The sequence below is a fragment of the Nycticebus coucang genome, chromosome 2, assembly GCF_027406575.1.
Source record: "Nycticebus coucang isolate mNycCou1 chromosome 2, mNycCou1.pri, whole genome shotgun sequence".
Classification (NCBI taxonomy): Eukaryota; Metazoa; Chordata; class Mammalia; order Primates; family Lorisidae; genus Nycticebus; species Nycticebus coucang.
This window is the reverse complement of record NC_069781.1, coordinates 147,108,044-147,251,023: the sequence shown is the minus strand read 5'-3', so window position 1 is coordinate 147,251,023 and position 142,980 is coordinate 147,108,044. Positions and strand designations below refer to the sequence as shown.

At 45.6% G+C, this 142,980-nt stretch overlaps 2 protein-coding genes and 2 non-coding genes across 9 annotated transcripts; 2 read left to right on the top strand and 2 right to left on the bottom strand.

Moving 5' to 3' along the window:
* The first annotated feature begins 73,949 nt into the window (after nucleotides 1–73,949).
* SIAH1 (siah E3 ubiquitin protein ligase 1) lies at nucleotides 73,950–142,334 on the top strand. 6 transcript variants are annotated; one of them, XM_053582111.1, is made up of 3 exons: nucleotides 135,546–136,411; nucleotides 136,538–136,700; nucleotides 139,628–142,334. In XM_053582111.1, exons 2-3 carry the CDS (start codon nucleotides 136,610–136,612, stop codon nucleotides 140,476–140,478), a joined length of 942 nt encoding a protein of 313 aa, XP_053438086.1. In that variant the 5' UTR covers nucleotides 135,546–136,411; nucleotides 136,538–136,609; the 3' UTR covers nucleotides 140,479–142,334. The 6 variants fall into 6 exon arrangements, with proteins under 6 accessions (XP_053438090.1, XP_053438087.1, XP_053438089.1 ...); XM_053582115.1 differs by lacking the exons at nucleotides 135,546–136,411; nucleotides 136,538–136,700 and adding an exon at nucleotides 73,950–73,972; XM_053582112.1 differs by lacking the exons at nucleotides 135,546–136,411; nucleotides 136,538–136,700 and adding an exon at nucleotides 99,397–99,586.
* On the bottom strand, nucleotides 96,718–96,818 carry LOC128580375 (small nucleolar RNA U13). Its single transcript, XR_008378667.1, has one exon. It is a non-coding gene; the product is annotated as a small nucleolar RNA U13 (small nucleolar RNA).
* Nucleotides 118,967–119,073, top strand: LOC128579961 (U6 spliceosomal RNA). The gene has a single exon (XR_008378328.1). It is a non-coding gene; the product is annotated as a U6 spliceosomal RNA (small nuclear RNA).
* On the bottom strand, nucleotides 122,278–122,916 carry LOC128579884 (60S ribosomal protein L17-like). The gene has a single exon (XM_053582119.1). The coding sequence runs from the start codon at nucleotides 122,867–122,869 to the stop codon at nucleotides 122,315–122,317; it is 555 nt and encodes a 184-aa protein (XP_053438094.1). The 5' UTR covers nucleotides 122,870–122,916; the 3' UTR covers nucleotides 122,278–122,314.
* Nucleotides 142,335–142,980: the final 646 nt, after the last annotated feature.

The window sequence follows — 142,980 nt, the reverse complement described above, 5'->3', positions numbered from 1 at the left end:
GTCTCCCCTCCCCTCTCTACCAAAGACAGAAGTTCATTGCTGTGACAAGGCTCAACCTTCATCAGCCCAGAGGACACCAGAGGAAGCCACATGAAGGGAAACCTTACTGGAATTTACTAGAAGCTCAAAGTCCCTTTCCTTTGTCTTATCACTTCTCTCAAACTTTAATGTTCTCTTGCCAAGGTTCTCTGTAAGGCCGAGTTCCGGCCGCCCCTTGGAGTTGCTCATCACTGCATGTGTGCCCTCAGGCGTGTGTCCGCTATAATAAACCCCTGTTTGTTTTCTCTTGTTAGTTAGCCTCTTGTCAATCTAATTTACAGGGCTCCAGCTGGAGAACCCAAGATGGGGAGAGGAAAACGATGTTTACCCTCCCCTACAAAGGAAAGGTGAAGCCGTCTGTTTTGTTCTGATTTTTATAAAATGGATAAAGCATCATGGTTTTGCTGATTATAAAATAAAATACATGATTATAAAATATGCAGATGATATATGATTGCATGCACATAGAGATAATTGCTTTTACTAATTTTCTTCAAACACATACATTCCTTGAAAATAAATGCAGCAGACTTCTGTCTCTAGTCACAGCAAACTAGGACACTCCCTTGCACTGAACAACTAGAAATGCTGGTTTAATGAAAACAAAAGTTTAAAAAAACTGTTTTTGAGACAAATTTTCCATACAGAAAAATTCCAAATTAGATAAGTAGATACTTGTCTTTCCTGTGGGTGGAGCCGGGCACACTGGCTCATCCCTGCTTGTGTGGGGACTGTCCTGAAAAACCCACTTCCAAAGAATACAGGATGGAAAGGGGGGAACACAGGCTTATTGGAGGAATCTGGCAGACATTGCTTTAACTATGTCAAAGTCAAAATAAAATATAGAAACAAATGTCTGAACTTAATGTTTTATTTTGGGAAGCAAGAATTATAATTTGGAACATACACATAGACCAGATGGTCTTCAATATGTCCAAAGAACAAAGAAAAAGTTGGGGGTTTTGTTAGGAGAAATGTTTGTTTTTTGGTCTGAGGTTTTTTGTTTTTTTCTTTGTAGAGAAGAGGTTCTTGCTCTTGCTCAGGCTGGTCTTGAACTCCTGGCTTCAAATGATCCGCCCAACTCAGCCTCCCAAAGCACTAGGGTTATGAAGATGAGCTACCACACCCAGAAAGAGAAATGTTACATATTGTTTCTGAAAGAAAGCTCATTGACACTAGAGAAGCTTTGGGCTGCTGATAAGCTCTGATCAGTGAGTGATGTCAGCAGGCAAAGTAGTCTCAGGCCATCTACTAGGTAAGAGTGATCTTAAAACTGTGGCAGGTAGTTTGGCAGCTGGGCTTTCAAAGAATTCTATTCTTGGAGCAGGGCTACTCCCCCTGGCTCCCTGAGTCAGGTTTAGTTGGGTATAAAAAGAGTATCGCAATTTGCATAATCAACTTTCACAGGCTAGGCATGGTGACTCACACCTATAATCCCAGCACTCTGGGAGGCCGAGACTGGCTGATCACTTGAGGTCAGGAGTTCCAGACCAGCCTGAGCAAGAGTAAGACTCCCGTCTCTGGTTAAAATAGAAAAACTGAGGCAAGAGGATCATTTGAGCCCAAGAGTTTATGGTGGCTGTGAGCTATGATGCCACAGCACTCTTCTGAGGGAGAAAAAGTAAGACCCTGTCTCAAAAAAAAAAAACAAAACTTTTATAACTAAGTGATCAAGATTGAAATCATTAGAAAAAGTCATATTTACATCATGTATTCCCTGGTCTGATGCAAAGTGAAGGGTATGCGGTATCTTTGGTACTTTTCCCCCCAAACCCATGATCCTGTCTAATCATGAGAGAGCATTAGGCAGACCCAAATTGAGAGACAGTCTATAGAATACTTAACTAGCCCTCCTCAAAACTATCAGGGCCTGAGAATTGCCTAAGCCCAAGAGTTAGAGGTTGCTGTGAGCCCTGTGACGCCACGGCACTCTACCCAAGGGCGGTACAGTGAGACTCTGTCTCTACAAAAAAAAAAAAACTATCAGGGCCATAACAAAATAAAAGAGTGATAAAAATTATGCGGGCTATAAACTACTGAGGATACATGCAAATAAACAGAATGTTGTACCCTGGATTAGACATTAGAACAGAAAAGGAATATCATGAAAAACTTGGTAAAATAGAAATAAAGTCTGCAGGTTAGAAAACGTTATATCAATATTAACTTCCTAGTTTTGACAAACGTGGTTAGGTCAGATGTTACAGTTACGGCAAGCTAGAAGAAGAACGTACAGAAACTCTATCCTATTTTCCAATTTTCTATAATTAAAACATTATTCTAAAATGAAAAGTTTATTTACACTTTTTGTTTGTTTGAAGATAGCAAAGAACTAACAAGCCAAAATCTCTGAGAAAAGGGAGATGCATTGAAGTGAGCCTGGCAGTGTGGCTGGCTCCCTCTTGAGGCATTGGCCAATTCCTAAGTGCCATGGGGCTAAGAGGCTCAGGAACATTCCTCCCGTGGTCTTACCTGATTCATAAGTAGTGTTGAGCCTGGTGGCTTGGAAGCTCAGCAGAGGTCTCAGCCGTCTCACACTACTGGGGAGACAAAAGGTGGAGTTCAGAGATCACTAAGGAAGGTAAAGACCCCACAGCGCCAATTAACATCCCAGAAGATTTATAGCACAGGACTAAAAGCGAAATGAAAATAATCTGATTTGATTTCAAACCAACTCAGGCTCGGACTGGATTAGGTAATCTGCATATATTCAACCCATCTGCCAAAAGCAAAAGGCAGTCCTCTCTGGAGGAAAGTAATATCAAATTATCTCCTTAATTCTTTATACACAGTGCCTAGAAATGGAAGAAATGCAAGTGACACATGGGACATGGTGAAAAGGCCAGACATACACATAATGGGAATTCCAGGAGAGAAAGAGAATGGGGAAGGAGTAATATTTGAAGAGAATATGGCTGAAGAAAAAATGAATCAGGTCAGAAATCCAAGAAGTTCTATGAACATCAAGAAGAATGAATATACAGAAAACCCCGGGTGGTGCCTGTGGCTCAGTGGGTAGGGCACCAACCCCATATACTGAGGGTGGTGGGTTCAAAACCCGGCCCCGGCCAAACTGCAACAAAAAAAAATGGCCGGGCATTGTAGCAGGCGCCTGGAGTCCCAGCTACTCGGGAGGCTGAGGCAAGAGAATCGCCTAAGCCCAGGAGTTGGAGGTTGCTGTGAGCTGTGTGATGCCACAGCACTCTACCAAGTTTGACAAAGTGAGACTCTGTCTCTAAAAAAAAAAAAAAAGAAAACCCAGTGAGTTACAGCTGCTGAAACTGCAGGAAATGGAAACAGAACAAGGCCTCCTAACAGTGAACCGGAAAGAAAGGACACAAATGGAAGCCTAGAGAATAATTCAATGGAGTCTTTATGGAGCTTGTTGGAACTCAGAAAACAGTTCACCAGAATACGGCTCTTTGGCAGACCCAGTGCTCTGAAAAGGTGAAGGCCACAGAATTGAGCCTCAAAGACAAGGTTTACCTTTGATGCTCACTTCCTGACTCTGATGCTTTTTGCTCAAGCACCAGGAGGGACTCTGTCTCTGGAATTTCATGCCACTGCACCTTTTTGTTGTTTTTTCCTTCTATTATTGTTTTGTCTTGTTTTTGTTTGGAGAAGGGGGGTTGACACAGAGTGAGACTCAGTACTGTGCCATGACACACAGATCACAGCAACCTCTAACTCCTGGGCTCAAGCAATGTTCCTGCTTCAGCCTCCTGAGTACCTGGGACTACAGCATCTGGCACAACACCCGGCTAGTTTTTCTATTTTTAGAAACGGGGTCTTGTCCTTGCTCAGGCTGATCTCCAGCTCCAGCTCAGGCGATCCACCTGCTTGAGCCTCCCAGTGTGCTGGGATTACAGGTGTGAGCCACCATCCAGCCCCTTATATTGTATTTAGACCAAGTGCTATGGTGAGGAGGGAAAGAGTAAAACAAGAACTTGAACCTCTGACTGATTGGGAACAATCAACTGAGATAAATCAGGACTTTTAGACCAACCAGATACTTGATTTTGTTATTTTTCATTGTGAAGTTAGTCACTGTTTATTGACTGACGAGATTACATAAATAACCATCATAGATGGTTTAGTTTATCCTTCCAATAAGCCAGTTAGTCTGGTCTGCCCTCTTGCCAGCATCTCTACCTTCTCTGGAATTTCCTTATCTGACTAAGAAAGCTTTTTTCTAGAAGAAATACATTGTCTTAAGACCTCCTCCCTAGGAATCTCATAGAATAACGAGGAAAGAGTAACCATAGAAGAGACTGGAGTCACACTTGCTCAAAAAGACTTTTAAGCCATTCTTCTGAGGGCAGCTCCTGGAGATTGCCCGGGACTTTCTCTGTATAATGAGACAATGCTGGCTCGGCACTCATAATGCAGTGGTTACGGCACCAGCCACGTGCACTGAAAGCTGGTGGTTCGAACCCCACCCCACCCAGCTAAACAATGATAACTGCAAACAACAACAAAAATAGCCAGGCTTCCTGGCAGGCGCCTGAGAATCGCTTAAGCCCAAGAGTTTGAGGTTGCTGTGAGCTGTGACTCCATAGCACTCTACCAAGGGCAACACAGTGAAACTCTGTCTCAAAAACAAAAAAGAAAGAAAGAAAAAAGACGATGCTGGCTACCCTGTGGTTCCACCTCTCAGCTAACTCATCCCAACTAGCATCCCAGAATCATGTACAAGACAGGGTCTGCCTCCCAGGTCCACACCTCTCTCCTCTTGGAAGAGACTATTTAAACCTCAACCCACTGGCCCTTCTTACATCTGACACTTTGCTTTTTTGTGTGTTGATCAAAAAATTTGTATACCTTTTCTTCTGTTAATCTACTTTTCACTGAACTTTAGAGGACAGATGAGAAGTTCTTTCTTGGCTCTTACTATCCCAAAACAAATTAACAGCCAAGCTAGAATTCTCAATGAAAATGTCTCTCAAAGATGAAGGTAAAATGAAAATATTTCAGACAAACAAAAAATGAAAGAATTTATTTCTAGCAAATAAGAAAAATATAAATGCTAAAGGAAGCTCTTCAAAAGGAAATTATCAAAAGAGGCACAATAATGCAAGAAAAATGCTGAAGAGAATGGTAAGTGTATCATTAAATCTAAAGTACATAAATACTGACTGCATAAAATAATAATGTTGTTTCTTGGTGCTTCAAGTAATGTGGAATTAAAATTCAGGACGAGAAAAGTACTTCCAGAATGGTGAGTAAGGACCTCCAAAAACCCACCTTTCCATGAAAGTGTTGGATTTCGAGGCAGGTGCTGTGCCTCAAAATGTCGGGATTTGGGGCAGCATCCTGGGACCTCGGTTCCTGGCGTACTCTTGGCTGAAAAATGATCAAACACTCCAAAGTGAGGCAAGCATGAGACAGTTTTTTTGAGGAAGAGAAAGAGAGGTTTACAGAGTAAAAGATTTACAAGGCAAGATATGTTTGCCATAGACAGCGGAGGGGGTTCCATTACCGCAGCAAACAGGCCAAGAAGCCTGGGCTCCAGCCGGCAATCGTCTTTCCCTCTGTCTGCGTCTGACCCGCTTGGTGGTTCAGAGGTTCACCACGGACCTAGAATCTCACTGCGCCTGCGACCTTCCAGGAGCGCCTCTGAGAGCCCAGTGAGACCCCAGGGCAGATTTAAACTAACGCGTGATCATCAGCGGTCAGGGTGGCCTGGCCCGCTCAGGACTCAGCCGCACCTGTTGCTCTGCCCCGCGCCCTCGCCGGCTTCCCTGAGTTCTGATTGGTAGATTGGTAGGCTCAGCCCCCCCTGCGGCTTCCCTGAGTTCTGATTGGTAGATTGGTAGGCCCGGCCCCCTGACCCCCATCCTGCGCGCGCCCTCTGTGGCTTCCCTGAGTCCTGATTGGTAGATTTGCGGGCCCGGCCCGCCTTCGCAGGTGTGATAAATCGCTGGCAACAGAATTACCGTGGGCGGCACCGAGACCCAGGCCGGGGGGCCCAGCCTTGTCCTCCTTTCCCGGAGAGCTGTATTTCCAGCTAACTAGCCGACAAAAATCAATGAGGAGACTGGCAAAAAGAAAGGTCGCAAAAAGTCAACGTTTTCAGACTTTGGGAATCAACCACCAGCTTGCAACAGGAAAGGAGCTTCTTTTATTAAAGAGAAGTTGAATCTCAGAAAGAAGAGTGAGCTCTGTGGCATTTTAACTTGTTCTGTTGCCATACGCGCTCCCCATGGTTTGGGGAGCCTTGAAAACTAGAAGCGCCGTAGAGAATCACAACTTACTGGAGCAACAGCCTACGTGGGAAGCAGCGCCAAGGTAGGGGAACTGTGAATGGCTAGACAGTGGGGACAAGTCTGATAAATGAAACTCCAGGAGGACCTAGTCATCAGAGGCCCTGTACTCTTTTGTGAGACTCACCTCTCATTTCTCACATTGAATTTCTGAGAAAAATCTCTTCATGCTTCCAGTAGATCAGTGATTTTCAACCAGAGTGAGTGCCGAAGTACAATGGTGTGCCATGAGAGGATCTTAGATGTGCCTTGAAATTTTTTTTTTTTTTGTAGAGACAGAGTCTCACTTTACTGCCCTCGGTAGAGTGCCGTGGCGTCACACTGCTCACAGCAACCTCCAGCTCCTGGGCTTATGTGATTCTCCTGCCTCAGCCTCCAGAGCAGCTAGGACTACAGGCGCCCGCCACAACGCCCAGCTATTTTTTTGTTGCAGTTCGGCCGGGGCTGGGCTTGAACCCACCACCCTCAGTATATGGGGCCGGCGCCCTACTCACTGAGCCACAGGCACCGCCCAGCCTTGAAATTTTTTAAAGATCATTCTGTAAATTATTTTCGAAAGAAGTTCAAGCCACAGTAAATATATTCTTTTTCTTTACTCCTTTTTTTTTGATCAACATAATTTAAGTGTGCCACGAGGTAAAAAAGGTTGAAAAACACTGCTGAGTAGATGAAAGGAAAAAGGAATAGTTTTGAAATACCCCCAAAGAATTCTGTTCTTCTTGACAAAGACTGCCTGTAGGAGAAGCTGTTATCAAAGGCTAACCAGCTGGTGTCTTATCAGCCTAACTAACCTGGAAGGGGGAAGCACCCAATCCCAGCCCTCTGCAGCTCTCCTGTGTCTCCTAAGAGGGGAGGATAGAGACGCTCACGTGAAGTTCAGTCCAGGACATAGGCTCTGAGACCTAATTACAGGACAGCAGACCTCGTCCCCTCCTTCTGCTCCTAGCTGGACACCATTAAAGGTCTATCTGCCACAGTTCCTTTTACCAAGTACATCGTGTCCACCTTTCAACAAAAAATTAGGAGGCACACTGAAAGGAAAAAAACAATTTGAAGAGACAAGAGCCAGAATATAATATGGCAGAAATATTAGAATAACCAGACTTGGGATTTTTTAAATTGTAACTAATATCCTTTAGTGGAAAAAGTAGACAATATGCAAAAACAGATGGATAATGTGAACAGAAACCTGGAAATTCTAAGAAACAGAAAGAAATGCTAGAGATCAAGAATACTATGACAGAAATGAAGAGTTCCTGTGATGGGCTCAGTAGTGGGCTGGACATGGGTGGGGATGTAACAGTAAGAACTGCCAAAATTGGGATGTAAACAGAAGACAGACTAGAAAAAAAAAAAAATACCGGAATATCCAAGAACTGTGGAAAAACTACAAAAGATGTAATATACGGTCCATGGAAAGAGAATACTATTACAGGAGGAGAAAGACCAAGGGACAGAAGAAATATTTGAAGCAATAATGGCCAAGAAATTCCCCCAATTAATATCAGACACAAAACCACAGACCTAGGAAGATCAGAGAATAAGAAACCAGATAAATGCCGAAAGAAAAACCAAACAAAAACCCCTATACATAAGCAAATCACATTCAAACTTTAGAAACTCAAAGATCAAGAAAATTTGGGGCCGGGCGGCATCTGTGGCTCAAGGAGTAGTGTGCTGGCCCCATATACTGGAGATGGTGGGTTCAAACCCAGCCCTGGCAAAAAAAAAAAAGAAAGAAAATTTGAGGGGTGGCACCTGTGGCTCAGTTGGTAAGGCGCCGGCCCCATATACCGAGGGTGGCGGGTTCAAACCCGGCCCCAGCTGAACTGCAACCAAAAAATAGCTGGGCGTTGTGGCAGGCGCCTGTAGTCCCAGCTACTCGGGAGGCTGAGGCAAGAGAATCGCCTAAGCCCAGGAGTTGGAGGTTGCTGTGAGCCTGTGTGATGCCATGGCACTCTACCAACGGCCATAAAGTGAGACTCTGTCTCTACAAAAAAAGAAAATTTGAGGCCTGGTGTGGTGGCTCACACCTGTAATCCCAGCACTCTGGGAGGCCAACATGGGTGGATTGCTTGAGTTCAGGAGTTTGAGACCAGCCTGAGCAAGAGCAAGACCCCATCTCTAAAAATAGCCAGGCATTGTTGTGGGCACCTGGAATCCCAACTACATGGGAGGCTGAGACAAGAGGACCACTTGAGCTCAAAAGGTTGAGGTTGCTGTAAGCTATGACACCATGGCACTCTACCAAGGGCAACAAAGTGAGACTCTGTTAAAATAAATAAATATTTACCTGATACTAACTGGAAATATGTGGTATTTATATTTAAAATGTATTTAGTTATATTTAATAACTTCCTTCCTGAGTTCCTTTTTCATTAAAATAGCTTTCCTTTCTATTATAGCAATTTTAATAATATGAACAAATAAAAGGTTTGTGCCTGTAATAGACACTCTGCTACAAAATCAGTACTTAAAAATCTTTGGTCCTCCACATGAATCTAATTGCTGTTTGCTCTAATTTGGTTTTTTTTTAGAGACAGAGTCTCACTTTATTGGCACCCTCAGTACAGTGCTATCACGTCACAGCTCACAGCAACCTCCAGCTCTTGGGCTTAAGAGAATCTCTTGTCTCAGCCTCCCGAGTAGCTGGACTACAGGTGCCCACCACAACACCCGGCTATTTTTTGTGGCAGTTTGGCCAGGGCCGGGTTTGAACCCTCCACCCTCAATATATGGGGCTTGTGCCCTACCCACTGAGCCACTGACACTGCCCATTTGCTCTTTGGGCTTTTCTAATTTGAGTGGAATACAATTTTACTGTGAAAAAGTGCAGTGAGATAGTACCATGAAATGAAGGGTAGAATTTTTGGAGATGATGATGATGTAAAATATAAAGACATAATTACTGTCCAACACAAGGCAGCAGTTTATCCATTGGAAGAATAATTATTATTTATTGCTCTGAGAAAGACAGAAGACAAGGAAATGGGGGAAATTTCAAGACCTAATGCATATTATAAATTTCTAATCCTTGTAGCATTCCTTTGATTCCTACAAATGTATGAATCATTTACCTTAAAATAACACCTGGGTCAAAGAAGTCATCTCAAGACAAACTTTAGAATATTTTAAACACACTTAAAATCAAAGGACAGCTTATCAAAATTTGTGGAATGAAATAAAAGCAGTGTTTACAGGGAAATTTATAGCATTGAATGAACATATTAAAAAAGAAGGAATCTAAAATCAATAATTAAATTTCTACCTTAGGAAACTATTTTGTGTGTGTATATGTATAGCATGGAATACCTTAGGAAAACAGAAAAAGAAAAGTGAGTTAAATTCATAATAAGCATGAAAAAAAAAACTGGATCCCAAATTGATGAAACTGAAATCAGGAAATCTATATAAAGAAAATCAATGAAACAAAAAGGTGGATTTTTGCAAGGTTAATAAAATCAACTAAGAAAAAAAGAGAGAGAACAAATTACTAATAGGTCTATATCTACTGAAGAAATTGAATTAATAATAATCTTCCAAAACAGAAAACAGATGTGTTCACTGGTGAATTTTACCAAACATTTAAGGAAGAAAGGACACCAATTCTCTGCAATATCCTCCAAAAGACATTTGGTATTACTCTAATACCAAAAGCAGACAAAGACATTACAAAAAAGATAACTATAGACTAATATTGCTCATGAACATAAGTGAGAAAGTTCTTCACAAAATATTAGCAAACTGAATCAAAGGCAAAAGGAATCATACACCACAACAAAATGGGATTTATCTCAGGTACGCAAGGCTGGTTTGACATTTGAAAATTAATCCATCACTTTAAAATAGTTAAATTTGAGCCGGTCATGGTAGCTTACACCTTACCATCTTGGAGACCCAGGAGGCAGGAGGATGCAGGATCACTTGAGGCCAGGAATTCAAGGCCAGCTTGGGCAATATAGTGAGACTACTTCTTTAGAAAAAAAGAAAAGTTGGGCGGCGTCTGTGGCTCAGTCGGTAAGGCGCCGGCCCCATATACCGAGGGTGGCGGGTTCAAATCCGGCCCCGGCCAAACTGCAACCAAAAAAAAATAGCCGGGCGTTGTGGCGGGCGCGGGAGGCTGAGGCAAGAGAATCGCTTAAGCCCAGGAGTTAGAGGTTGCTGTGAGCTGTGTGAGGCCACAGCACTCTACCGAGGGCCATGAAGTGAGACTCTGTCTCTACAAAAAAAAAAAAAGAAAAGTTAATTTTATGTTATGTGAATTTCACTTCAAATTTTAAATTTCTACAGCAATAACCATACCTACTAGTGAAATATTGAAAGCATTCCGCTGAGATGCTCATTATCACCACTTCTATGTAACTCTCAGCCAACTCACCAGTTATAAATAAGGAAAAGAGAAAGTAGAGGAGGAAAAGGAGAAGGGCAGATTGTTAGAGGAGAAATAAAATGCGTAAGATTCAGTAAGGAAGAAATACACTGTCGTATCAATAAGCACAGGTAATGTTATTATATACCTAGAAAGTCTAAACAAATCTATGGATCAACTTTTACAATCAATGAGTTTAGGCCTATAGTCCCAGCTACGTGGGAGGCTGAGGCAGAATCATTCAAACCCAGGAATTTGTTTTTTTGTGTTTTTTTTTGCAGTTTTGGCCGGGTCTGGGCTTAAACCCGCCACCCCTGTTATATGGGGCCAGCACCCTACTCCTAGAGCCACAGGCGCCACCCAAACCCAAGAGTTTGAGGTTGCTGTGAACTATTATACCACAGCACTCTATCAAGGGTGACAAGTGAGACTCCATCTCAAAAAAATAAATACGTAAAAGCCCAGTGGAACATTGGGTGCCACCACTGTGAACCCCACAAGCTAGTGGTGGTCCCCTATGCCCCAATCTTTGAAAATTCTAAAAAAGAAAAAAAAGTGAGTTTAGTTAGGTCATTAGATACAAGGTCAAAATTTTAAAAAATTCTTTGCATTTCTATTTATCCAATTAGAAATAGAAAAATGCAAATAAGGAATAATTACATAGGGATAAATACAACAAAATTGTGCAAAATGGCTACATAGAAAATGATAACTTTTTATTTAGAAGTATTAAAGGAAAATGAAAAGATTTTACTATGTTCAAGGATTGAAATACTTAGCACTGTTAAGATATCAGTTCTCCCTAACTTGATCTATAAATTTAATGGAATCACAATTAAAATCCTAGCACTTTTTTTTTTGTGTAGAGACAGAGTCTCACTTTACCACCCTCAGTAGAGTGCCGTGGCGTCACACGGCTGACAGCAACCTCCACCTCTTAGGCTTACATGATTCTCTTGCCTCAGCCTCCCGAGTAGCTGGGACTACATTCGCCCACCACAACGCCCGGCTATTTTTTGGTTGCAGTTCAGCCGGGCTGGGTTTGAACTCACCACCCTTGGTATATGGGGCCGGCGCCCTGCTCACTGAGCCACAGGCGCCGCCCACCTTTTTTTTTTTTTTTTTTTTTGAGACAGAGTCTCACTCTGTTGCCCTAGGCAGAGTGCCATGGCATCATAGCTCTCAGCACCCTCAAACTCTTGGGCTCAAGCCATCCCCCTTCCTCAGCCGCCTGAGTAGCTCCCCGCCACCACGCCCAGCTAGTTTTTCTATTTTTAATAGAGATGGGGTCTTGCTCTTGCTCAGGCTGTTCTTGAACTCCTAAACTCAAGCAATCCACCACCTTGGCCTCCCACAGATTATAGGCATGAGCTACCACACCCAGCCCAGCACTTTTTTTTTTTTTTGAGACAAAGTCTCTACTCTCAGTAGAGTGCTGTGCTATCACAGCTCACGGCAACCTCAAACTCTTGGGCTTAAGCGATTCTCTTGCCTCAGCCTCCCAAGTAGCTGGGACTATAGGCGCCCACCACAATGCTCGACTATTCTTTGGCCGTAGTTGTCATTGTTGTTTGGCAGGCCTGGGCTGGATTTGAGCCCACCAGCTTGAATGTGGACGGCACCGTAATGAGCTATGGGTGCCGAGCCCAGCATGTTTCTTTTTTTTTTGCCTGTTGTGTGCCTATCTAGGTATGTCTCTGTGCGATTTGTGTGTGTGGAGATGTTACTCTGCCAGCACTTTTCTTTTGTGTGGGAAAGGTGATCCTGGATAATTGAGGGTATGAGGGAGATTTGAAATTGATAAGCCAATTCTAGAATTTATATGAAAATACAAAGAGCTAAGAATAGCTAAGATGATCTGAAAGAATAGCTAAGAACAAAGAAGGGGTGGGAGGGCAATAGTCCCCTCTTATCTGTGGGGTCTACAGGGAATGCGTTCTGAGCCACCCTGTGAATGCCGGAAGCCATGGATAGTGCAAACCTTAGCCATTCTACGGTTTTTTCCCCATGTGTACACACCTATGACAAAGTTTAACTTACAAATTAGGCACAGAAGAGATTAACAAGAATAATAATAAAGTGGAATATGGGAGGTGCCTATGGCTCAGTGGGTAGGGCACTGGCCCCATATACCGAGGGTGGTGGGCTCAAACCCAGCCCTGGCCAAACTGCAACAAAAAAATAGCTGGGCATTGTGGTGGGCGCCTGTAGTCACAGCTACTCGGGAGGCTGAGGCAAGAGAATCACTTAAGCCCAAGAGCTGAAGGTTGCTGTGAGCTGTGATATCACAGCACTCTACGGAGGGTGACAAAGTAAGACTCTGTCTCTAAGAATAATAATAATAATAATAATAAAGAGGAATAATTATAATATACTGTAATCAAAGTGATGTGATGTGTCTCTCTCTCAAAATTCCTTATTGGACTGTACCTCAGGTGCAGTTCTGGAGTTCTGAAGGCAGAACCGCAGACAAGGGGGACTACTGTATAATACTTATGACAGTTGAGTATTAATGCAAAACGTGTGGGCATTTGCCCCCAGCCCCCAACCCCTGCAATCTAGGAAAACATTTATATCCTTGCCAACCCTGATTATTGTCAGTCTATCTTTTGTTTGAGATGGGATGTCACTACATTGCCCAGGCTGGCCTTGAACTCCTGTGTTCCGGCAGTCCTCCCCGTTGGCTTCCCATGGAGATCCTTGCCAAATGTGATGTATGAAAATCACATTTCATCATTTTAGTTTTGTTTTTTTTTTTGGTTATTCACAAAGTTGAACACACATTTGTTGGCCATTTATATTTCTTCTTTGGGAGACTCTTCCATTTTTTTTTTTTTTTTTTTTTGTAGAGACAGAGTCTCACTGTACCGCCCTCGGGTAGAGTGCCGTGGCGTCACACGGCTCACAGCAACCTCTAACTCTTGGGCTTACGCGATTCTCTTGCCTCAGCCTCCCGAGCAGCTGGGACTATAGGCGCCCGCCACAACGCCTGGCTATTTTTTTGTTGCAGTTTGGCCGGGGCTGGGCTTGAACCCGCCACCCTCGGCACATGGGGCCGGCACCCTACTCACTGAGCCACAGGTGCCACCCAAGACTCTTCCATTTTTAGTGAGATCTACTTCTTTCTGATTTTTAAACAGTTCTTTGTATATAATAAAGAGGTTAACTATGTTTCTATGACATATGAAGCAACTATTTATTTTTTCTTAGTTTGCTATTTGACTTTGTTTTGTGTTCTGTCCTATCGGAAGTTCTTAATTGTCATAAGTAACATCTGTCCGCTTTTTCTTTTGTTTCCTGTCCTTGGTATCAATGCCAAGAAAAACCTTCTTTTTCCCAGTATTTTTGTCTGTTTTTGAGGCCAAGGTCACACTGCTCAACAGTGAAGCCAGAATTCAAACATAATTGTGTCTTACTTTATACCTTGTAACTCCTCACTGTACTATTCGAAACGACAGCAATTATCTCTGAATTTTAAGAATATAGGTTATATTTATTTTTATTTACCTGTATTTTCGCACATATGTACAGTAAGACATATGTAGATAGTAAGACTGAAGAGTATTCTGAGTAAGAGAGGGACTCTGGAACCAGATGGCCTGGGCTCACATCCCAGCTGTTTCTTTTATTTTCTTTCTTTCTTTCTGTCTTTTTTTTTTTTTTTTTTGGAATCAGAGTCTCACTCTGTCTCCCTGGGTAGAGTGCTGTGGCATCACAGCTCACAGCAACCTCAAACTCTTGGGTTCAAGTGATTCTCTTGCTTCAGCCTCCCAAGTAGCTGGGAGTATAAGCACCCACCACAAAGCCTGGTTGGGTTTTCTATTTTTATTTTATTTTATTTTTTTTTTTTTATTAAATCATAGCTGTGTACATTGATATGATCATGGGGCATCATTCACTAGCTTCACAGACCGTTTACCAAGTTTCACATATACCCTTGTAAGATGCACCGCTGGTGTAATCCCACCAATCCCCTTCCCTCTACCCACCTCCCCTCTCCCTCCCCTCCCTTTCCCCCTTCCCCCTATTCTTAGGTTGTAACTGGGTTATAGCTTTCATGTGAAAACCCTAAATTAGTCTCATAGTAGGGCTGAGTACATTGGGTGCTTTCTCTTCCATTCTTGAGATACTTTACTAAGAAGAATATGTTCCAGCTCCATCCATGTAAACATGAAAGAGGTAAAGTCTCCATCTTTCTTTAAGGCTGCATAATATTCCATGGTGTACATATACCACAATTTATTAATCCATTTGTGGATCAATGGGCACCTGGGCTTCTTCCATGACTGGGTTTTCTATTTTTAGTAGAGATGAGGTCTTGCTCTTGCTCAGGCTGATCTTGAACTCCTAGGCTACTCGGTCCAACCTACCTTGGTCTCCCAGAGTGCTCAGATTACAGGCATGAGCCACCTCGCCTGGCCCACCTATTTCTTAGCTGGATGACTGTGGGCAAGTTGTAATGCTTAACCTACCTGTGCTTCGGTTTACTTAGTCATAAAAGGTGGAAAATAATAGTGCCTACAATGTAAAATTATTGTGTAGAGCAATAAATTAAGACATGTTAGAATAGTGCATGGTACATTATGAGCTCAATCTAAATCTTTGTTTTAATGAACATATATTGCTTTGATAATAAAAAGAAACTAAAGTTATTGTTTTGTTTGTTCATTTTTTGTTTTTGTTTTTTTAGAGATAGAGTCTCATGTTGTGGCCCTCAGTAGAGTACCGTAGTGTCACAGCTCACAGCAACCTCCAACTCCTGGGCTTAAGCGATTCTCTTGCCTCAGCCTCTGGAGTAGCTGGGACTACAGGCACCTTCCACAGCGCCCAGCTTTTTGTTATTGTTGTTGTTGTAGTTCAGCTGGGGCTGGGTTTGAACCCGCCACCCTCAGTATATGGGGCCAGCGCCCTACCCCACTGAGCCACAGGCGCCGCCCTTAAGTTATCATTTAAACAAGACTTCATGTACACTGTAATTAGAAAGGGCAAGTAAGTGAAAAGCCACTTAGTGCAGTCCCCCTGGAGAGCTGTCCTGGGGGTTTCCGGGGAGCCTCCTCTTATCCAGGCTTTATACTCAGATGAAGGTCCCCCACAAAAGGAAGCAGCCCTCACCATGTTCCTGCTTCCGGCCCGGGGCTTTGTTTCCAAGCCTTGGCGCTTTCTCATCTCAACCAGCTTTCTACGTAATAAACAAATATTTGGCAGACAGAAAAAGAAAAAGAAAAGGTTTGATTCGTTATTCGGACACTTCCTGAGTGGCGGCGATGTGTGGCCCCCTGGCCAGGTAACCACCGCCTTGGCAGGCACACTGCGTACTGGTCACTTAATAGAAACAACCTCCAGGCACACTGGCAGCCACTCCAGGAGGCAGATGCCGCCGTATCCCTATTTTACAGAGGAAGAAATTAAAGTGCACAGAGTCAGGGGACTTGCCCCAAATCCCCAAAACTGGCAAGTGGCAGGGCCAGCCTGGTTGAAAGGTGGCTTGAGCAGATGCACTTTGTGACTCCTGGGGGTCCTGTCCCAAGGGTCCTCTGAGCCCCAGCCCTACTGAGTCAGAAGTCAGTTGTTGGAAGGACTTTTTTCTTGGGCACTTGGATGCAGGGAGGGAGAAGGATTTCTGGGCTGTGGGCCAGGACCTCTGCTCTGCAGACACCCTGAGCAGGTGCCCTGCTCCCCTAATGGGGTACTCCCAGCCTCCTGCACCATCACCCCTCTGGGCAGGTGGCTCTGCACGGCCAGCAGCCAGGGTCAGGACTCTGAACCAGTCACAGCTTCCCACAGAGCCCATCCTCCCCACATCCTCCTCCAGGAAGCCCTGGAAGCCTTAGCCTTAGTCCCTTCCTCTTCCCAGCTTCCTTCAGCCCTCGGGTCTGTATTGAGGGCCTGTCTTCCCATCCTCCTTAGCCCACATGTCCTTCTCCTTCTGAAGCAGGAATGAGGCTGCTTTCACCTTTGAGTTCCCTGAAGTCTCTAGCTAAGAGCTGGGTTCATAGAAAGTGTTATTTTTATTTTATATTTTATTTTATTAATTTAATTTATTTTATTGACAGAGTCTGTCACCCTGGATAGAGAGGAGTTGCATCATAGCTCACAGCCTCAGCTTCCTGAGTAGCTGGAACTACAGCCACCCACCCAGATAGTTTTTTCCATTTTTACTAGAAACGAGGTCTCTCTCTTGCTCAGCTGGTCTTAAACTCCTGAGCTCAGGTGATCCACTGCCTCAGCTTCCCGGAGTGCTAGGATTACAGGCATTAGCCACTGCACCAGGCCTAGAAAGTGCTTTAAAAAAAAACTGGGCGGTACCTGTGGCTCAGTGTGTAGGGCGCCGGCCCCATATACCGAGGGTAGGGGTTCAAAGCCAGCACGGGCCAAACTGCAACAAAAAAAATAACTGGGCATTGTGGCGGGCGCCTGTAGTCCCCAGCCACTCAGGAGGCTGAGGCAAGAGAATTGCCTAAGCCCAAGAGCTGGAGGTTGTTGTGAGTTGTGACACCATGGCACTGTACCCAGGGCGACAGACTGAGACTCTGTCCCTAAAAAAAAAAAAAAAAAACTCGGTGAGGAATGAATGTAACTAGGTCCAAGAAAGAATTCCAGCATGTTGGGTTCGGAACCCATAGCTCAGTGGTTAGGGTGCTGGCCACATGCACCCACGCTGCTGGGTTCAAACCTAGCCCCAGCCTGCTAAACAAACAAACAAAAAAAATAGGGCATTGTGGCAGATTCCCGTAGTGCCAGGTTGGGAGTCTGATGCAAGAGAATCACTTGAGCCCAAGAGTTTCAGGTTGCTGTGAGCTATGACACCATAGCACTCTACTGAGGGCAACACAGTGAGACTCTGTCTCAAAAAAAAAAAAATTTCAGGGCGGCGCCTGTGGCTCAGTGAGTAGGGCGCCGGCCCCATATGCTGAGGGTGGTGGGTTCTAACCCAGCCCCGGCCAAACTGCAACAAAAAAATAGCCGGGTGCTGTGGCGGGCGCCTGTAGTCCCAACTACTCAGGAGGCTGAGGCAAGAGAATCGCTTAAGCCCAGGAGCTGGAGGTTGCTGTGAGCTGTGTGAGGCCACGGCACTCTACCAAGGGCCATAAAGTGAGACTCTGTCTCTACAAAAAAAAAAAAAGAATTTCAGCATGAACACATCATACACAGCCTGGCTTCTGTGAAAGGAACTGGCCGGTGAATGGCTGAATGCTGCCCTGAGCAGGTTTAGTCCCCAGCTCTGTATGAATCATGAACCTGGGTTTCCTTAGCTGTAGAGAGTGGACATGGTGGAGCAGTCCTGTGGTCCCCAGGGCTGGAGGGGAGAACAGCCATGTGGATGCTGTGTGACGCCCCATTTCCATTCCTCAGCCACTGTTGGGCACCCTGGGAGCAAGACAGGCCTCCCCCAACCTCAGCTATATATAGCTGGTCTCCTTTTCTTCCACTGGACCAGGAGGAAAGCTGTTCTCAGACTTCAGGGAGCCAGACATCCATGAGAAGGCTTTGTAATTCTGAGGTGTCCCCTGTCCTGGAAGACTGCCTTCTTCCCTGAAGCTTCTGCCCTCTTCTGGAAGATCTGAGGCAGGGGAAGGATAAGAGGCCTTCTAGGCCGGGCATGGTGGCTCACACCTGTTATCTTAACACTCTGGGAGGCTGAGGCAGGTGGCTTATTTGAGCTCAGCCTGAACAACAGTGAGATCCCCATCCCTACTAAAAAAAAAAAAAAGAGGCCTTCCAGCTTGGGAGACAGGTGCCTGCTGGGGGACCTTTAAGCTTGGACAGTGGCCTGCCAGCTAAGTCCAAAGCTCTGAGGTCATTTCCCTTGATACCAGAGACTTGGCACCTGCAGGAACCTCTTGTGGATTAGAATGTCAAGAGTGCCCCAGATCTCACGCCCCACACCCTGGCGCCTGGGAGGAGTAGCCTGCCCTCCCAGCACCCAGATCTCAGGCCCTCCTGCAAGGGCAGGTCCGTGAAGGCCAGGGAGTTGGAGAGGGCACTGACTGGCCCAGCCACTGCCTGTGCCCTGTAAGGCTGATCTCGGGCTTAGGGGCTCCCAAGGGGAATGGAAAGAGCACACCCCTCCTGCAGACCTCAGAATCTCTGAAACAGATCCAGCCCTGCTCTCAGCACCTCTGTTGTTGGTGTCACCAACAGTTGCTAAGAGACCAAGCAGGCATTACAGGCGCTGGCCCCAGGGGATCCCCAGAGCTGCTGTACACAGCCTGGCCTGTCAGCTTCCTGGGGCTCTGCCCACATCCTTGGCCCTCTGCAGAGGCCAGAGGTCTCAGCCAGGAGCCAGTGGCTTCACTGAGAAATCACTTGCTTGGAGCACGTAGTCTGTGTGCCCCGGCAATCCTCAAAGAGGAGACAGTGGTGGGTGGAGAGGACACACAAGTCAACTAACTTCTTTGAGCTTGAGTCTCCTTCTCAATAAAATGAGGATAATTAGCTGACTTAGACTGACCTCCCAGAGTGATTGTTAGGATTAAAAGAAAGGCTCAGTGGGTTGTAAAGTGAAGTTCAATGTCAGTCATTGTCATTACAAATAAAAGAACTGGGGCTGTAGCACCTGGGAAAGAAGACAGGCTGGTCCACCACTTTGGTAAGGTTTACCAAATTATGTCTAGAGTGGGGTTTTATCCCATCTGTAATAAATATGTAAATATATATTTATCAAAAAATTTCAAGGTGGGGCGGCGCCTGTGGCTCAGTCGGTAAGGCGCAGGCCCCATATACCGAGGGTGGCAGGTTCAAACCTGGCCCCGGCCAAACTGCAACGAAAAAAATAGCCGGGCGTTGTGGCGGGCGCCTGTAGTCCCAGCTACTCAGGAGGCTGAGGCAAGAGAATCGCTTAAGCCCAGGAGTTGGAGGTTGCTGTGAGCTGTGTGATGCCACGGCACTCTACTGAGGGCCATAAAGTGAGACTCTGTCTCTACAAAATAAATAAATAAATAAATAAATAAAATTTCAAGGTGGCACCTGTAGCTCAAGTGGCAAGGGCACCAGCCACATACACTAGAGCTGGCAGGTTCAAATCTGGCCCGGGCCTGCCAAACAATGAAAACTACAACCAAGGGCGGTGCCTGTAGCTCAAGGAGTAGGGCGCCGGTCCCATATGCCGGAGGTGGTGGGCTCAAACCCAGCCCCAGCCAAAAAAAAAAAAGAAAAGAAAAGAAAACTACAACCAAAAAATAGCCAGGTGTTGTGGCCGGCGCCTGTAGTCCCAGCTACTTAGGAGGCTGAGGCAAGAGAATCACTTAAGCCCAAGAATTTGAGGTTGCTGTGAGCTGTGACGCTACAGCACTCTACCCAGGGTGACATAGTGAGACTCCATCTCTAAAAATATTAAAAAAGAATTTCATTTTAATGATATATATTTTGTTAAATATAATCTTTATACATATATAAATAAACTGATTAATAAATCTATTGTCTCATATTTAGTCAGGAAGATTATTCACTGTTTGTAACCACCTCATCAGGCCAGCGCAGTGGCTCATGCCTGTAATCCCTGCACTCTGGAATTGCCTGAGCTCACACGTTCAAGACCAGCCTGAGCAAGTGTGAGACTCCGTCTCTAAAAATAGCCATGTGTTATGGTGGGCACCTGTAGTCCCAGCTACTCAAGAGGCTGAGGCAAGAGGATCACTTGAGCCCAAGAGTTCGAGGTTGCCGTGAGCTAAGACACCAAGGCACTCTCCTGAGGGCGACAAAGTGAAACTCTGTCTCAAACAAAACAAAACAAAACACCTCATCTGGTGGTTGTGTCAGCTCACACCTATAATCCCAGCACTGTGGGAGGCCAAGGCAGGAGGATTGCTTGAGTCCAGGAGTTCTAGACCAGCTTCTGAGCAACATAGTGAGTCTCCATCTCTACTAAAAGCAGAAAAATTGTGGCTCGTGTCTGTAGTCCTAGCAACTCAGGAGGGTGAGCCTAGACGATTGCTTTATACAGCCCTGGAGTTGGAGATTACACTGAGCTATGATAACGCCAGAGCCCTCATTCCCTAGGCACCTAGGAGAACGATACCCTGTCTCAAAATATAACAACAATCACCTCCTAAGAGGAGATCATGGGTGTTTTTTATCTTATTCTTTTTGCTATCTTTTCTGCTGTGATTGACCACAGCAGCTCTGTAGAGGGGGCAACTTCTGCACTGGCCTCCCCAAGGCCAGTGGGGAGACCAAGCTTCTTCAATGTCCTCCAACCCAGTACCGCAGGGCCTCCCGAAATGGCCTCTGTGGAGCGGCTGTTTTACAGCAAACCACACCCCACCTTTTTTTTTTTTCTTCAAAGAAATCTCGTTGGGAAGCCCAAGGTAGAAACAGGAAGGGAGGCAGGCTAGAAGGGTCTCAGATTCAGAAATCCGAGGGGTGGGGCTGCCTGGCCTCAGGCCTTCATCTCTTTATCTGCAAGACGGGATTCTAATGCTGGTCCCACAGAGAAGAACTCAACATAGCCTCTCAGTAAGCAGCGCCTGGCACTTGGCAAGTCCTAAACATTGTTGGCAATTACTTCACACTTTTTTTGTAAAGCAAAATAAATAAAAGCGTAACTAACTGCTCTGGTTCAAAGACTGTGGCACTTCCCTGGCCCTCTGCAGTAGCACTGAAGGGAATTCTGAGTTGGGATTGGATGTCAAAGCTGGCAAGCTGCGTGGCCTTGGGTGGATCACTTTCTCTTCCCGCCTTAGTTTATCTGCAAACCATACATAAGTGTTGCTAACTGGGGGGTTTCGAAACTTTGGCATGAGGGGAGGGGCAGATCCTAGCTTGTCATCACAGTACAGTAGACCCTCCATAACTGACCACCTCCCTACACTGACCAGCCCCGTAAGTTGACCTAATTTTCATAGACGAGACATGTGCCACACTTGTGTATCAGTACAGCCAGCCTAGTTCCTTATGTTGACCACCTCCTGTGTTTACCAGTTTGTTACAGTCCCTTGGGTGGTCACCTTACAGGGGCTCTGCTGTAATTGGCAGATGGTTTCTCATGGCCAGAGTTTCAACTGTCTTTCCAAACACCATTGTTGATTAAACAGCTGCTAATAATTTTCTAAATAATGTTCCACGTAATATACATTTTATATGTTTACACGTAAGCATTAAATATTTTTGCATTAAACACTATTTATGTATTTATTTATTTCAAAATACTAAAGGAGTCAAATGATTTTGTTACATGGTTCCCTTCTGTTTGGGGGGTTTGAGATAACTCTGGCTCAGGCTGGTTTCAAACTCCTGAGCTCAAGCAATCCTTCCACCTCAGCCTCCCAGAGTGCTGGGATTACAGGTGTGAGCCTCCGGCTTCAGGAATCAGTTTTGTGACTCTGGAGTCACAGCTGTGGGTGTGCCTGGCCTGTTGGTGTTCACTGTGCCCTCTAGGCAGGTTTCGTCCCCCTTCTGCCCCTCCTCCCCTGGTTTGATTTCCCTCTGCACACGTGTGCTCATCAGTTTGTTCCAGTTTAATAAGGAGTACATGTGGTGTTCAATTTTCCAATCTTGAGATACTTTGCTGAGGAGTATGGTCTTCATTTTAATCCAAATTGTTGCAAAAGCCATTCATTCAACCTTTTTATGGCTGAGTACTACTCCCTGGTACACATACCCCACATTTTATTAATCCCCTCATTAATTGGTGGGCACCTGGTTTGATTCCACATCTTTGCAATTGTGACTTGTGCTCTAATAAATGTTGAAATGCAGGTGTCTTTTTGATAGAAAGACTTCTTTTATTCTGGGTAGATCCCCGTTAGTGGGATTGCTGGCTGGTAGGTCTACTTTTTTTTTTTGTAGAGACAGAGTCTCACTGTACCGCCCTCGGGTAGAGTGCCGTGGCGTCACACGGCTCACAGCAACCTCTAACTCTTGGGCTTACGCGATTCTCTTGCCTCAGCCTCCCGAGCAGCTGGGACCACAGGCGTGGTAGGTCTACTTTTAGTTCTTTGAGGAATCTCCATGCTATTTTCCATAGAGGGTGTACTAGTTTGCAGTCTTGCCAGTAGTGTGTAAACATTCCTTGCAGTTTTAACCTGTACTGTGTTTTTTAGGATTGCAGCTCCTATGTAAATCAAGGAAAGATGTGTTCTGTTTGGTTCAGAACTTTACCAAGAGATTTCAGAAAATCAAACCACCCATGGCAACACAGCTCATGGTTTTTTACTCACCAAAACATTTCATTATTTAAAAAAAAAAAAAAAAAGAGGGCGGCGCCTGTGGCTCAGTGAGTAGGGCGCCGGCCCCATATGCTGAGGGTGGCGGGTTCAAACCCAGCCCCAGCCAAACTGCAACAAAAAAATAGCCATTGTGGCGGGCACCTGTAGTCCCAGCTGCTTGGGAGGCTGAGGCAAGAGAATGGTGTAAGCCCAAGAGTTAGAGGTTGCTGTGAGCCGTGTGACGTCACAGCACTCTACCCAAGGGCCATAAAGTGAGACTCTGTCTCTACAAAAAAAAAAAAAAAAAAAAAGAAAGGCTCGCCTGTGGCTCAAGCAGCTAAGGCACCAGCCACATACACCTGAGCTGGCGGGTTCAAATCCAGCCCCAGGCCACCAAACAACAATGACGGCTGCAACCAAAAAATAGCCAGGCATTGTGGCGGGCGCCTGTAGTCCCAGCTACTTGGGAGGCTGAGGCAGGAGAATCGCTTGAGCCCAGGAGTTGGAGGTTGCTGTGAGCTGTGAGGCCACAGCACTCTATCCTGGGCAACAGCTTGAGGCTCTGTCTCAAAAAAAAAAAAGGAGATGGAGGAGGAATGGGAAGGAGAAGGGGAAGCAGAAGGGAAAGGGGAAAAGGAGGGAGGGGGGAGGAGAAGAAGAAGAAGAAGCCCAGCGTAGTGGCTCATACCCACAATCCAGAACTTTGGGAGGCCAAGTCAAGAAGATTGAGACCAGCCCGGGGAACATGATAAGACCTCCTCTCTACAAAAAACTCATGAAACATTATGAGTGGCCGTAGCACAGTGGTTACAACGCCAGCCACATACACCAAGGCTAGTGGGTCCAAACCCTCCCCGGGCCAGCTAAAACAACAATGACAACTGCAACAAAAAAAATAGCCGGGCATTGTGGTGGTCGCCTGTAGTCCCAGCTACTCAGGAGACTGAGACAAGAGAATCACTTAAGCCCGGGAGTTTGAGGTTGCTGTCAGCTGCAATGCCATGGCACTCTACCCAGGGTGACATAGTGAGACTCTGTCTCAAAAAAAAAAAAGAAAAAAAGAAAGAAATAAACATTAGGTGGGCATGGTGGGATACACCTGCAGTCCCAGCTACTGGGGATGTTGAGGTGGGAAATTATTAGAGCTCATGAGTTCAAGGCTACAGTGAAATTGTGCCACTAGGCTGGGTGACAGAGTGAAACACTATCTCAAAAAAAATAATAATTAATTAAAAAATAAATAAGTTCTCTCTCACCTTCTCTGTGTCATGAGAGGGACCCACTTCCATCTCTCTTTGGAAGTGCTCTAAACTTTCCCTTTGTTCTTCCTAAATAAAATCTGTTTTACCACGAAACTTGTGACTTGTCACTTTTGCTCTCTACCCACACTGCCTGTGCCGCTCCAGTGTCATTTTCTGTTTCCACTCTCTTTGCTTTAGATTACCACCATGCCTCAGTTGAACTTTCTAGGTCAGCTGAGTAATCGAACCTGGTCAACTGGGTTCAGGGAACTGGAATCCTCAACCCCTAACATCTTTTCTGATGCCAAAACTTAGGAATAGTTAAAATATCTTTAAAAGGCTAGATGCCCATTGTTCAATGGTTAGAGCACTGGCCCCATGCACCGGGGGTGGCAGATTTGAACCTGGCCAGGGCCTTCTGAATGAATGAATAAATAAATAAATAAAATATCTTTTAAAAAATAATACAAATAGGGCTGCACCTGTGGCTCAGTGAGTAGGGCACCGGCCCCATATACCGAGGGTGGTGGGTTCAAACCCAGCCCCGGCCAAACTGCAACAAAAAAACAGCTGGGCGTTGTGGCGGGTGCCTGTAGTCCCAGCTGCTCGGGAGGCTGAGGCAAGAGAATCACAAAGGCCCAAGAGCTGGAGGTTGCTGTGAGCCGTGTAACGCCACGGCACTCTACTGAGGGCAGTAAAGTGAGACTCTGTCTCTACAAAAAAATAATAATAATAATACAAATAAAAATAAATAAAAGCATATTATTTTAAGTTTTTTTTTTTGTTTTGTTTTGTTTTTGAGACAGAATCTCACTATGTCACCCTGGGTAGAGTCCTGTGGTATCACAGCTCACAGCAACCTCCAACTCCTGGGCTTAAGCGATTCTCTTGCCTCAGCCTCCTGAGTAGCTGCGACTACAGGCGCCTGCCACAACACCCGGCTATTTTTTTTGGTTGCAGTTTGGCCAGGGCCGGTTCAAACCCCCCACCCTCTGTATATAGGGCCAGCACCATACCCACTGAGCCACAGGCGCTGCCCAATACATGGATGCATTCTTTGTATGATCCAGCAAATCTCAAGATATATACTTGAGGGGTGTAGTTCAGATTCTGCAGAGCCCCTCCCGCTCTTGTCTCAGTTTAGGTTGGTAACCCCAAAGCCGCAGAAGCAGGAATCACCAGACTCCCAGGGCAGCATGTCCACTGGAGTTTTGTTTGTTTGTTTTGAGACAGAGTCTCACTCTGCTGCCCTGGGTATAGTGCCATGACATCAGCATAGCTCACAGCAACCTCAAACCCTTGGACTCCTGAGTGGCTAGAACTACAAGCACCCGCCATAACACCCAGCTAGTTTGTCTATGTTTAGTAGAGATGGGGTCTCTTGCTCAAGCTGGTCTCCAACTCCTGAGCTCAAGGGATCCTCCCGCCTCAGCTTCCCAGAGTGCTAGGATTACAGACATGAGCCACACTGAAGTTTAACAGGGGATTAAACAGTTCAATAGCTGGTAAATCCCAGTTTTTTGAGTCTCAGACTTGAGAGGCTCCTGGGCAGAGCCTGCAGAGTCTGACCTGGCTTCCCTCATGGGGTCTATGTGGGATGAGAGCTCCTGACCTCCACCCAAAAAGCAGGGAAGGCAGGATGGGGGTCAAGATCTGAAATCCAGTCTGTGACCAAGGTGCTTGACTCACAGTCCCAGCACAGCTACCTTTCTTATAGCCCCCCCTTCCACAATTTGATGCAAGTGTCAATGTCTCCCCCCTATTTTTTTTTTTTCAAAAAGTTTGGAGGGGAGAGGAAGAAAAATGAAGAGACTATGTCTCCTTTACATAATAAAAAAAAATTTTTTTTAGACAGTCTCAAGCTGTCACCTTGGGTAGAGTGCTGTGGTGTCATCGTCATAGTTCACAGCAACCTCCAACCCTTGTGCTCAAGCTTTTTTTTTTTTTTTTTTGTAGAGACAGAGTCTCACTTTATGGCCCTCGGTAGAGTGCCCTGGCCTCACACAGCTCACAGCAACCTCCAACTCCTGGGCTTAAGCGATTCTCTTGCCTCAGCCTCCCGAGTAGCTGGGACTACAGGCGCCCGCCACAACACCCGGCTATTTTTTTTTGGTTGCAGTTTGGCCGGGGCTGGGTTTGAACTCGCCACCCTTGGCATATGGGGCCGGCGCCCTACTCACTGAGCCACAGGCACCGCCCTCTTTTTCTTTTCTTTCTTTTTTTTTTTGTTAGAGACAGTGTTTCACTTTATTGCCCTCGGTAGAGTGCTGTGGTGTCACAGCTAACAGCAACCTTCAACTCCTGGGTTTAGGTGATTCTCTTGCCTCAGCCTCCCGAGTAGCTGGGACTACAGGTGCCCGCCAGAACCCCCAGCTATTTTTTTTTTTTTTTTGGTAGAGACAGAGTCTCACTTTATGGCCCTCGGTAGAGGGCCGTGGCGTCACACAGCTCACAGCAACTTCCAACTCCTGGGCTTAGGCAATTCTCTTGCTTCAGCCTCCCGAGTAGCTGGGACTACAAGCGCCCGCCACAACGTCCGGCTATTTTTTTGTTGCAGTTTGGCCGGGGCTGGGTTTGAACCCGTCACCCTCGGCATATGGGGCTGGGTTTGAACCCGTCACCCTCGGCATATGGGGCTGGGTTTGAACCCGTCACCCTCGGTATATGGTGCCGGCACCCTGCTCACTGAGCCACAGGCGCCGCCCACCCCCAGCTATTTTTGTTGTTGTTGTTGCAGTCTGGCCAGGGCCAGGTTCGAGCCTGCCACCCTTGGTATACAGGGCCAGAGCCCTACCCACTAAGCCACAGGTGCCATCCAAGTCTTTCTATTTTTTGTAGATCCTCTTGCCTTAGCTTTTCTATTTTAGTAAAGATGGGGTCTCACTTTTGCTCAATAGCCTGAACTTGTGACTTCAAGCAATCCACCTGCCTTGGCCTCCCAGAGTGCTAGGATTATAGTTGTAAGCCACTGAGCCCAGCTAACAAATATATATATAGTTTTTTATTTTTTTGAGACAAAGTCTCAATTTGTCGTAGAGTGCCATGGTATCATAGGGCACAGCAACCTCAAACTCTTGGGATTAAGTAATTCTCTTGCCTCAGTCTCCCAAGTAGCTGGGACTACAGGCACCCACCACAACACCCACCTATTCATAGAGACGAGGTCTCACTCTAGCTTAGGCTGGTCTCCAACCTGTGAGCTCAGCCAATCTACCCACTTCGGCCTCCCAGAGTGCTAGGATTACAGGTATGAGCCACTGTGCCCAGCCTAATCAATAAATATTTTGAAAACTCTTTTTAATGTCCTGGTTGCCAGGAAAACCTTGGGTACTGGAGCTGTGGCCTCACAGGCCACCCAACATCCCCACTGGAGCTCATTCTCAAAAGCTGATCCCTCACTCCTGGCCTGAGTGCAGATGAGAACTCTAAGGCCACCATGTGCATAGATAAATGTAGAAGGGTCAGAGAACCCTTTCTTTGAAATATCATCCTTAATTCTGAGGTCATGACTTTACTGTTGTTTTGTGTGTTAATGTGATATGACCTTGCTTTTGTGAAATAAGGGGGGTGTGAAGGAATTGGGTTGTTTTCACAAACACCTTTTACTTGGCAAAATAGTTAGAAACCTCTTTGACGCCCTCCTTCTCACTCTCATCCTGAAACCCAAAGTCTGTAAAGGAGAAGACAGGAAGACAGACACCCCACAAGGCACTGGGGAGCGGCAGTGGCCCCCCGTCTAGCACAGTGAGGTCACAGAAAAGGGTGTGGTCAGCTTCACCTGGGAAGACAGCACAAAGGGGTGGACATTCACACTGCCTTGATCCACAGGGGCTTCCTGCTGGGCAGATGGGGGCTGGTGGGGGAAGGAGAATGGGGGAGGGATGTGGCAGCTCTGCCAGTCTGGGGTGCTGCCTTCAGAGTGTCCTGCTGGAGAGGGGCCGTGTCAGACCACAAAGCTGGAGCAATCGGAGGAGAAGGCCAGGTACAGGCAGGCTTGGGGTGACGGGCGCTAAGATCCAGGGACCCCAGGCTCTGAATTGAGTCCCCCAGCTTTACATGTTTACTGCTTTGATCTGAAATTCCAAAGTGGACATAAGGAGGCGGGTGAGTCAGGAGCTAAGCAGGTACCTGTAGGTTGGACAGACACCACAGCTGAATGGGAATGACGAAGGGCCTTGTTTGTGCTGGAGGCACCTAAGCTGGCCTTCCCCTGACCACAGGGGAATTCAGAGCCACGGGGCCCCCAAAGCAATGAGAGCCCTGTTGTGCAGACCCCTCCTCAGAGACCCTCATGAAGATACAAAGACAGCAAGTTTGCTGAGAATGATGGTGCCTTCCTCAACCCTGGCACAGTGAGGTCACAGAAAAGGGTGTGGTCAGCTTCACCCAGGAAAACAGCACACAGGGGTAGACATTCACGCTGCCCTGATCCACAGGGGCCTCCTGCTGGGCAGATGGAGGGCTGGTGGGAGAAGGGGTTAGGGTTAAGGTTAGGGTTAACCCTACCCCTATGTGGGATAGCAAGCAAGACTCTCACTGTGCAAATAGGGGACTCCCTAATAGGTAACATGGGACTTATTTCCTTATAACTATACTTAATTTTATTCCAAGCCCCTGTTTGACTAGGTGGCAGAAATGTCATCTCAGAGGTATTCACTCCCTTCCTTAGGGCTGCCCTCTGATTTCCAGAGGACTTATCAAAGGTTTGCCATGGAGAATCCAGGGCCCCATCTGTCCTCACAGCTTGTTGCTGGGACAGCTGCTCCTCAGTGCTGTGGTCTAGGGCCTCTCCCAGTGGTGGGGCGCAGGTGGTGTTTAACTCCCCCACTCAGGGAAGCCGCCTGCCACTCCTGTGTCTGGTGCTGCCCCAGAGCCTTACACTCTGGCTGGGCATACTGCCACCAACCTGAGGCTCAGTCAGGGTCAAGGGTCAAGGGTCTCCTCCCAGGGGACCATCATGTCTGTTTTCCCCACCCCCTGGAATCCCACTCTGCCTGGGGAGGGTGTTGGTCTTACTCATTATGTACCCCCTCCCGTATCTTTAAGCAATTAGATTCATCCTTTTGATTTGCCTAAAAGAATAGCTTTTTCAAAGTCAGAAGCCAGGGAGAGGATACTTTTTTTTCTTTTTCTTTTTTTTGTAGAGACAGAGTTTCACTTTATTGCCCTCGGTAGAGTGCCGTGGCGTCACACAGCTCACAGCAACCTCCAACTCCTGGGCTTAGGCGATTCTCCTGCCTCAGCCTCCCGAGTAGCTGGGACTACAGGCGCCCGCCACGACGCCCGGCTATTTTTTTTTTTAATTGCAGTTCGGCCGGGGCTGGGTTTGAACCCGCCACCCTCGGTATATGGGGCCAGCACCCTGCTCACTGAGCCACAGGTGACGCCCAGGATATTTTCTTTTCAACTTTCATCCCATCCCTCCTCTGAGGCACCTGGTTGGTTCTGGCTGCCTGAATGGGGTAACAGGCACCATGGTTGGGTCTGCATACTTTTCTCTAATTATTACAAACAAAACAAAGACAAACAAGCACCTACACATCTCTAACTCTCTGCCTGGTGCGTCTGTGCCTCCAGGTAGGGATGGTCTCTGCAAGGAGCCTTGGTGCCCCCAGGCCACTCTGCATGGGGTGGCATCTGGCTGGGGTGTCAGGAAGTCTGGGAGACAGGACGCTGCTGTGGGTCAGTCTTAGTTCCCCCTGGCTTCTCCCCCAGCCCCAGCACACAGAGATTGTTTCCTTGGCCACTATCTGGCTTCTGTGCCCCTGGGTGATGGACTATGACAATCTGTAAGAGCTGTCTGCTGGTAATGGGAGCTAAACCAAAGCCGTGTTTTCAGGGCCATTATGACATTAAAAAATGTTTCCTCCAACCACCAACAAATATGTCACCTACAAACTAACAGCTTTTTTTGTCATCTTTACTTTTCTCCCAATACAAGCTCCAGAAACAGGAGCTGCCTTTCTCGGAGATTTAAGTGTATGTGCTTAAGAGACTGGGATCAGTTTGTCTCTTGCCTCCCCCAACTCTGTGCCTTGGTTCTCTCCTCTGTAAAGTGGGGAGTGATAGCAGCGCTAGAAGATGGGGGTTAGGGGGGGACTGAGACCCGTGCCTGGCTCATAGTCAGCCTTCAATAGCTGTTGGCTTGAATTACTACTAAGTGGCGGAATCTTATTTCCCTGGGGCCCTTAGGAATGCAGGAAGATCCTGGCATTCTTCCTCTTTTGAGATTTTAAACTAAGGGAAGACAAGGCAAAGGGAGGGGAAATGCTAGAAGGGAAATGCGAGGAATCTCAGGCCACAGAAACAAGGCAAAATGATAACGTTTAACTATAAATAGCAGCTGCACTAGCAGTTCCTGTGCGTCATCCTGTAAAAAACAATGAGCCTCTTCCTTTGGAAGGATAAACAGTCTACACCCCGTCTCCCAGCACACACAGGGGAGTAGCTCGAGAGCCATGTCCACCAGCAGAGAGGGACTAGGACTGACACGGAGGGCGCCGGCCACACAGCTCTGGTCTGCGGTGTTTGCTGTCGCCCTGACCTCTCCCCTCAGCAACCCAGAGGTGAGGAGGCCTGCGTGAGCCCCCCAGTGAACCCAGCAAGCTGCTTGATGATCCTGTGGTGTGGACTTCTGGGGGCGGGGGATCCCTTCCTGCTGCTGGGCTACTCTGATGAGGAAGAGGAAGAGAAACGTCTCTGTCCGTGGGTTTCAGAAATATCCTTAGGATTCTGGAGCTGGCTGTGTCAGCACCACCCCCGCCCCCAGCCTTTACCTTCAGATGTTCCCGCTTTTCAGTCACTATGACGAATCTCCACCACCAACATCACCTCTTGGGTTTCTTCTGAGCATTTATTACATACCTGGCACTTTCCTAAGTGCTCGGGGGTGTACAGCTATCTCAGCCATAACCTCGCTGAGGATTCACTTTTTTTCTATTTTTTTTTTTAACTTTATTCAAATTAATATGAGGGTACAACATTGTTCTCACTTCTAGGGTAAAGTTCCATTTGTAGAAGAGCCCCTCACCCAGGGGGGCATGTTATACACCCTCACAATGTGCACGTTAGCTGAGATCCTGCCTCATGCCCTCCCTCCCTGCCATATCTTTTTCTATTTTCTTTTCTTTTTTTTTTTGAGACAGAGTCTCACTTTGTCACCCTCAGTAAAGTGCTGTAGTGTCACAGCTCACAGCAACCTCCAGCTCTCAGGCTTAGGTGATTCTCTTCCCTCAGCCTCCCCAGTAGCTAGGACTACAGGTGCCTGCCACCACATCCAGCTATTTTTTTGTTGCAGTTTGGCTGGGGCTGGATTTGAACCTGCCTCCCTCAGTTTATGGGGCTGGCATCCTACTCACTGAGCCACAGGTGCCACCCATATTTTTCTTTTTTTTTTTTGTAGAGACAGAGTCTTACTTTATGGCCCTCGGTAGAGTGCCGTGGCCTCACACAGCTCACAGCAACCTCCAACTCCTGGGCTTAAGCGATTCTCTTGCCTCAGCCTCCCGAGTAGCTGGGACTACAGGCGCCCGCCACAATGCCCGGCTATTTTTTGGTTGCAGTTTGGCCGGGGCTGGGTTTGAACCCGCCACCCTCGGCATATGGGGCCGGCGCCTTACTGACTGAGCCACAGGCGCCGCCCCACCCATCTTTTTCTTTTTCCTTTTTTTTTGCAGTTTTTGGCCGGGGGCTGGGTTTGAACCCGCCACCTCCGGCATGTGGGTCTGGCGCCCTACTCCTTTAAGCCACAGGTTCTGCCCCGCCCATCATTTTCTATTTTTTTTTTTTTTTTTTTGAGACAGAGCCTCAAGCTGTCACCCTGGGTAGAGTGCCATGGCATCTTAGCTCACAGAAACCTCCAACTCCTGGGCTTAAGCAATTCTCTTCTTGCCTCAGCCTCCCAAGTACCTGGGACTACAGGTGCCCGCCACAATACCCGGCTATTTTTTTTGGTTACAGTCGTCATTGTTGTTTGGCAGGCCCCGGGCTGGATTTGAACCCGCCAGCTCAGGTGTATGTGGCTGGCGCCTTAGCCGCTTGAGCCACAGGTGCTGAGCCAATCTTTTTCTTTTTTTTTCTTTTTGTAGAGACAGAGTCTCACTGTACCGCCCTCGGGTAGAGTGCCGTGGCGTCACACGGCTCACAGCAACCTCTAACTCCTGGGCTTCCGCGATTCTCTTGCCTCAGCCTCCCTAGTAGCTGGGACTACAGGCGCCCGCCACAACGCCCGGCTATTTTTTTTTGTTGTTGCAGTTTGACCGGGGCTGGGTTTGAATCCGCCACCCTCGGCATGTGGGGCGGGTGCCCTACTCGCTGAGCCACAGGCGCCGCCCGAGCCAATCTTTTTCTATTTTCAACACCAGTCTCCCTATGATTTTACAAGATGAGAAGCAAATACCAGTACAAGTGCTTCTTTGCAAAAAGAAGCCATTTAATTTGATATAATGTAGTCCACGGTGATGGAAGCTGTTTGGACAAGGTGACCAGGTACAAAGTCAACATTTCCGGGATTCACAGAGCAGGCTTCCGTGAGCATCCCACCTCGCTTCATCAGAAAGGGTCAGGGAGAACAGAAGACACAGAAGGACCCAGCCTTAGGAAGCTTGGAGGTAGGAAACCAAGGCTCAGAGAAGACACTCCTGGCTGAGAAACACTGGGGGGGCTTTCCCATGGTCCATCCGGTCCTCCGAGGCGCCACTTGGAATTCAGGCCTGTCACCCTTCCTGCTCCCCAGCTTACCTCAAAGGCTGAGCAGAGGAAGATCTTTCCTTGTCTGCCTCCTCAGTGACCTCTTCCTTCTTCCTCCTCTCTCTTTTTCCAGGAATATGTGCTTCTTTAAAAAAAAAAGACTCAATGATTAGGAAAGAAGTTGATCTGGAGAGGCAGGCGGTCCTTGCTTTTGACTTTGTCCGTGTGGGATGGAGGGAGAGGCATCCTAGGCTTCTGTCCACTGCTCTCCCCAGATGTGAGCACCTGTCATAAGCATCAGGGTGGGGGCCACAGGTCAGGAAGCACTATTCTGCTTCTGGTGGAGCAAGTTCTGAGTAGCTAGCTCATCCTCCACTTGCCCCAAACTGAGCAGAGCCACCCAACCTTGTCCAACTTCTAGAGTCCACCTCGGGAAAGATTTGGAATCTACCCTCTGAAATATTCTCCCCACTTAAGCTTTTCTACCATTGTCACAGTTTCTCTTGTACCCACACCATGCAACCTTTACTATTTTTTTTTAATCAGCTTCATATGGTATAATTTACGTGCATTAAAATTCATCCATTTTAAGTGTATAGCTTGGTACATTCTGACAAATTTTATAGTATGTAACCACCATTGCAATTATATACGGAACACCTTCATCAGCAAAAAGTTCCCTCCTGCCTTTAACAGTCACTCCCCCACTCCACCCCTAACTGCTGCAGCACTGATCTTCCTTCTATGGCTTTGCCTTTACAGTCTGGTGAATCATACAGTACCTAGTTTTTCTTTTTTTTTTTTTGTAGAGACAGAGTCTCACTTTATGGCCCTCGGTAGAGTGCCATGGCATCACACAGCTCACAGCAACTTCCAACTCCTAGGCTTAAGGGGTTCTCTTGCTTCAACCTCCCGAGTAGCTGGGACTACAGGCGCCCGCCACAATGCCCGGCTATTTTTTGGTTGCAGTTCAGCAGGGGCCAGGTTTGAACCCGCCACCCTCGGTATATGGGGCCGGCGCCTTACCGACTGAGCCACAGGCGCCGCCCTATACCTAGTTTTTCATGATGATCTTTTAGTATAATGTTTCTGAGGTCTTATAATAATAATAATAATAATATTATAATAATTATAATAACTTATAATACGCAAGTTCTTGCATATTATTAATAGTTCATTTGCTTTTATTGCCAAGTATGGATTTACCTGGCCTGGCATAATGGCTCTTGCCTGTAATCAAGTGAGACCCCACCTCTACTAAAAATAGAAAAATTAGCTGGGTGTTGAGGTGGGTGTCTGTAGTCTCTAGGTGCTTGAGAGGCTGATGCAGGAGACTCCCCCAGTCCAGGAGTCTGAGGTTGCTGTGAGCTAGGACAACGCCATGGCACTCTAGCCTGGGCAACAAAGTGACACACTGTCTCAAAAAAAAAGGACTGATTTACCTCGATTTGCTTATTCCTTCCAGCTGAAGAACATTCGGGTTGTTTCTAGTTTTTGGCTACTGTGAATCAAACTGCTATGAGCGTTTGTATGCAATAATTTGTATTTAATAATTTTCTTTATATAGAATAAAATGGTTTTCAAGTAAAACTTAATATCACTACCACAAATGGAAAGCCTTTATAGCTTACCATAAATCTACTAGGTAAAAATATTTAGAAGGATAATAAAAAAAGTAATGAATTCTTAGGGCTAGGAATGGTGGCTCATGCCTGTAATCCCAGAACTCTGGGAGGCCAAGGTTGATGGATAGCCTGAGCTCTGGAGTGTGAGACCAGCCTGGGCAAGAATGAGACACCCATTTCTACTAAAAATAGAAAAACTAGCCAGGCAGTGGCAGGCACCTGTAGTCTCAGCTATTAGGGAGGCTGAGAAAAGAGGATCACTTAATTTAGCCCAGGAGTTTGAGGTTGCTGTGAGCTATGACATTACAGCACTCTAGAGTGAGTGAGACTCTGTCTCAAAAAAAAAAATTATAAATTATTTCTTTTGTCCCAGGTGCAAAAAAAAAAAAAGTAAAGGGAGGGCGGTGCCTGTGGCTCAGTCAGTAAGGGGTCGGCCCCATATACCGAGGGTGGAGGGTTCAGGCCCGGCCAGGCCAAACTGCAACAAATAATTAGCCAGGCGTTGTGGCAGGCGCCTGTAGTCCCAGCTACTTGGGAGGCTGAGGCAACAGAATCGCTTAAGCCCAGGAGTTGGAGGTTGCTGTGAACTGTGACGTCACGGCACTCTACTGAGGGCCATAAAGTGAAACTCTGTCTCTACAAAAAAAAAAAAAAAGTTGGGCGGCGCCTGTGGATCAGTGAGCAGGGCGCCAGCCCCATATACCGAGGGTGGCAGGTTCAAACCCAGCCCCGGCCAAACTGCAACAAAAAGATAGCCGGGCGTTGTGGCGGGCGCCTGTAGTCCCAGCTGCTCGGGAGGCTGAGGCAGGAGAATCGCCTAAGCCCAGGAGTTGGAGGTTGCTGTGAGCTGTGTGACGTCACGGCACTCTACCCAGGGCAATAAAGTGAAACTCTGTCTCTACAAAAAAAAAAAAAAGTTAAAGGGAAAAAAGCTTAGAAAATACCAACTAGCTCCTTGCCTGCTATCTTAGATTCCCTAGAAGTCAAGTCAGGAAAGGGAATTCCTGTGTAAATGATTTGTGGTGGGAAGGCTGCCTTAAGGAGGGGGGGACAAAAAGAGACTCAAGGCTCAGAGCTCGGTGGTTAGGGCACCGGCCACATGCCCTGGGGCTGGTGGGTTCAAACCTGCTAAACAAACAAACAATAACAAAAAAGAAATAGCTGGATGTTGGGCGGCGCCTGTGGCTCAGTCAGTAAGGTGCCAGCCCCATATACCGAGGGTGGTGGGTTCAAACTTGGCCTCAGCCAAACTGCAACCAAAAAATAGCCGGGCGTTGTGGCAGGCGCCTGTAGTCCCAGCTACTTGGGAGGCTGAGGCAAGAGAATCGCTTAAGCCCAGGAGTTGGAGGTTGCTGTGAGCTGTGTGACGTCACGGCACTCTACCAAGGGCCATAAAGTGAGACTCTGTCTCTACAAAAAAAAAAAAAAAGAAAGAAATAGCTGGATGTTGTGGCAGGTGCCTGTAGTCTCAGCTACAAGGTAGGCTGAGGCAAGAGAATCACTTGAGCCCAAGAGTTTGAGGGTATAATCTCCCACTTCTTTCTTTTTTTTTTTTTGAGACAGAGCCTCAAGCTGTCCTCCTGGGTAGAGTGCCGTAAAATCACAGCTCTCAGCAACCTCCAACTCCTGGGCTCAAGAGATTCTCCTGCCTCCACCTCCCAAGTAGCTGGGACCACAGGCGCCCGCCCCAACGCCCGGCTATTTTTTGGTTGCAGCTGTCATTATTGTTTGGCAGGCAGGCTGATTCGAACCCGCCAGCTCAGGTGTATGTGGCTGGCGCCTTAGCCACTTTAGCCACAGGCACAGAGCCAATCTCCCACTTATTTCTAAACGAGGCCATCTTCAAACTAAGGAAGCAGCTTTACTGTCAGCCGCCAACACTGACAGCACCTGGGAGGTATGAATGTATCCACTGCATAAAGTAGAGGCCAACAGCATGGACTGTATCAGCCTGACTTTGACCTCAGCCTCGTGTCCTGTCAGAGGATCTCAGGTGTGCCTCCAAAATGTTTAAAGATGATTATTTTTGATAGAAGTTCAAAGCACAGTAAGTATATTCTCTTTTTACACTTTTTTTTTATCAATATAATTTAAGTGTGCAGTAGAACCTTAACTGTAGGTTCAAGTGTGCTGTGAGATTTAAAAAAAAAAGGTTGAGAAACACTGACCTAAGCTCTTCTATCTCTTGAAGTTAAAAAAAAAAGAGAGAGAGGGTGGCGCCTGTGGCTCAGTCGGTAAGGCGCCGGCCCCATATACCGAGGGTGGCGGGTTCAAACCCGGCCCTGGCTGAACTGCAACAACAAAAAAAATAGCTGGGCGTTGTGGCGAGCGCCTGTAGTCCCAGCTACTGGGGAGGCTGAGGCAAGAGAATCGCTTAAGCCCAGGAGTTGGAGGTTGCTGTGAGCTGTGTGATGCCATGGCACTCTACCAAGGGCAATAAAGTGAGACTCTGTCTCTACAAAAGAAATAATAATAATAATAATAAAAGAGAGAGAGAGAGGTCAGGTGCAGCGGCTCACGCTAGTAATCCCAGCGCTCTGGGAGGGTGCAGCCCCAGACGCCAGCCCTCCCACCCGCACACTGCGCCTGCTGTATGCGCCTGCTGTATGCACCTGCTCCCCCCTCCCACCGCCTGCCGGTGGTCTGCTCTGCGCAGAGGACACTGTGTCCAGCCGCCTTGCCAGGTGGTTTCCACATAACTGTGTTAAGAGGAAAAACCGGCGGAGGCTGGAGTCCAGGAAAGTGAAATTGGGCATCTGTCCCTCTTGCTCTGCCACGGGTGGGAACTTCAGCAGCGGCTGTGTCTCCCGTGCGGCAACTCCCGGGGGCCCAGCCTTTCAGTGGCTGTGAGCCCTGGAGGACAGCCCTTCTGTAGGCCCCTGGGGCCAACCCACCCGGGCTCCTGGGCTGGGTCGCGGCTCCCTGCTGCGCGCTGCCCTGTCCCCTGGCTTTTCATCTCGTCCCTTATCTGTGGAACCAACTCCTTGCATTAAACTCCGTCTGTGGAAAGACCTAGCGACACGGAGAAGCAGGCGGCAACGACCTGACTCACAACCAATCCGCCGCCAAGGTCACCCAAGGCCGAGACCTCAGCTTTCCCTACTTGAAAACCCAGATAGGACAAAGAAGGCACTGGAGGGCGGGCGAGGAGGCTCTGACCGCGGACGGGCCTCCAGGAGCCCTGCCGGGTCCCCGGCCCCTCTCGGCAGTACCCGCACTTCTCGGGCTGTAGTTACAGGACTACTAACGCCTTTCTGCTGGCTCCACAGAAACAACGGTTTCTCATGGCCCAGCAAGGCCTCTCAGGACCAAGCAGGATATAAGGAGAAATGTCTGGCCCGAGGGGGGACAGGGCAGCCAGGGAGCGGGACAGAGAGAGATTGCAGTGGGACTTAATTTAGAGCCTCTTAAATGGATGGTTTTGTGAGACCTAAATAGCGCAGTTGCTTCCTCATGTGCCCCTGAGACTTTGGAGGCTCCGAGGCAGCCCCTACTTCCAACCCCAGCTGGAATTGCCCTCCAGGGTGAGGGATGCGATTAGCCTGAGGAGAGTAAGGCCAAGGCCAGAATGCTGATGCTTTGCCTAGGACTCTGTTGTCATTTTTCTCCTTGGAAATGAGCCATGGTCAGAGAGAGGATGGAAAGGGTCTCCAAGCAGGTCAGCCTGGTGTGGAAGCAGCCACCAGCATCCGGGCACCAATTTCTTCTAATGCTCCAGATTTTCATCAGTCTGAACCCTGGCCACATATACTGGAAGACCTCCTGGTGGGCTGAGGCCAAAGCCTGCTCCCTGGGAGCTTTCCCATTCGTGACATTTTACCTTTTTTTGAGACAGAGTCACCTGGGATTGAGTACCGCAGGATTATAGCTCACAGCAACCTCACAGCAACCTATTCTTGGGCTCAGGAGATCCTCTTGCCTCAGCCTCCCAATTGCTGGGATTATAGGTGTGAGCCCCACACCCAGCTTGTTTTTTTCCATCTCCGTAAGCTTGTATTGAGTACATGTGTCAGACACTGGACTAGGCATTTCAGGCCTTTGCTTGCTCTTTTCACTAGCTGTTTGACAGCAAGCCTCAAAGAGGTAAAATAGCATGGCAAAGTCATGCAGTTGCCCTGACCCTGCTGCAAGGGCCAGGCTTAACCCCCTCAGTATGGAGAGCAAGATAAATACCCAGCGCCAGCCAGGCAGAGGAGGGCCCAGCTCGGGGATGGTAGGAATGTGCTGAGGTGAGAACGAGGCCAAAATAGCTGGACTAGAGTGGGGAAGGAAGGAACCAGCCAGGGGCTCGTGCTGCAAAGCAGGTGATCACTGTGTCTGGGGGCAAACGGAGTCTTCCCGAACCCTCTGCCTGGAATGTCTTCCTTCGCTTTGAAACCATCCCAAGAAGCCCTTATTTCTTGCTCACCAGGGACATGAGGGCAACAGTCACTGTGTGCTGGGGCTTACCAAGGGCTGCAGCAAACACAGATAGCAAAAGACAGGATGTCTCCGTCAGGAAACCCAGAGGGTGAAGGAAAGGATGTCTTATCCAAGACATCGGCAAGGGGAAGAGTGAGCAAACTGCTGAGACACAAGAGGAGGCTGTCAGGGAAGACTTGTCAGAGGAGTTGGTCTTTGGGCTGGACCAGGCAGGGGGGCTGTCAGGGAAGACTTCTCAGAGTTGGTCTTTGGGTTGGACCAGGCAGGGATTGGGTTGCAGTTGCTGGACTGGGAAGAAAGACTGGGCCAGGCAAAGTACAGAGGAGAAAAAGGCAGGAAATAGCCAAGACAGGGGAGGAGACAGGGTCTTCGGTGCCAGCTGTTAGGGTTGGTATAGGGGAAGATGAGCCTGGGAAGGTAATCTGGGTCAGATTGTAAAAGGTCTTGACTGAGATGTCTTCCATGCGAGACAGACGTGCAATACTGCAGACCTTTCATTAATGAGAACTCAGCACTTTGCATTATTAATGTCATTAATGTTAAACTTTTTTTTTTTTTTTTTTTTTTTGAGACAGAGTCTCACTTTGTGGCCCTTACACCAACCTCAAACTCTTGGGCTCAAGTGATTCTGTTGCCTCAGCCTCTCAACTACACAACCCCAGGCTATTTTTAGAGGCAAGGTTGAGCTTTTGCTCAGGCTGGTCTCAAGCCTGTGAGCTCAGGCAATCCACCCACCTCGGCTTCCCAGAGTGCTAGGATTATAGGCGTGAGCCACCACGCCTGGCCCCTAATATGCTAATCTTTCTGACACGGTCAGGCTCCCCCTTGTAGCCAGGAAGATTGTAGGAATTCTTCCCCCAGCCTTCCTTCTCCGTTGTTAGCAAGAGGTCTTTCTTGGAGATCCGCTCTGTTCTCTTGAGAACAACCTATTCCGCCGACATAGTCTTTGTAGCTAAATAAAATTGTCATTTCCTCAAGAGAAATGGTGAGTAAACAGGATCAGGAGGTAGGAAGCCCAGGTTCTAGTCTGAAATTTGTCACCAGCCTGTGACCTTGGGGAAGTCACTTCCTCTCTCTAGGTCTTGATCTCCTCATCTTTAAAGTGAGGAATTGAACTAAAGGTCTACCCATCCTATAGTCTGCACGTAGAGAAGTGGAGTCCAGATATAGAGGGGAGAGGATGGAAAGAGTGTGGGGTTTTTTTTGGTTGGTTGTTTGTTTGTTTTTGTTTGCAGTTTGGCTGGGGCTGGGTTCAAACCTGCCATCCTCGGTATATGGGGCCAGCGCCCTACCCACTGAGCCACAGACATTGCAGCAGTGTGTTGTTTTTTTTTGAGGACAAGAAAAGAGAAGTTTATTATGTTGCTTGCAAAGCCCCAGGAGTGTGTTTTTAAGTGTCTTTTCTGTGTTTTTTTTTGTTTTTTTTTTTTTTACCTACTGGACACTGTGCCTTATGCAAAGGAAGGGGATATATCGAGGAATAGGCTTCCTAAGGAGGACGAAAATAGGTGACATAAAAAGGACATAGGTGTTGAAAGCACCCAAAGAAAGCAGGGCTGGATGGGGGTCGTGGAGGGACCCCCAGAACCAGAGAGCCAGCCCTGTATGTCCTGGCAGGGAGGAGAGACAGCAAGGGCCTTCCAGGCGGGAGAGGCTGTGTGGAGAAAGCAAGGAGGGAGGGGAGTGTGTGTGGCGCTCAGGCAAAGGCACATGTGGAGAAGAGGGGTGCTGAGGACCCAGAGGAGACAGACTGTCCAGGATAGCCCAGCAGGCCTTGGACCAGGGAACAAGTTGTGGCCCAGGGGTCTGGCCAGTATCTGGTGGCAGGCTGCTTAGCATACCCCCTGGAGATCCCCAAGCCTCCCAACCCTCCAGTGCTGTCCTCAGTTCCTTGTGGAGGCAGAGATGACCCCACGCTGCTTCCCACCTGGGTGCTCAAGGTGGAAAACCAGGCTGCAGGTGGGAGCTCAGGGGCTTTGGTTGGTGTGGGGTTGAGGAAAGTAGGAGACATGCTCCCTGCCTGATGGCGCTCTCCAAACTGCAGCCTGAGTACAGCCACGTTAAAACTGATAGAGAGGATAAGGGCCCAAAATAAGAAATCATTCTGAGATGAGGACGAAAGGAAATGGGAGTCCAGGTTCTATGTGGGTAACGCGGCCTTTATTCCACTCCAATGAGAGTGAGCTGAGTTCGAAAAGAAAGCATGTCGGTTAAGTTGGATGGGGTTTGTAAGACTTCCTCCTGGGAGGGAAGTTCTATTTGGGCGGGTCCCTACATTCAGCCCTCTCACTACTGTCTGAGCAAAAGATAATGCAAGATCCGGCAGCAAGGATCCAGGACTCAGGCTCTCCCAGGGCCCCTCCCTTCAGGCCAGGTGTAAGCAGTCAACAAATGTGAAATTTTGTACCCAAGAGTGCCCCATTCCCAATGCCAATAAAACTCACAGCTCCACAGGGGCAGAGACAGTATCTTTGCCATCTTTATAGTCATTTTTTTTTTGGACACAGAGTCTCACTCTGTCACCCTGAGTAGAATCTCGTTGCATAAACCTAACTCAAAACAACCTCAAACTCCTGGGTTCAAGTGATCCTCTTGCCTCAGCCTCATGAGTAGTTGGACTACAGGTGCCTGCCACAACTGTTGGATAATTTTTTCAATTTTTAGTAGAGACCAGGTCTCATTCTTGCTCAGGCTGGTCTTGAACTCCTGAGCTCAAGCAATCCACCAGCCTCAGGCTCCCAGAGTGGTAGGATGTGAGCCAAGGCTCCTGCTTTGAAGGGACACCGACCTGGATTCTACTCCCAGCTGGGCTACTTTCTGCCGTGTGACCTTGCTAAGCCACCATCCTCTCTGACTCCGGAGAACAGGGATGATCACACTGGGACGTGTTGGAAAGATGATGGAGGCTGCCTCTGTGAAGTGACTCTCCCTCCCGCATACCCCACTCGGGTGTCTTTGCTCAAATCTGTGAATGGACGAGGGAAAGACTTCACTTTCTGGATTTCTTCCACTGTAAGCAAAGTTGCTCAGTGGCTGGTCTTGGCCTCTGCCTGAAGCTTCTCTGTAGCAAGCGCTTCCTGTGAGAGGCGTCCCCTGGGCCACTGGCTTCCTGAGGAATTCCCCTGTCCTGGGGACACACTGAAGTGACAGAAACATGGTACCCTCAGTTCTTGGGCTCTAAGACTTAGAGCAAAAGTTTACAAATCCCTCCATGGGTGAGTCTCAGGCACCTCAGGAATCTCCTAAGTTGGGGTAAAATGCTGTAGGAATACATTTTCTAGGGAGATGACTCATTTTAATTCACAAAATCTACTGTGCTTAAGGGACCTAGAGGGTTTGCACTCAGTCTCCAGCCCTCAGCGCAGCAGGGATCTGTATGAAGTGAGTTGCTGCTCCCTCCAGCTGTGTGTTATGTCTAAGGTGTGAAAAAAGATCCCAATTTAAGGTGACATGTTCAATTCCATGGAAAACCCACCTCATAAGAGAAAAGTACAACAAATCTCGTTTGAAGATCTTTTTTTTTTTTTTGTAGAGACAGAGTTTCACTTTATTGCCCTCGGTAGAGTGCCATGGCATCACATGGCTCACAGCAACCTCCAACTCCTGGGCTTAGGCGATTCTCCTGCCTCAGCCTCCCGAGTAGCTGAGACTACAGGCACCCACCACAACGCCCGGCTATTTTTTTGTTGCAGTTTGGCCGGGGCGGGCGCCAGCCCCATATACCAGAGGTGGTGGGCTCAAACCCAGACCTGGCCAAAAAAGAAATAAATAATAATAAAAATTAAATAAAATAAATAAATAAATAATAAAAAGCAGTTTATCCTCATCAGCACTGTAGGAACTCTTGATGCCTGGGAAATGTGGAGGAGTATGGAATCTTGTATAAATTTGATAAATAATAGAGGATAAAATTAAAAATTATGGCAGTATTAAATAAAATTTATAAGAGACTGTTGGTTTGGACTGAGCTCCTGCATTACTGAAGTTCATACCACCAAGCCAAAACTAAAAAAAAATTTTTTTTTTTTTTTTGCAGTTTTTGGCCGGGGCTGGGTTTGAACCTGCCACCTCCAGCATATGGGGCCAGCACCCTATTCCTTTGAGCCACAGGTGCCGCCCCAAAACTAAAAATTTTTATTTGAGGGCGGCACCTGTGGCTCAGTGAGTAGGGTGCCGGCCCCATATACCGAGGGTGGTGGGTTCAAGCCCAGCCCCAGCCAAATTGCAACAAAAAAATAGCCGGGCGTTGTGGCGGGCGCCTGTAGTCCCAGCTGCTTGGGAGGCTGAGGCAAGAGAATCACCTAAACCCAGGAGTTGGAGGTTGCTGTGAGCTGTGATGCCATGGCACTCTACCAAGGGCCATAAAGTGAAACTCTGTCTCTAAAAAAAAAAAAAAAATTTTTATTTGAATTTCTGCAAATTCAGGAGAGAAAGAGAGGCTAGCCAAATTCTCAAGCAGGCCAGTTTTGGCTGCAGAGAAGGAAGTTCCCTCTGCTTTACCCTTTACAAGGAAAGTGACTTTGAAAGGACCACTCCAGTTTTCACCCTTAGTTTTTGCTTTCCTCAGCCCTTTTCTGTCTATAAAACCAAATTCCCAGGCTCGGTGCCTGTGGCTCAAGTGGCTAAGGCGCCAGCCACATACACCTGAGCTGGCAGGTTCGAATCCAGCCCGGCCCACCAAACAATAATGACGGCTGCAACCAAAATATAGCAGGGCATTGTGGCGGGTGCCTGTAGTCCCAGCTACTTGGGAGGCAGAGGCAGGAGAATCTCTTGAGCCCAGGAGTTAGAGGTTGCTGTGAGCTGTGATGCCGCAACACTCTACCCAGGGCAATAGCTGTGGCTTCTTTGAGCCACAGACGCCACCCTATTTATTTATTTATTTATTTTGAGACAGTCTCACTATGTCACCCTTGGTAGAGTGCTGTGGCATCACAGCTCACAGCAACCTCAGACTCTTGGGCTTAAGCGAGTCTCTTGCCTCAGCCTCCCAAGTAGCTGGGAGTATAGGCACCCACCACAACGCCTGGCTGTTTTTTTGCTGTTGTCTTTGTTGTTTAGCAGGCCCTGGTTAGGTTCGAACCCACCAGCTCTGGTATATGTGGCTGGTGCCCTAGCCACTGAGCAATAGGCACTGAGCCATCACTCTTGTTTTTCATTCCATTCTTTATTTTGATTTATGTGGTAGTGGTGCCCAGTACTTTTTGGTCAAACAGGTTCAAAGAAAAAACTAACATTTCACATTTATTTATTTTATTTATTTTTTTGTGGTTTTTGGCCGAGGCTGGGTTTGAACCCACCACCTCCAGCATATGGGACTGGCGCCCTATCCCTTTGAGCCACAGGCGCTGCCCCATTTCACATTTCTTTTTTTTTTTTGGCCGGGGCTAGGTTTGAACCCGCCATCTCTGGCATATGGGACCAGCGCCCTACTCCTTGAGCCACAGGCGCCACCCTCACATTTCTTTTTAAAAATCTCTTAACGGTCCCCAACAATAAAAAAAAAAAAAAACTATCATAGCGACCCATGTAGATCACTAGAGTAGAAGAAGCAATTTCAAAGAGCAGCCACCCCACAGGCCTGGGACCAGGTAATTTCACATTCTTTAAACTTAAAAAACTAGACTTTTCTAATATCACTTAACGTAACCTGCAGGGGGCACCTGTGGCTCAGTGGGTAGGGTGCCAGCCCCATATGCCTGAGGGTTGTGGGTTCAAACCCGGCCCTCCGGCCAAACTGCAACAAAAAAAAAATAGCCAGGCGTTGTGGCAGGCGCCTGTAGTTCCAGCTACTAGGGAGACTGCGCAAGAGAATCGCCTAAGCCCAGGAGTCAGAGGTTGCTGTGAGCTGTGTGATGGCACGGCACTCTACCAAGGACAATTAAGTGAGACTCTGTCTCTACAAAAAAAATAAAAATAAAGTAACCTACAGCTACAAAAAAAAAAAAAAATCTCTTAACGGTGTCTTTTTGTCTAAAAAAAAAAAGAAAAAATCTCTTAACGGTTAAAAGTTACACTTTGTAAGTGTAAAAGAAAGACTTAAAATTTGGAAAACATTTTGTTAGCATAGTAGTAATTGGGTGAAAAGATAAATTATGTTAAAACAAGAATGTGCTACAATTAGAAATAAAGAGCTGGGCGGCTCTGTGGCTCAGTCGGTAGGGCGCTGGCCCCATATACCGAGGGTGGCGGGTTTGAACCCGGCCCGGCTGAATTGCAACCAAAAAAAATAGCCGGGCGTTGTGGCAGGCGCCTGTAGTCCCAGCTACTCGGGAGACTGAGGCAACAGAATCACTTAAGCTGAGGAGTTGGAGGTTGCTGTGAGTTGTGTGATGCCACAGCACTCTACCGAGGGCCATAAAGTGAGACTCTGTCTCTACAAAAAAAAAAAAAAAGAAAGAAAGAAAGAGCTAAAGTACGTTTCTGCCAGTTAAGTAGTATAACCGGACGTTTTCTTTTTTTTTTTTTTTTTGTAGAGAAAGAGTCTCACTTTATGGCCCTCGGTAGAGTGCCGTGGCCTCACACAGCCCACAGCAACCTTCAACTCCTGGGCTTAAACGATTCTCTTGCCTCAGCCTCCCGAGTAGCTGGGACTACAGGCGCCGGCCACAACGCCTGGCTGTTTTTTGATTGCAGTTTGGCCGGGGCCGGGTTTGAACCCGCCACCCTCGGTATATGGGGCCGGCGCCTTACGACTGAGCCACAGGCGCCGCCCATAACCGGACGTTTTGTCTATTAAACGTGGCTTTTACAAATGCCTATTCCAGTAATTTTATTTACTGACTCAGTATCTAACACCTTATCAATGTCTTCACAACTCTGAGAATTTTAAATTATAGAAAATTTTAACAGCTCTAATTTAAAAATGAAACTATATATTGAAATAAACTTGATACATTTGTAAAAAAAAAAAAAAAAATCACGGGCGGCACCTGTGGCTCAGTCGGTAAGGTGCCGGCCCCATATACTGAGGGTGGCCCCGGCCCAACTGCAAGAAAAAAATAGCCGGGTGTTGTGGCATGCACCTGTAGTCCCAGCTACTTGGGAGGCTGAGGCAAGAGAATCGCTTAAGCCCAGGAGTTGGAGGTTGCTGTGAGCTATGTGATGCCATGGCACTCTACCTAGGGCCATAAAGTGAAACTCTGTCTCTACAAAAAAAAAAAAAAAACTCACAATGAGTTATCGCCTAACTCCCATAAAAATGGCTTTTATCCAAAAGTCCCCAAACAACAGATGCTGGTCTGGATGTGGAAGAGAAAAAACACTTACACACTGTGGGTGGGACTGCAAACTAGCACAACCACTGTGGAAAGTCATGTGGAGATTTCTGAAAGGACTCAAAGTAGACCTCCCATTTGATCCAGCAATCCCACTACTCAGTATATACCCAAAGGAAAAAAAAAAGTCATACTATTAAAAAGACACCTGCATTTGAATGTTGATAGCAGCACAATTCACAGTCACAAAAAACTATGGAAGCAACACAAGTACCCATCAGTACATGAGTGAATTAATAAAATGTGGTATATGTATACCATGGAGTACATGTATACCATGGAGTACTTGGCCATTAAAAAAAAAAGATGAACTGGGGCGGCGCCTGTGGCTCAGTCGGTAAGGTGCCGGCCCAATATACCAAGGGTGGTGGGTTCAAACCCGGCCCCGGCCAAACTGCAACCAAAAAATAGCCGGGCGTTGTGGCGGGCGCCTGTAGTCCCAGCTACTCGGGAGGCTGAGGCAAGAGAATTGCTTAAGCCCAGGTGTTGGAGGTTGCTGTGAGCTGTGTGAGGCCACGGCACTCTACCGAGGGCCATAAAGTGAGTCTCTGTCTCTACAAAAAAAAGATGAACTGATAAAACTTTTTGTAACAATCTGGATGGAACTGGAGGCCATCTTTTTTTTCTTTTTTTTGAAACAGAGTCTCACTATGTCACACTCAGTAGAATGATATGGCTTCACAGCTCACAGCAACCTCAAACTCTTGGGCTTAAGCGATTCCCTTGCCTCAGCCTCCCAAGTCCCTGGGACTATAGGCCCCAGCCACAATCCCTGGCTATTTATTTGTTGCAGTTGTCATTGTTGTTTAGCAGGCCCGGGCGGGGTTCAAACCCACCAGCCTAGGTGTATGTGGCCAGGGCACCGGGCACCGCCCTGGAGGCCATCTCTTTTTTTTTTTTTTTTTAGAGACAGAGTCTCACATTATGGCCCTCGGTAGAGTGCCGTGGCTTCACACAGCTCACAGCAACCTCCAACTCCTGGGCTTAAGCGATTCTCTTGCCTCAGCCTCCCGAGTAGCTGGGACTACAGGCGCCCACCACAACGCCCGGCTATTTTTTGGTTGCAGTTTGGCCGGGGCCGGGTTTGAACCCGTCACCCTCGGTATATGGGGCCGGCGCCGTACCGACTGAGCCACAGGCGCCGCCCGGAGGCCATCTCTTAAGTGAAGTAGAAGAATAGAATAGAAAACAAACACCACACGTGCTCACTTTAAAAATGGAACTAAATCAACACACATGCCCACATCGGGAAGTCAAGCTGGTAAAGGGGTGGAGGGGATAGGTGAATTCACACCTGACTAGCACAATGTACACTATCTGGAGAGTACACACAATTACGACCTTAACTTGAATATGCAAAATAATGCACATAAACCAAATATTCATGCCCTTGCAACATTCTGAAATAAAATATCAGCCAGACACAGTGGCTTACGCCTATAATCCCAGCACTTTGGGAGGCTGAGGAGAGTGGATTGCCTGAGCTCAGGAATTGGAGACCAGCCTGAGCAAAGTGAGACCCTAGTCTCTACTAAAAATAGAAAAACTAGCCAGGTTTTGTGGCCGGATCCCTATAGTCCCAACTACTCAGGAGGCTGAGGCAAGAAGATCTCTTGAGCCCAGGACTTTGAGTGCCATGGCACTTGATATATCCAGGGCAACAGAATGAGATTTTGTCTCAAAAAAAAGAAAATAATGTAGCCTAAATATTTGTACCTTTATATCAATCTGAAATGTAAAAATAAGAAGGAAAATAAAATAAAATAAAATAAATAAAAATAGTAATCATAGAGGGACTTTAGCTAACAAATGCAATCAGTGTAACCTGGTTTCTTGTACCCTCAATGAATCCCCAACAATTAAAAAAAAAAGTCAAAATAAGCACTTCTCAGACATGTAAAAAAAAAAAAGTAATCATTTAAATGTATGTAAAAATAGTACAAAGGAGCTGGGCGCAGTGGCTTACACCTGTAATCCTAGCAATCTGGGAGGCTATGGCGGGTAGATTGCCTAAATTCACAGGTTCAAGACCAGCCTGAGCAAGAGCAAGACCCCGTCTCTAAAAATAACCAGGTGTTGTGGCAGGCACCTGTAGTCCCAGATACTCAGGAGGCTGAGGTAAGAGAATCACTTGAGACCAGAAGTTTGAGGTTGCTGTGAGCTATGACACCACAGCACTCTGAGAGTAACAAAGTGAGACTCTCTCTCAAAAAAAAATAATACAAAGGCAGAATCAGCAAAAATGTCTATAAATAGATAAATGGATAAATAAAATGTAGTATACACATACAATGGAATATTATTTAATCATAAAAGAGAGTGAAGTTCTGATTCACGGTATAACATGAATGAACCTTGAAGATGTTATGCTAAAAGAAATAAGCCAACACAAAAGGACATTTTACTACATGAAGATGTTGGATGAGACTTCTCAGCAATACTGGTACAGGGCTGAACCTCACCCCCAAGCATGGCCTGCCGGAATTACTGTATCATTAGCTCAGTTCATTTCCTCTCTGATAAACATACAAGCATGTAAGGAGAAGATAAAAAGGGCATGGCTATCTGTACCCTCTCTCATCTTAATTTGGAAGGGGAAATATCACACTCTAATTATGAAATATAATTAAAAGGTCTGAAGAGATGACTACATGGCAAAGTTTCTCTTTAAAACATGTTAATGTTGGGCGGCGCCTATGGCTCAGTCAGTAGGGCGCATGCCCCATATGCCGAGGGTGGCGGGTTCAAACGTGGCCCCGGCTGAACTGCAACCAAAAAATAGCTGGGTGTTGTGGCGGGCGCCTGTAGTCCCAGCTACTCGGGAGGCTGAGGCAAGAGAATCGCTTAAGCCCCAGGAGTTGGAGGTTGCTGTGAGCTGTGTGATGCCATGGCACTCTACCGAGGGCCATAAAGTGAGACTCTGTCTCTACAAAAAAAAAAAAAAAAAACAAACATGTTAATGTTGGGCTCAGCGCCTGTAGCTCAAGCAGCTACAGCAGGTGCCAGCCACATACACCAGAGCTGGGGAGTTCAAATCCAGCCTGGGCCTGCCAAGTACCCTGTTTCCCCGAAAATAAGACTGTGTCTTATATTAAGTTTTGCTCCCAAAGATGTGCTAAGCCTTATTTTCAGGGGATGTCTTATCTTTCCTGTAAGTAGGTCTTATTTTCGGGGAAACAGGGTAACAATGACAACTACAACCAAAAAATAGGTGGGCATTGTGGTGGCACCTGTAATCCCAGCTACTTGTGAGGTTGAGGCAAGAGAAGTGGCTAAGCCAGGAGTTGGAGGTTGCTGTGAGCTGTGATGTCATGGCACTCTACCCAGGGCGATGGCTTGAGGCTCTGTCTCAAAACAACAAAACAAAACAAAACAAAACAACATGTTAATGCTGTTCGGTGCTTATCTCTGGTTAACAATGATAGCTACGCCCATGCACTATGCAGAGTCTTTCACCTCAGGTGTATCCGTATCTAAGGGTGTGGCTATTTTGGTAAGGAGTTCACCAGACAGAAAGAAATTCCCCACTGGACAACAGCAGTCCATAGACTCTGAGATCTATTTCTGTCATGTGTCTAAACAGATACCATTGGCTGGGCATGGTGGCTCACACCTGTAATCCTAGCACCCTGGGAGGCTGCGGTAGGAGGAATACTTGAGCGCAGGAGTTCGAGACCTGCATCTCTATTAGAAATAGAAAAACTAGCCAGGCTTTGTGGCAGGTGCCTCTAGTTCCAGCTGCTCTGGAGGCTGAGGCAGAGGATCATTTGAGCCCAAGAGTTTGAGGTTGCCATGGCACTCTACCCAGGACAACAGAGTGAGACTCTGTGTCAAAAAACATAAAAAATAAGGGCGCTACCAGACCTCAGATTTTACTACAAATCGATAGTGATCAAAACAGCATGGTATTGGCACAAAAACAGAGAAGTAGATATCTGGAACAGAATAGAGAACCAAGAGATGAATCCAGCTACTTACCGTTATTCGATTTTTGACAAGCCAATTAAAAACATTCAGTGGGGAAAAGATTCCCTATTTAACAAATGGTGCTGGGTGAACTGGCTGGCAACCTGCAGAAGACTGAAATTGGACCCACACCTTTCACCATTAACTAAGATAGACTCTCATTGGATTAAAGATTTAAACTTAAGACATGAAACTATAAAAATACTAGAGGAGAATGCAGGGAAAACCCTTGAAGAAATTGGTCTGGGTGAGTATTTCATGAGGAGAACCCCCCGGGCAATTGAAGCAGCTTCAAAAATACACTACTGGGACTTGATCAAACTAAAAAGCTTCTGCACAGCTAAGAACACTGTAAGTAAAGCAAACAAACACCCCTCAGAATGGGAGAAGATATATGCAGGGTATATCTCTGACAAAGGTTTAATAACCAGAATCCACAGAGAACTCAAACGCATCAGCAAGAAAAAAACAAGGGATCCCATCGCAGGCTGGGCAAGGGATTTGAAGAGAAACTTCTCTGAAGAAGACAGGCGCACGGCCTTCAGACATATGAAAAAATGCTCATCATCTTTAATCATCAGAGAAATGCAAATCAAAACTACTTTGAGAGGGCGGCGCCTGTGGCTCAGTGGGTAAGGCGCTGGCCCCATATACCGAGGGTGGCGGGTTCAAACCCGGCCCCGGCCAAACTGCAACCAAAAAATAGCCGGGCGTTGTGGCGGGCACCTGTAGTCCCAGCTACTCGGGAGGCTGAGGCAAGAGAATTGCTTAAGCCCAGGTGTTGGAGGTTGCTGTGAGCTGTGTGAGGCCACGGCACTCTACCGAGGGCCATAAAGTGAGACTCTGTCTCCACAAAAAAAAAAAAAAAAAAACTACTTTGAGATATCATCTAACTCCACTGAGACTAGCCTATATCACAAAATCTCAAGACCAGAGATGTTGGCGTGGATGCGGAGAAAAGGGAACACTTCTGCACTGCTGATGGGAATGCAAATTAATACATTCCTTTTGGAAAGATATATGGAGAACACTCAGATCTAAAAATAGATCTACCATTCAATCCTGTAATCCCTCTGCTGGGCATATACCCAGAAGACCGAAAATCACAACATAACAAAGATATTTGTACCAGAATGTTTATTGCAGCCCAATTCATAATTGCTAAGTCATGGAAAAAGCCCAAGTGCCCATCGATCCACGAATGGATTAATAAATTGTGGTATATGTATACCATGGAATACTATGCAGCCTTAAAGAAAGATGGAGACTTTACCTCTTTCATGTTTACATGGATGGAGCTGGAACATATTCTTCTTAGTAAAGTATCTCAAGAATGGAAGAAAAAGTACCCAATGTACTCAGCCCTACTATGAAACTAATTTGGGGCTCTCACATGAAAGCTATAACCCAGTTACAACCTAACAATAGGGGGAAGTGGGAAAGGGAGGGGGAGTGGTGGGTAGAGGGAGGGGGATCGGTGGGATCACACCTGTGGTGCATCTTACAGGGGTATTTGCGAAACTTGTAGAATGTAGAATGTAAATGTTTTGGCACAGTAACTGAGATAACGCCGGAAAGGCTATGTTAACCATTGTGATAAAAATGTGTCAAATGGTCTATGAAGTGAGTGTATGATGCCCCATGATCATATCAATGTATACAGTTATGATTTAATTAAAAAAAAAAAATAAGGGCGGCGCCTGTGGCTCAAAGGAGTAGGGCGTCGGTCCCATACACCAGAGGTGGCGGGTTCAAACCCAGCCCCGGCCAAAAACCACAAAAAAAAGAAAAAAAAAACAAAACATAAAAAATAAAATAAAAATAAAATGATATCATTACTATTGTAAAATTATTATGTTTGATCTAAAAATTCTAATTCTAGTTGTATACCCAAGAAAAATGAAAATGTATATTCATACAAAAATTTTTACATCTTTTTTCTTTCTTTTTTTTTTGTAGGGACAGAGTCTCACTTTACTGCCCTCAGTAGAATGCCATGACGTCACACGACTCACAGCAACCTCCATCTCGCTTACCCGATTCTCTTGCCTCAGCCTCCTGAGCAGCTGGGACTACAGGCGCCCGCCACAACGCCTGGCTATTTGTTGGTTGCAGTTTGGCCGAGGCTGGGTTTGAACCCACTACCCTTCGTATATGGGGCCTTGTCACCCTCAATAGAGTGCTGTGGCATCACAGCAACCTCCATCTCTTGGGCTTAAGTGATTCTCTGGCCTCAGCCTTCCAAGTAGCTGGGACTACAGGTCTGCCACAATGCTGGGCTATTTTTTTGTTGCAGTTGTCATTGTTGTATAGCCTTGGTGCATGTGGCCGGCTCCATAACTACTGTGCTACAGGCGCTGAGCCAAAAATTTTTACATCTTCATGGCAGCTTTCTACATAATAACCAAAAAATGGAAACAATCAAATGCCCATTGACTAATGGACAGATAAATATGATACAGGATAACCATACAATGAACTATTATTATACTCATCAGTAAAAAGGAATGAGCCATTGATGTATTCTATGACATGTATAAACTTGGAAAACATTAATGGAAGAGCCAGTCACAAAAGACCACGTAATGTACGGACTCCACTATGGGAACTGTCCACAATAGTCAGAGTACATCAGCGCTTGTCTAGGGCCTGGTGATAGCCAGTGGGCACGGGGTTTCATTTAGCAGTGATGAAAATGTTTTAAAAATAGATTGTGATGATCATTGCACAAGTTTGTGAATATATTAAAACCCACTGAATTGGGGCAGTGCTTGTGGCTCAGTGGATAGGGCGCCGGCCCCATATTCCAAGGGTGGCGGGTTCAAAACCAGCCCCGGCCAAACTGCAACAACAACAACAAAAAATAACCGGGCGTTGTGGCAGACGCCAGTAGTCCCAGCTACTTGGCAAGAGAGGCAAGAAAATCGCCTAAGCCCAGGAGTTGGAGGTTGCTGTGAGTTGTGATGCCATGGCACTCTGCTGAGGGCGATAAAGTAAGACTCTGTCTCAATAAATAAATAAATAAATAAATAAATTACAAAAACCTGCATGCATTTTTAAAACCAATGATGTGCGGTTTAAATTGCATTTGATGGATAATTTATTTAGAGATGCAGAGAGGAAATTACACTTCTTGCATTGCATTAATTTTTCACAGCTTCATGGAGGTATAATTCACATGTTACACATTTCACACATTTAAAGGGTACAATTCAATCATCTTTAGTATATTCCACAGTTGTACAATCATCACCACAACCAATTTTAGAACATTTTGTTTAACCCCCAAAAGAAACCCACAGCTTTTAGCAGTCCTCCCTCCTTACCTCGCCCCTCAGCAATCACTAATCTATTTCTGTTTGCAGAGATTTGCCTCTTCCAAACATCTCACATAAATGCGATCATATAATACGTGGTTTTTGTGACTGACTTCTTTCCTTCTTTCCTTAGCATAATGTTCTCTCTCTTTTTCTTTCTTTTTTTTTTTTTTTTTGGCTTTTCACTTCCAGTTGTATGCTAGAAGCATAATGTTTTTGAGGTTCATCCACTTTGTAGCACATATCAGTCTCTAGTCCTTTTTGTTGATGAATAATGTTCCATTGTATGGATAGACCACAATTTATTTACTCATGCATCTGCTGATGGACGTTTGAGTAATTCTCACTTTTTGACTATTATGAATAACACTACCATGAACATCCATTTGTAAGTTTTTGTATGTGGCTGGGAGCGGTGGCTCACACCTGAAATCCTAGCATTCTGGGAGGCCATGGAAGGTGGATTGTCTGAGCTCACGGGTTCCAGACCAGCCTGAGCTAGAGCAAGACCCCTCCTCTAAAAATAGCCAGGTGTTATGGCAGGCGCCTATAATCCCAGCTACTTGGGAGCCTGAGGCAAGAGAATCACTGGAGCCCAGGAGTTTGAGGTTGTTGTGAGCTATGACGCCACATCACTCTACCAGAGGCAACAAAGTGAGACTCTGCCTAAAAAAACACAACAAAACAGGCTCAGCGCCTGTGGCTCAAGCAGCTAAGGCGCCAGCCACATACACCTGAGCTGGCGGGTTCGAATCCAGCCTGGGCCCACCAAACAACAATAACGGCTGCAACCAAAAAATAGCAGGGCGTTGTGGCGGACGCCAGTAGTCCCAGCTACTTGGGAGGCTGAGGCAAGAGAATTGCTTAAGCCCAGGAGTTGGAGGTTGCTGAGAGCTATGATGTGCCACAACACTACCCAGGGTGACAGCTTGAGGCTCTGTCTCAAAAAACAAAACAAAACAAAACAAAACAAACAACCCTCCCACCAAGTTTTTGTGTGGACACATGTTTTTCAATTTCTTTTTTCTTTTCCCTTCCCTTCCTTCCTTCTGACAAAGTCTCACTCTGTTGCCCAGGCTAGAGTACCCTGGTGTCATAATTCACAGCAACCTCAAACTCTTGGGCTCAAGTGATTGCCTCAGCCTCCCAAATAGCTGGGACTACAAGCACCCATCACAATGGCCAGTTAGTTTTTCTATATTTTTAGTAGAGATGGGGGTCTTGCTTTTGCTCAGGCTGGTCTCCAACTCTTGAGCTCAAGCAATCCGCCTGTCTCGGCCTCCCAGAGTGCTGGAATTACAGGCATGAGCCACCACTCCCGGCTCAGTTTTCTTGGTATATCCTTAGGAGTGAAATTGCTGGGTCTTATGGTAACTCCCTGCTGAGGAACTGCCAGAGTGTTTTCCAAAGTGGCTGCACCATTTCACACTCTTACCAGCATGTATATGAGTATCTATTTCTCTACGTTCCTGTCAACACTTGTTATGTGTCATTTTTATTGTAGCTACCCCATGGGTATGAGATGGTATCTCATTGTGGTAATTATGCACATTTTCCTAATGGCATGGAGCATCTTATGTCCTGCTTTACTTTGGAATGATTTCTCTTTTTTTTTTTTTGAGACAGAGTCTCACTTTGTCGCCCCTGGTAGAGTGCAGTGGCATCATAGCTCACAGCAACCTCAGACTCTTGGACTGAGGACTATAGGTGTCCACCACAATGCCTGGCTATTTTTATAGGCGGGGTCTCACTCCTGCTCAGGCTGGTCTTGAACCTGTGAACTCAGGCAATCCACCCACCTTGGCTTCCTTAGGGTACTGGGATTGCAGACGTGAGCCACCACACCTGGCCCTGGAAGATCTCTCTTAACTTCCCCGTCACTGCTTATTTAGGCCTCACCAGCTCTTCTCATTCTGATTTGCGAGCCTCCTAACCAGTCCTTCCCTATTCCACACCACTCCCTAAAATGCCATCTCAGACCATGTAACTTTCTGCATAAAACCTTGAATGGCTCCCCATTGCCCACAGGACAGAGCTGCACTTCTGGACGTGGCCTTCAAGGCCTCTCACGGTCCATCCCCAGGCTCCAGTGCCACCGTCCTCTGCCTTTGCCCAAGCTGTTCCTTCTGCAGATAACACCTTCCCTGAAGTGGCCACTGGTCAGCACTTACTTATCCTTTAAGATCTTCTGAATGAAGTCTGCCTCAGATCACCTTCAGGCAGAGCCCTCATGCTGCTCAGCTAGGGGGGTTATTCTCATGTGCTCTACATCAAGGGCAGCAAAGTACAACCCACACGCACCACTCCGGCCCTCCGGCCACCTGTATCTGCACATTGTGTGAACTAAGAGGGGGATTTTTACATATGTGAATGGCTGGAAATAATTCAAAAATAGATCTCCTACTTGGATAACTATGGTCAGTTTTTTAAGGTAGAATGCAGCCATGCTTATTTGTTTACATGGTATCTATTGCTACTTGTGTTCTATAAAAGCAGAGTTGAGTAATTGCAACAGAGATGGTGTGGCCCTCAGAGCATAAACCATTTACTACCTGGAACTTTACAGAAAACGTTTGCCAAACCTGGCCTCTGTGAACAGCACCCTGGAGTTGTGGAGTGTGTGGCCTGTGGGAATGTCCACTGCCAGGTGCCCAGGGGCCCTGGAGTTGTGGAGTGTGTGGTCTATGGGAATGTCTACTGCCAGGTGCCCTGAGACTCTTGTCACACCTCTTACCTAGCGTCTACTGTCTGGGCTAATGATTTATCTCGACACCCCCAACCCCGACCTTGTGCTTCAAAGCCTGGAAAGGACTGGGTTTTTCTCATCTTTGTATCCCAGGGTGTTGCTCAGGCTCTGGCACAGAGAAGGACTCCACAAATGTCTCCGTCACTGCATTGGATTCAATATTTCCTGGATATTGAAAAAAAGCTAATAAAACATTGTAGATGTTTCAGGATTAATGTAACTCATAAGTAAAAATGAGACCTCCATGTCAGCCAAACAAAACCTAAAGACCACAGCTAAGACTTATGTGGTGCTTACCATGTTCCAGGCACTATTCTAAGTAATCACACCCATATAGTTTCATTTAAAATTCTATGAAGGGCCCAGCACCTTGGCTCACACCTATAATCCTAATGCTTTGGGAGGCTGAGGTGGGAGGATCACTTGCAGCCAGGAGTTGGAGACAAATCTGGGCAACATATTGAGACTGTCTCCACAAGAAATAGAAAAATAGGGCGATGCCTGTGGCTCAATGAATAGGGTGCTGGCCCCATATACTGAGGGTGGCGGGTTCAAACCCAGCCCCGGCCAAACTGCAACAACAACAACAAAAACATAGCCAGGCATTGTGGCAGGTGCCTGTAGTCCCAGCTACTCAGGAGGCTGAGGCAAGAGAATTGGGTAAGCCCAGGAATTGGAGGTTGCTGTGAGCTGTGTGATGCCATGGCACTCTATCGAGGACAATAAAGTGAGACTATGTCTCTACAAAAAAAATTAAAAATAAATAAATGAATAAATAAATAAAACAAAGAAATAGAAAAATAACTGGGAGTGAAAAAAAAAAAAACTGGGAGTGGTGGTGGGTGCCTATAGTCCCAGGTACTAGGAGGCTGAGGCAGGAGGATCACTTGAGCCCAGAAGTTTGAGGTTTCTGTGAGCTATGATGACACCACTGTGCTCTAGTTCAGGTGACAGAGCAAGACATTGGTCTGAAAATATATAAAATAAAATTCTTTGAAAGAGGTAAAATCAAGCCCAGAGAGAATGAGTAATTTGCCTAAAGTCACACGGCTACCCTGTTTCCCCAAAAATAAGACAGTGTCTTATATTAATTTTTGCTCCCAAAGATGCGCTAGGTCTTATTTTCAGGGGATGTCTTATTTTTCCATGAAAAAGAATATGGTACACATTTATTGTTAAATGAAAATAAAGGAAATTTATTACCTGTATACAGTACGTAGTATGGTAGTTGTCAACACAAACCAAACTGTGAATCCTACCTTCAGTCATCACGAGGGCGGCCGCGAGCATCAGGCAGTGTCACCAGAGACAGACCAGCACTCACCACCTTGGCCGCGTCCCATCCGCTCTGATCCTCCTGTTCTTCTACACACATCTGCCAAAGTCTCCTCCTCTCTCCCGCCCCGTGCTCACCGCTCACTCCGACCTCCGCTCGCCTCCACACAGCAGTGACGTCAGGACTCCATGTAAGGTCACTGGTTGCTAGACGCCAGTCGGGGCGGCCCTAGCAACCAGTTTACAGTAAATTAATTTTCATTCCTGGGGGCAGCGCCTGTGGCTCAGTTGGTAAAGGCGCCGGCCCCATATACTGAGGGTGGCGGGTTCAAATGCGGCCCTGGCCAAACTGCAACCAAAAAATAGCCAGGCGTTGTGGCGGGTGCCTGTAGCCCCAGCTACTCGGGAGGCTGAGGCAAGAGAATCGCTTAAGCCCAGGAGTTGGAGGTTGCTGTGAGCTGTGTGATGCCACGGCACTCTACCGAGGGCCATAAAGTGAGACTCTGTCTCTACAAAAAAAAAAAAAATTAATTTTCATTCCGAGACAGAGCCTAGGGGGTCCTTATTTTAGGGGGGATGCCTTATATTTTACCCAGAAGGAAACCTATAAGTAGGTCTTATTTTCGGAGGATGTTTTATTTGCGGGGAAACACGGTGGTAAGAGGTAGGGTTAGAATTTGAACCCAGGCAGTTTGACTCAAGAAAGTATAAGGGTTTAACCAGTGTGTTTCTCACCTCTTTTTTTTTTGGAGAGTCTTACTTTATCACCCTCAGTAGAGTGCTGTGGCATCACAGCTCATAACAACCTCAAACCCTTGGGCTTAAGTGATTCTCTTGCCTCAGCCTCCCAAGTAGCTGGACTACAGGCACCTGCCAAAATGCCCAGCTATTTTGTTATTGTTGTCATTGTTGTTTGGCAGGCCCACACCAGGTTCAAACCCTCCAGCTTCTGTGTATGTAGCTGACGCCCTAGCAGCTAAGCTACAGGCACTGGACCATAGTTTTGTTTTTTAATTTAATTTTTTTTTTTTTTTTGCTTTTTTAAATTGCAAATTCCAACCTCATCAATAAACCAGATTCTTTTTTCTTTATTTTTTGAGACAGAATCTCAAGCTATTGCCCTGGGTAGAGTGCCGTGGTGTCATAGTTTACAGCAACCTAAAACTCTTGGGCTTAAGCGATTCTCTTGCCTCAGCCTCCCAAGTAGCTGGGACTACAGGTGCCCACCACAACGCCCAGCTATTTTGTTGTTGTCGTTGTTGCCATTGCTTTTTAGGAGGCCCGAGCTGGGCTCAAACCCACCAGCCTCGGTGTATGTAGCCAGCGCCCTACCCAGTGAGCTGTGGGTGCTGCCCCAGATTCTCTTTTTTGGGGGGGGAGGGGACAGAGTTTGTCCCCCTAGAGTGCCATGGCATCATAGCTTGCAGCAACCTCAAACTCCTGGGTTCAAGCAATCTTCTTGCCACAACTCCCGGACAGTTTTTCTATTTGCAGTAGAGATAGGGTCTCTCACTCTTGCTCAGGCTGGTCTTGAACTCCTGAGTTTAATTAATCCATCAGCCTCGGCCTCTGAGAGTGCTAGTGAAGGAAAGTACTACCAAATCCAAAAAGGGGGGGGGGGACCAGATATGTAGCAGCACCCCTCGCCCCCTACCATAAGAATGTGACCTTTTGTAACTGTCCTAGGAAATAGCCCGGAGCTGAAGCAGATAACCGGTAACTGGTTCTGAAAGAAGAAAGCTAAGCAAATGTTTAACTGCTGATCTTGTCTTAAGACAGATGAGTAATGAACCAGAGTTCTTCTTATCTGGAAAAGCCCCTATGTCTGCTACCCCTCCCTAAAGCCCCTGCTATGTCTGCTACCCCTCCCTACTTTGTGGTTTTTGCCTTTATAAGCTTGTAAAACCTGCTGTTCAGGGCTTGACTCCTCGGCTCCTAAAAGAGTTGCGAGTCAAGCCCCAGCATGCTGGAATAAAATCCTCTTGCTGTTTGCATCAAGCGCCGTCTCTTGCGGTTGATTGGGGTCGTCATCGCTCAGGGCAGAGTGGGGGGTCCTGCCCCAAGTCTTTCACTAGGACTATAGGAATGAGCCACCCACCCTTCCAAAATAGATTCTTAATATGTAACTATGGAATGGATGGACTTAGCAATGAACTTGTCCAGAAAACTTCTACTGTGGGTCAGCCTGGTTTGCGTGCTGCTTGTAAGAGCTGTGTGCCTAGGGGCAGGGGAAGGAAGAGAGATCAGGAATTCCTGCACTGCTGGCGGCACACCTCGCTCTCGTGAATCACCACAAATTCATTGTCTTAAATCTGTATGTTTTCTGCACTGATCTAAATTACTGGGCCTCAAATACGACAACCTGACTGCTCTAAGTGCATCCATGCAGGCTTGTGCTCCTCAAGCTCACGGCCACTCTCACAATGGTGTTGGTTTGGTTTTGTTTGGTTTTGGGGTTGAATGTCGTGGTATCAGCCTTGCTCACAGCAACCTCAAACTCATGGGTTCAAGCCTCCCAGAGTGCTAGGATTTTAGGTGCAAGCCACCTGGCCCAGCATGAATAATACTGCTCCATTAATCCAAAGGTGAGGGGTGAGATACATCCACATAGCTTGTGTTTCTAGAAAAAAGCAGGATATTTGGTAACAGTGGTTGTTGGGGGCAGGGATGGGCAGGAAAATTCCTTTTTCCTACAAACCCCTTTGTATTGTTGGAATTTTATTCTTTTTACTATGGGAGTGTATTATCTACTTAAAAATACAGTAGAACCTCTGCAAGTTCACCCCACAAGGGACTGTAACAAACTGGTCAACATACAGAAATGGTCAACATAAGGAATTAGGCCTCCTGTACTGTGGTGCATGTCCCATCTATGAAAACTAGCTTGACTGAAGGAGATGGTCAGTGTAGGGAGGTGGTCAACTATAGGGAGGTTCTACTGTAATTGAAAGGTTGATTTTTAAAAATGAAAGTAAGTACTTGAAATACTTTCAAATTTCCTAGCTGGCTGTGGGTTCTGAAGAGGCAGCTCCAGCGGCTAGCTCTGGGCAGGGCTGACTCTGCAGTTTCTACACCTTCCTGGAATTTCAGGCCCTCTGAACTTTCCCCTGAATGACTCACAGAGGGGCGTTTCCAGCACAAGGCAACCCACAGCACTATTAGGGAAGGACAGATCACTTTCAGATCTCAGCCTGGGCGATCACTCCACCTTGTTAGGAACCAATATCAGTGAGAGGGACTGGGAGGGACTCTCACTTCTGTTTTGTTGGGTTTAGGGGAGGGGGGTGTTTTGTTTTGTTTTTGCGTTTTCATTTACATCTTTTCTTTCATAAAGAGAAAAATGTAAAGATATAAATAGTACTGAGGAACTCCCAGGTGCAACCAGTCCTCCCAGGGCCAGTTCTGTGTCCTGTTCAAGAGGCCCAGCCCTTAAGTCCGAGGGCTCACATGTGCTCAGAAGCAGGCAGGTTAAAACTGTGCTTTTAGGCAAGAGGAAACCACCGAGGGTTTTGAGCTGGGGAGCATAGTGCCTGGTCTGTGGGAGTCCCTAAGTTCCCTCTAGGCATACAGTGAGCCCCTTGAAAACTTCTTACAAGCATTCCAAGCCTAACTTGTGATGTTTTCTGCTTCAGCCAGACTGTGCTCCGCACCCTAGCCCCATCTTTACATATGTTCTAGTTCGGGCTGCTATCACTAAGTGGCATGGACTGGGTGGCTTATAAACAACACAAAGGTCTTCCTCTCCATTCTGGAGGCTGAAGTCTGAGGTCAGGATGCAGCACAGTCCGGTTCCAGAGGCGTGCTCTCCAACCACCCGCCTCTCCTTTGTGCTTTCACATGGGGGAACTGGGGAGTCTCTGCGATCTTCTTTTTTTTTTTTTTTGTAGAGACAGAGTCTCACTTTATGGCCCTCGGTAGAGTGCCGTGGCCTCACATAGGTCACAGCAACCTCCAACTCCTGGGCTTAAGCGATTCTCTTGCCTCAGCCTCCCGAGTACTGGGACTACAGGCGCCCGCCACAACGCCCGGCTATTTTTTTTTTTTTTTTGGTTGCAGTTCAGCCCAGGCCGGGTTTGAACCCGCCACCCTCGGTATATGGGGCCGGCACCTTACCAACTGAGCCACAGGCGCCGCCCTCTGCGATCTTTTTATAAGGGCTCCAGTCCCATTCTGGGGGCTCCACCCCTGTGACTTAATTGCCTCCCAAGGCTCACCTCCTAATACCACTGCGTTGGGGATTAGGGGTTCAGCACATGAATTTGGAGAGAGGTGAACACCAGATACCATCTTCCTGGTGCTCAGGAAGTATTTTGAGTGTCCTTCTCTTCCCCACCCACACCCAGTCGATAGCTGGTCCCAGGGAATTCATCTCCAGACAGTATCCCCAGGTTACACTCTTCTCTCCAACCCCAACCTACAGCCAATCCCAGACCTCCTCTCCCCTGGGCCACTGTGACAGCCTCTCTCTGATCTAGTCTGCTCATTCACTTCAACTTTTGGATGGCTCCCAACACCCACAAGCTAGCAAGAGAACTCTGTAGTTTGACCCACAGGACTGTCCCCAAACTTACTTCCCCCAATTTCCCTGTATGCATCCACGCACACTCGTCACAAGATTTCTGCTGGCACTGCACACCTCCAGGCCCTGCACATGCTTTTCCTCTGGAGTCCAGATTTCAGCTTCTTTTATTGTCCCCTTGCCTTCCCCCAAAACTGTATCCACCCAATCCTGTATACTGTTACTTAAAAAAATTAAGGTGTTGGGTCCTCATCAAACATTCTCCTACTCATTAATCAACTGATCAGTTTCACCTAAACCTGATGAATAATCTGGCTGATATAAATATATATATATATATATATATTTTTTTTTTTTTTTTTTGTAGAGACAGAGTCTCACTATACCGCCCTCGGGTAGAGTGCCGTGGCGTCACACGGCTCACAGCAACCTCCAACTCTTGGGCTTACGCAACTCTCTTGTCTCAGCCTCCCGAGCAGCTGGGACTACAGGCGCCCGCCACAACGCCCAGCTATTCTCCTGCTGCAGTTTGGCCGGGGCTGGGTTTGAACCTGCCACCCTCGGCATATGGGGCCGGCACCCTACTCACTGAGCCCAGTCACCACCCTGGCTGATATATTTTTTAATTACATCAAAAAAAAGTTTTTTTGAGACAGAGTCTTACTTTGTCACCCTTGGTAAAGTGCTGTGGTGTCACAACTCACAGCAACCTCAAACTCTTGGGCTTAAGCAATTCTTTTGCCTCAGCCTCCTGAGTGTCCGGGATTACAGGCATCCTCCACAACACCCAGCTACTTTTAGAGACAAGGTCTTGCTCTGGCTCAGGCTGGTCTCCAACCTGTGAGCTCAGGCAATCCCTCCCCCCACCCCACCTCCGGGCCTCGGCCTCCCAAGTGCTGAGATTACAGGCGTGAGCCACTGCACCCAGCCCAATTACATCAACTTTTTTATTTTTAATTTTGAGATAGAGTCTCACTATGTTGCCCTCAGTAGAGTGCCCTGACGTCACAGTTCACAGCAATCTCCAGCTCTTGGGCTTAAGCAAGTCTCTTGCCTCAGTCTCCCAAGTAACTGGGACTACGGGCGCCTGTTACAAAATTTTTTTATTGCAGTTTATTTTTTGATTGCAGTTGTCATTGTTGTTTAGCAGGCCTGGGCCAGGCTCAAACCCGCCAGCCCTGGTGTATGTGGCCAGCGCCCTAACCACTAGTCTACGGGCGTAAAGCCCAGATTTTTAAAAAATTGTATCAAATTAAGTTCAGAACTCAAGAAATTGGAGAATATCTTTTGATGACTCCCAAAGGGTTCTAGGAAACAGTGCCACGCAGCTGAGAAGGCAGTTCCAGCCTGACCTCCACTCTCATAGGCCCCATGTTGGGCAGTGTGACAGGTATTTTTCCTGAGTCATCTTCTCATTCATTCTGATCAAGGGCCCTATGATGAGAAGGGCACAAGTTTAGGAAACTACTCCTGTTACTAACTCTCAGAACCTCACTCCTGCCACCTGCCTTCTCTGACCTGCTCGTCTCGTTAGCCTTAAACATACACTTCAGCTGTATGGTCTCTAATTCAACTCTTGCAGCAGTTCATGAACAAACGTATGCCTTGCTGAGTTCTAAGCACCCCTGCATTTGAAGACTGGTTTCACAGCCTGTTTTGGTATACTCTTGGTGCAGGGCTGGGGTGGTAGGATTGGGGGGTAGGTAGGAAGTTTTCTGAGCTGGGTCAAATTGCTTGGGTTGCTAAGTAACAATTCATTTTCAGTGGAAAATTTTCCAAGGCAAGGATTGTGCAATTGTGTCCTCGCCCTGACCATCTCAGGTACTCTATCAGCAGAGGCTGCGGTAGCTTGCTGGGGCAGTCATGTGTGCAGAGGCGTTCAGGAGGTGAGAGGGGTATCACAGAGCTCTTGCCTGAGTGCCAAGAAAGAGGCAGAGCTAGAGAGAGGAGGCTCTGCGTGAGCCCCAGTACAGAAACCAATTCCTCAGTGTCCCCACCCTTGAGCTCTGAAAGACCCCAAGGAAGCACCTTGCTGTGGATTAAGGGCTGAGACAGGCTTGCTGAGGGAGGAGAATGCCTGCAGCTCTTGGCAGCCTCTTTCTAAGTGTTGCTCAAGTGAGTACATTGTGACCCTTGGCCTACTTCTGAACTGTTTCTGCACATCAGATTAATTAGTATGTGGGACAGCCTCGTTGGCTTACCAGAGTGGCTGATAAGCCCTCCCTCTTTGTAGTAAGTACACATTCTGGGATCTGAGTCCACGTTGGAAAGAATTATACATGAGGTCAGCCTGGAATATTCCAGGCTATCTTGAAGGTCTCTCTTGACAGGGTTCTTGTAAATTACTTTTAACAAACAGGTTTTTCTATTTGTTTGTATTAAAAGAAAGAAAGGCAAAAGAAGAGAAAGAAAGAAAACAAAAGCTCTTACTTTTTCCTCCTAGGATTATCAGAATTGCAGCCCAATCTTAAAGGACTTCAAATGCAAAAATTTTAAGTTAGATATTAAATAAGGGTTAGTAGGCCGAGCATGGTGACTCATGGCTGTAATTCTAGCCGGATGTTGAGCTGGGTGCCTGTAGTCCAAGATACTTGGGAGGCTGAGAGAGGAGGATCGCTTGAACTCAAGAGTTTGAGGTTGGGTTGGTGCCCGTAGCACAGTGGTTCCAGTGCCAGCCACATACACTGAAGTTGGTGGGTTTGAACCTGGCTGGGCCAGCTAACCAACAATGACAACTGCCAACAAAAAAAATAGCTGGGCGTTGTGGCGGGCCCCTGTAATCCCAGTTACTTGGGAGGCTGAGACAAGAGAATCGCTTGAGCCCAAGAATTTGAGGCTGCTGTGAGCTGTGACGCCACAGCATTCTACCAAGGGTGACATAGTGAGACTCTGTCTCAAAAAAATAATAAATAAATAAATAAATAAATAAGGGTTTGTAAGGCGTAGAACCTTATACATAAAAGTTTCTCCAGCTCTGACATTTTAAAATTTTATGAATCTCAGATGTGGGTCTCTCAGATATGTTCCATAAAGTAGAAAGAAGTAGGACTTCACTAAAATGGAAAGATCAGCTGAGTGCAGTGGCTCACACCTGTAATCTCAGCATTCTGGGAGGCTGAGGCAGGATTACCTGAGCTCAGAAGTTCAAGAACAGCCTGAGCAAGAGAGAGACCACATCTTTACTAAAAATAGAAAAACTAGCCGGTGTTGACAGGTGCCTGTAGTCCCAGCTACTCAGAAGGCTGAAGCAAGAGAATCACTTGAGCCCAGGAGTTTGAGGTTGCTGTAATACTACAGCATTCTACCAGGGTGATAGAGTGACACTATGTCTCAGAAAAAAAAAGGATGGAAGCTGTAACTTTGTGAACTGATGCTCTAAAACAGGAAGACAGGTGAATGGCTTCTGTTACCTCCTCCTTCTGTAAACACATGCATCTCATGACTAGGGCAAAGGAGAGCAGGTTTTCCCAGATGAAGTTACTGTGCAGACACCCCGGCCGCCTCTCGGCCCTGTTCCCTTTCTTCTGCAGCCGACTTCCCTCCTTCAGGACTTCTGGCCTTCCAACACTTTGCATTCTTCCAATTGTCTCCCCTGACCACCTTCCGTTGCTCCTGGGCACAAGGGATCCTCCCAGCTGAGCTTCCCGAGTAGCTGGGTTTATAGGCAAGTGCCACCATGCCTGACTGACAGTTTCTAAATAAACTTCCTGAACAGTGTGTGCCCCAGAAACAACATAGACTTTGGGGGGTCACTGTAACTCTGTGCTGCCCGTGGGTGCGGGATGCATGAGCAAAGGCAAAGTGAGCCTATATCCTCTGAAGAGAACTTGGCTGTGGGTGTCAAGAACTATGAAAGGTGGGTGGCCCTGTGGCTCAAAGGAGTAAGGCGCTGGCCCCATATGCCAGAGGTGGTGGGTTCAAACCCAGCTCTGGCCAAAAACTGCAAAAAAAAAAAAAAAAAAAAAAAGAATTATGAAAGGGTTGGGATTTTACATCACTCGCGAACTAGGTAGTCATCTGCCACCAGTTCATAAATGCTACCAAAGCTGTGGGACTCCTGGGTCAGAGGCAAAGAGTTTTATTTCTCACAGAGATAGCAATAGCAGAGTATCAGCATTTGTTGGTTCCCTGAGCCCCAGTTCCCACAGGGTTATGTGAGGAGGGTCAAGTGACATATGCACTCACGGTGGACTGCGTTACAGAAGAGGAACCCTGAGCCTACAAACCCAAATCTTTTCTTTTTTTTTTTTTTTACTTTTTATTTTTTTTTTTTTTTGGTTTTTTTTTTTTGGCCGGGGCTGGGTTTGAACCCGCCACCTCCGGCATATGGGACCGGCGCCCTACCCCTTGAGCCACAGGTGCCACCCCATGGGCAGTAAGCACGCCTTCCCTTCCTGTGGAGTGAGATCCTATCTCTGCCTTCCAAAGCTATAGCAGACTTACTCTTTGTTCTGATGGGAGGCATTATCTAAATTTTCAAAGGCCATTCCTTATACAAATATTATTATTATTGAGACAGAGTCTCACTCTGTTGCCCTGGGTAGAATGCCATGACATCATATCTCACAGCAACCTCAAACTCTTGAGCTCTAGTGATCCTTTTGCCTCAGCCTCCCAAGTAGCTGTGACTACAGGCGCCTGCCATAACACCGGGCTAGTTATTGTTTTTCTTTTCCTTGAGACAGAGTCTCAAGCTATCGCCCTGGGTAGAATGCTGTGGCGTCACAGCTCACAGCTCATAGCAACCTCAAACTCTTGGGTTTAAGCGATTCTCTTGCCTCAGCTTCCTAAGTAGCTCGGACTACAGGCACCGGCCACAACACCCAGCTATTTTTGTTGTTGCAGTTGTCATTGTTGCTTTAGCTGGCAAGGGCAGGGTTCGAACCCTCCAGCCTTGGTGTATGTGGCTGGCACCCTATCTGCTGAGCTATAGGCACCGCCAACATTGGGCTAGTTTTTCTGTTTTTAGTCAAGACGGGGTCTCACTCTTGCTCAGGCTGCCAACCACCTTTTCAGTAAGGGATGGAGTAGCTTAGAGAACTAGGTCCCTGGAGAGCAGAGATGGTAACATCTCAGCACAGGAGGGAGATTCTGAAGGCCTCAGGGCTTCAGCTGTTGTTTCCAACAGGTGTGTCAGCATCATAGTTGATGAGTTGTAACTGAAAGCAGTAAAGAGACACAGGGCACAGGGAGGTGGGGTGGTGGAAAGAGATGGATTTGGAACAGACCTCAGGGTGAAGGCCGGCTGTATGCCTGCCCACCATGACCTCAGCTGAGTCCCATTCCTAAACTTCATTTCTTTATTTATGAAATGGGGAAATTAACACACCTGCTAGGTATATATTAATACAAAGTCACTGGCACATGGTAGATGTCCAATGAGTATTAAGAGGCGTCCAGGAGCTTTCTTTCTGTTGTTGGTAAAGTCTGCCTGCGCACACAGAATTAGAGCTGGAGAAAAGTGGTTAGGCCAATCCCTTCGCTTCACAGGGGCAGAGATTCAGAAAAGCAGCTGACTGGCCTGAGCTGTCTTTGCAGCCCCCAGGCCACTGGCCTGAGCTGTCTTTGCAGCCTCCCAGGCTGGGAGCCTGGGACCCAGCAGCCCTGATAGGAAAGGGAAAGGGAGCCTATTTGAGTTCTTTTTTTTTTTCTTTTTTTTTTTTTTTTTTTATTTATTTTATTTATTTATTTTTTTTATTGTTGGGGATTCATTGAGGGTACAATAAGCCAGGTTACACTGATTGCAATTGTTAGGTAAAGTCCCTCTTGCAATCATGTCTTGCCCCCATAAAGTGTGACACACACCAAGGCCCCACCCACCTCCCTCCTTCCCTCTTTCTGTTTCCCCCCCATAACCATAATTGTCATTAATTGTCCTCATATCAAAATTGAGTACATAGGATTCATGCTTCTCCATTCTTGTGATGCTTTACTAAGAATAATATCTTCCACGTCCATCCAGGTTAATACGAAGGATGTAAAGTCTCCATTTTTTTTAATGGCTGAATAGTATTCCATGGTATACATATACCACAGCTTGTTAATCCATTCCTGGGTTGGTGGGCATTTAGGCTGTTTCCACATTTTGGCGACTGTAAATTGAGCTGCAATAAACAGTCTAGTACAAGTGTCCTTATGATAAAAGGATTTCTTTCCTTCTGGGTAGATGCCCAGTAATGGGATTGCAGGATCAAATGGGAGGTCTAGCTTGAGTGCTTTGAGGATTCTCCATACTTCCTTCCAGAAAGGTTGTACTAGTTTGCAGTCCCACCAGCAGTGTAAAAGTGTTCCCTTCTCTCCACATCCACGCCAGCATCTGCAGTTTTGAGATTTTGTGATGTGGGCCATTCTCACTGGGGTTAGATGATATCTCAGGGTTGTTTTGATTTGCATTTCTCTAATATATAGAGATGATGAACATTTTTTCATGTGTTTGTTAGCCATTCGTCTGTCGTCTTTAGAGAAAGTTCTATTCATGTCTCTTGCCCATTGATATAAGGGATTGTTGGCTTTTTTCATGTGGATTAATTTGAGTTCTCTATAGATCCTAGTTATCAAGCTTTTGTCTGATTGAAAATATGCAAATATCCTTTCCCATTGTGTAGGTTGTCTCTTTGCTTTGGTTATTGTCTCCTTAGCTGTACAGAAGCTTTTCAGTTTAATGAAGTCCCATTTGTTTATTTTTGTTGTTGTTGCAATTGCCATGGCAGTCTTCTTCATGAAGTCTTTCCCCAGGCCAATATCTTCCAGTGTTTTTCCTATGCTTTCTTGGAGGATTTTTATTGTTTCATGCCTTAAGTTTAAGTCCTTTATCCATCTTGAATCAATTTTTGTGAGTGGGGAAAGGTGTGGGTCCAGTTTCAGTCTTTTACATGTAGACATCCAGTTCTCCCAACACCATTTATTGAATAGGGAGTCTTTCCCCCAAGGTATGTTCTTGTTAGGTTTATCAAAGATTAGGTGGTTGTAAGATGTTAGTTTCATTTCTTGGTTTTCCATTCGATTCCAAGTGTCTATGTCTCTGTTTTTGTGCCAGTACCATGCTGTCTTGACCACTATGGCTTTGTAGTATAGACTAAAATCTGGTATGCTGATGCCCCCAGCTTTATTTTTATTACAGAGAACTGCCTTAGCTATACGGGGTTTTTTCCAGTTCCATACAAAACGCAGAATCATTTTTTCCAAATCTTGAAAGTATGATGTTGGTATTTTGATAGGAATGGCATTGAATAGGTAGATTGCTTTGGGAAGTATGGACATTTTAACAATGTTGATTCTTCCCATCCATGAGCATGGTATGTTCTTCCATTTGTTAATATCCTCTGCTATTTCCTTTCTGAGGATTTCATAGTTTTCTTTATACAGGTCCTTCACCTCCTTCGTTAGGTATATTCCTAGGTATTTCATTTTCTTTGAGACTATGGTGAAGGGAGTTGTGTCCTTAATTAGCTTCTCATCTTGACTGTTATTGGTGTACACAAAGGCTACTGACTTGTGGACATTGATTTTATATCCTGAAACATTACTGTATTTTTTGATGACTTCTACGAGTCTTGTGGTTGAGTCTTTGGGGTTCTCTAAGTATAAGATCATGTCGTCAGCAAAGAGGGAGAGTTTGACCTCCTCTGCTCCCATTTGGATTCCCTTTATTTCCTTGTCTTGCCTAATTGTATTGGCTAGAACTTCCAGCACTATGTTGAATAGTAAAGGTGACAGAGGACAACCTTGTCTGGTTCCAGTTCTAAGAGGAAAAGCTTTCAGTTTTACTCCATTCAGTAAAATATTGGCTGTGGGTTTGTCATAGATAGCTTCAATCAGTTTTAGAAATGTGCCACCTATGCCTATACTCTTCAGTGTTCTAATTAGAAAAGGATGCTGGATTTTATCAAATGCTTTTTCTGCATCTATTGAGAGGATCATGTGATCTTTATTTTTGCCTCTGTTAATATGGTGGATAACGTTTATAGACTTGCGTATGTTAAACCAGCCTTGCATCCCTGGGATGAAGCCTACTTGATCATGATGAATGACTTTTTTGATGATAAGCTGTAATCTATTGGCTAGGATTTTGTTGAGAATTTTTGCGTCTATGTTCATGAGTGAGATTGGTCTGAAATTCTCCTTTTTGTTTGGGTCTTTTCCTGGTTTTGGTATCAGGGTGATGTTTGCTTCATAGAATGTGTTGGGGAAGATTCCTTCTTCCTCAATTTTTTGGAATAATTTCTGCAGTACAGGAATAAGCTCTTCCTTGAAGGTTTGATAGAATTCTGGAGTGAAGCCATCTGGACCAGGGCATTTTTTGGTTGGAAGCTTTTTTATTGTTTCTTTGATCTCAGTGCTTGAAATTGGTCTGTTCAGGAGCTCTATTTCTTCCTGGCTGAGTCTAGCGAGAGGGTGTGATTCCAAATATTGATCCATTTCCTTCACATTGTCAAATTTCTGGGCATAGAGTTTCTGGTAGTATTCAGAGATGATCTCTTGTATCTCTGTGGGATCAGTTGTTATTTCCCCTTTATCATTTCTGATTGAGGTTACTAGAGATTTTACTTTTCTATTCCTGGTTAGTCTGGCCAATGGTTTATCTATTTTATTTATTTTTTCAAAAAACCAACTCCTTGTTTCATTAATTTTCTGAATGATTCTTTTGTTTTCAATTTCATTGATCTCTGATTTGATTTTGGATATTTCTTTTCTTCTACTGAGTTTAGGCTTAGATTGTTCTTCTTTTTCCAATTCCATAAGATCTCTTGTGAGATTGTTGATGTGCTCTCTTTCTGTTTTTCGAATGTAGGCATCTAAAGCGATGAATTTTCCTCTCAAAACTGCTTTTGCCGTATCCCACAGGTTTTGGTAGCTTGTGTCTTCATTGTTGTTATGCTCAAGGAAGTTAATGATTTCCTGTTTTATTTCTTCCTCCACCCATCTGTTATTCAACAGAAGATTGTTTAGTTTCCATGCCTTTGGGTGGGGTCGAGCATTTTTGTTAGAGTTGAGTTCCACCTTTAGTGCCTTATGGTCTGAGAAGATACAAGGTAAAATTTCAATTCTTTTGATTCTGTTGATATTTGTTTTGTGTCCCAGGATATGATCAATTTTGGAGAATGTTCCATGGGGTGATGAGAAGAATGTATATTCTTTATCTTTGGGATGGAGTGTTCTATATGCGTCTATCAAGCACAGTTGTTCTAGAGTCTCATTTAAGTCTCTTATATCCTTGTTTAATTTCTGTTTAGAGGATCTGTCCAGCTCTGTAAGAGGAGTGTTAAAGTCCCCTGTTATGATGGTATTATCAGATATCATATTGCTCAGACTGAGTAAGGTCTGCTTCAAGAATCTGGGAGCATTTAAATTGGGTGCATAAATATTTAGAATTGAAATGTCTTCTTGTTGTATTTTTCCCTTGACCAATATAAAGTGACCATCTTTGTCTTTTTTGACTTTAGTTGCTTTAAATCCACATGTGTCTGAAAATAAGATTGCAACTCCTCTTTTCTTCTGAATTCCATTTGCCTGAAAAATTGTCTTCCAACCCTTGACTCGGAGCTTTAATTTGTCTTTTGAAGCCAGGTGTGTTTCTTGCAGACAGCAAATGGATGGCTTGTGTTTTTTAATCCAGTCAACCAATCTATGTCTCTTCAGTGGGGAATTCAAGCCATTAACATTTATTGAGATAATTGACAAGTGTGGTAGTATTCTATTCATCTTATTTTGTGAGAGTCCATTGCTTAGTTTTATCTTTTGCATCAGTGTGGAGGTTAGGTTCTGTCCTTTAATTTCTGAGTTCTTACTTTGCTGCTGATCCATTGTGGTGGTCAGTGTGCAGAACAGGTTGAAGTATTTCCTGTAGAGCTGGTCTTGTTGTGGCGAATTTCCTCAATGTTTGTATATCCGTAAATGATTTGATTTGTCCGTCAATTTTGAAGCTTAGCTTAGCAGGGTACAGAATTCTGGGCTGAAAATTGTTCTGTTTAAGTAGATTAAAGGTAGATGACCATTGTCTTCTTGCTTGGAAAGTTTCATTAGAGAAGTCTGCGGCCAATCTGATGGATTTGCCCCTGTAGGTTAACTGGCGCTTACTCCTGGCAGCTTGCAGAATCTTTTCTTTGGTCTTGACTTTGGACAGGTTCATCACAATGTGTCTTGGAGAAGCTCGGTTAGAGTTGAGGCGACCTGGGGTCCGATATCCCTCTGAAAGCAGTGTGTCAGAATCTTTGGTGATATTTGGGAAATTTTCTTTTATAATATTCTCTAGTATGGCTTCCATTCCTCTGGGGCATTCTTCTTCCCCTTCTGGAATTCCTATAACTCGTATGTTGGAACGCTTCATAAAGTCCCATAATTCTGACAGTGAACGTTCTGCTTTCTCTCTCTTCTTTTCTGCCTCTTTTACTATCTGAGTTATCTCAAAAACTTTGTCTTCTACCTCTGAAATTCTTTCTTCTGCATGGTCTAACCTGTTGCTGATACTTTCCATTGCGTCTTTAAGTTCCCTGATTGACTGTTTCATTTCCTTCAGCTCTGCTATATCCTTTTTATATTCTTCATATCGTTCATCTCTTATTTGATTCTGTTTTTGAATTTCCTTTTGGTTATTTTCCACTTTATTAACAGTTTCCTTCATTGTTTCCATCATTTCCTTCATTGTTTTCAACATGTGTATTCTAAATTCCCTTTCTGTCATTCCTAACATTTCTGTATAGGTGGAATCCTCTGCAGTAGCTACCTCATGGTCCCTTGGCGGGGTAGTTCTGGACTGGTTCTTCATGTTGCCTGGAGTTTTCTGCTGATTCTTCCTCATGGGTGATTTCTTTTATCTGTTTACTTGCCCTAATTTTCCTTTCACTTCCTCTTGCTCTTTAAGTTCTTGTGCCTGTGGACTAAGGGTTACAGGACCAGAAGGGTGAGAAGGTTTAAGAGCAAAAAAGTGATGAAAGAAATGAGGACCAAGTGATAAGAAAAAAAAAAAAAATGAAAAAAAAGAAAAATAGAGAAAGGAGAGTGGTTGGGTGAAAGGAATATTGACAAAAAGAAGAGAGGCACAGAAAGAGGGAGACAGAGCAATATAGGTGTACAGTAGGGTACTTTGATACAACCTTAAAAAAAAAAAACACCTTCTGGGGGTGCCCAGTGGGGTGGTTCCCTTGAGGTCAGCAGCTCTTTGCTAACCTGATCAGACACAGTACCCCACCTCCACCAAGTAGAGAGGAAAGACAAAAATGCTATAAATCAAACCAAAACAAGCAAACAGAAAACTTTACGGGATAAAATTGGCTGGAAAAACCAAATAATAGTGGTAGAAACACTAACAAAAATGAAGTTCTGATTATTGAAATAGGCAGCAATGGGAAATTATAATTAAACTAGAAAAATTGAGAAAGAAAAAGGATGTGTATGGAAAAGGTTGAACTTAAAAAACAAAACAACAATCTAGAACGTCAAAATAAACAAAAAAAACAACCAAACCAAAAAAAAAAACCAAACAAACAAAAAAAAACATACACGCAACCAGAAACAAAGCAGTATGTATATGGAATTGAATATTGTCTGGGCAACACGTGGTCTTCTGGGGTATGAGATGTTAATCACAGTTCTGATACGACTGGAGGCTGCTAGTTTCTCGAACCCCAGCAGGTAGACACCCTAAATCTCTCTTCAGCCCACTTAAAAGGCACTTTGAACTTGTTCACTTACTGAGCAGAAGCTTTCTCAGGGAAGTGCTTGTTGCTGGAATCACTGCTGAAGTGGCCATCCACTTACCCTGTGTGTCAAAACTGGTCTCCCTCTGCCCCCGAGGGTTAGGGCTGCAAGGCAGCTCAGACCCCGCCCTTAGGCTACTTGGTCGCTGGGTTACCAGCTCCCACCCAATTCCAGCTCTGCGACCCTGAGGGCGGAGCTTGCCAGGGCAGATCGCTCACAATGTCTGCCTGTGACCCAGAGCTAAACTCTATTAGCTCCGTCTGGCTCAGCGGCTCAGACTGGGGCCCTAGACAAAGGCCAAAGTTCTCCGCTCTCCCGCTCAGGCTCTCCCCAAGGCAGTTCAGCTGAGTGCCAAGTCCAAAGACACCAAAACAGTTCACAGGTAAGGCCTTTCTGGTTTGCAGTCTCGCTGCTACTGAACTTACAGTTGCGGGCGGGTTTAGGCGGATTGAACACACGCGACCACTTGCCGGTTTTCCACTGTTTTAGTCCTCCTCTTGGGGTCCAGAAGTCTCTCGCTGACTCCCTGTATCCTCTCAGGGGTGATGATAGGCAGATCCCACCAGCCAGAGATGCCTGGAGTCCTATATCCCCAGACTCACGGTGCCCAGATGCAAGGAAGCTGTTACTCGGCTGCCATCTTGCTCCACCCTCCCTATTTGAGTTCTTCATCTAGGGGTCAAGCTGGAGAAACCTGATCCTGCCAGGAGCTTTGCAGGTTTCCCAGCAGAGCTTGTGTCAGTTTAATGGACTCTATTGTGGGGTGAGGGTGGGGGTCCCCAGCCAGGGAGCAAGAGGGGACAGTATTTGCTTTCTCCTTTCACTATGTGAATTTTGCAAATGTGCAACCTTGTACTGACTTTAAGGCCCTGTGTGTCAGGAAATCTAGGCCTGTCCATCCTTGTTGCCATAATGGCAAGGTCCTGAAGGGTGCTGGCCGGGGCATAACATCCTGCCTTGTTCCTTAATACCCAGAGGGTGGGGAGGATGTAAATACTCAGATCTTATATATGTACTCTGTATAAGAGAAAAGAAAGAAACACTGTAATTAACATAGTTTTAGAAATCACACAAAAAATATTTGAAAGCTGTTGCATTAAAGACATGTTTAGGCTCAGCACCTGTGGCTCAAGCAGTTAAGATGCTAGCCACATACACCTGAGCGGATGGGTTTGCATCCAGCCCAGGCCCGCCAAACGACAATGACGGCTGCAACCAAAAAATAGCAGGGCGTTGCGGCGGGCGCCTATAGTCCCAGCTACTTGGGAGGCGGAGGCAGGAGAATCGCTTGAGCCCAGGAGTTGGAGGTTGCTGTGAGCTGTGATGCCACAGCACTCTACCCAGGGTGTCAGCTTAAGGCTCTGTCTCAAAAAAAAAAGACATGTTTAACAAGATGTAGGGTTGCACCTGTGGCTCAGTGAGTAGGGCGGCAGCCCCATATACCGAGGGTGGTGGGTTCAAACCTGGCACTGGCCGGGTGTTGTGGTAGATGCCTGTAGTCCCAGCTACTCGGGAGGCTGAGGCAAGAGAATTGCCTAAGCCCAAAAGTTGGAGGTTGCTGTGAGCCATGACGCCATGGTACTCTACCAAGGGCAACAGGGTGAGACTCTGTCTCAAAAAAAATTAGATAATCTAGCTAAGTGTTGTGGTGGGCCCATGTAGTCAGTCCCAGCTACTTGGGAGGCTGAGGCAAGAGGATCACTTGAGCCCAGGAATTTGAGATTGCTGTGAGCTGCGATGATGCCACTGTACTTTGTTCAGGTTACAGTGAGACTCTGTCTCAAAAAAGAAAACAGAAAGGAAGAAAGAGAAAGGGAGAAAGAAAAGAAAGAGAAAGGAAAGAAAGGAGGGAGGGAGGAAGGAAGGAAGGAAGGAAGGAGAAAGAAATGTGGCTAGTGTGGGCGGCACCTGTGGCTCAAAGGAGTAGGGTGCCATATGCTGGAAGTGGCAGGTTCAAACCTGACCCTGGCCAAAAACTGCAAAAAAAAAAAAAGATTAAAGAAATGTGGCTAGTGTGACTAAAGAATGAAATTTTAATTGTGTTTAAATAGTCACAGGTGGCTAGTGGTTCCTATGTTGCATGGTGTGGCTCCTGGCCTGCTCCTTTGCAATATTCAGGTCTCAGCTCACAATCCCCTCCTCAAAGGGAACAACCAGTGGTGGGAAGAACAATGACTCCCAGAGATCTTCTGTTTGTTAATCCCCAGAACCTGTAAATATGCTGTGTTACATGACAAAAGGACATTAAGTTGCAGATGGAATTAAATTGCCAATCAGCTCACCTTGAAATGGGGTGGTTATCCTGGATTTTATGAATGGGCTCAATCTAATCCTATGAGTTCCTAAAGTAGAAACAGGTCAGGTGAAGTGGCTCATGCCTGTAATCCTAACACCCTGGGAGGCTGAGGCAGGTGGATTGCTTGAGTTCAGCTCAGGAGTTTGAGACCAGCCTGAACCAAAGTGATACCCCGTCTCTAAAAAAAATAGCTAGGTGTTGTGGCTGGGGCCTGTAGTACTAGCTACTGGGGAGGCTGAAGCAAGAGGATGGCTTGGTTGCTGTGAGTGAGAGTTGACAAAGTAAGACTGTCTCAAAAAAAAAAAAAGGAAGAAAATGGTGGGACTCACCCACCATTGTTGACTATGAAGTTGGAGGGCATAGCCACAAGCCACGTAGTGCAAGTGACCTCTGTAAGTTGGGAATGGCCATCAGCTGACGGCAGCAAGGAAGTTGGAACCTCAGTCCTACAACGGCAAGGATCTGAATTCTGCCAACAACCAGAATGACTGAGGAAAGGGATTCTCCCCTCAAGCTTCCAGAAGAGAACACAGACTGTCGACACATGATTTTAGTGTCATGATTTTAGTTCCGTGAGACTGACACTAGACTTTGGACCCACACACCTTTATACATTTGTGTACATGACAAATTTTTTAAGCCATCAGGTTGGGGTAATTTGTTTCTGCAACAATAGAAAACTAATATACCACCCTAGACAGCTCTGGCCCTCCCCTACAGTGCCTTTAAGGAGTGAGGATTCTCAGAGTCCATGGAGAGGTATCCGGGTGGGTGCCCCTTCTAGACTACACTTCAGCAGTCTGGGACCCAGGGATCCCTGCTTTGGGGGCCCATATGCACCTCCTCCCTCATCTGCCTTCCAGAGTGTGGGCAAGCCTTGGATGAATGCCCCCTTAGGTCTGATGGGAAATGTACCAAGGGACATCTGCGTGAGAGGAGGGTGAGGCCAGAGCTGGGACACTGGGCTTCAGTGTCCACATGGGCACGTTTGCCCCTTGAGTATGGAACAGAACAGTGTGGGGTAGGGGAAGGAAGAAAAGCTGCTCGGAAGGAAGGCCAAGGGGCAGGCTGGGCCCAATACACTGGTGCTGCCATTTCAGGTGAAACTCTGGGAAGTCTGTGCATTTTAGATTCAAAGTTAGTCTTCCAGGTTTTGATGAAGGTGTTGTTTGTCAAAGTAGGAGAATAGAACATTTTTCTTTAACAGTCTATTGATTTGTACTTTTAAAAATGTTTAGGCCTAGGCCTGCGCCGCCACCTATCCTCCCAGCAGGGTCTCACAGTGTTGGGGACAGCCTTGTGGCTTACTTCCTACCCAAGGTCTTACTCTTGCAGTGAGTCTCCTTATTTTATTTTTTCCAAAACACTTATTGTTGCCTGAAATTGTCTTACATATGTGCTTGCCCGCACCATCACTGCCTTTCCCTGTTAACAGCAAACTGCAGAGAACAGCTGTGTCTTGCTTGATGCTGTTTTGCCAATGCCAGGACAAAATAGGCGCTGGACTGTATGTGCTGGATAAATGGGTGATAAAGTGCAAAGGAGTCCCTGAGGTTTCTTTATTTTTTTTATATATATTTCAATTTTACTTTATTTTATTTTATTTTTGAGATAGAGTCTCACTTTGTAGCTGTTGATAGAATGCTGTGGCATTATAGCTCACAGCAACCTCAAACTCTTGGGGTCAAACGATTCTCTTGCCTCAGCCTCCCAAGTAGATGGGACTACTGGCACCCACCACAACACCCAGCTATTTTTAGAGACAGGGTCTTACTCTTGCTCAGGCTGGTCTCGAACTCCTGAACACAGGCAATCCACTCTCCTCAGCCTCCCAGAGTGCTAGGATTTACAGGCATGAGCCACCATGCCCAGCTAAATTTTATTTTTGTTTTATTGTTTGGGATTCATTGAGGGTACAAAGAATTAGGTTACACTGATTGCATTTGTTAGGTAAAGTCCCTCTTATAATTGTGTCCCGCCCCCAAGACATAAGCCATACACCATGACCCCCCAACCCCCTCAGCTCTCTCCCTTAATCCTCTCTCCCCGTTGTATTAGTTCATCTACTGCCTTCATATTAGAATTGAATACATTAGATTCTTGTTACTTCATGTGATGTTTTACTAAGAAGAATGTGTTCCACTTCAATGCAGATTAATACAAAAGATGTAAAGTAGGCGTAGTGGCTCATGCCTGTAATCCTTGCACTCTAGAAAGGCCGAGGCAGGTGGTTTGCCTGAGCTCACAAGTTGGAGACCAGTCTGAGCCAGAGCAAGACCTCATCTCCTAAAAACAGCCAGGTGTTTTTAAAAACTCTTGTATAAAACTGATCTAATTCTTCAAAAAAAAAAAAACAGCCAGGTGTTGTGGTGGGCACCTGTAATCCCAGCTACTTGGGAGGCTGAGGCAAGAGAATCAATCGCCGGAGCTCAAGAATTTGAGATTGCTGTGAGCTATAACACCATAGCACTCTACCAAGGGTGACAAAGGGAGACTGTCTAAAAAAAAAAAAAAGTAAAGTCTCCATCTTTTATGGTATACATATACCACAGCTTGTTAATGGGTTGGTAGGCAGTTAGGTTGTTTCCACATATTGGTGATTATAAATTGAGCTGTGGTAGTGCAAATGGCAAATGGCCTTTTTTTTTTTTTTAAGAGACAGAGTCTCATTTTGTCACCCTTAGTAGAGTGCTGTGGCATCACAGCTCACAGCAACCTCCAACTCCTGGGCTTAGGCGATTCTCTTGCCTCAGCCTCCCAAGTAGCTGGGACTACAAGCACCTGCCACAACGCCTGGCTATTTTTTGTTGTTGTTGCAGTTCGGCTGGGGCAGGGTTTGAACCCACCACCCCCGGTATATGGGGCCGCACCCTACTCACTCAGCCACAGGCGCCGCCCTTCTTCAAGGATTTTTATTATTTCATGCCTTAGATTTAGATCTTTTATCCATCTTGAATCAGTTTTTGTAAGTAATGAGAAGTGTGTCCAGTTTCAGTTTTTTACATGTGGTTATCCAGTCCTCCCAGCACCATTTATTGAATAGGGATTCTTTCTCCCAGAAAAAGAGTTTGTTCTTGTTTAGTTTACTAAAGTTATTAAAAAGTATGTTCTTGGGCGGTGCCTGTGGCTCAAGGAGTAGGGCACCGGTCCCATATGCTGGAGGTGGCGGGTTCAAACCTAGCCCCGGCCAAAAACCACAAAAAAAAAAAAAAAAAAAAAAGTATGTTCTTGTTTAGTTTATTAAAGATCAGGTGGTTGTAAGAAGTTAGCTTCATCTCATGGTTTTCTATTCAGTTCCAAATATCGATGTCTATTTTTTTTTGGTGGGCGGGGGACGGAGTCTTACTCTGTTGCCCAGGCTAGAATGCTGCGGCGTCAGCCTAGCTCACAGCAACCTCAAACTCAAATTGGTGGGCTGAAGCAATCCTCTTGCCTCAGCCTCCCAAGTAGCTGGGACTACTTGGACCCACAACAGTGACCAGCTACAGATGGGGTGTTGCTTTGTTCAGGTTGGTCTGGAACTCCTGAGCTCGAGCTTATCAGGAGTGCCTCTCAGAGTCTCCGGCGTCTCAGAGTGCTGGATTACAGGCCTGACCTATGCACCTGCTATTGGCCAGATGCCAGCATTCTCACAAGTTCTTCCACCTCCTACTTGTCCATCTAGTTCTGTGATCTGGCTCCCTGGGGAACTCCCTCCTCTGCTGACTCTTCATCTACTTTAGGCTTTCGAACATAGATGTTCCTTAAGGCCCTTTCCTTGCTCTGTACACTCTTGCCCTTGAAAATTTCAGTGGCTTCTATGATTTTTTAAAAGGTGACCATTTTTTATAATCTTGGATGTTGGTCCAGACGTGACGCCTCACGCCTGTAATTCCAGCACTCTGGGAGGCTGAGGCAGGTGGATTTCCTGAGCCCATGGGTTAGAGACCTGCCTGGACTGGAGGGAGACTTCGTTTCTAAAAATAGCCAGGTGGGTGTTGTGGCGGGCGCCTTTGGTTCCAGCTACTCTGAGAGAGAAAAAGAGTCTCACTTTGATGCCCTCAGTAGAGTACTATCCCGTCACAGCTCACAGCAACCTCCAGCTCTTGGGCTTAGGCAATTCTCTTTCCTCAGCCTCCCAAGTAGCTGGGACTATAGGCGCCTGCACAACGCCCAGCTACTTTTCTTTTTTATTGCAGTTTGGCCGGGGCCGGATTCAAACCCACCACCCTCAGTATATGGGGCCAGCGCCCTACCCACAGAGCCACAGTCGCCACTCCAACAGCCAGATCTTGATGCCCAACGTTGGTTACGGGAGCAGCAAGGAAACAAAGCGTGTGCTGCCCAGTGGTTTCTGAAGTTCCTCCTCCATGACACAAGGAGCTGGAAGTGCTGCTGTGCAACAAATCCTACTGTGCAGAGACCGCTCGCCTGTCCTCTAAGGACCGCAAAGGCCTGTGGGAAGAGCACCCCGGCTGGCCATCAGAGTCGCCAATCCCAATGCCAGGCTGCACAGCGAAGAAAACAAATGAACAGCTCAGGTGCACATTTTATTTGTGTTTAAATAAAACCATAAAAACTGCAAAAAAAAAAAAAAGTTTTGGATGTTACAAACTCATGCATGGATTTCAAGTTTAGGTTTGAGATTCTGACTTTTCTTTTTGGTATGCTCTTTCAGGTTAATCTCCAGCCATATTTCTTCCAAAACAAGCCTTTTCTAATTATATGAAATACGAATTTTATTTTTTGAGACAGAGTCTCACTATGTGGCTCTTGGTAGAGTGCTATCGTGTCACAGCTCACAGCAACCTCAAACTCTTGGGCTTATGCGATTCTCTGGCCTCAGACTCCCGAGTAGCTGGGACTACAGGCACTTGCCAAAACGCTCGGCAATTTTTTTGTTCCCGTTGTCACTGTTCTTTAGCTGGCCCAGGCAGGGCTCGAACCTGCCAGCCTCAGTGTATGCGGCTGATGCTGTAACCATTGTGCTAAGGGTGCCGAGCCTGAAATATTAATTTTTTGGAATTATCTTTTTTATTTTTTGTAGAGACAGAGTCTCACCTTATCGCCCTCAGTAGAGTTCCATGGCATCACACAGCTCACAGCAACCTCCAACTCTTGGGCTTAGGCGATTCTCCTGCCTCAGCCTCCTGAGCAGCTGGGACCACAGGCGCCCGCCACAACGCCCGGCTATTTTTTTGTTGCAGTTTGGCACGGGCTGGGTTTGAACCCACCACCCTCGGCATATGGGGCCGGCGCCCCACCCGCTGAGCCACAGGCGCCGCCCGGAATTATCTTTTTTAAAAAATTAAAACATTCAGGGGCAGTACCTATGATTTTAACATCCCCTTCAGGAAGATGCCACTTCTAAGATTACTATTTTCTCAAGTGCCATTCTCGAATTTCCTCCTCCATCTGGAGACCCCAGAGACTGCTCAGCATGTCACATCTAAATTTAACCCCTTCCCCAATCTGCTCACCATCCCCTGGTCACCGAGCTCTTTCTTGGGTGTTCTGACCCTTCCCCACCTTGGCGTTACCTCACACATCCATTTTGCCAATCAGCTCTTTGGATTTTACCGCCGCCACAGCTTCACTGATGGAGCCCAGGAGTCTCCTACTCCTTTCTTTGACCAGGGCACTGGTCCACTCTTCCTGCCTAGCAAGTCCAGATTAATCCTCGTTCAGCTGGGTTCTCAGTCTGTTAACCTCCCTGCTCAAAAACTTTCAACGGCTCTTCCTGGAGACAGATTTAGGAATGGACTTTTCAGCCTGGCACCCCAGGTCTCACAGTACGTGAGATGATAGTGGTTTAATGTTTAACCTGCGACAGCCTTGAAATCCCAAGACCTAAGATGAAATCCTGGGTGCGTCACTTACTACTGGTGTGACCCCCGGCAAAGAGCAACTTGCCTCATTTCTATGAACCTCTGTTTTCTTATTTACAAAAGAGAGTTATTATCTCCCATCTGCGATAACATATGTAAAGTACTTATCCTTGTTCACAGGAAGCTGTGAACTTCCCCGAGGCACCGTGCTTTCATTGTCATCCCATATAAAGGCACTTAGCAAGAGGTGCCAGCTACTGAATCACTCAGCGACTCAGCCCTTCCCCAGGGACACTCGAGTGTGCTCATCTGTGATTACTGGTACTTTAAAGTTATTTTCTCCAGGTACTTTTCATTTATGATAAATGAAAGGATTCCAGATGCATATGTTAATGTATTTACTCTATGTCACAGGTTGGCAAACTTCTTCTGTAAAGGGCCAGATAGTAAATGTTTAACTGAGGTAGGGCATATGGTTTATGTCACAATATTCACCTCTGCTGTTAGCAGCCAGGCAACATGTAAATGAATGGGTATGGCTGTGCCCCAGTAAAACTTTATTAATGGACACCAACATTTGCATTTCTTATACTTTTCATGTGTCATGAAATATTATTCTTTTTACTTTTTCTAACCATTTAAAAATTTAAAATTTGCTGGGCATGGTGGCTCACACCTGTAATCCCAGCACTTGGGAGGCCGAGGAGGGTGGATTGCCTGAACTCACAGGTTGAGATCAGCCTGAGCAAGAGTAAGACCTGTCTCTTAAAAATAGCCAGGCATGGGCGGCGCCTCTGGCTCAAGGAGTAGGGTGCCGGTCCCATATGCCGGAGGTGGCGAGTTCAAACCTAGCCCCGGCCAAAAAAAAAAAAAAAACTAGAAAAAAAAAAAAATAGCCAGGCAAGGTTCAGAGCCTGTGGCTTAAGTGGCTAAGGCGCCAGCCCCATAAACCTGAGCTGGCAGGTTTGAATCCAGCCTGGGCCACCAAACAACAATGATGGCTGCAACCAAAAAAATAAAAAATAGCCGGGTGTTGTGGCGGGTGCCTGTAGTCCCAGCTACTTGGGAGGCAGAGGCAGGAGAATTGCTTGAGCCCAGGAATTGGAGGTTGCTGTGAGCTGTGATGCTACAGCACTCTACCCAGGGGGACAGCTTGAGGCTCTGTCTCAAAAAAAAAAAAGGAGTTCAAGACTAGCCTGAGCAAAAGCGAGAACCTGTCTCCACAAAAAAATTGAAAAATTAGCCTGGTATGGTAGCAGGCTACAAGCTATTTAGGAGATTAAGGAAGGAGGCATTTGAGGCTGCTGTGAGCTATGAGGATGCCCCTGCACTTTGGTCCAAAAAAAAAAAAAAGCACATCCCTTTAAGGGCCATATTAAAATGCCTCCTGTGTTAGAAACTCTCCAATGATTCTTCTGTACCACCCACAGATGTTATTTCCCTGCTCTGTCCCTTCTCCCATTCTCTCAGCAATAGGTTGTTGGCACCTCCATTAATGTCCTTGTATTATAGCTATTTGGCTAAAAATCTTACTTAAAACCAAGCTTCTTGAGGTCTGAGGCCTTATGTCACTCAGGATCCCATGGTGCCAGGCACAGAGTAAGCCTCAGAAAGCATCTCTCAATTTTTTTTTTTTTTTTTTGTAGAGACAGAGTCTCTCACTTTATTGCTCTCTGTAGAGTATGGTGGCGTCACAACTCACAGCAACCTCCAGCTCTTGGGCTTAGGCGATTCTCTTGCCTCAGCCTCCTGAGTAGCTGGGACGACAGGCGCCTGCCACAGTGCCCTGCTATTTTTTGTTTCAGTTCGTCCGGGGCCTGGTTTGAACCTGTCACCCTCCGTATATGGGGCCAGCGCCCTACTCACTGAGCCACAGGCGCCGCCCAGCATCTCTCAAATTTTACTTCTCGGAATTGAAAATGAAGTTTTTGTTATTGTGGCCCCTATGTTACCCATATGATGGAGTGGGGAGAGAAGAAATTGCGGTGAAAAGAGCAGGTCTGGATAGAGGTGTTGGGGGCACAGCAGGAGAAGAATCGGCCTGGTTCTCCAGGTGGCATGGCTGGTCTATCTAACTTGTACTTTCTGCAGGAAGCAGGTCTGATTAGAACGGTGGTTCTCAACCTTGCTAATGCCACAATGTATTTTCATTGTTAAAAAGGGGTTGCGACCCATAGGTTGATAACGGCTGGATTAGAAAGAAAAGTAGGACTTCCTAGAGCTTCCCACGCTTGGTGAAATTCAACTGCTGATTCTCTTTGGGCCTCAGGAGAGCAGGGTTCTGAGAAAGGCCTCGTGATACACATCGCGCCCCAGTTCCGCAGAGTGAATCAGGCTCTGATGCAATTGGAGACAGGCCTTAAATACTAGCCTCATCTCACAGCTTTGTCATTTCTCTGAGGGAATCGTTGCCATTTCTCTTCCAGGCTCAAAGCAGCTCTCTGCCTCATCTAAGCTCTGATGAGACGGCAGTTTAAACTGCTCCGATTACCAGGTTTCATTAGGTAAGAAGGACAGATTAAGCAACAGTGGCCCAAATACCTTTACTGGTACAGATGCTGTTTTTCAAAGCCAGAAGAAGTCTTGCCAAATCAAAGGATGTCTTGATGAGATATTCTGAATATCAGTTTCCTTCTCTGAATATCAGCAGTAGAGAGGATTAATTAAATGCTTGTGAAGTGCTTTGAAAATGTAAGCTGTTAAGAATTATTGTTTTGGGGTGGCGCCTGTGGCTCAGTGAGTAGGGCGCCGGCCCCATATACCGAGGGTGGCGGGTTCAAACCCAGCCCCGGCCAAACTGCAACAAAAAAATAGCTGGGTGTTGTGGCAGGCGCCTGTGGTCCCAGCTACTCGGGAGGCTGAGGGAAGAGAATCTCCTAAGGGAGATTGCTGTGAGCTGTGATGCCATGGCACTCTTCCAAGGGTGACAAAGTGAGACTCTGTCTCAAAAAAACAAAATTATTGGTGGCGCCTGTGGCTCAAAGGGGTAGGGTGCCAGCCCCATATGCTGGAGGTGGTGGATTACAAACCCATCCCCAGCCAAAAACTGCAAAAAAAATTGTTGTTCTGTGTAATAAGGAAAAAATAGAATTCTTGGCTCATTAGAGCTCTAATATTGTAAGCCTGAGCACTAATTTCAGAATATTTTTGGGAGCTGTGGTATTTTTTTTTTCTTTTTTTTTTTGAGACAGAGCCTCAAGCTGTCGCCCTGGGTAGAGTGCCATGGTGTTACAGCTCACAGCAACCTCCAACTCCTGGTCTCAAGCCATTCTCTTGCCTCCACTTCCCAAGTAGCTGGGACTACAGTTGCTTGCCACATTGCCCAGCTATTTTTTGGTTGCAGCCGTCATTGTTGTTTGGCGACCTAGGCTGGATTCGAACCTGCCAGCTCAGGTGTGTTTGGCTGGTGCCCTAGCCGCATGAGCCACAGGCGCCAAGCTGGGAGCTGTGTTTTTTATTAAGAGAAAGATAACAAAATGCACCTGTGAATACACATACACAGTACACATGCTGGAAAGTCGGCTGGGTTAATCAGTGTTTCTCTCAAGTGAGAAATGAACTGGAGGCTCGTTGCCTGTAGCTCAAACAGCTAAGGCACCAGCCACATACACCAGAGCTAGTGGGTTCGAATCTAGCACAGGCCTGCCAAACAGCAATGACAACTGCAACCAAAAAATGACCAGGCTTTGTGGCGGGCGCTTATATTCCAAGCTATTTGGGAGGCTGAGGCAAGGGAATCGCTTGGGCCCAGGAAGGAGGTTGCTGTGAGCTATGATGTCACAGTACTCTACTACCCAGGGCAACAACTTGAGGCTCTGTCTCAAAAAAAAAAAAAAAAAGAAATAAAAAAACCCCAATGAACTGGAGAAGTTAATTCAATTCTCTTTGCCTACTAAAGAGACAAAGAATCAATTGGTTAACTGCGTAGGGGTGGCTTCATTGAAACACTAACAGACAGGCATTTGCTTTCTTTCAATAGGATCAAGGGACTACAAGTGAGATTGTGTACATGTAAACATGAAGTTCAACCAGCTCTGATGGCCTCTTCTGCCTGAATAAAGCTAAATGATGCAGACAGACACTTGGCCTCCTCCCTGTTGACAGATTTGCTGAGGATCATCGCTGCTTTATTTCCGAATGTTCTGTGCTATTTCAAAGCATGTTGTGGATAGCATGCTATCCACAGTGGACCCTCACTAGGACCCTCCCAGCCTACATTGAGGACTTAACGCTATTACCATTGCAACAAATTCCTGCAGATTTAACAGCTTAAGAAACCATAAATGTTTTATATAATAGTTCTGGAGGCCAGAAGTCTAAAATCAGTCTTACAGGGCTAAAGCTCCAGGTGTGCGCAGAGCTGGCTCCCGGGTGCTCCAGGAAGACCCTGCTTCCTTGCCTTGTTGGCTTTACAGAGGCTGCCTGTGCCCCTCAGCCTGTGCCCCCTTCCTGGGTCTCACTGGCCTCTGTTGTAGGTGTCACAGCTCCTAGCTCTCTGACCCTCCCACCCATCCCTTTCTTACAAAGACCCCTGTGTTTACATTGGTCCCCCACAGACAGTCCAGTCTTAATCTCAAAATCCTCAACTCAATCACATCTACAAAATCCATTTGCTGTTTAGGGTAACTTACTTTCAGGCCCTGGGGGTTAGGTTGTGACATTTTGGGAGGGGAGCATTATTATATATACCACAGTTTTCATTTCTAACCCCTTTGCCTTTTTTTCTATTTACATAAGCCAGGCCCTATTTTAAATGCTTCATGTATTAACTCACTTAATCTTCACTCACACTTATCTGAGTCTGTTACTACAGATAAGGAAACTGAGGCAGGAAGTGTTAAATGACTTGCCTAGGGTCATTAATTGTGTAGTCAAACCTAGAACTAGAAAAGTGTGGCTTCTGAGCCATTCTTTTTTTTTTTTTTTTTTTTGTGGTTTTTGGCCAGGGCCAGGTTTGAACCCGCCACCTCTGGCATATGGGACCAGCGCCCTACTCCTTGAGCCACAGGTGCCGCCCTTCTGAGCCATTCTTATTCAAAGATCACAAGGACTTTGTTTATGCCCTGGAGGACTTTATTGTCTTTATTTTAAATGGTAAAAATAACACAGTGTGGATGGCTAAAAATAATCCAGATAAGGCCGGGGACCTGTAGTATAGTGGTTATGGCGCCAGACACATACACCAAAGGTGGCAGTTTCGAACCCAGCCCTGGCCAGCTAAACAACCACAATTAAAAATAGTCGGGCATAGGGCAGTGCCTGTGGCTCAGTGAATAGGGCGCTGGCCCCATATATGCCGAGGGTGGCGGGTTCAAGCCCAGCCCCAGCCAAACTGCAACAAAAAAATAGCCGGGTATTGTGGCAGGCACCTGTGGTCCCAGCTGCTTGGGAAGCTGAGGCAAGAGAATCGCGTAAGCCCAAGAGCTGGCGGTTGCTATGAGCCGTGTGAAGTCATGGCACTCTACCCAAGGGTGGTACAGTGAGACAAGAAAAAAAAAAAAATAGCCGGGCAATTGTGGCTTGCTCCTGTAGTCCCAGCTACTTGGGAGGCTGAGGCAAGAGAATCACTTGGGCCCAGGAGTTTGAGGTTGCTGTGAGCTGTGATGCCACGGCACTCTACCCAGGGTGACAAAACATTTAACTCTGTCATAATAATAATAATAATAATAATAATTCCGATAAGATCATTCTGCCTTTCCTTCACTAGATCCCCCCTCCCTAGGATCTTTTGTCAGAAACAAGCCTTTTAACAATTGAACCTGGCGGCTCCTGTGGCTCAGTGAGTAGGGTGCTGGCCCCATATGCCGAGGGTGGCGGGTTCAAACCCAGCCCCGGCCAAACTGCAACAAAAAAAATAGCCGGGCGTTGTGGCGGGCGCCTGTAGTCCCAGCTGCTCGCGAGGCTGAGGCAAGAGAATTACGTAAGCCCAAGAGTTGGAGGTTGCTGTGAGCCATGTGACGTCATGGCACTCTACCCGAGGGCGGTACAGTGAGACTCTGTCTCTACAAAAAAAACCAAAACAAAACAATTGAACCTGTAGTGATTTCAGTGGTCACCACAGCATTCTGTGTGGCAATTATACTCTAATATTTACTTTTTTAGAGACAGAGTCTCACTCTATTGCCCTGAGTAGAGTGCTGTGATGTCATAGCTCACAGCAACAAAATCCTGAGCTCCACTGATCCTCTTACTTCAGCCTTCCGAATAGCTGGCACTACAGGCACCTGTCATAACACCAGGCTAGTTTTTCTATTTTGAGAAGAGACAGGTCTAACTCTTGCTCAGCTGGTCTGGAATTTGTGAACTCAAGTGATCCTCATGCCTCCGCCTCCCAGAATGCTAGGATTAACAGTTTGAGCCACCACGCCCGGCCACACCTTAATTTTTAAATGAATATACAGTCTGCAACTGTATATTCTGTGTACAACTATAGTCATTTAGATAATGTAAAATATACTCTCATTCATTCTTTTAAAATTATTATTATTATTATTATTATTTTTAGAGGCAGAGTCTCATTTTGTTGCCCTTGGTAGAGTGCCGTGGCGTAACAGTTCACAGCAACCTCCAACTCCTGGGTTTAGACAATTCTCTTGCCTCAGCCTCCCAAGTAGCTGGGACTACAGATGCCCACCACAATGCCAGCTATTTTGTTTTTTTTTAATAAGAAAAAGGGGGCAGCGCCTGTGGCTCAGTCGGTAGGGCGCCAGCCCCATATACGGAGGGTGGCGGGTTCAAACCCGGCCTCGGCCAAACTGCAACCAAAAAAAAAATAGCTGGGCGTTGTGGTGGGCACCTGTAGTCCCAGCTACTCAGGAGGCTGAGGCAAGAGAATCACTTAAGCCTAGGAGTTGGAGGTTGCTGTGAGCTGTGTGAGGCCACGGCACTCTACTGAGGGCCATAAAGTGAGACTCTGTCTCTACAAAAAAAAAAAAAAGTTAAAAAAGAAAAAGGGCTTTATTTGCCAGCCGGGAGCTTATGGAATAGAAGAATTCCAAATGGCTGCGCTTCCTGACTGGCTTGGTCTTTCCCTTTTTATCAACAGTCAGAAAGTTCCAACCCACAGGTACCCTTCTCATTGGCCAATTTGAATCAAGCGGGAAATGCTATTCCAATCTCTATAGAACTACAGGATTTCACGTTTACAAATTCCCAAGAGCTGAGGTACCATGGAAAGGACCCCAGCTATTTTTTTGTTGTTGTTTCATTTTGGCTGGGGCCCCGTTTGAACCTGCCACCTCGATATATGGGGCTGGTGCCCTACTCACTGAGCCACAGGTGCCACCCAGTTCTTCTAAAATTATTAAAATGAGGTGGTGCCTGTGGCTCAAAGAAGTAGGGTGCTGGCCCCATATGCCGGAGGTGGTGGTTCAAACCCAGCCCCAGCCAAAAACTGCAAAAAATAAAAAGAAAACTAAAATTATTAAAATGAAAATCCTAAATTTAAAAATTCTTACCAGAAAATCCCAAGACCAGAGATGTTGGCATGGATGTGGAGAAAAGGGAACACTTCTTCTTTTTTTTTGTAGAGACAGGGTCTCACTTTATGGCCCTCGGTAGAGTGCTATGGCATCACAGCTCACAGCAACCTCCAACTCCTGGGCTTAAGGGATTCCCTTGCTTCAGCCTCCCGAGTAGCTGGGACTACAGGCACCCGCCACAACGCCCAGCTATTTTTTGGTTGCAGTTTAGCCGGGGCCGGGGTGAACCCGCCACCCTTGGTATATGGGGCCCGCGCTTTACCAACTGAGCCACAGGCGCCGCCCGAAAAGGGAACACTTCTACACTGCTGGTGGGAATGCAAATTAATACATCCCTTTTGGAAAGATGTCTGGAGAACACTTAGAGATCTAAAATCTGCCATTCAATCCTATAATTCCTTTACTAGGTATATACCCAGAAGACCAAAAATCACATTATAACAAAGATATTTGTACCAGAATGTTTATTGCAGCCCAATTCATAATTGATAAGTCATGGAAAAAGCCCAAGTGCCCATCGATCCACGAATGGATTAATAAATTGTGGTATATGTACACCATGGAATATTATACAGGCTTAAAGAAAGATGGAAACTTTACCTCTTTCATATTTACATGGATGGAGCTGGAACATATTCTTCTTAGTAAAGTATCTCAAGAATGGAAGAAAAAGTATCCAATGTACTCAGCCCTACTATGAAACTAATTTATGGCTTTCATATGAAAGCTATAATCCACTTATAACTTAAGAATAGGGGGAGGAGAGAGGAGGGGTCGGGAGGCAGGAGGATGGGTGGAGGGAGGGTGATTGGTGGGATTACAGCTGTGGTGCATCTTACAAGGGTACATGTGAAACTTAGTAAATGTAGAATATAAATGTCTTAATAACTAAGAAAATGCCAGGAAGGCTATGTTAACCAGTGTGATGAAAATATGTCAAACGGTCTATAAAACCAGTGTGTGGTGCCCCATGATCATATTAATGTACACAGCTATGATTTAATAATAAATAAATAAATAAATATTCTTACAAAGGACCTGAGACCCCTAGAAAATTCACATGTAAATTCTTAGGTCAATGTTCTTTTTTTTTTTTTTTTGGCCGGGGCTAGGTTTGAACCTGCCACCTCCGGCTTATGGGACTGGCGCCCTACTCCTTGAGCCACAGGCGCCGCCCAGGTCAATGTTCTTAACTGAAAGACAGACACAGGCATTGAGCAAAGAGCAAACACTTTGGAGCTAGGCCTCTTCTTATTAGTATGTGCCCTTGGAAAAGTTACTTATCTTCTCCGAGTTATCAGTTTCCACATCTGTAAAATGAGTACACCAGTGCTCACTTCATCTATTTGTTAGTGTTAAGTAACCTGTAAACTTGAGCATGTGTTAGGAATTCAATAAATGCCAGTTTCTCTGAGATACTTTGGGAAGAATGGAAACATGGTAAAGAGTTCAGCTCCATGCGTTCAAATATATATTTTTTAACATAGAAGTTATAAATGGATTCCTTAGATAGTCATAGTTTTTAAGGAGCTGGTGCTGATGTAATTGTTCTTCATTTGGCCAGGCGCAGTGGCTCATGCCTGTAATCCCTGCACTGTGGGAGGCTGAGGTGGGATGATTGCTTGAGTTCAGGACTTCGAGGCTTGTCTGAACGAGAATGAAACCCTGACTCATGAAAAAAATGGAAAATCCCAGCTGGGTGCCACAGCGAGTGCTTGTAATCCCAGTGGTTTAGGAGGCGAGGCAGCAGGATGCCCACAGCCCGAGTCTGAGGTTGCAGTGAGCTACGATGCCATTGCACTCTGCTCAGGCAGAGAACTCTGTCTCAACAACAACAAAATAATAATAATAATAAACATAGTTCTTCGTTCAACAACAATGTTGAGGGCTCTGTGTGTGTCGGGTACTCTACTAGGCCTAGAGAGAAATGTCCTGGTGACTATGACAACCCTGCCTTCAAGGAGCTTTATCTACTCAGCACGTAACAGGAGCTCAACAAATACTTAATTTTAAAAAAGGCTTAATTCTGAGGCCAAGCCTGGGGGCTCATGCCTGTAATCTTTTTTTTTTTTTTTTGTAGAGACAGAGTCTCACTTTACTGCCCTCGGTAGAGTGCCGTGGCATCACACGGCTCACAGCAACCTCCAGCTCTTGGGCTTATGTGATTCTCTTGCCTCAGCCTCCCGAGCAGCTGGGACTACAGGCGCCCACCACAATGCCCAGCTATTTTTTTGTTGCAGTTTGGCTGGAGCTGGGTTTGAACCCACCACCCTCGGTACATGGGGCCGGTGCCCTACTCACTGAGCCACAGGTGCCGCCCATCTTTTTTTTTTTTTTTGAGACAAAGTTTCACTATGTCTCCCTTGGTAGAGTAGAGTGCTGTACCATCACAGCTCACAGCAACCTCAAACTTTTGGCTTATGCAATTCTCTTGCCTCAGCCTCCCAGGTAGGTAGGACTACAGGTGCCCCCCACAACACCCAGCTATTTTTTTGTTGTAGTTGTCATTGCTGTTTGGCAGGCCAGGGCAGGGTTCGAACTCACCGGCCCAGGTGTATATGGCCAGTGCACTAATCACTGATTAATAGGCGCCATGCCTGTACCTAATTTTTTAATTTTTTTTTGAGACAGAGCCTTAAGCTGTCACCCTGGGTAGAGTGCTGTGGCATCACAGCTCATAGCAACTTCCAACTAACTCCTGGGCTCAAGCGATTCTCTTGCTTCCACCTCCCAAGTAGCTGGGAGTACAGGCACCCACCACAATGCCCGGCTATTATTTGGTTGCAGCCATCATTGTTGTTTGGCGGGCCAGAGCTGGATTCGAACCTGCCAGCTCAGGTGTATGTGGCTGGCACCTTAGCTACTTGAGCCACAGGTGTCGAGCCCCTATACCTAATTTTTATTTATTTATTTTTTTAAAATAACGTATTTATTTATTTATTTTTGGCTGGGCCAGGTTTGAACCCACCACCTCTGGTATATTGGGCCAGCGGCCTACTCCTTTGAGCCACAGGCACCGCCCTATACCTAATTTTTAAAATGTGGTTTGATTGTTAAAAATCACAGACCATTGCAAAACACTTACTTTTTAATTATAATTTTAATTTTTAAAAACTGTGGTAGGCTGGGCGTGGTGCCTCATGCCTATAATCCTAGCCCTCTGGGAGGCCAAGGCAGGTAGATTGCTTGAGCTCACGAGTTCGAGACTAGCCTGAGCAAAAGTGAGACCCTGTCTTTCCTAAACAGTGGAAAAACTGAGGCAAGAGGAGTGCTTGAGCCCAAGTTGGAGGTTGCTGTAAGCTGTCTGACACTACAGCACTCTACCCAGGGCGACAGCTTGAGACTGTCTCAAAAAAACAAAACAAAACAAAACAAAACTGCGGTATAAAAGGAGCAAAGAAGGAGCAAAACGCTTTCTATTTATTCCACTTGTTCCTACTTCATCCCTTAATAAACTTTCACCAGGTGTGATGGAACAAATAGCTTGTTTGGGTTTTTATTTCATTAATCAATTAATTCATTTTTTGAGACAGAGTCTCACTATCGCTCACAGCAACTTCACACTCATGGGCTCAAGTGATTCTCTTGCCTCAGCCTCCCCTCAGTCTCCCAAGTAGCTGGGATTACAGGCACCTGCCATAATGTTTGGCTTATTTTTCTATTTTTTTTATTTAAAAATTTAAAATCCAGATATATTTTTAAAAGATCATACTTGTAATAAGTAAATTACATTGTAGAGAAACATCAAAATAAAGTTGATGAATAAAAAGGCACACTTGGGAAGTTCAAGAGTAGAAAGGATAGGATAGTTCTGTTTCTAACGCAGGAGGAAAAGTTAACAGACGTAGTGAATTATTGTCTCAGGGGACGTTTTCTGTCAGTTGAAGTAGTTAACATTGGCTTTTCTTCTTGTCCAGAGCAGTCATTTCTTGCGCTAACTTCTGAGACAGTGTTTAGTCTTCTGCCATGTAGAGGCGATACATCAGGGCTATCACCAGCGCTGAGATGGCAGGGATCACCCAGTTGGTCCACCAGCTGGAATTAGAGTCGACAGTAGTAATAAGAGTTTGTGGCTCAGTGAGTAGGGCGCTGGCCTCATATGCCGAGGGTGGCGGGTTCAAACCCAGCTCCGGCCAAACTGCAACAAAAAAATAGCCGGGCGTTGTGGCAGGCGCCTGTAGTCCCAGCTGCTCAGGAGGCTGAGGCAAAAGAATCGCATAAACCCAAGAGTTAGAGGTTGCTGTGAGCCGTGTGATGTCATGGCACTCTACCGAGGGCGGTACAGTGAGACTGTCTCAAAAAAAAAAAAAAAGAGTTTCCGAAGGCTTGCTTAACTTTGATCTGTCATCTAGATGAAGCTCCCCAATGATGTATGTTTTGGACAACTCCCAAGCGTCCGTAGAGTGTCCGACATCCTCAAAGTTCTCGGTAGCATCCCCTCGAGTTTACTCCCTCAGCACTTCTTCCCCACCAGGATGCTCTTCCAGAAACTTAGTCAAATCGTACACCTTGTGGTGCAGGATCAGCCAGGTGTATAGTACTTCACCTCCTTGTCAAACTGCTCAGCCATTTCTACGCATGGCGAGCCAAACCCGGCACACTCAGCCACCAGAGAAGGAGAGCTTATTTTTCTATTTTTAGTACAGATGAGGTCTTGTTCTTCACAGTCAGCTGATTGGCAATTTAATTCCATCTGCAACATTAATTTCCTTTTGTCATGTAAGATAACATATTTACAGGTTCTAGGGATTAACATATAGATATTTTTGGGAGTCATTCTTCTGCCCAACCACAGGTTGCCCCTTCTGAAAAGGTGATTGAGAGCTGAGACCTGAATATTGCAAAGGAGTAGGCCATGAAACACACCATCTGATGTAGGAACTACTAGCCACCTACGACTATTTAAACTTAAATAATTTAAAGTTAAATGAAATTAAAATTTTATTCTTTAGCCTCCCTCCCTTCCTTCCTGAGTCTCTCTCTGTGCCCTGAGCAGAGTGCAGTGGCATCATCATAGCTCACAGCAATCTCAAATTCCTGGGCTCAAGTGATCCTCTTGCCTCAGCCTCCCAAGTAGCTGGGACTACATTAGCCCACCACAACACCCAGCTAGTTTTTCTATTTTTTTCTATTTTTAGCAGAGATGGGGTCCTGCTCTGGCTCAGGCTAGTCTGCAACTCCTGAGCTGAAGCAATCCACCTGCCTCAGCCTCCCTGGGTGCTAGGATTATAGGCATGAGCCACTGTGCCTGGCCAACAACTAGCTCTTTTTGAGAAGAGGCCAATGAGCTGGTATCTGACCTGTGTTAAACGTCAAGTTAATATGAAGTCATGTAAAACTCCAACGTGAAGACACTATCATCAGTGCTCAACCATCAGAGGAAAGTACAGTCATTCCTCTCACTGCCACATCAAGAGGAGTCAGCTATAGGACTAGCAGTTGGAGTCCATTGGGGTAGAGGTAATTGCCACTTGATGTAATTTGAGAGGATCAGGAAGACTCCCTAGCCCTATGCAGCCTAAGGATCCTTGTCACTCATCCTGAAATCCCATCAATTTTGCAGGGATCCTCAAACTTTTTAAACAGGGGGCCAGTTCATTGTCCCTCAGACCATTGGAGGGCCAGACCATAGTTTAAAAAAAAAAAAAAACAACTGAACAAATTCCTATGCATACTGCATAATATCTGCAAAATATCTTATTTTGAAGTAAAAAAACAAAACAAGAAAAATACAATCACATCGCCTCATGTGGCCCGCGGGCCGTAGTTTGAGGACCCCTGAATTAGAGCATTATTTCGGTTGGCTTTACAGTCTACAAAATGCTTTTCTGTAGATTAATTGTCATGGAAGCAAACAGAGCTCCCTCTCTATTCAGAAAAGGATATTTCGTTATCCCTCACAGTGGGGTCATTTTCCTCCAAATGGAAGGTAAATTAAATTTAGGATAGTGATGATCAGGTCCCACCTATGTGTATCAGCAGAATTAACCCAATCAGATCAAGCCCTTCCAAAAACTAGTTAACATTGTATAAGATGAACTTAATCTGATTGAATTGGTTTTATATTAAAAAGGAAGCGAGAGGACAGCGCCTGTGGCTCAAAGGAGTAGGGTGCTGGGCCCCATATACTGGAGGTGGTGGGTTCAAACCCAGCCCCAGCCAAAAACTGCAAAAAAAAAAAAAAAGAAGTGAGAAAAGGGAGGTGAAGTTAATTTCGACTGTTCTAGAAGACAGCAGGCACAAAGCACCAATGAATTAATTGATTAATAAAATAAAAACCAAGGCTGGACCAAGCATTGCAGAGGCTGTTTCTAGGTGGCTGCCCACAAGGCTCCAGCACTCAAGAGACCAAGGCCCGCCACAGGCATCTTCTGGGAACACTCTGTCCTAGGCACCCCTGCAATTTGGAAGAATCTACTATTTATAACGTTAACTTCTAGACTGCCTGCAGTGAGCCAGAGAGACACTGTCATTTTCAGACGGACAATATGCTGATTGGCTAGAAAAAGGGAATACGGGTGTGAGGGGACAAAATCTGACTTTGGCAAGGCAGGGTGGTGAGAACTTTGCTTGCCCCTGTTGGCAAGTTCTCTTTGGCCTACGTTCATTATGCTGTTTGCAGAGAGGCCCAAGGGACTCCGTGGAGCAGGCAATACCACATCTCACCCCAGAGCAGCTCTTCCCCCACAGCCTTACAGGGCCAGGATGGGACACCCACATCCTTCACTGCCCAGGTCACAGCTGCAGTCACAGCTGCATGGCTCTGCCCTGTGCATGCCTGTGAAAACAGAAAATTCAGTCAGCTGAAGTTTACCCACCTTTCCACATGCAGAGAAGTTATTCCTTCTCAAAACTGTGAAAGGAAAATTGCAGTTTAAGTAGTATAATTAGGAATACCGTAAACTTGTGTTTTGTATATATAAACTTTCATCGTATGCTGGGAATTAGTACATACATGCCCACTGTGGGACTGTATCAACAAAATTATGCATACTGTAATTAAGGGGCAATTGAAAAGATTTTCAAGGATAATTTTGATTACAAAATTATCTTTTTTTTTTTGAGATGGAGTTTCATTTTGTCACCCTCAGTAGAGTGCTGTGGCACCATAGCTCACAGCAAACTCAAACTCCTGGGCTTAAGTGATTCTCTTGCCTCAGCCTCACAAGTAGCTGGGTCTACAGGCGCCTGCCACAACACCTGGCTATTTTTTGGTTGTAGTTGTCATTGTTGTTTGGCAGGCCCGGGCTGAATTTGAACTGGCCAGATCTGGTGTATGTGGCCAGCGCTCCTAGCCACTTAGCTACGGGCGCCGAGCCTTGATTATGCTTTTTTTGGGGGGGCCCTGGGATCAGGTTTAAACCTGCCACCTCCAGTGGGGAGGGGCTGGTGCCCTATTCCTTTGAGCCACAGGCACCACCCATTGATTACGCTTTTTTTAATCTGCTTTATGAGTAGGCTTTAGAACCCAACTCTGGTAAAATGCCATGCTACTAAATGTTAAATTTATCTACACTTTTGGTTTTTTTTTTTTTCCCTTTAACATTAGACAGGTAATGCCCACATTATAACAAGGTTTGAGGGAGGTACATCTCTCACACAAGTGTGAAAAGTCACCATCACTCTCAGAAGTTACAAGAGAATCAAGTCTACACATTTCTAAGTGTTATGTGTTAGCTTCATGTGAACCCTACATATTTTCTTGTTTGATTTTTGGAGACAGGGTCTTACGCTGTCACCCAGGCTGGAAATCAGTGGCACCCAGATGTCACCCAGTGGCATCACCATAGCTCACTGCAGCCTCCAACTCCTGGATGCAAGCGATCCTCCTGCTTCAGTCTCCCACTAAGCTTTAAGGATCTCACTGTTGCTGGGGGTGGTCTTAAACCCCTGTCCTCAAGCAATCCTCCCACTTTAGCCTCCCAAAGTGTTGGGAGTACAGGTGTGCGCCATTTGGCCCAGCCATATCAACTTTTTTTTTTTTTTTAACTTTTTTTTTTTTGAGACAGAGTCTGTGGCCCTGGGTAGAGTGCTGTGGTGTCATCATACCTGACAGCAACCTCAAACTCTTGGGCTCAAGAGATCCTCAAGAGGGTCTGGGTGCTGTGGCTCACGCCTGTAATCCCAGCACTCTGGAAAGCTGAGGCAGGTGGAATACTTGAGCTCAGGAGTTTACCAGCCTAAGCACGAGTGAGACACTGTCTCTACTAAAATAGGAAAATTAGCTAGGCATTGTTTCAGGCCCCTGTAATCACAACTACTTGGGAGGCTGAGGCAGGGGAACTGCTTGAGTTCACGAGTTTGAGGTTGCTGTGAGCTGGGCTGAGGCCATGTGACTCTTGTCTCAAAAGAAAGAAAATCCACAATGGTGAATTTTTTTTTTTTTTTTTTTTTGTAGAGACAGCGTCTCACTTTATCGCTCTTGGTAGAGTGCCGTGGCCTCACACAGCTCACAGCAACCTCCAACTCCTGGGCATAGGCGATTCTCTTGCCTGAGCCTCAGAGTAGCTGGGACTACTGGCGCTGCTACAATGCAGCTATTTTTTTTTGTTGCAGTTTGGCTCTGGGCAGGTTTGAACCCGCTACCCTCAGTACATGGTGCTGGTGCTGGTGCCCTACCCACTGAGCCACAGGCGCTGCCCCACAATGGTTATTTTTTTTTCAGTTCCTGGACTTGGATAGGCTTCTTACCATGCCAAGTTTTCCTCTGAAATGCTTTGCTCCTTATTTAGCTTATCCACTATCTTTGCTGACCCAGTTAATTCCTTATAATCCTCAGTTCTTCATTCAGTCACCTGTCCTATTATACCTCCTTAATACTAGGCAATTTTTTCACAGCTGTAGTGATACATTTATTTATGAAACTGTTTCCCCCACTAGGCTGTACTGCATATACTTTTGAGTGAAGGGATAGCTGCTTTGTATTGCCAGAACCTAGCGTGATGCCTTGGCATTTTTTGAGTAAATGAATACATAAATGTCTTCCTCACTTGGTAAGCTCCATGACCAAGCACAGTGTATAGGACAGAACATCTTAGAATCCCTTTGTAAATATCTGTTGAAGAAAGGAATGATAGCATCATCAATAACTGCATGGATCTATATATAACTCATCCTAATTCTTTGACTTTTGGATTTTGGGGACTAGCATGTTGGTAGTACACGATGTTTGTGGCTAAAGAACACGTGTTTTTTTTTTAAACTTTCCCAACCACAAGAAATACGATTTGGATCTGCTAATGGTCCCAGAGGAAGAGAGCAGGCATAATAAGCAAAGCATCAGGTTGAGAACAGAATTTGCGGAGACTACTATAACCTTGTAGCTTGCGCGCAGAAACCGGCGTTCTCAGTAGGGGGAGGTCGGAGAGAGTGGGGGGAAACCATTCCTTGGCTTTAGAAGGAGAATATTTAAGTCCCTCAGGAGAAGTACGTTTTTTTGTTCACTAAAAAGCGTTTATAGATGGTACGTGGAAATGTCTGTAAATATCTCAGACACTGGAGTTTGCTCATTGCACCCATCAAAGAATTATAAATGACGCTTTCCTTTCTTTTAAAAACTGCAATGCACAGTCCCTAAACGGGGACTTAGTAGATGAGTGAAGAGGGCAAGGAATGCTTTCCATCACCTCTTTTCAGCAGAAAACTCTTCCCGCTTTTGCTGAACAGCGGCTCGACCCCACACAGAGGCTGGGCCCCCAGCCGACGGCCCGCAGCAGCCGGAAGGGCCTGCGTAGGCGCCGCGCGAGCAGCGAACAGTGGGGGCCGCTCCTAACAAGCACAGCCCGGCCAGGGGCTGGAGGGGGCGGAGGCCAGCCCGCGGCTCGCAGTCCCGGAGGTGCCGGGTGGCCGCGCAGCCGGGAACAAAGCCCCATCAGGGGCGCCCTTGACCCAGCAGGCAAGCGCTTGTTTCCCGCGGGCAGGACAGGTCTCAGGAAGGAGCGTGACGCGCCCGCGTTTACTGGGCGTGAGGCGCGCGGACGCAGCAACGGCCACCGCGGAACAGGAGCAACCACAGCGCCAACAGCCAACTCCCGACACCCGCACGACGATGCCCACGCGGACCACCGCCGGCCGCACCGGGGCTTGTGCGCCTGCGCGCCCGTGCGAAGCCCCGCCCCCTCCGAACGCCGGGCGCGCGGGGCCGCGCCTCCTCATGGCCGCCGCCGCAGTGTGTGGTATTTAGCGGGAGCGCGCGGCGGGCTCGAGAACGCGCGAAACGGCGGCAGCGGCGGCCAGGGGGGAGCCGGGCGGCCGTTGCGGGGCGCGCTCTCGAGCAGCGGCGGCGGCGGCCCAGAGTGTCCGGTCGGTCTCGACACCGGGAAGAGGCGGTGGCGCTGCCCGCGGCGGCGGGGGTTGGAGACGGAGCGCGTTTGAACCAGGACCGGGGTCTGAGGCGCGCTCTCCGCCCACAGGTAAGTGGGGCCCGGCCTGGAGGGAGGAGCCGGCGGCGAAGGGCTCCGCGAGAGGAGGGTGGCGGACTGGGTAATGGCGGCGGGAGGGGAGTGCGGCCGGCTGGCCGGGTGGAGCCGGGGCCCGGGCGCCGGCAGCCCCGCCGTGGTGGCGCCTTTGTCTGGGCCAGAGCCCCGCCGCCCGGCCGAGCGCCGCCCCCCGCCCCTCCCCTCTCCTCCCCTGCCCGCCGCCGCCGCCGCCGCCGCGAGTGACTCGCCCCCGCCCCTGGCGCCCCGGGCCCGGCGGCCTGCGGCGGCGGGGGGCGTCGGCCCCGGGCGGCGCGGCCTAGGGCGGAGGAAGGGCCTCGGCGGCGGCCCGGCCCCCGCACGCCCCGGAGGCGGGCCGGGCCGGGAGAGGCGCGGGGCGCGCCGGCGTCCTGGTGCCGGGCTTTGTTGGAGGGTCCCGGGGTGTGCGGCCAACATGGCGGAGGTCAGCTGAGTGCGGGCAGCGGCCGGCCCTCCCCGCGGCGTCCCGGAGCGCCGGCCGCACGGGGCCGTCCGTCCTGGGCCGCCGCTCGCTGCCCCGGACCCCGGCCGCAGCGGTCGGCGACGGTGCCGCGCTCTGGTCCGGCCTGCGGCTTCATTGTGCAGGGGGAAGAAGGCAGCCTCCTCCCTTGTTTATGTCGTTGGAGAGCAGAGCGCGTGAGCGGCTTGCCAGGGAAGCTTTAGCTTTTTATTATAAGCCTGGCATTTCCTGGGCTTCATTTGCTGGGTAGTTTGGGGACCTTTCTTGACTCTCCCAGCTCGATAACTTAGGAGTGTGGATAACGTGGGTCACAGCGATTCGCTAGGGTTTTCTTTGCCGTCTTGTTGTTGGAAAGAAGAGAATTTAAAATTTTTTGACGTAGAAAAAAATCAAATAGATTAAAATGACTTGCTCTGACATTTAGAAAAGTCCAGTTTGTTCGGAAAAAAAGACTGTGTAGCTGCTTTGTCAAAGTCACAGAAACTGCGTACATGGGTATAGGACAGTGGTAATGACCGCCCGCTCCTCACAGTTGCACGTTTACCTTTTCTTGATAAGCGGCTGTCCAGGGTCTATTGCTAACTCTGTTTAGCAGTTAAGTGTGTGAGACTCAAGAGTATGGGCTCTGGAGCCGGACGGTGCCCCTCTGGTTTGTGACTTTGGGCGAGACACTTACCCTGTCTGTGCTTCGTTTTCCTTGTTTACAGAATGGGTGTAAATGACAGTGCCTACCTCAAACCCTGTTGTGAGATTTTTGTTTTGTTTTTTTTTTTTTGAGACAGAGTCTCCCTTTATTAAGGTAGAGTGTTGTGGCGTTACAGTTCACAGCAACCTCCAACTCCTTAGGCGATTCTCTTGCCTCAACCTCCGGAGTAGCTGGGACTACAGGTGCTCGCCACAACGCCCGGCTATTAATAGTTACAGTTTGGCCGGGGCCGGGTTTGAACCTGCCACCCTGGGTATATGGTGCCTCCGCTCTACCCACTGAGCCATGGGGGCCGCTTTGTTGTGAGAATTGAAGTGATTACAATTAAAGGGCTTAGAGCAGTGGTGGTGGTGGTATTAAGTGCTTCAAGCGTAGTATGTGTTTACTGCTAAAGCACGTGTTTAATAACTAAGCTTATGGGGTAATTTTGGAAGTACAAAGGCCAGAATTTGTGAAATCACATTATAAATCTTTAGTGTGGCGTTTTCTTTTAGTGCATTTTGTTAAAAAGGAGAAGAGTTTATAGATAAATTGGCAGGCTTTCTGAAGTGATGGCATTTTGGAAATTTAAGTGATAGGGCATTTGAATGGGTAGCTCTTGTGTGGTATAGAATTAAAAAAAATCAAATAGATTAAAGTGATATCTTTTAATGCGTTTAGATTTATGGTTCAGGTTACTTTTTTCTTAGTTATTTTTTCACTCTGTCCTCTGTCCCTCACTCCCTGTACTGTGGAACTTCTGGGCTCAAGAGATCATCCTGCTTCAGCCTTCTGTGTAGCTGAGACTACAGGCCCACGCCACTATACCTAGCTAGTTTTCCAGTTTTTTTGTAGAAAGTGTCCCCAGACTGGTCCCAAACTCTTGGCCTCAAGCCATCCTCCAGCCTCAGGCTCCCAAACTGTTGAGATTAAAGGTGTGAGCAACTGTGCTGGGGCCATCAGTTCACTTTCAGGGACTTGTATTAACTGGGAAAGGGGGATAGTGAATACCTTTGAATGGTAGATATCTATGGTGTCACCAGCTCTGTAGAAGTTACTGAATGAGGAGCAGCAGTGTAATGTAATGTCATTTTTTATCTGGGGGATAGTGGCTCTGTTTAGAACTTCGTGATTGGTAGATTTTGAGACCCAACATGGGTTACAAAAATTGGTTGTGTAATTTTTCAGTCTAGAGATTTAAATAAATATATAGGGCCAGACATGGTGGCTCACACCTATAATCCCAGCACTTGGGAGGCTGAGGTGGGTGGATTGCCTTGAGCTCACAGCCTGAGCCAGCATGAGACCTCATCTCTGAAAATAGCCGGGCATTGTGGTGGGGCACCTGTAGTTCCAGCTACTTGGGAGGCTGAGGCAAGAGAATCACTTGAATCCAAGAGTTTGAGGTTGTTGGGAGCTGTGACACTGTCGCACTGTACCAAAGGTGACAAAATGAGACTCTCTCTCAAAAATATATATCTATAGACATTTGTAGTCTGAAATGGTTAGTTGCAGATTCTATCTAGTATTATTGCCAGGCTGGGCACGGTGGCTCATGCCTGTTATCCTAGCTCTTGGGAGTCCAGGGTGGGTGGATTGCCTAAGCTCACCAGCTGGAGACCATCCTAAGCCAGAGCGAGACCTTGTCTCTAAAAAATAGTTGGGCTTTGTGGTGGGCGCCTATGGTCCCAGGTACTTGGGAGGCTGAGGCAAGTGAATCACTTGAGCCCAAGAGTTTGAGGTTGCTGGGAGCTGTGACCCTACTAGAGGACTACAAAGTGAGACTCTGTCTCAAAACAAAACAATTTTTGCCCTTATGTTTTTTTTTTTTTTTTTAAGATATCTTATAGAATTAGTTTAAATGACTTCTATTGGCATCTTTCCAAGTGAAGTTTAGCATTTTAAACTGAAATAGTGTAATTAATAGCTATGGAACTGTAAACTTTTCAGGATAAGCATTCTACAAAGTACAAATTCCAAAACCAGTGTAATCCAGTTTACATCTTAATATGTTTTCTCTAAACTGGGAAATTCTTACAAAATTGCAATATTAATATCTGTAATTAGAAAGTATATTATATATAGGTTAAAATTAGAGTTACAAAGGAATTATCTAGCTGTGTCAATAATGACATAATATGAAGACTAGGATTTTATTTTCAATGAGTATGGTGCTTTTTTTTTTTTTTTTTTTTGAGACCGTTTCACTTTGTCGCCCTCGGTAGAGTGCATTGGCATTACAGCTCACAGCAACCTCCAGCTCTTGGGCTTAGGTGATTCACTTGCCTCAGCCTCCTGAGTAGCTGGGACTACAGGCGCCTGCCACAACGCCCAGCTATTTTTTGTTGCAGTTTGGCCAGGGCTGGGTTTGATCCCGCCACCCTTGGTATATGGGGCCGGCCCCTATTCACTGAGCCATAGGCGCCGCCCTCTCTTTTCTTTCTTGAGACAGAGTCTCACTTTGTTACCCTGAGTAAAGTACTGTGTCATCACAGCTCACAGTAACCTCTATCAGGGGTCCTCAAACTACGGCCCGCGGGCCACATGTGGTGGTGTGATTGTATTTGTTCCTGTTTTGTTTTTTTACTTCAAAATAAGATATGTGCAGTGTACATAGGACTTTGTTCATAGGTTTTTTATAAACTATAGTCCGGCCCTCCAGTGGTCTGAGGGACAGTGAACTGGCCCACTGTTTAAAAAGTTTGAGGACCCCTGCTTCCTGGGCTCAAGCGATTCTCCTGCTTCCACCTCCCAAGTAACTGGGACTACAGGTGCCTGCCACAATGCCTGGCTATTTTTTGGTTGCAGCTGTCATTGTTGTTTGGTGGGCCCGAACTGGATTTGAGCCTGCCAGCTCAAGTGTATGTGGCTAGTGCCTTAGCTGTTGGAGCTACAGGCGCTGAGCCCAGTATGGTGTTTTGAAAACAATTTGGCTAGGTGGTAGCTCCTGTAGCTCACACCTGTAATCCTAGCACCATGGGAGGCCCAGGTGGGTGGATTGCTTTCACTCAGGAGTTTGAAATCAGCCCCACCAAGACTGAGGTCCCATATCTACTAAGAATAGAAAAAATTAGCCAGTCCTTGCAGTGGGTGCCCGTAGTGCCAGCTACTTGAGAGACTGAGGGGAGGCTGAGGTAAGATCGCTTGAGTCCAGGAGTTTGAGGCTGCTGTGAGCTATGATGATAGGGCACTCTACCCAGGGCTACAGAGTGAGACTTTTTTTTTTTTTTTTTTTCCCGGCCGGGGCCGGGTTTGAACCTGCCACCTCCGGTATATGGGGCCAGCCCCCTACTCACTGAGCCACAGGCGCTGCCCCACAGAGTCAGACTCTGTCCCCCCTCCCCAAAAAAAAAACAAACGAACAAACACACATTTCAAAAACACCCAGGTTTTTTTTTTTTTTTTTGGTAGAGACAGAGTCTCACTTTATGGCCCTTGGTAGAGTGCCATGGCATCACACAGCTCACAGCAACCTCCAACTCCTGGGCTTAAGCGATTCTCTTGCCTCAGCCTCCCGAGTAGCTGGGACTACAGGCGCCCGCCACAACGCCCAGCTATTTTTTGGTTGCAGTTCAGCCGGGGCCGGGTTTGAACCCACCACCCTGGGTATATGGGGCCGGCGCCTTACCGACTGAGCCACAGGCGCTGCCCACACCCAGGTCTTAACATGAGGGTTAGCAGTAGATTCAGGAACTTCACAAAGTTTTAGGTCACTGGTTAAGTTGTATTTCAGAGCAATTCATTTATAGAATTTTAAAGATTGTAGTTTCTTTGCTTAAAGAGACCGATTACAGAATCTTATGGAATTTCTTTATTCATCTTGTATAAATGTTGTAAATTCTGAATATTTTGGATACATCTCTCTTTCAACAAAATCAGTATGAAACTCCAGGACTCCTTCCCCCACCTCAAAAAGAAGGGATGAAACTTTCCTCTTTACCGAATATATCTTTAATGATAATGCACTTTAAATGATTTGACTTTCTTGGCTACAGTTACTAGAACATCTACTGCACAAAGGCGGGAATTGTGGGGTTTTCTTTTTTTCCCTGTGTGTTTTGAGAGTCTGTTGCCAGGGCTCAAGTGCAGTGGCATCATATCATCACTGCAACCTCAAGTGCCTGGGGTCGAGCTATCCTCCTGCCTCAGCTTCCTGAGTAGCTGGAGGACTACAGACACATTCCAATGTCCCCAGCTAATTTTTCTATTTTTTATAGTGATGGATCTTTCTCTTTCTCTAGAGATGGGGTGTAAAACTCCTGGCCTTCCAAAGTGCTAGGGCTACAGGTGTGAGCTACTGTGCGCAGCCTGTGGAAGGTTTTTATATCTGAATAGGTATAAAAGGTACATACCTCAGTACCTGGTGCTCAATACATACTTGTTAACTCACCTACTGCTATCTATATGCTAATGAAACTCATATGTTTTTGCTCGCTAAAATGTAGACCCATATATTTCTTGGCAGTTTTTTTTTTGAGACAGAGCCTCAAGCTGTTGCCTTGGGTAGGGCGACACAGCAACCTCCAACTCCTGGGCTCAAGCGATTCTGCTGCCTCCGTGTCCCAAATAGCTGGGACTACAGGCACCCACCACAATGCCTGGCTATTTTTTTTTTGGTTGCTGCCATCATTGTTGTTTGGGCCGGGGCTGGATTCGAACCCCCCAGCTCAGGTATATGTGGCTGGCGCCTTAGCAGCTTGAGCCACAGGTGCTGAGCCATGATTTTTACATTTTTGTAGAGATGGGGTCTCTCTTGTTGCTCAGGCTGGTCTGTAACTCCTGGCCTCAAGTGATTCTGCTGCTTTGGCTTCCAAGGTGTTAGGATCACAGGGGTGAGCCACTGTGCCTTGGTTAAATGACCTTTCTAACAGATGAATCTGATTTAAAAGGCCTTCAGTATAAAGCAGAAAACCTTTTTTATCTCACCATAAATTGAATCTATAGTTAAACTTCCATGGCACACTTGTTTTGTTGGTCAATTAATGTGGATCATAAAAAAGACTGCTTTGAACTTTATTTGGAAATAATTTAATATTTAAAATTTTCACAGCACACCTAAGATTCTCTCATCAGTTGAAAATGTGTGGGGTAAACACCCAAGTTCCTTGACATAGTTAAATCAAGACAAAGCCCCTCCTGAGCTGGCTCCTCTTGTTATTCACCTGTCTTTTTGGACTGTGCACTCGGAAGTCTCTCTGTTCTTACTAAGCTCTATTAGCTCAGTCTGGATAGACGTCACTAGCTGAGAAGCTCTTTTCTGAACTGTCCACATTGAATCAGGTATCATCTCTGTTCTCCCAGAGTAGTACTCTGCTTGGTTCTGCTATAACACATATCCTCTTGAATTACAATTTTTCTTTAGTTCTTGGCCTCCTCGAACAGATTTATAATCTCTGAGAACTTGATCTTGGTCACCACTATTTGTCTAGAGTTTAGCCCTCTTTTTGGCACATAGCTGATGTTTAGTTGATATTTAGTGTCTTCATACTGTTCTTTTCTAGCCTTCCCACCATCATCTCTTCTTTGCTCTACCTAAACTGGATGTTTTCGTTTCTTGAACACCGTGCCTTAACATCTCTGCGCGTTTGTTCATGATTCTATTTAACTACTGAAATGTCTGTTTGTTCTACTTTGGACAGATTGCTTAACCTTTAAGCCTTAGTTTTCATTACATCTACTGCTAGAGTTGCCGTGTAACTGAATGGTGAGGAGGACAAGCCCTTGAGAGTCAGGCCTGGATGTGTCTTTGGACACTACCACTTATTATGGATGGTTGTGTTTATACCTTAAGCTCCATGAGGGCAGGAGTACTGCCTACTTTTGCATATCGTCCAACACATAGGAAGTGCTTAAATTAAAAAAAAAGTAGTTGTTAAATAAATTACTTCTCTAAATACTACCACTTACATTCTAGTGAGGAAGGAAACAGAAATGTACAACTGTGATATTTACTACAAAGGAGTGAAAAGTGCTGATGTAGAGAATAGGAGTGTGTGTGTGTGGGGGGGAGACCTGCTTCCCAAGGTGGAGGTAATGGATGAGGAGCTAGCTAGTCCTTTGAAGAGGAGAGGGAGTGTGCATCTTTGGAAGGAGCAGCCAGGTGTATAGGCATGAATTTGTTCTGCAGTTGAGAGTGTGTTGCTGGAGCAAATGGATGAGGGGTTGAGATGGGCAGGGATCAGATCCTGCTACTTGGGAAGCTGAGGTAAGAGAATCACTTGCGCCCAAGAGTTTGAGGTTGCTGTGAACTGTGAATTCACAGCACTCTACCCAGGATGACAGAGTGAGACTCTTGTCTCCAAAAAAAAAAAAAAGACTGGAAGGGATGATAAGAGAGGACATGGATAAAATTCAAGACTCTGCTGTGTTGGGCTTGAGGGAAGTGTCTGAGATAACCCGAAATGATTGAGTGCGATAGAAGGAAAATCCGAGATGTGATGTTGTAGAAGCCAGGTGGGAGATTCTAGAGCATGCTTGAATGCCCAGAGAGACCAGTAAAGAAAGGGGAGAAATTGATTTAGGAGAGAAGGGTTCATGGAAGGTTTTGTTTGTTTTGAATCAGAGTCTCCCCTGTTGCCCTGGGTAGAGTGCAGTGGCATTATCCATAGCTGACAGCAATCTCAAACTCTTGGGCTTGAGCAGTCTTTCTGCCTCAGCCTCCTGCAAGTAGCTGGCATGCACCACTATGCCCAGCTAGTTTTTCTATTTTTAGTAGAGACAGGGTCTTACTCTTGCTCAGGCTGGTCTCAAACTCCTGAGCTCAAGCAATCTACCTACCTCCCAGAGTCCTAGGATTATAGGTGTGAGCCACCATGTCTGACCCCCCCCACCCCTTTTTTTAATGCAAGCACAAAACAAAGTTTGTTGAGGAAGGGAAAGATAGGCTTGCAGAGTAATAAGCTTACAAACTTAGGATACATTTGCCAGCAAACCATTCGCAGAGCAAGTAGGCAAAGAGGCCCATGGAAGGAGTTTTGAAGTCTGAGAAAGCGAAAGAATAGTGTACAGAGTCACTTCTTCCATCCTAAAGTGAGGGAATAGAGTGCCAAGTTAGCTGATGGGCTTGCTGGTGGGAAATTATAAAGTAGCTGTATTGCTCGGTTTCTGTTGCTTTTTCTTTCTTTCTTTTTTTTTTTTTTTTTGGTAGAGACAGTTTCACTTTATTGCCCTCAGTAGAGTGCCGTGGCGTCACACAGCTCACAGCAACCTCCAACTCCTGGGCTTAGGCGATTCTCCTGCCTCAGCCTCCCGAGTAGCTGGGACTACAGGCGCCTGCCACAACGCCCGGCTATTTTTTTGTTGCAATTTGGCCAGGGCTGGGTTTGAACCCGCCACCCTCGGTATATGGGGCCGGTGCCCTGCTCACTGAGCCACAGGCGCCGCCTTCTGTTGCTTTTTCTAAAGGATTCATAGGTGAAGCCGTGAGGTGAGAGTTATGAGTCAGTGAATACTGAACTATGACAGGTTAGGGGTGTAGCAGAGAGATGTGGTGGAGCTGAGCCAGAGGGAAAGATGAGGGGGCTGTGTTAGCCCATAACACTGGATGCTGCTGTTAAGGGAGATTCTAGGAGAATTCCTAGAACAATGTGATAATATTTTTTCCCTAAATGTACACTATATTTAGGTGGATTGCTTGAGCTCAGCATAAATCATAGATACATGCAGAAAAGTGTTGTATTTTTACAAAGGGAGCACACTGTTGTAACCAGCTATTGGGTCAAGAACCATAAGCAGTACCAGAACAAGAGGCCCCCATTTCCACCTCTAATTACCATCCCACAGGAAACCACCTCGTGACTTGTACACTGTAGATTGATTTGCCTGATTTGGAGCTTTATGTGAACAGCACAGTACGGCATGTCCCTTGCTCATTTCTGTTCGACTCCTCTCACCATTGTGAGACTGAGGGATGTCACTTGGATTGTTCCTGACATACTTACCAGCTGAGTTATTTCCTAGTACTTCAACATAGATTTATTTATTTATTTTTTTAACTCTTCAGGAACTTGGCTTGGAGCCTGTAGCACAGTGGTTATGGCATCAGCCACATACACTGAAGCTGGTGGGTTTGAACCCAGTCAGGGCTAGCTAAACAACAGTGACAACTGTAACAAAAAATAGCCGGGGGTTGTGGTGGGTTCCTGTAAGTCGTAGCTACTTGCAAGGCTGAGGCAAAAGAATCGCTTAAGCCTAAGAGTTTGAGGATGCTGGGCAGTGCCTGTGGCTCAGTGGGTAGGGCGCTGGCCCCATATACCGAGGGTGGTGGGTTCGAACCTGGCCCCAGCCAAACTGTAACAAAAAAAATAGCCTGCAACAAAAAATATAGCCGGGCATTGTGGTGGGCACCTGTAGTGGAGCTGGAAGTTGCTGTGAGCTGTGTGACACCACAGCAGTCTAACGAGGGCGTTAGAGTAAGACTCTCTACAAAAAAAAAAAAAAAGTTTGAGGATCCTGTGAGAGTACTGAGGGTGACATAGTGAGACTGTTTAAAAAAAAAAATCATAAAAAAATAACTCTTCAGGAACTCTACACTTAATGATATGGATAGGTTATGGCTGGGTGCTGTGGCTCACGCATGCAGTCCTAGCAATCTGGAAGGATAAGGTGGGTGGATTGCCTGAGCTCACAGGTTCGAGACAAGCCTGAGCAAGAGCAGGACCCCGTCTCTATAAAAATAGCTGGGCGTTGTGGCAGCGCTTGTAGTCCCAGCTCTTCAGGAGGCTGAGGCAAGAGAATTGCTTGAGTCCAAGAGTTTGAGGTTGCTGTGAGCTTTGACTGTACAGCACTCTATTGAGGGCAACAAAATGAGACTGTTTAAAAAAAAAAGATATAGACAGGTTATGACAGGAACAATACTGGCAAAGACCTTTCATTAGGTCTGTGGTGGCCCAGTCATGTTAAACTTATTTGTGGTCTGGTTTGTTCCTTTTGTTTGCTTTGTTTTGAACAGCACAGAGGTATTCTCAAATACCTTAAAGAACTAAGTGTTTTGTAAAAGCAGATTTTTATTTTTTTATTTTTTGAGATAGAGTCTCACTATGTCGCCCTTGGTAGAGCACCATGGCGTCACAGCTCACAGCTATCTCAGACTCTTGGGCTCAAGGGATTCTCTTGCTTCAGCCTCCCGAGTAGCTGGGACTACAGGCATCCGCCCTACACCCTGCTATTTTTTTTTTTTTTTGTAGAGACAGAGTTTCACTTTATGGCCCTTGGTAGAGTGCCATGGCATCACACAGCTCACAGTAACCTCCAACTCCTGGGCTTAAGTGATTCTCTTGCCTCAGCCTCCCGAGTAGCTGGGACTACAGGCGCCTACCACAACGCCCGGCTATTATTTGGTTGCAGTTCAGCCGGGGCCGGGTTTAAACCCGCCAACCTCGGTATATGGGACCGGCGCCTTACCAACTGAGCCACAGGCTCTGCCCTGCTATTTTTTTTTTTTTTTTTTTTACAGTTGTCATCGTTTAGCTGGTCTGGGCTGGGTTCAAACCCGCCAGCTTTGGTGTAAGTGGCCGGCGCTGTAAACAATGTGCTATAGGTGCTGAGCATAAAAGCAGATCTTGCCAATGAGAAGTCTTTTCTTTCTTTTTTTTTTTTTAAAGAGACAGAGTCTCACTTTATCACCATTAGGTATAGTGCCGTGGCATCACACAGCTCACAGCAACCTTAAACTCCTGGGCTTAGGCAATTTTCTTGCCTCAGCCTCCCAAGGCACCCGCCACAACGCCTGGCTGTTTTTTTTTGTTGCAGTTTGGCCGGGGCTGGGTTTGAACCTGCCACCCTCGGTATATGGGGCTGGTGCCCTACCCATTGAGCCACAGGCGCCTCCTGGGAAATATTTTCTAATAGAATTTAATTAGAAGAATTTAATGCTAGTCTTGAGTTTCTTTCTTTTTTTTTTTTTTGTAGAGACAGGGTCTCACTTTATGGCCCTCGGTAGAGTGCCATGGCCTCACTTAGCTCACAGCAACCTCCAGCTCTTGGGCTTAAGCGATTCTCTTGCCTCAGCCTCCCAAGTAGCTGGGACTACAGGCGCCCGCCACAACGCCCAGCTATTTTTTGGTTGCAGTTTGGCCAGGGCCGGGTTTGAACCCGCCACCCTCGGTATATGGGGCCGGTGCCCTACTGACTGAGCCACAGGCACCGCCCACTAGTCTTGAGTTTTATAGAAAGTATTATATGTACTTAACTATAGTTACATTGATAAGGTTAGCTGAAGATGGTTGATATAATAAATGTAAGTATATGCTAGTTTCTCTCTATAGAGGCGCTTCCTTGGAAAGATTACTTCACTAAATGGTTTTTCACTAAACTAAACAAAGTAATCTTCTGATAACTTTTTGCTAGTTTTCCTCTTTTACAAAGTCTCACTCTCTTGCCCAGGCTGGATTGCAGGGGTGTGATTTGATTATGTAGCTCACTGCAGCCTCCAAACTCCTGGGCTCAAGGAATCATCCTAATTCAGCCTCCCAAGTACCTGGAACTATAGGCGTGTGCCGCCACGTCTGGCTAATTAAAAAAAAAACATTTTTTTAAGAAATGGGTCTTGCTGTGTTGGCCATGCTGGTGGTTCCAGTCTTTTGGCCTTTTGAATTTGGCCAGAGCTCTGGCTTGGTAGGTAAGGTAGCTTTACTGTAAGATTTGTCAAGGCCCTTGATTTAGCTTTGGATGTCTTGTCAGTAAAGATGTGAGTTAATTTTCTATTTTTTTTTTTGAGACAGAATCTCATTCTTTTTTTTTTTTTTGTAGAGACAGAGTCTCACTGTACCGCCCTCGGATAGAGTGCCGTGGCGTCACACGGCTCACAGCCACCTCTAACTCCTGGGCTTAGGCGATTCTCTTGCCTCAGCCTCTCGAGTAGCTGGGACTACAGGCACCCGCCACAACGCCCGGCTATTTTTTTGTTGCAGTTTGGCCGGGGCTGGGTTTGAACCCGCCACCCTCGGCATATGGGGCCGGCGCCCTACTCACTGAGCCACAGGCACCGCCCGTGAGTTAATTTTCTACAGAATATTCTTCTGAGTTTTTTTTTTTGGGGGGGGGGGGTTGATTAGATAATTTTTCTTTTGTCTAATTAACTTTAAAATTTTAAATTTGAGGCCACATGTGGCCTTATGCCTGTGCCTGTGGCTCATGCTTGCAATCCCAGGGTTCTGGGAGGCCGAGGCAGGAGGGTTCCTGGAGAATAGGAATTGGAAACCAGCCTGGGTAACGTAGCAAGACCCCATCTCTAGAAGAAGTAAAGCATGCCTATAATCGCATCTATTTGCAATGCTGAGAGGAGAGGATGCCTTGAGCCCAGGAATTGGAGGCTGTGGTGAGCTGTGACTGTGCCACTGCATTCCATCCTGGGTGACAGAGTGAGATCCTAGCTCTCTCCTTTTTTTTTGGAGACAGAAAAAAAAAGTCACCCTTGGTAGAGTGCTGTGGCATCACAGCTCACAGTAACCTCAAACTCTTGGGCTTCAGTGATTCTCTTGCCTCAGCCTCCTGAGTAGCTGGACCTATAGGTGCCCGCCACAACACTGGCTATTTTTTTTTGTAGAGACAGTCTCACTTTATGGCCCTTGGTAGAGGGCCGTGGCATCACACAGCTCACAGCAACTGCAAGCTCCTGGGCTTAAGCCATTCTCTTGCCTCAGCCTCCCGAGTAGCTGGGACTACAGGTGCCCGCCACAACACCCAGCTATTTTTTTGTTGCAGTTTGGCCAGGGCTGGGTTTGAACCCGCCACCCTCGGCATATGGGGCCGGCGCCCTACTCACCGAGCCACAGGCGCCGCCCCTTTTTTTTTTTTTTTTTTTGGTTGTAGTTGTTTGGCAGGCCTGGGCTGGATTCGAACCTGCCAGCTCTGGTGTATGTGGATGGAGCCCTAGCCACTGAACTACAGGCACTGAGCTGAGGTCCTGTCTTTTAAGTTTAAAATAAAATCTATGTGTGGAATATGTAGCTTTGTGTCAATAGGCTGGTGCAAAATTTCCTCTAAGTATTCAGCTATTTGGTGCATTTTGAGGAAAAAAGTGAAAGTAACGGACAAATTTAACTTTCTGTGTTTTACTTTTGTATAGTAAGTCACTAGCAATTTCTTACCAGGAGAGTGAGGATGTAATAAAATATACAAGTGTTGTTTGTTTTTTTGTTTTTGTTTTTTTGACACAGAATCTCACTGTGTTGCCCTGGTAGAGTGCCGTTACGTCACAGCTCACTGCAACTTCAAACTCTTGGGCTCAAGCGATTCTCTTGCCTCAGCTTCCAAATAGTTGGGACTACAGGTGCTTGCTACAACGCCTGGCTATATTTTGTTGCAGTTGTTATTTTAGCAGGCCTGGGGCCAGGCTCAAACCTGCCAGCCTCGGTATATGTGGCCGGTGCCCTACTCACTGAGCTATGGGCTCCAAGCCCAGACCTTAAAGTTTTAAGCTACATTCCACAATTTGAATTCCTTTCTAGTTTCTTTTCTATACCACTACATGATAAATGCATGCATATACATGAGTTTGGACAGTTATGTTCTCAAACTCATCCTAGAAAAAGTGCTATGTACCTCACTGATACCATGATGGTCACAAGATGGCCAACGGGAGTACTTCCAAGGTGACCACAGTGATATATTCAACAAGGAGGTAAGTAGTACTTTTTCTAGGATGAATTTGGGGACTCAGTTGTCTGACCTAGTACATACAAATAGATAGGTTTATCAATATGCGTGTTCTGCTTACTTACCTTTTCCTTTAAACATGGAATTGTGGGCCAGGTGCAGTGGCTCACACCTTTAATCCCAGCACTCTGGGAGGCCGAGGAGGGTGGATTGCTTGAACTCAGTAGTTTACCACCAGCCCGAGTAATAGCAAGACTCCGTTTCTAAAAACATAGCTGAGTGTTGTGGCGGACCCCTCTAGTCCCAGGTACTTCCGGAGGATGAGGCAAGAAGATAGCTTGAGCCCAAGAGATTGAGGTTGCTGTGAGCTATGATGCGATGGTACACTTTGGTGACAGAGTGAGACTTAGTCTCAAAACAAAAAAAAACCTGAGTAGAGGGCGGCGCCTGTGGCTCAGTGAGTAGGGCGCCGGCCCCATATGCCGAGGGTGGCGGGTTCAAACCCAGCCCGGGCCAAACTGCAACAACAACAACAACAACAACAAAAAAATAGCCGGGCGTTGTGGCAGGCGCCTGTAGTCCCAGCTGCTCGGGAGGCTGAGGCAAGAGAATCGCATAAGCCCAAGAGTTAGAGGTTGCTGTGAGCCGTGTAATGCCACGGCACTCTACCCGAGGGTGGTACAGTGAGACTCTGTCTCTACAAAAAAAAAAAAAACCTGAGTAGAATTGTAATTTGTATATTTTGTGCTTTTTTTCCACTTCACCTATTTAAACAGTTGATTCTTTTATGTTAGTAGGTGGGCCCACCTTTTTTATGAATATATATGTATTTACTTACTTATTTCTTGAGACAGAGTCTCATCATGTCGCCCTCCGTAGAGTGCTGTGAGGTCATAGCTCACAGCAACCTTCAACTCCTGGGCTTAAGCGATTCTTTTGCCTCAGCCTCCTGAGGACCTGGGACTACAGGTGCCCGTCACAATGCCTGGCTATTTTTTTTTTTTTTTTGGTTGTAGTTGTCATTGTTTGGCAGGCCTGGGCTGGATTTGAACCCGCCAGCTTTGGTGTATGTGGCTGGTGCCTTAGCTGCTTAAGCTACATGCGCCAAGCCTAAACTGTTGGGCTTAAGCAGTTCTCTTGCCTCAGCTTCTCTAGTAGCTGGGACTATAGGTGCCTGCCACGATGCCTGGCTATTTTTTGTTGCAGTTGTCATTGTTGGTTAGCTGATCCAGGCTAGGTTCAAATCCCCCAGCTTCAGTGTATGTGGCTGAGCCTGTTTGTTTATTTTTTGAGATAGTCTCACTTTGTCCCTCGGTAAAGAGCTGTGATGTCACAGCTCACAGCAACCTCAAACTTTTGGGCTTAAGTGATTCTCTTGCCTCAGCCATCCAAGTAGCTGGGACTACAGGCACCCGCCACAATGCCTGGCTATTTTTTTTTGAGATGGGGTCTTGCTCTTGCCCAGGCTGGTCTTGAATTTGTGAGCTCAGGCAATCCACCCGTCTCGGCCTCCCAAGTGCTGGGATTACAGGCGTGAGCCACCCCGCCTGGTCGCACCTTAATTAGTAATTAATTAATTTATTGTTGCAGTTTTTTGGGATGGGTTTGACTTCTGGTATATGGGGCCAGCGCCCCACTCCTTGAGCCACACACAGGTGCCACCCTATTTATTTTTTAAAGATGAGGTCTTGCTTTGAGGCTCAGGCTGGAGTGCAGTGGCACAGTCATAGCTCACTGCAGCCTCACATTCTGGGCTAAACTGATTCTCCTGCCTCAGCCTCCCAAGTAGCTGAGACAAGAGGTGCAAAACACCATGCACTTTATTATTTTTTAAGGTCATGAATTATAATTTAACCATTCTCTTGAGATAGGCCTCTTTTCAGTTTGCTGTTACAAATAAGCTATAAGCATCTATATGTATAAACACACAGTTCTGCCAAGATGTGTGAATTAGAGGTTAGATTCTTGGAAGAAAAACTGCTGGTTTAGCGTATACATACTTTAAATTTTGGTAGAAACCAACACATAGTGTGAGAGGCCTTCACAGAGGATGTTCCCAAAGGTTTAGAAGTCTGTTTCTTTGCCAGTATTTGGAATCAGATTTTTGAAAACCAACTTACATACATCATTTCCTTACTAAAGCATGCAGTTTGACATTTCTCATGCCGTATTTTTGAACTTTTTTCCTTTTTTCAGAAGTTTTTACACTCATTATAGTTCAAAATCAAATAGTTCTACAAGGTTGTTTTTGACACTTTCTGCCCATACTCCTCTCCAGATGTCCTTTTCCAGAGACAGATACTCCTTTAGCTGATTATTTCTGCATTATCCTTGTCTCTAAATAACATGCCCTCTGTTATTACTTAATTTCTATTGAGAATTTGACTTTTCTTCCCGCCTCATCACCTATGCATCCCCTTCTCTCTCTCTCTTTTTTTTTTTTTTGTAGAGAGAGTCTCACTTCATGGCCCTCGGTAGAGTGCCGTGGCCTCACACAGCTCACAGCAACCTCCAACTCCTGGGCTTAAGCGATTCTCTTGCCTCAGCCTCCCAAGTAGCTGGGACTACAGGCGCCTGCCACAACTCCCGGCTATTTTTTGGTTGCAGTTCAGCCAGGGCCAGGTTTGAACCCGCCACCCTCGGTATATGGGGCCCGCGCCTTACCCACTGAACCACAGGCGCAGCCCTGCATCCCCTTCTCATTCCTTCACTGCACTAAATTTAGTAACATAGAGATTTTTTTGTAACAGTGTAATTTTGTGTTTGTATTAGAAGTTATTCACAATTTCAGCCATGTGCTGTGATTACTTTCTTTTCTGCATTATTTAATTTGTATTCCTTGTAGCTAATACCTTTTGGGGGCTTTGTTTCCTATGTGCTTACAGCTAATACTACCCCCACATTCTTGACCACTTGCTGAAAGTTCAGTCATGTTGCTGGATTCCTTAAATTCCGTCTTTCACTAGTGTAAAGTTGTCATTATCCTCTGTGTTGCCTTTACAACGTGTTCCTCCGTGTTGTCCTGGATTTAGTTTTTTTGGTTATTGTAATTCCTGTTCTTTTCTTTCTTGTTCATTTCCTTGTATTTGTTTTTTGAGACAGGCTAACCCTGTTGCCTCAGGCTAGAATGCTGGGCATCAGCCTAGTTCACAGCAACCTCAAACTCGTGGGCTCAAGCAATCCTGCCTGGGCCTCCCAGAGTGCTAGGATTACAGGCATGAGCCCATTCTTTGTATTTGAGGAGCTTGTCTACCAAGGAGCTCCCTGAGAACACATTTTGGGGAGATAATGTTTTGAAACCTTGCATTCTTATTCTGCCTTCAACACTTTTAGGATAATTTGGATGGGTGGATATAGAATTCTTGGATATAGCCATTTTGCGAATTTTAAAAGGATTGCTTTGTTGCTTTAACTTTGCATGTTGCTGCTCAGAGTCCACAGCTCTTGCTTTCTCATTTATTTTTTCTTTTTCTTTTCTTTTCTTTCTTTCTTTTTTTTTTTTTTTATTGAGACAGAGTCTATGTCGCCCCAGGTAGAGTGCCATGGCGTCACAGCTCATAGCAACTTCAAACTCTTGGTCTTAACCAATTATTTTGCCTCAGCCTCCCAAGTAGCTGGGATGACAGGCACCCGCCATAATGCCTGGTTATTTTTTGGTTGTGGTCGTCATCGTTGTTTGGCAGGCCCAGGCTGGATTCAAACTCACCAGCTCTGGTGTATATGGCTGGCGCCCTAGCCACTGAGCTACAGGTGCTGAGCCTCATTTAGTTTTCCATCTGACATATTTATTGAATCTGTACTGTGTGTCAGGCATTATTTTAAGTGTTTGAGGTACATCATTGAGCCAGACAAAAATCCTATCTTCCAGGTGAGGCTAGGGGAACTATAACAAACAAGTAGTAAGTGAATTGTATAGCCTGTTAGAAGATAATACATTCTATGGGGAGAAAGTAGAGATTAGGAAGTGAGGAGGGAAGGGAAGAGGAATTGCTGGGCAAAGATTTCAAGTGCATAGCAGAAGGGTCATTGGGTAAGGGTGCTGATTGTTAAATAGAAGGGCAGGATGGGCCTCGTTGAGTAACATTTAAGCAAAGATTTGAAGGTTAAAGAGTTAGTTATGTGGATAGTTGGAAGAAAAGTATTTTTAAGACAGACGCCCAGAGGATCCTAGCATCGTCATGGAATATGGAAGTCAGTGCAGTTGAGCGAGGGGGAAAGAAGTGGGGGGTGACGTCAGAGTAAATGGGGGCACACCAGCCTATTGTGAAGGGCTATATTGGAGGCTGTTTTTAGGATTTTAGCTTTTAGCCAGTGGAAGGTATAGAACATATTAGGGATAAGGGTGGGAGACTGAGAAGAAAATGAGTCTAGTTCGGAGGCTATGGTAGTAATCCAGGTGAGAGGTAATGGCGGCTTGGACTAGGAAGTCCAAGTGATAGAAAGGATGAGGAATGGTTAGATTCTGACTATATTTTGAAGGGAGGGACAATGAGATTTCCTGGTTGTTTTAGATACATGGTGTGAAAGAGAAGAATCAAGGATGATTTAAGGCTTTTGACCTGAGTAACTGGACAGATGGAGTTGCCATCAGTTGAAAAGGGGAGAGCTGGGTGTGGTGGCTCACACCTGTAATCCTAGCACTCTAGGAGGCCAAGGAGGGTGGATTGCCTGAGTTCAGGAGTTCAAGATCAGCTTGAGCAAGAGCGAGACCCCGTCTCTATTAAAAATAGAAAAAATTAGTTGGATGTGGTGGTGTGTACCTGTAGTCCCAGCTACTCGGGAGGCTAAGGCAAGAGGATCACTTGAGTCCAGGAATTTGAGGTTGAGGTTAGGTTGCAGTGAGGTTTGACATCACCAAACTACTGTAGCCTCAGCAACAGAGAGATCTTGTCTCAAAAAAAAAAAAAAGAAAGACTATTGAAAAGGAGAACTCTCCAGGCAGAATGTCTTTGGGAAATGATGCAGAGTTCAGCAGCTTTGGTCGTCATCCCCTTGTTGAGATGTCTGTGTGGCAGATGGATGTACAGCTCTGGAGTTTAGGGCAAGTCTGGAATGCCTCCCCCACCCCAACCCCCTCAAATAGAGATAGGGTTGGGCTCGGCTGCCTCTGCTAGAGAGCAGTGGCATGACGGATCATAGCTCACTGTGACCTTGAACTGCAGGCTCAAGGGCTTTCTCCCACCTCAGCTGCCTGAGTAGCTACTATTACAGGACTATGCCACCATGCTCAGCTAATTTTTTTGCTTTTTTATAGACTGGGTCTTCCTATGTTGCCCAGGCTGGTCTTGAATTCCTGGCCTCAAGTGATCCTTCCCCTTTGGCCTCCCAAAGTGTAGGATTATGGAGAGTTTTTTTTTTGTTTTTTTTTTTAAACTGAGCTGGAGACTAGAATTTTTGTGTGTGTGTGTGTGTTTTTTGGCCAGGGCTGGGTTTGAACTCGCCACCTCTGGCATATGGGACTGGCGCCCTACTCCTTGAGCCACAGGCACCGCCCGAGACTAGAATTTTTTAAGTCCTCAGTATTTGGATGGAATTTAAAACTGTGAAACTGAATGGGATCACCAAAGTCACCAGTTGTCAATAAGAAGGTGATATAGTGCTCGCTTCGGCAGCACATATACTAAAATTGGAACGATACAGAGAAGATTAGCATGGCCCCTGCGCAAGGATGACACGCAAATTCGTGAAGCGTTCCATATTTTAAAAAAAAAAAGAAGGTGATATAGTAGGGGGCAGGGAGGAAGGAGGGAAGGATGGAAACAGGGAAACTGGTTAGAAGGATATTTCAGTGATCCGTAGGTGAGTTCAATTTTAAGAGTCTAGGGAAAAGATCAGGAATCAAAGGAAACTAAGAAGGGGTGACTGGTGAGATGGGAAAGCCAAAGGTATGCAGAGTTACCAGGCAGAGCCAGTTATGTGTGAACTCTGTCAGACGTTGCTGACAGTTTAGAACAGTTAAATACAAACAAAACTACACTGAAATTCAAACTGATTAAAGAGTATACTACCTTGTTTTCCCGAAAATAAGACATCTCCGAAAATAAGACCTACTTACAGGAAAGATAAGACTCCCCTGAAAATAAGACCTAGCGCATCTTTGGGGAACACACTTAAGTATACTTAGTATACTGCTAAATTCAAGTCTAGAAATACTGCTTACGGAATTGGCAATTACCATGCAGGTTCTTTTTGAGTGCAGCATACTTAAATTGCCTTTTCATGTGGTCACCCTGTGATGTGTTTTCACTGACATGTACGTGCTTACATAGACACACCATTTGTATGTTAGCTCTACCCCAGTGTGACCATGATTGTGAACAGGGACATTTAATTGTATGACTAACAGGTAGATTTAGATGATTTAGAGCATGCTAATACTGTGGTGTTTTAGATTATTAAAAGCATGAAGATGAGACATTACATTCTTGTAGAGAAATGTGAATTCCTTAGGAATAGAATCTCAATTTGAGGAAAATAGAAAATGAATGTAAGTTGTTAATTCATGGGGGGTTTTTTTGTTTGTTTTTTTGAGACAGGGTCTTGCTCTGTTGCTCAAGAGTGCAGTGGTACCATCTTAGCTCATTAAAGCCTCAAGTTCCTGGGCTCAAGTGATCCTACCTCAGTCTCTTAAGTAACTGAGACTATTAGTATTTACCTACCACCATGTCCAGCTACTTTTTTTTTTTAAGAGGTGGTGTCTTGCTCTGTGGTTGGTATCAAACTTCTGGCCTCAAGGTATGCTCTGTCGTCCTCACACCTCAGCCTCCCAAAATTCTGGGGTTTAAGAGTCGAATATCAATGCGGGGGTTCAAAGACTGACCCCATCGATGGTTGATCCTTGCACATTCTGTCGTCCTGCTTAAATGGATATACAAAGAACCCTTCTGTGGGGTCAGTTCCTGAAAACCTAATACCCCCCATTGGTATGTGATTGTTTAAAGGCATGTACCACCATACCTGGTTCCCTTTGTTGAAATAACTAAAATGGTTTAGTTGGAGTTTTAACTACAGACCGTGTTAGATGCTTATATAAACAGATTATAGCTACCTCAGCTGAATAGAATTTTATTTTACTTTTTTTTTTCTTTTTGAGACAGTCTCACTTTATTGCTCTCAGTAGAGTGCTGTGGCATCACAGCTCACAGCAATCTCCAAATCCTGGGCTTAGGCGATTCTCTTGCTTCAGCCTCCTGAGTAGCTGGGACTACAGGCGCCTGCCACAACATCCGGCTATTTTTTTGTTGCACTTTGGCTGAGGCTGGGTTTGAACCCGCCACCCTCAGTATATGGGGCCGGCACCCTACTCATTGAGCCACAGGCACTGCCCCTATTTTACTTTTTTAATTCATCACTGTATAAGCATGGAATAAATTAATTCTACTAAGGCTCCATTTATTTATTTATTTATTTTAGAGACAGAATCTCACTTTGTTGCCCTTGGTAGAGGGCTGTGGTGTCATAGCTTACAGCAACCCCAGCTCTTGGACTTAGGCGATTCTCTTGCCTCAGCCTCCCGAGTAGCTGGGACTACATTCAGGTATCTGCCACAATGCCAGGCTATTTTTGTTGTTGTTGTTGTTGTTGTTGCAGTTTGTCTGGGTTCGAACCTGCCACCCTTCCTATATGGGGCTGTTGCTCTACTCACTGAGCCACAGGTGCCGCCCTTTAATTTTTTTGGGGGGGATAGTCTCACTTATGTCACCCTCAGTAGAATGCTGTGGTGTGATAGTTTACAGCAACTTCAAGCTCTTGGGCTTAAGTGATTCTCTTGCCTCAGCCTCCCAATAGCTGGGACTACAGGCGCCAGTCACACACCCAGCGATTTTTTGTTGCATTTGTCATTGTTGTTTTAGCTGGCCCGGGCTGGATTCAAACCTGCCAGCCTCGGTTTATGTGGCTGGCGCCATAACCACTGTGCTACGGGTGTCAAACCTGATGACATAGTTTAAATAACTTAATTTCACGTGTGTTGCCAAGAAATTTTAAGATTATTTTAAAGCTTAGATTGATATCAGAGTCTACCACTTTGATAGAACATAAAGATTTAATATAAAGAATTTAATAGAATTTTGGATTTTCTGGGCCAGTTTTTATGAAGATTGAAAAGATGTTAGGTGCTAAATTAAATATTCTATACCAGGTTGAACAGAGTGTGCATACTGTTTTTCAGGGTTATTTAAGAGAAGATAAGATTGTATCTTATAAGATTGTATTGTATGTTTTGAAACATACAATCTGACTCTGTTCTTATTCTTGAGTTTTCTGATCTTCAGCGTCCTTACCTATAAACTGGGATAAAGCCCACTGTGTGAAGTTAAGAGCATGTGTGATGCTGCTGGCACAGGGCCTTGCAGGGTGGGAGGTGCCCCGTGAGTTTAGCATCTTCCATAGCAAACTTTGTGACCCTTATCAGTTCTTAGAGGCAATTTCAAAAATAAACAAAGTGCATAGAAGCAACAGTTTCCAGTTTGGTCCTCATGTGTGATCCAGGTCTTTTTATTTAGTGATTGGTGCAGGATTTCTAGTGTGGCTCTAAGTATACCACTAAGTCACTTTCTCAGCAGTATACTGAATTTGCTCCCATTGCAGGCAGTCCTAGAGTTACTTAGACATCCAACTTGCTTTTACGAACGTAGGCTAGTATTGGTAATAGGTAAATGTAACCTGTTCCGACTTACATATAAATTCAACTTAAGAACAAACCTATAGAACCTATTTCATTCATAGCCCAGGGACTGTCTGTACTTGATTTCAGTTAATGTCTGAAATGTTGGTGGTAGTTCTTTTGTTTCATAAATGAGAAGTTTGAGATCTAGGAGATTGTAATTTTGCCTAGGACAAAAATAACTAAAAGTAGAACTTCAGGTTTGAGCTTCCAACCAATTTTAGTATAGCAACATTTTTTTTTTTTTTTACTGTTATTTGCATTTATTTTATGTTGCATCTATTCCCGTGCCATAAGTTTTTGTTTCTTCAGTTTCTTCTGGGATATCTTTTTCTTCTGTGCTACCTCTTCTTCTGGTTTGGAAACAATCTGTTCCTTTTCAGTAAGGATCATCTCAATGTGGCAGGGGGAGCTCATGTATGGGTTAATGCGACCATGAACTCTGTAAGTTCGGCCACGCATCTTGGGTGCTTTGTTCACTTGGATATGCTCAATGACCAGAGAATCTACATCTAAACCCTTAAGTTCAGCATTACTCTCTGCATTTTTAAGCATATGCAGCAAAAATTCAGCACTCTTTTTGGGCCACCGACCCTGTGTCCAGCCCCACTGTTTGGCCTGGGCACACCTACCAACTCCACCATTATAACGTCGGAATGGTACACATTGTTTCTTTAAGGTGACATCCTTCAGATACTTGGTGGCTTTTCGTATATGCATACCCTTGATGGCCTGGGCAGTTTCACGTGTGTTCTTAAAGTGAACACGAAGATTTGAGCCTCTTGACTTGCATGACTTTGTGGGGTTTTCTGGGTCAAGTGAATAGCGAACCATTTTCACAGATCACCTCAGGCCGCTTAGGGGAAGAGAAACAGTATAGCAACATTTTTTTGAGGTATTTTACTAACACAAGCGATTACTATCTAGGAGTTGGTGGGTTATGAAAGTCTTACAAAATAAGAAGCTTTATGAAAACTGAGAGATTGGTGTGGAAATATATCCATTTTTTAAAAAATTATGTTCATGGTGATAAAATGATATACAGTGTTATTTTAAAGTGAATTTTAAATTTCAGTTGTGAATGTTTTAAGGTCATACCAAGCAACAAATACATTCTGCTTCCAGGGATTATCTGGGATGAGTGAGTTCTAGTTGTGTAGACGCTGTTCTGTCTGCTTGGTTAGAATCCTTTATGCTGTTGTACTTGATTTAATTGTTGCTTCCAGAAATTTTTTAGTACATGGTCTGTGCTAAGTACTGTCCTAGGTGCTGGGGATATAAGGGTGGGTGAAAAAACAGGATCTATTCTCAGGAAGTTTATGTTCTAGGGCACAAATTCTCAAAAGTGTGGTTCATAAATCCTGGGAGTGCTCAACATTTTGGAGGTCAAAACTTTTTCGGAATGGGACATGAGAATACAGTGGAGTTTCCCAGAGACTTCATGAAGTGCAGAAGCAGATAACGAGAATCCAATGGTATTTTCTTTTTTTTTTTATTATTTTTTATTTTTTTGTAGAGACAGAGTCTCACTGTACCGCCCTTGGTAGAGTGCCGTGGCGTCACACAGCTCACAGCAACCTCTAAGTCTTGGGCTTACGCGATTCTCTTGCCTCAGCTTCCCGAGCAGCTGGGACTACAGGCGCCCGCCACAACACCCGGCTATTTTTTGGTTGCAGTTTGGCCGGGGCTGGGTTTGAACCCGCCACCCTCGGCATATGGGGCCGGCGCCCTACTCACTGAGCCACAGGCGCCGCCCAGCCAACGGTATTTTCTTAAACCAGACTTCACAGAGATTCGCAAAAAAAGTTTTTAAATTCCTTGGCTTAGCCGGGTGTTGTGGCAGGCGCCTGTAGTCCCAACTGCTCAGGAGGCTGAGGCAAGAGAATCACTGGAGGTTGCTGTGAGCTGTGATGCCATGGCACTCTACCGAGGGTAACAGAGTGAGACTCTGTCTCAAAAAAGAAAAATAAATAAATTCCTTGGCTTGAATTTCTAATATGGTAAATATCATTATATATAAATCATATAAACAAAAGCTCTTTGAGGTTTTGAGTAATTTTTTACAAGTGTCAACCAATAAAGGCAAGGTTTCTTAAAGGACTTGTTAGGCTTAAAGGGTTTAGAAGTCACAGGGTCAGCTTCTACTCTTCTTTTTTGTTGTCGTTGCAATTTGGCCGGGGCTTGAACCCGCCACCCTCGGTATTTGGGACCAGTGCCCTACCAACTGAGCCACGGGCGCTGCCCCAGCTTCTACTCTTATGCTTGAAATTTCCCAGGGGTAATATGTAAATATGAATGTGCTTATTTGCATTTCAGTAAAACTATTGACATAGTTTGCCAATCACTGGTGTAGGGTTTCTGATAACAAAAAGTTTGAGAACTGTTGTTTTAGTAAAAAGTTGACTATGGTGATGCCAAGAAGAGGAGAAAACAGATAATAAGTAGATAGTCAACAAGGGAATTTCTTTTTCTTTTTCTTCTTTTTAGGTTTCATTAGTTTTATTTCTATGACATTTAAATGATACCTCACAAATTAGTATCAACAAGGGAATTTCAAATGGTAAGACATAATACTTAGACACTAAGAAGGGTGGTCTAGTCTTTAGGTGAAGTTTATGATGTGGGAAGAACTCTGTTTAGGGCTTAGGGATCTTTCTGATGTTGGGAAGGAGAAGCAAAAGATAGTTTAGTTAACACTGTGAGAGGTTGAGGTGGGTGGATTGCCTGAGCTCACAGGTTTGAGACCAGCCTGGGCAAGTGCGAGACCCCGTCTCTAAAAACAGCTGGGTGTTCTGGCGGGTGCCTGTAGTCCCAGCTTTTGGGGAGGTTGAGGCAGAGGATGTCTTCAGCCTAAGGGTTTGAGATTGTTGTGAGCTGTGATGCCATGGCACTCTACCAAGGGCGACAGAGTGAGACTCTGTCTCCCCCTCCAAAAATAAATAAATAAATAAAAGAACACAGTTTAGTTAAAAATGTTCATTTTTGTTTATTTGGAATCATGACTAGATTTAAATCCAGAAAAAGTTAGTTTTTAAGTTAAATTAGAAAATATATGAAGCATATTTGCTTTAAAAGGATTTAGGAAATAACATACAGCCTAGATTACTGCTGATAAAAAAATAATACTGATCTTATTTGACATCTAGCAAGTTAATTTTCTGTATTGTTTTTTTCTTCTGAAAATGAGACACTTGGTTAAGATCTTTTCCAAGTATAAAATTTCTGGATACATTCGTTTGCTTCTTCTAAGATAAGGGTGCATTTTGCCACTTCTTCCTTCTAAGTAAATCTTCCCTGATTAGATAACTCCAATTTCTATTTCATATCTGTAAGGTGGGGATAAATGCCTAACTTGCATTCAGAACAGGTTAAATAAGCATATGTAAACCATTGAGGACAGTACCTGGCATATACACGTATTAGGTGTTTAATAAATTTTGGAGCAGCTCTTCATTAGTGAGAATGGAGGAAAGTCAGTATGTAGCTTGCTGACCCTGGAACTATTGGAACTATAGCAGAAAGATTAAAATCGATGGCTGGGGCTTGGCGCCCGTAGCACAGTGGTTATAGCATCAGCCACATGCATTGAGGCTGGTGGGTTCAGACTGGCCCACGCCTTCTGTAGTCCCAGCTGCTTGGGAGGCTGAGGCAAGAGACTCACTTGAGCCCAAGAGTTTGAGGTTGCTGTGAGTTGTGATACCATGGCACTCTACCGAGGGCGACATGGTGAGACGTTGTCTCAAAAAAAAAAAAAATAATAAAACAGCTGGGTGCGGTGGTTCACACCTTAATCCTAGCACTCTAGGAGGCCCAGGTGGGCAGATTGCCTGAGCTCAGGATTTCGGAGACCAGCCTGAGCAAGACCCATTTCTACTAAAAATAGAAAAATTAGCCAGGCGTGGTGGTGCATGCCTGTACTCCCAGCTACTCCAGATGCTGAGGCAAGAGGATTGTTGAAGCCCAAGAGTTTGAGGTGAGCTGTGATGCCACAGCACTCTACCCAGGGCGACAGAGTAATAAGACTCTATCTCTAAACAAACAAACACAAAGTCAAAGTTGTAGTCAAGGTCCAATGAGAGACTTGAAAATTAAACATGAAAACTTACAGAGAATTAGAAAAGTAATCCAGTTGCCCCACTCCAGAGGCTGCTCCAAACCTTGAGGCTGCTCAGGGGATTAAGGGGGAAAAAAAGCAATGCAATCAGAATTTAGGTGGGCATTTCAATTTATAGGAAAGAAAAGCGAAGCAGCCATTTTTTCTTTTCTTTTTTGAGACAGAGTCTCACTTTGTCACCCTAGGTAGAGTGCTGTGGCATCACAGCTCACAGCAACCTCAAACTCTTCAGCTCAAGCGATTCTCTTGCCTCAGCCTCCCAAGTATCTGGGACTACAGCGACCCGCCACAACATCTGGCTATTTTTTAGAGACGGATCTCGCTGTGACTCAGACTCATCTCAAACCTGTGAGCTCAGGCAATCCACCCGCCTCAGCTCCCACAGGTGTGAGCCACCGTGCCTGGCCGTGAAAGCAGCCATTCTTATCATCACAGTTTCCCTTAGTTGGGTATTGAGGATATCTATGTATTTTGGAAAATGCTTTAGTACATTGAAAGATTACCTGAAAAGGATAAAAGAATAAAAATAGTTAGACTTTTCACCTGTATCACTAAATAGCAGAAGATAGCGAACAAAGTTTACATAATTCTTAGGGGAAAGTGTTGGGACTAGTGGAAATCTATGCAAGAGCTTCAGACTGTAAAAATAGAGAACTATTCACTTAGGCCCTTTCTGAAAGCTTTCTGTGGTTGTGCCAAAAAATCAAGCATTTAAGGAGGAAGGAATGTATGTATCTTGTGGTAATATAATTGGGAGAAATGAAAGAAGAAAAGTTGTAATTAGGTTTAAATGATCGTTTTGACAAAGTTATGAAGTTTAGTACAGTTTTTACCCTGACAAGTGGGAAAGGAAAAGTTTTACTGTTGGCTTGGTGCCTGTAGCACAGTGGTTACGATGCCAGCCACGTACACAGAGGGTAATGGATTCGAACCCGACCTGAGCCAGCTAAATAACTGCAACCAAAAAATAGCCAGGCGTTGAGGCAGATGCCTGTAGTCCCAGCTACATGGGAGGCTGAGGCAAGAGAATCACTTAAGCCCAAGAATTAGAGGTTGCTGTGAGCTGTGACGCTACGGCACTCTACCAAGGGCGACATAGTGAGACTCTGTCTCAAAAAAAAAAAAAAAAAGTTAGTATGTTAAAGGACTTGCACTGTTTGGGGGGGGATGTTAATATTTTCATTCTTTTTTTTTTTTGCAGTTTTTGGCTGGGGCCAGGTTTGAACCCACCACCTCCGGTATATGGGGCCAACACCCTACTCCTTTGAGCCATAGGCGCTGCCCAGTATTTTCATTCTTGATGATAATGAACAGTTACAGATTTAACATGTAATAAAAATATAAGGAAATAGCTAGTGAAATAGAATCCAGATATAGAAGTGTTGTCTGACAGAACTTTCTACAGTGATGAACATGTAGTTGTGCGTTTTCCTTTCTTCTCACTAAAGCATGACAGTCCTGGGCGCCTTGTGCCCTCCAGTGTTTGGCATTTATCCATTCTAGTCAGCTGTGGTATGCCAGTGCTACTGTTGGGAGAGTATTTTAGGCTAATGGCAAATATTTCTTGTTCCAGAAAGAAAGGCAGTGTAAAGTTTTGGGGGATCTAAATTGATGTTTTTACCTATACATACTTTCCTCACCACCCTATTTCAAAAATAAAAATAAAAAATACTGCATATGTACATATCTGATCGTTTTGATACAACCCAACAAATTGATGAAAAATACTCTGCCATGGCTTAAAAGGTATCCATTCCTTCAGCCTGTGATATCTTCCCCTCCTAATCCCCCCCTCCAAAAGGAGGAAGATGACTGTGCCTCTTTTACAAAGAAAAGGAAAAAGTCTTTAGGGCCTAGCGCTGTGGCTCATGCCTATTTAATCCTAGCACTCTGGCTAGGCAGGTGGATTGCCTGAGCTCATAGGTTCGAGACCAGCCTGAGCAAGAATGAGACTCCATCTCTAAAACTAGCCGTGCGTTGTGGTGGGTCCCTGTAGCTACCCCAGAGGCTGAGGCAAGAGGATCGCTTGAGCCTAAGAGTTTGAGGTTGCTTGCTGGGCACTCTACCAGGGGTGACAAAGTGAGACTCTGTCTGAAAAAAACAACTTTCTTTTTTTTCTTTCTTTCTTTTTCTTTTTTTTTTTTTTTTTTGGAGACAGAGTCTCACTTTGCCACCTTCGGTAGAGTGCCATGGTGTCATAGCTCACAACAACCTCAAATTCTTGGGCTCAAGAGATTCTGTTGCCTCAGCCTCCCAAGTAGCTGGAATTACAGGCACCCGCCACAACACCTGGCTAATTTTTCTATTTTTTTAGTAAAGACGAGGGTGTCACTCTTGCTCAAGCTGGTCTTGACCTTGTAAGCTCAAGCAATCCACCTGCCTCAGCCTCCCCAAAATGCTAGGATTACAGGCGTGAGCCACTGCACTTCTAGCCATGCTAGAGATCTTCTGTCTTCTCTGTTCTTACCATGGAAGGATTATTTATGCCTTCTAACAAAGTCTATTCCCTCTGAGTTTTAAAGTCCCCCTTCACCTTACCATGAGCTTTATTTTATTTACCACATTGCTCAGTTTCTTGGGTAATTTCAATCTCTCCCTGTTCTCTGGATTCCATTAGCATTCAGTATATTCTGTGCTCCCATTTAAAGAAGCAAAACGTTCCTCTGAGCCTTCTAATCCCCACCTAAGTCACTTCTCTTCATAGTTATACTTCTCAAACTTTAGCTTTACACGGCATTCCCTTTTAAACCTTCCTTTTTTTTTTTTTTTTTTTTGAGACAGAGCCTCATTCTGTTGCTCTTGGTAGAGTGCTGTAGCATCATAGCTCACAGCATCCTCAAACTCCTGGGCTCAAGCGATTCCCTTGACTCTGCCTCCCAAGTAGCTGGGACTACAGGTGCCTGCCACAATGCCTGGCTATTTTTTTTTTTTTTTTTTTTTTTTTTTGTAGTTGTCGTTGTTTAGCAGGCCCCAGCCAGGTTCGAACCTGTCAGCCCCGGTATATGTGGCTGGCACCATAACTATGGAGCTATGGGCGCTGAGCCACTTTTAAACCTTCTTAAATGCTTAAGCCCCAGCTATACATCTCCAAAGTGAGATGTCTGGTCACTGCTATGTTAGCAGTCCTAGGGACTGTGCGATTACTTATAAAATTTTTTATTGTTTGTGTAGTTACTTGTACCTTGCTGTGTATGGTAGGAAGCAGCAAACTGTTTTCTCCTACCCTGTCCTAAGCACAGCACACCAAGCAGTTCTCTAGGTGTCACTAACTGGATATCCTGTAATTTAATTCTGACACTATCTCCCTGGAGTTAGGTTAAGGGCTCAGTGCTACGAGATTGTTCCCTAATTTAGATGCCAATACAAGACCCAAGTAATCTGTACTGCTGACCAACCTTATGTAAATTGGGATTCCCCACACCCCCTCCTCAGGTTCGGTAATTTACTAAGACAGGTCACAGAACTCAGGAAAATATTTTACTTACATTGCCCATGCATCATGAAGGGTATTACAAAAGGTAATTCTGGTAATCCCCAGATAAACAGCCCCATGGAAGAATGGGGCAAGGTATATGGGAAGGGATGCAAGCTTTCCTCATCTCTCTGGGCTTTACACTGTCCATGTACTTACACGTGACCTGGAATCTAGAAGCTCTGTGAACCCTGTCCTTTTGGGGGTTTATGGAAGGTATGTAGGTATGGTTTATTAAATCATTGGCCTTTGGTGATCGTCTCAACCTTTGGCCCCCTGTCTTCCTGGAGGTAGAGGTGAATTTGAAAGTTCAAATCCTTTGATGATTAGTTTGGTATCCCTGGCAGCCAGCTCCCATTCTATGGGTATCCAGGATCCTCCACCCAGCAGTGGTTCATTAGCATTAAAAAAGACAGTGGTTTTAGGAGTTTTGTGCCAGAAGATAAATATTATTAAAATGACAATATCACATTTGCCAAAGTTTATAGTATTAACATTATAATTTGTAGTTATGCCCACAGTATAGTATTAATTCCATATTTAAATAATGTCACAACTTGAGTGTAATCTTTTTACATTTCTTAAAGATTCATTTTGATCCATTATTTGGTTTGATTTCTTCATCAGACATTTAAGGGTTTGTGAATACCATTGCATGGTATTAACCATGTCTGCTTGTTGCCTTTTTCTTTTCTTTTTTTTTTTTTTTGTAGAGACAGAGTCTCACTTTATGGCCCTCGGTAGAGTGCCGTGGACTCACACAGCTCACAGCAACCTCCAACTCCTGGGCTTAAGCAATTCTCTTGCCTCAGCCTCCCGAGTAGCTGGGACTACAGGCACCCACCACAACGCCCAGCTATTTTTTGGTTGCAGTTTGGCGGGGGCCGGGTTTGAACCCGCCACCCTCAGCATATGGGGCCGGCGCCTTACCGACTGAGCCACAGGCGCCGCCCTCTTTACTTTTTTCTAATTATAGGAATAATGCAAGTTCTCTGAGGAATATAATAAAAATAACTTATTCTAATATTGATGCAGATATGTGTTTTTATAGGCAGTTGGCCCACCGTATATGTAGGTCCAGTTGCACGGCCCCATTTTATGTAGAGGACTTAAGCAGACAAGCACGTGCAGATTCTGGTATCTGTAGGAGGTCTTGGGATCTGTCCCCTGCAGATACCAAGGGATCATCCCTTAAGATGGTACCTGCCCCTGGTTTCTCTCACCTTGTTCTTCCTCAGTTCTTTGGGTCTGTGGACTGCAGTGAGAACTGGCAGCTTTGGCCAGCACCTGGGAGATAGTGAAAGACAGAATATCAGGCTTGACTTTAAAGCTACCAAATCAGAATCTGCATTTTAACAATCTCCCTAGATGATTAGTAAGCACGGTAAAGTTTTTGAGAACTATTGCAGTAGGGGCTACTACTCTACTTTTTTTTTTTTTTTGTGCAGTTTTCGGCTGGGGCCGTGTTTGAACCTGACAGCTCTGGTATATGGGGCCAGCGCCCTACTCCGTTGAGCCACAGCACTGCTCCTACTCTACTTTTAATAAGACTTTACACCGTTAAATGTTCACTTCTCTTTTCTTATTTCAGGCAAACTCTTCTATGACTCCAAATGGCATCCTAGTCACTAATTCTAACTCTTATACATCAGCTACTTCTTTGGATGGTTCCTCTTAGGCATCTCACAGGCACCTCATTCCTACTCGACATATTTTAGTGTCTAGCACAGTTCCAAATTGCTTCTGATTCATTATTCTAATTTTTAGCTGGAGTGGAAGCCTCAAAATACAGTAATTTAGCAATAAAAAAGCAACTGTATTTTCTTTTTCATTTAAGATTTGTTTTTCCTCTGTATTTGCTATGTCACCACCTATGTTCAGATTTTTTTTTTTTTTTTTTTTGAGACCTCAGTATGTCGCCCTTGGTAGAGTGCTGTGGCGTTACAGCTCACAGCAACCTCAAACTCTTGGGCAGAAGCGATTCTGTTGCCTCAGCCTCCCAGGTAGCTGGGACTACAGGCACCTGCCACAATGCCTGGCAATTTTTTTGTTGCAGTTTGGCCGGGGCTGGGTTCGAACCTGCCACCCTTGGTATATGGGGCTAGTGCCCTACCCACTGAGCCACAGGCACCGCTCAGATTTTCTTTTTTTTTTTATAGCTCCTACCCTAGGACTGGAATCTGTTGCACTCCTCGGAACAGAGGCCACTTTGGGCAAGTCTATTACGCATTAGGAGAGCCACTTCTGTGTTTACAGCTTTCTATCAGGTCTCTTTTCCTCCGTTTTTCCTACTTTAGGTAATCAGTCTTAACTAGACCTATAACTTCCATAGCTACAAAGTTTCCAAAATTCTTTTTGGGTAAAGAGAGCTTTTAGGGAAAAAAGCAATTTAAGAAAATCTTTTTTTTTTTTTCTTTTTGAGACAGAGCCTGAAGTTGTCCCCCTGGGTAAAGTGCTCTGGCATCACAACTCACAGCATCACAGCAACCTGCAACTTGTCTCCTGCCTCCGCCTCCCAAGTAGCTTGGGACCATAGGTGCCCACCATAACACCCGGCTATTTTTTGGTTGCAGCCATCATTGTTGTTTGGCAGGCCCGGGCTGGATTCGAACCAGCTAGCTCAGGTGTATATGGCTGGCGCCCTAGCCACTTGAGCTACAGGCACCAAGCCAAGAAAATCTTTACATCTCTGTTTGCTGTGCAGTTTGGGAAACTAAAAATAGGTTGCTTAACTTGTTGTCCTTACTTTATAGTGTTATGATTTTTAAGTTTTGGCATTTTAAGCTGTTGAATTTTTAAGACACTTAAATATTTTTTGTCAGTGTGTGAGAAGCCAATAAATCTTAAAATAGAAGCATTGTTTGACATTTTAACTTAAAAAAATCTTACACATAATATCCATCACAATGTCAAATGTATGTAGAAAGTCCCTTGAAGGAGAAAAATTCTACATGTTCTGAATTGGCCCGGTGGCTCGCACCTGTGATCCCAGCACTGTGAGATACCAGGTGGGTGGACTGTCTGAGCTCATCAGTTCTAGACCAGCCTGAGCTAGAGCAAGACCCCACCTCTAAAAATAGCGGGCATTGTGGCAGGTGCCTGTAATCCTAGCTACTCAGGAGGCCCAGGCAAGAGAATTGCGTGAGCCCAAGAGTTTGAGGTTGCTGTGAGCTGTGATGCTACGACACTCTACTGAGGGTGACAAAGTGAGACTCTGTTTCAAAAAAAAAAAAAATGTTCTGGGCTCAGTGCCTGTGGCTCAAGTGGCTAAGATGCCAGCCACTTACACCAGAGCTGGTGGGTTTGAATCCAGTCTGGGCCCACCAAACATCAAGGACAGCTGCAACCGAAAAATAGCCGGGCGTTGTGGTGGGCGCCTGTTGTCCCAATTACTTGGGAGGCAGAGGCAGGAGAATCGCTTGAGCCCAGGAGTTGGAGGTTGCTGTGAGCTGTGACGCCACTGTACTCTACCCAGGGCTATAGCTTGAGGCTCTGTCTCAAAAAAAAAAAATGGGGCGGCGCCTGTGGCTCAGTGAGTAGGGCGCCGGCCCTATATGCCGAGGGTGGCGGGTTCAAACCCAGCCCAGGCCAAACTGCAACAAAAAAATAGCTGGGTGTTGTGGCAGGCGCCTGTAGTCCCAGCTACTCGGGAGGCTGAGGCAAGAGAACCGTGTAAGCCCAAGAGTTAGAGGTTGCTGTGAGCCGTGTAATGCCACAGCACTCTACTGAGGGCGGTACAGTGAGGCTGTGTCTCTACAAAAAAAAAAAAAAAAAAAAAAAATGTTCTGAATGAATTTTATTTAACTCAGATTCCTAATGGCAAGGAGCAAATTTGTTAATCTGATACCTGTGAATTTATTTTACCTTAGTATTTTCTAAAAATGATTTTTGGGCAAGTAAAGGAGGCATAGTGATAGTTGTAGCCTATCTTTTTTACTAAATTAAGAATTCATATATTTTTTCTTTTCTTTTTTTTTTTTTTTTTGAGACAGTCTCACTACGTCTTACTGTGCCACCCTCTGTACATGTATTAATAAGAACGATAGTTCATCCCTCTGCTTCTTGTGTCATGTTAATGTGGCAAAGCAGCGGTTAAATGCTTTAAAATTACTAACACAACATTGAAGGCTGATTGTCAAATGTTTTGATTTATCCAGGTGCGGTGGTGTGCACCTGTAGTCCCAGCTACTTGGGAGGCTGAAGTGGGAGGATGGCTTGAGTAGAGACCTGGGCAGGATAGTAAATTCCTGTCTCTCAAAAAAATTAAAAGAATATATCATCTGTGATATACGTAAGTTACCTCCATCTCTCTTAATCTGGACAAAAAACAGTTAATACTCAGAATGGTCCAGTTCTACAGCCTAGAAAGTGGTAGAACCTGAGTTTGAATCCAAAGTTTAGATGACTCCATGTTTTACTCTCCCGATCAGTTGGTAAGTAGAGGGATCTATTCGTACACCCTCTGGTTTTCAGACTATACTGTAAGTCTGTGTACAGACCCTTTTGGAGTTTGGCAATGGGATTTTTTTTTTTTTAATATATACACATAGAAAACACCAGGTTTAATAGCATATGAAATACGTACAGAACTAGCAATGGGATATTTTTTGCTTGACTATCGTGAAGCCATGCTGACTGTGGTCAGCCATCCCCTTTATGCATTTTTGTTTTCTCACAATTTTGTTTGGAAGAGTTTCTCTGCTTAAAATATGTGAAGTCTCCTGCGCTGCAAACCTTAGACCAGTCTAGAATGAATAGACATTAGAAAATAAAATACAGATAACAATCATTTGTCTGTGAGGCCCACTGTGTCTGTTCTTAGTTATATTTCTATTCCTAGTGCTATTTTGTATATCCTGATATTACAGTGAGGTTGAGGTCGTTGAACGTGGTTTTGGGGTTTTTTTTTTTTTTTTATTAGATAGAGCTCACTTTGTGCCCTGGGTAGAGTGCTGTAACATCATAGCTCACAGCAACTTCAAATTCTTGGGCTCGAGAGATCCTCTTTCCTCAGCTTCCTGAGTAGCTGGGACTAAAGACACTCATCACAACGCCTAGCTAGTTTTTTCTTTTTTCACTAGGGATGGGTCTTGCTCAGGCTGATCTCAAACTCCTGAGCTCAAGCAACCCGCCTCAGCTTCCCAGAGTGCTAGGATTATAGGCGTGAGCCAACGTACCCGGCTGAACACACTTTTAAGGTGGAAAAATGATTAGAATTTGCTGCTGAAAGTGGATAATCTACAGTGCCACTGTGTTGGGTTAATTCCTCACTACCAGCTCTTGCTGTGTTTAAAGGCTGCTCTAAAGCATGATGTAATGACAGGTTAAACCTCTGAATGCACTAGCTGATGCAATGCAAATCTGAGGCCCAGGACTTTATTGGGGCAAAGGCAACGCTTGTTTAAACACAAAACAAGCTATTCTAAATTTAATGAGGCCTTCCCAGAGTAGGAGAGAATGTAATCTCACAAGAGCTTGTGTTTACTACTCTTACTGCAAAGTCTTTTTTGCAGGGGCAAGGGGAATATGGTGCTGAAAGAGGTAGAGGTGGAGAAGTGAGTTGGAATTGAGGAAATGGTGGTAGTTTACTGCCGGTGAATAGCTAATGAATTAGAATGCTCTTTTTTTTTTTTTTTTTTTTTTAAGAGACATAGTCTCACTTTGTTGTCCTCTGTAGAGTGCTGTCCCATCACAGCTCACAGCAACCTCCAACTCCAGGGCTTAGGCGATTGTCTTGCCTCAGTCTCCCGAGTAGCTGAGAATACAGGCGCCTGCCACAACGCCTGGCTATTTTTTTTGTTGCAGTTTGGCTGGGGCCGGGTTCGAACCCACTATCCTCGGTATATGGGGCTGGCGCCCTACTTACTGAGCCACAGGTGCCGCCCGAATTAGAATGCTTTTAATTCTAAAAATTTAAGGAGTTCGCACCATTATAACCCTGAGAGTATAATGCATGCAGAGAAGAGCACTTGACTCTTAGGTGGAAACCATTAAGAAATTGCCAAAGTTGGGTGGCGCCTGTGGCTCAGTAGATAGGGCACCTGCCCCACATACCGAGGGTGGTGGGTTCGAACCCGGCCCCGGCCAAACTGCAACAAAAAACAGCCAGGCGTTGTGGCCAGCACCTGTAGTCCCAGCTACTCGCCAGGCTGAGGCAAGAGAATCGCCTAAGCCCAAGAGTTGGAGATTACTGTGAGGTGTAATGCTACAGCACTCTACCGAGGGCAATAAAGTGAGACTCCGTCTCAAAAGAAAAAAGAAATTGCCAAAGTTGTACTGTTTTGACCTACAAGAACGCCTTGGTTCAATCTGAGTTTAAAGTGGTGGAAGTGCTGCGGCAGGCAGGATTTAGCGGGGATGGGTGGGGCCTACGGAGGGTGGCGCGGTTTCGAGCTGCGCAGTCCCTCCCGGACCCCGGGTGGGGGTGGGTGGGGCTTGCCGTCAAAGCCCTGCCCCATATAGCCCCGCCCCTGTGCGAGGGAGGGGCCAGCCGCCGCCCTGCAGCGGAGGCCGCGCTGCCGGCACGCTGGGTAGGAGCAGGCTTCTGGCTGCGGCCCGAAACGGGTGCTCTGCGACCTCTCCCGCTGGCTGGCCTGCGGTAGCTCCAGATCCGGTCCCGGCCAGCGCCTCGCACCCTGAAACCCCGACCCTCACTCTAGCTTGGTAGGAGACCAGGCAGTGAATCTGGAGACAGCAAACTTGAGACAACCGGAGGCTGAGGGCACAGCGCAGCCCGGCCATGGCTCCCATTTTTGTGAGACGCAGCAGCCGAATTTGAGCTCAGAGAGAGGTATGGTTATCTCCTGGGGACAGAGAGGCTTCATTTTGCCGCCTTGGTAACTTGTTGCTTTTGAGGAGTGAGTGCATGGGCGGAGCCTACCCCCAGACACGAATTTGAGTCTTCTGCGCCTGGCAGGGGTTTCCAGGAAGGGCCTGTTAGCGGCTTCTTTGCTTCTTGGAGGAAATGCAGTGCACCGGCTGACTTCTCATGACGGGAAAGCCTCCCCTGCCTTTTCTGTACTCCTGGAGGGGACTCCTGCTCACTTGTTTACCAGCGGCTAGGACAAGGAAGAGAAAAGGTACTGACCACTGAAGGTAGCCGAAACTGAAACTGGAACTTAAAATGCTGTAAATCACTTTCTCACGTTGGAGTGATGTTTCATTTTGCTGCTGTTTTTCTCTGTTAAGTCAAACTTAAGGTTATGTCATGATATTGTCCTTGGTTGTTACTGCAGGACGAATATGTGGTTGGGATTCTTTTTCTCTTTCAAAATGGAGCTGAGTTTCCACCTTTGGAGAGTTAGAGGTTTTAGCAGTTGATATCCTGTAATATTACCATTCATAAGACACATTTCACTTGTTTTTTGTGATTCGGAGTTAAACTACTTTCTACAGAGTTTGGAAAATAAAGATATAAGGTTAGTCTGAACTGTTGATAAGTGTGTAACTATTTTGCTAGTCAAGAAATTGAACAGTAGTGTTTTCCTTGCTCAGTAGCTATATTATGTTAAATACAAACTGCCCTTTTATGTGAATTAGCTGTTCGTTTAGTAATTTTTTTGTTTGTTTGTTTTTTTGAGACAGTCTCACTTTGTTGCCCTCAGAGTGCTGTGGCGTCACAGCTCACAGCAACCTTCAGCTCTTGGGCTAGGGCGATTCTCTTGCCTCAGCCTGGGACTACAGGTGCCGGCCACAATGCCCGGCTATTCTTGTCGCAGTTGCCACTGCTGTTTAGCTGACCGGGGCCTGGTTTGAACCCGTCACCTTTGGTATATGGGGCTGGCGCACTATCCACTGAGCCACAGGCGCTGCCCTTGGTTTAGTAATTTAAAAGGCTTTCTTTCTTTCTTTTTTTTTTTTTTTTTTTAGACTGTTCTGTGCTCTAGGAACCACTTTCTAATTATGTTGATCATTTAAGTGGGCAGTATAGATTACCATGAAATGAGTTCACAGCATACAGACAGGGTGGTTGGGCAGTCCTTTTTTATAAGGGACATAAAATGTGTGGATCATCCTGTATACAGAGAATCTACTCAGGGAAACTGGATTATGGGGAGCGCTCCTTTATGTATCTTTTTGCCAGGAGACAGAACCACCTGGATTACACAGGGCTTGAGGTGATGAGCGTTGATTCATGTTCTAAGTTCATGTGATGAGCCACACAGTGATGAAATTCTGTCTCACTTTCCCTCTTTTTTCTCTGCACCCTCACCCCCCATTTAAGGTGTTTGTTGGTAACTACTTGAGTAATCTAGAACCCAGATTGCATTTACTTGGTCATATTAGTAATCAGCATTGTTTCTTGAAAGTTATTTGCAACAGAATAATGGCTACACTTGAGAAATATTACCTTTGAGGCTTTCATTCTGGATAAATTTGGCTCAGCGCAGTTACTAAGAGTGCACTTTTAGGATATCAACAGACTTACTGATCTTTTGTCACCCACAAGGCAAGTAGTAGCTTGCCATATCCTAGCAAAGGTAGATTGGGAGAGGCTCTTGTTTTGTTTATTGGGGCTGACTCGTTATGTTTATTAGTCTGCTGGTGAATATTCCAACAACACTGGTGAAGCTCTGGGTGCAAGGAATTCTTTACCTCCCAACTCCTCCACCCTCCCCAATATTGTGTGTATTTTTATCTTTATTCTCTTTTCTTCAGCTTTCTCTTTTGTACATTAGATCTGTAATCGTGGGATTGAAGTACAAGAGAATGATGTACTTTCTCTAAATACTAAACTAAAAAGTTTTATTTGAGGATGGCCCTCCATTCTGCCTGTGTTCTCTCTCTTTGGAGGTGGCACTGATGACTGGTAACTTGTGAGGGAGAATTGATTATAGTCCCTCCTCTCCAAAATACACCTCTAAAGCAGCTGTTTTCACTATTAGGAAAAGTTAATCTAAGTTGATACTCTCTCATGGTCTGTTGGCATTTGAACTACCCTTCTCCATTCATATTGTCAGAAGATTTGTCCCAGGACTCCTCCCTTCTGTTCAGATATCCAAATCTGAGGATTAATTTTCCTGATAGAAACTGGTGTGCTATTTGCATATTTGCACATAACCCGTGGACATCCTCCTATGTACCTTTTTTTTTTCTTTTGAGAGAGTCTCACTTTGTTGCTCTTGGTAGAGAGTGCTGTGGCATCACAGCTCACAGCAACCTCCAGCTCTTGAGCTTAGGTGATTCTCTTGCCTCAGCCTCCCGAGTAGCTGGGACTACAGGCGCCCACCACAACACCCGGCCTTTTTTTTTTTTTTTTTTTTTTTTCAGTTTGGCCGGGGCCGGTTTGAACCTGCCACGCTCCGTATATGGGGCCGGTGCCCTACTCACTGAGCCACAGGCACCGCCTTATACTTTAAATCATAACCTAGATTACTTGTAGTAATCTAATATACTGTGAAAATGCTGTGTAAACAGTTGTTACACTGCACCATTTTTTAATTCGTATTTTATTATTTTTACCCCAGATATTTTCAGTCCATAGTTGGCTAAATAACCTTGAGTGAAGACCCTGTGGATATGGAGGGCTGGCTATAGGACTTACCTGTAACTTCCTGTAGCTGTTAACAACTGACTCAGAACCAAAAAGACATAGTCAGAGGACTCTCCTCATCTCAGAGAGGCAGAGTCCAGTCAATCAATTTGAACTTAAGCTACTTATGTAGTATCTCTTGGTTATGGTTCAGTTTATGTTAGCATATCTTAATCTATATAGTCCAAAGATAGCCCTTAAAAAAAAAAAGGGAATTCTAAATGTGTTCTGGAACATTTAGAGAAAAAGGCTTATCCAGTGTACAACTTCTAGTCAAAATATACATTTAGGGTATATATTATAGTGGGGTTTTTTGGTATCCTGTTTTTAATATTTATTTTACTTTTGTTCACTATAAATTTTGCATGAAACTTACAAAATATTTCTGGCATGTGAACATTATTCATGAAATAACTTATAGTTGTAATTGTTTTTCTTCTGCCTCCTTTTATTTTTATTTTCTTTTTATTGCAGAAATGAGCCGTCAGACTGCCACAGCATTACCTACCGGTACCTCCAAGTGTCCACCATCCCAGAGGGTGCCTGCCCTGACCGGCACAACTGCGTCCAACAATGACTTGGCCAGTCTGTTTGAGTGCCCGGTCTGCTTTGACTATGTGCTGCCACCCATTCTCCAGTGCCAGAGTGGCCATCTTGTTTGTAGCAACTGTCGCCCAAAGCTCACATGTTGTCCAACTTGCCGGGGCCCATTGGGATCCATTCGCAACTTGGCTATGGAAAAAGTGGCCAATTCAGTACTTTTTCCTTGTAAATATGCCTCTTCTGGATGTGAAATAACTCTGCCACACACAGAAAAAGCAGACCACGAAGAGCTCTGTGAGTTTAGGCCTTACTCCTGTCCGTGCCCGGGTGCTTCCTGTAAATGGCAAGGCTCTCTGGATGCCGTCATGCCCCATCTGATGCACCAGCACAAGTCCATCACCACCCTGCAGGGGGAGGACATAGTTTTCCTTGCTACAGACATTAATCTTCCTGGTGCTGTTGACTGGGTGATGATGCAGTCCTGTTTTGGCTTTCACTTCATGTTAGTCCTGGAGAAACAGGAAAAATACGATGGTCACCAGCAGTTCTTCGCGATTGTACAGCTGATAGGAACACGCAAGCAAGCGGAAAATTTTGCTTACCGACTTGAGCTAAATGGGCATAGACGGCGATTGACTTGGGAAGCAACTCCTCGGTCCATTCATGAGGGAATTGCAACAGCCATTATGAATAGTGACTGCCTAGTCTTTGACACCAGCATTGCACAGCTTTTTGCAGAAAATGGCAATTTAGGCATCAATGTAACTATTTCCATGTGTTGAAATGGCAATCAGACATTTTCTGGCCAGTGTTTAGAACTGTTGCATTCAATTTCACAGGAAATAAGGCACCCATCTGCCTGCCAGCCTGAAACTCTTTTGGTGGGTGGAAGGTAGATACATGAAGGTAAATAAAAGAAAGGCTGTTAAATACAGGAAGCAGTTGCATGTAGTAACACTAATATATTTAAAAATAAGTCAACAGTAAACCACTGAAAAATATATATATATATACACCCAAGATGGGCATCTTTTGTATTAAGAAAGGAAGCATTGTAAAATAATTCTGAGTTTTGTGTTTGTTGTAGATTGATTGTAACGCTGAAAATTACTGGGTTTTTGTGTGTGTGTGTGTGTTTGAGCGCGTGTGTGTGAGCGTGCTTGAGCACATGTGTGTGAGTGATCGAATGTGTGTGTGAGCAAACATGTATGTGCGAGCGTGTGCGCGTTTTCTTCTCTTGAACTGACAAGCCATCTTGCGTGGTCTTGGGCCACTGCTTTTCCCCTTTGTGAGTCATTACATAGTGCTGCTTTTTGTGTGTGTGTGTGTTTATTTGCTAATTTTTATTCTAGTTTTTCATTAAATAAATTTGACTTTCTTTTCTGTAATTCAGGTTTTTCCTCGCCCTTTTTTGTACCATTTTAAAGTTAAAGCATCCTTTGACATGCATAATTGTTTATGGTAAAGTTCATACTGTGTTCCGTACATATTTTCTGTCCCACATTAATCAGTTCATTAGAATTATTTTAAATTCAGTTATTTGGTGAAGTTCCAGAAGAGAAAGGTGACATCAGAAAAATTATCAAAAGCTTATTTAAAGCAACTCTAAGATGGTCTCCCTCTTTCTCTTTTTCTCCCTTTCTGTTTTACAGTTGAGTCATATCTTCAAACAATCTTTGCAAAGTTAAGAAATAAATTGATTTTTAAATATTGAAAAAAAATCAGGCCTTTTTTCTTTTTTTCAAATACCTTGAACAAATCACATGTTTAAAATTTGTTCTTATTTATTGGTTTTGCAAAAGAAGGCATCGTCATGCACAGTATTGTAATAAAAAGCAAATTATTTGTTTAAAAAAAGGCAGTTTGCAAAAAAGGTATGTTTTTGGTCTTTTATAATTCTCATTAAAAAGATACCTGGCAAATTAAAAGAATCAACGTGTTTGCATTAGCTCTGAGGTTGAAACTCAAAGTTATTTTCCTATTCCATGCTGTACTCTATGTAGTGGCAAGCCGTGTGTTGTCAGTTGCAGAGGTCCTCAAACTTTTTAAATTTTTTAAACGGGGCCAGTTCACTGTCCGTTGGAGGCTGGACTATAGTTTAAAAGAAAAAACTATGAACAAATTCTTATGCACACTGCACATATCTTATTTTGAAGTAAAAAAACAAAATGGGAACAAATACAATCACACCGTCTCATGTCTCCCACAGGCTGTAGTTTGAGGACCCCTGGTCACTGTGGTGGTTTTATTACAAAGCACAGCACCAGCCTGAGTTTATCACTTCTGGGCTATGCAGTCTTGTTTTTCCTCTTTCCAGCATTTCGATTCTTATGACTCTGTGAAGAGAATGACCAATTAAAATGCTGACCACTTCCCCTCCCCACTCTGCCCGTTTAAAAAAAAAAAAACCCACAAAAATGCATTATTTAGTATTTCATTGCTCTGTGCCTTGGCTCTGCAGCCAGATTTCCTTGGAATCCAGGTTTCTAAGATGTGGAAGGAGATGGCTACCTCAAAAGGGTAAACAGGGCACAAGTCACCCAGAACAGTGCTTTGTACATAGCGTCCAGCAAACTCCAGATGTTAGTGCCACACAGCTAAACTGTTGTAATTACTTTGAGGCACATGCCAAGGCTCTAAAATTCCCCCTTATCCCAGCCACACAGCAAAACTGTTGTAATTACTTTGAGGCACATGCCAAGGCTCTAAAATTGTCTCCCCCCCCTTATCCCAGCACCAGTTCTGGACTATTCAAGATAAGGGTTATTTCTGTTCACATTTTTAGGAAAGAAGGCTAGGTAGTCTCTTCCCTACATGAGCACAATGCTTTGTGTGTGCAGGTCCATCTGTCAGCAGGCGCCTTCAGAGAAGCAGCTCCTTGTTTTCCCGTTGTACCTACTTGGGTGTATTTGTGGAGGTATAGCATTTTGTAGTTTTCACAATTTTTTAAAGTCTAAGTTTATATTAGAGCAGTGGTTCTCAGCCTTCCTAATGCCACAACCCTTTAATTTTATGGTTGGGGGTCACCGCAACATGAAGAACTGTATAAAAGGGTCGTGGCATTAGGAAGGTTGAGAAGCACTGTATTAGAGAAGGAGTGGGGGGAAGAGATGAGAACACAGGAGGGAAGAGCAGAGTCAGCAGTGAGAGAAGGGAAGATGCTGGTGGGGAATAAAGAGGAGGGTGAGAATTGGCAGGTCTGTAGTTCTAACATATTTAAATTTTTTTTTTCTTTGGGCACGGTGGCTCACACCTGTAATCCTAGCACTCTGGGAGGCTGAGGC

Excerpts from the sequence above, each read along its gene's own strand:
- LOC128579884 (XM_053582119.1), bottom strand. The coding sequence starts at position 122,869 with ATGGTTCGCTATTCACTTGACCCAGAAAACCCCACAAAGTCATGCAAG.
- SIAH1 (XM_053582111.1), top strand. The coding sequence starts at position 136,610 with ATGACGGGAAAGCCTCCCCTGCCTTTTCTGTACTCCTGGAGGGGACTC. Across the intron at positions 136,701-139,627 it reads TAGGACAAGGAAGAGAAAAG|AAATGAGCCGTCAGACTGCC; the intron begins GTACTGACCACT and ends TTTTTATTGCAG.